This window comes from Macrosteles quadrilineatus, unplaced genomic scaffold (assembly GCF_028750875.1).
Source record: "Macrosteles quadrilineatus isolate MER2022 unplaced genomic scaffold, UCM_ALF_1.0 Scaffold_2__2_contigs__length_208266976, whole genome shotgun sequence".
NCBI lineage: Eukaryota > Metazoa > Arthropoda > Insecta > Hemiptera > Cicadellidae > Macrosteles > Macrosteles quadrilineatus.
In genome coordinates, this window is record NW_026542595.1 from 19,180,007 (window position 1) to 19,324,185 (window position 144,179).

Below are 144,179 nucleotides of genomic sequence, written 5' to 3' on the forward strand. Positions count from 1 at the left end.
CTTTCACGAAAAATAATATGCTATTCCACGATTTCTCTTAAATGTTGTAAGGTATGAAATATTTACTTATAAGTTTAATGGTCAAATAGTGGCGCAGCTTTTATAATCCTGGTTTTAGCGAATTTCCCATATAGGGAATAAGCTATTTATTAGCGAATTTCCCTATAGGGAAGTAGCTATTAACGTAGGTCTCATGGTAAGACTTAGGCCCGGGACCGATTTACTTTTTCATTTTGATGTCCCCAGAGGCCAAAAACACCACTCGTTCAAATTTTTATATATGTATATATATATATATATATATATATATATATATATATATATATATATGTCCGTGAACACGATAACTTGAGTAATTTTTATCCGATTTTGATGAAATTTGGTTTGAAGGTGTAAGGCGGGATAAACTTGAATGAGTTCGCGATCCAGCATGATCGGACCATGGGAACAGGGTTTTATGGGGGGTTTTATGGGGTAAAAATTGGTTTTTCTCACTTTTGACCCTCAAAACACAAAATTTCCCAATTTTTCTCTAAACCTTCTTAAAGAGCTTAAAAAAACAAACAATTCAGTATATCAAAGTGTTTTTGTACGGTTATTGGTTACGGAGAAAACTAAAAAAATGGTAAATTTAAAATTCCCATGTTATTCTTATGGAGAATATTGTAAAATGTTGTAGTTTGCTTCTTTATGGATATCTTTTGATCAAACTTGGCAAATATATTCATTTTATACTAAGCAATAATTATTTTACTTAAAACACACACTTCATTAGTTTCCTTGTAGCAGCAAACCTAGGTACTCGTTAAACCTAATGTTATTTAAATAGATCAATTGAAAATCAATTCAGCCAAATGGAAATTCGCTTAGGCGTCAGGTTTGCTGCGGCGGGGGTATGTTTTATCTATGGTAGTACCATAGATAAAACATACTCCCTTAGTAGATTTCCCATCCTTATGGAACAGCTGAAGCCAATTTTATTGTTAGTTCTCTACGGTTTTCTGTAGAGGTCGTGTTTTGTTTACAATTTGTTTCCCGTTATTACAGCCATTTAAAACCTCGTTTAACCAAATAATACGATCTAATCATAAACAATAAATTTTCCCCTAGTTATATAACCAAACAGTAAAGCACAAATCAAGAAATTAACCCTAAAATAATAGAAACAAAGTTTCGTCGACACTAGCGCCTTTGTGTCACGTAAATGAACTAGACACGAAAAACGTGCTTCAAAATTTACAATGGGATGAGAAGTCTACTTGTGTTGGTTAGTCTATGGTAGTACCATAGACTAACCAACACAACTATAAGGGAGTATGTTTTATCTATGGTAGTACCATGGCCGCCAATAACTCCAAGCCGCGGCCATCGAAGTGGCAACGTCGCAAGGAGGGTTGTAACAGCTGTTTTGTTTTCTTTGGCAGCTAATGGTATTTTTGTGTATTTGCGAAACTTTGGTTACTGGTCTATGAAAATATTGGCTACGCTTAAAATGTAAAGATATAGATATTTTATTAATATTGTTTCAGTTTTCAATTCAGTATGTTTTATTATCAATATTTTAATAAACATTTTAATCTTATGAAGTGGTAACCATTATTGAGCTAATAAATTAGCTAACTCATCAATGTTATGGTTATCTTACTTGTTCAAAGGTCAACATCAACTAAAGTTCTTATATGCAATGCAGGGTGTTTTTTTTAACTTGCTTTCTTATTTATATAAAAACTGCCAGGGATAGAAACATGCAGTTTGCTGAAATCATCTATTGACGTAGAGGCCACAATTGTTGAATTCAATGTGAAGTTCACATTCACTCCCCTTCTCCCCTACTTAAACTAAAATTTATTAATTAAACTTAAAAAATTTAAATTGCAAGGTACCCTTTTTGTTAAAAAATGAAAATGAATGGCGCAAACTAGAGGTATATACATCAATCCTATCAAAAGTTATGGCAGCTCAAAACTTTAATATCAAACCGCCACCTTTAACTTCTTATTCTTTTTGGTGGCGGGTTGACGTGGTGCACGGTCACCTTCAACTCCAGGCCGCGGCCTGGGACCTATTGCCCATTTCATAATAAACTAAAAGTTAAAACTTGTAACTTGTAATTTCCATTAGATTTACATTGGGCAATCAGCTTATTACTAATTATATTAGTTTGTACTTTATTATGAAAAAAAGACTCCTGGTGGAATTGGCTACGTCGCATGTAGGGCTTTTTATTGCCAGACGCCACATAAGATAACGTGGCAGACAGGTAGCATCAGCTCATTAATTCGCGATTTATTTATTTAAACTTAAATTTATGAACATAAATTTATTAAAATAGTTATTAAAAATAAAACATACAGAATTGAAAACTAAAACAATATGAATTGAAAATCTATATCTGTACATTTTAAAGTGGAGTTAGTTAGTCCAGTAACCAAGCTTTTGTAAATACACAAATACCATTAGCTGCTTCCCCAAACAAAAACAGCTGTTACAACCACGGCCGCCTTTAAATCCAGGCCGCGGCCTTCGAAGGGGCAACGTCGCAAGTAGGGTTGTAACAGCTGTTTTGTTTGGAAGCATCTAATAGTTTTTATGTACTAACAAGAGCTTGGTTACTGTACTATGAAAATATTGACTCCTCTTTAAACGTACAGGTACTGTATAGATTTTCAATTCATAGTGCTTTAATTTTTAATTTGTTATGTTTTATTTTCAATATTATTTGTTTATAAATTTAAATTTAAATCAATAAAGTGTGAATTAAAGAGCTGATGTCACCTGTATGCCATTATATCTCATGGGACGTCTGACACTAAACAACCCTACTTGCGACGTTGGCAATTCTACCAGACCGCGGCCTGGAGTTAAGAGTCCTTGGAGGCTAGCGGCCATCTTGGATGATTCCAAACAGCTGCTGAAGAGTTATTTATAGTCAAAAATATTTTTTCAAACACCAAAGTAATTATAATTTAAATATCTAGTATACTGTGAGAATAGAAATGTTATTTATAGTTTTGAATTTTTCTCCAATGGATTCCATGGAAGCTAACGGCCATCTTGGATTTGCCTGCCCTAACAGCAATGTTAATTTCGTTACTTTCAAACAGGCGCTGAAGAGTTATTTACCGTCCAAAAATATGTTTTCAAACACCAGAGTGATTGTAATTTAAATACTGTGAGATTAGAAATAGTCTTTGTAGTTATTTAATTGTTAGCGAATTTCCCATATAGGGAATAAGCTATTACCGTAGTACTCATGGTAAGACCTGGACCCGGGACCGATTTACTTTTTCGTTTTGAGGTCCCTAGAGGCCAAAAACACCATCCGTTCAAATTCATATATATATATTTATATATATATTTATATATATATATTTATATATGTGTCCGTTAGCGCGATAACTCGAGCAAAACTCATCCGATTTTGATGAATTTTGGTACAAACATGTAAACCCACGTTTATTTGAACGAGTTCGCGAATCAGCATGATCGGACTATGGGAACAGGTGTTTATGGGGTAAAAATGGGTTTTTCCCATTTTTAACCCTAAAAACTTAAAATTTAACATTTTCTTTCCAAACCATTTCGTAGAGCTTAAAAAAAACAAATAATTTAGTATATTGAAGCGTTATTATGCGCCTAATGGTTACGGAGAAAATTCCAAAAAAACTGTAAATTTAAAATTCCCATGTTATTCTTATGGAGTAATGGAGAATAAGTAAACTGTTGTAGTTTGCTTGTTTATTAACATATTTTGATCAAATTTGGAAAATACATTCATTTCATTCTAAACTATTAACATTTTACATAAAAAACACATTTTACCCTCCCTGTTGCAGCAAACCTAAGTACTCGTTAAATTAATGTTATTTAAATAGGGAATAAATGTGATATTTTTAAGGAGACATTTTTGTGTAAATCCAATCAAGCAAATGGAAATTCGCTTAGTCTGCAGGTTTGCTGTGGCGGGGGTATTTTATGAGTTAGAACGTCTAGGCTTCAAGGACTCTTAAAGGCGGCCGTGGTTACGACCCTACTTGCGACGTTGCCACTTCGTGGCCTGCAGTTAGAGGCGGCCGTGCACCACCACGTCAACCAGCCACCACGCACGGCCGCCTTTAACTCCAGGCTGCGGCCTTCAAAGTGGCAACGTCACAAGTAGGGTTGTAACAGCTGTTTTGTTTGGAAGCAGCTAATGGTATTTGTGTATTTATGAAAGCTTGGTTACTGGACTATGAAAATGTTGACACCGCTTTAAATGTACAGATATAGATTTTCAATTCTTTTTTTTGGGTTTTAATTCTGTATGTTTTATTTTCAATATTTTAATAAACTCATCTTCATAAATTAAAATTTTAATCATTAAAGTGCGAATTAATGAGCTGATGTCACCTATCTGCCATGTTATATCAAGGGACGTCTGACACTAAACAACCCTACTTGCGACGTTGCAAATTCTACAAGGCCGTGGCCTGGGGCCCATTTCATAATGAAGTACAAACTAATATGCTAATATTATTAGTAAATCAGCTGATCGCCCAATGCAAATCTAATGGAAATTACAATAAGTTACAAGCTGTAACTTGTAATTTGTAGTTTATTATGAAATGGGCCCCTGGAGTTAAAGGTGGCCATGGATGGTGCCTTGACGTGTTCCTAAGTCAATACAGGATGTTGAACTTTTTGAACTAAGTTACCTTAAGCCTTTGTTCTAGCAGGATGAAGTTATAATTCTCCAATATATTTCACCACCGTGTGTGGCATCTTCAGGAAGTCTTGAAGTTCTATTCACATATTTATACAGTTTATACCTATCGTTATATATAGTATCACATATCACAAATTGGAACGTTTACGTCACGGCTACTTCGCGGACGCGAGCACGGGAGCGGACGTACCGGAACCACTGATCACACTAGCGCTGTCTTTGTCTTTGTTCACTGACAGTTACAGAAGACAAAAGTCCAGTGAACAAAGACAAAGACAGTGCTAGGGTGATCAGTGGTTTCGGTGCGTCGCGCGCCCGCGCCCGCGTTTGCGTTCGCGAACTCGCCGTGACGTAAACGTTCCAATTTGTGATGTATGTATAAACTGTATATAACGATAGGTATAAACTCTATAAATATGTAAATATAACTTCAAGACTCCCTGAAGATGCCACACACGGTGGTGAAATATATTGGAAAATCATATCTTCATCCTGCAAGAACAGAGACTTAAGGTATCTTAGTTCCGAAAATTAAATATTAGTTCTTGCCACTGGGAATCTCAATGGGGAAAATACATAAAATCATCGTAATAATGGATGATTATGGTATTGATTGAAAATCACCCGTAGATTATAAGTACGCCATACGAAAGGGCTTCCGCATAGGTCTCCCATGTATTCGTATAAATAATTTTATTTATTTGGTGCAACTTCTTAAAATATTCATTTTCAAACAAATGAAATCAAGAAAACTGTCCATTGTAAACTATTGCATTATTATTTCACTGCTCATGCTATGTTATACTAAATGAAATTAGAAGCTATGAACAGGCACGAAAGAAACCCTACTCCTTGCCATAAAAGGCTGGCTCGTCGTCGTCGTCTGTTCACCACTTGCTTGCAGCTTGTGTCAATGTCAATCTTTGAAGTGGTCAGAGGTAGAGTTAGTCTGTGAGTGGGTGTGGATATACATTTTTTGATTAATTCGTCAACAATGTCATATACAAACCGTGAGTATATTTTTAATTGTTTTGATATATTTTCAAAATTTATCATTTAAATATCCACATAAATATACAAATTTATGAAGTCACTTGCACTAAGTAAAATTTCGTCTCCTTATGGTGGTTGATGAACCGGCACTTGCTGGACCCAACTAGCATGACAACATGACTAAGTTTAATCATTAGATTTTTACTTGTCGAAGTTTATCATCATGCTATTGTGAAATTTTGTTAAAATTCTTAAAATACTATCCTAAGCCTCTTGTTCAGCATTGTTATTTACCTAGGCCCAGTCTAGAATATAGTTAACTTTAGGCTATCTACCCTAATAAGGTTATAGTTTGTGGAAAAGTTCAGGGCTAACTTAATATGTATTGCAAATTCGTCTACATCATGGTTCTCGCATTAACTGTCTCACATTGTCTAACCCAATGGAGAAAATGTAAAAACCATCTAATGTAGCCCTATACTGTCAAACGGGGCTAAGTTACTTGATACACAATTTTTTGAATTTTCTTAACACAGTTTTTATTTTATAAAGATGTTTTATTGGGATAAATGCTAATTGTCCGTATTTGTATAGGCTAACAAAATATGTAGGCCTAAGTGACAAAAAATCAGTGTTCATACCTACAGTAATAAAAAAAATTGAGTGTACTGTACAAAGTAAGTTACTTAGCCCAAGGATCAGGGCTACTTTGTAACAGTAAGTTTGTACAATGTTGCCCCGTTTGACAATAATTAAATCATGGACTAACTAGGCTTCCATCGCCTTTCTCCAACCTTATATAAGTTAGGTCTAAACTGACTTATCAGATGATAATAGTCTAAAAGGGAAATAAAAAGATTTTTAATTTGCATTACAACAAGATTAACCATGATCTAGGTACCTAAAAAATGTCAACAAATATTGTGGGCCAAGATGAGCTAAGGTAATTATTCAGTATCTAATAACTTACCTAACTAATGTAGGCTAACTTAAGTTATAGCCTAAACCAGGTGTAAGTTAAAGATTCAAAAAAGATTCAAAAGCTTTATTCACCATTCAATACAAAATGTACAATAGGCTTTATCTCATACATTAAATAACTTAACTGCTAAAATAAATAAATAAAATCATTCCAAATAATAAATTACAAAATGCAAACTCACACAGCAAACCATGCATAAAAAACAAATCAGCAAGCCAAGCAACACAAAAATAGAAACTTACATACCAGTTACAGGCAAAACCTTCCAGGTGAAATGGGCTTAGCCCTTATAGCCTCAAAGAAATCCTCAATTTTGTACAGAGGATTTAATACCAACCATTTTCTTATGACCGTACAAAATTTAGAGGCACACAAGGACCGTACTTCAATCGGTAGGCTGTTAAAAAATGTTATGCCTGAAACAGGAAAACATTTCTGAGTCAAACTTAGCCTATGACTAGTCAAATGTATGCTATTGGAGCTTTTTGTGTCATGTGTGTGTACCTCCTTGTTTAAAACAAAGCTAGACTCCTCAGACTTGATTGCAATTTAACATTGATAAATATACACATTTATGACTGCCATAGTCTGCAACTGTACAAACAATGGCTTACAGTGAGCATGATAGTGTGCCCCACATAGCCTATAACTCGCACTGCCTTTTTTTGCCATATCAGGATTTTCTGAACATGAGGGGAGTGACCCCAAAGCCTTGTCCCATACAAAATGTGGGACTGGAAAAAAGAGAAGAAAGCAAGTCTCACAAAATTAAGGGGAACTTCACACATGAGCCTCCTAAGCAAATAAATGACTCTACTAAGTTTTACGCAAAGGGCATCGTGGCATCGATGTGATCACTCCACCCAAGTTCAGAGTCCAAAGTGAAACCTAACAACTTTACTGTGTTCACCTCATGTACTTTCTTGCTTAGGCTAAACAATATTCCTTGTGTTTTTCCCTCATTAAATGCTAGCTTATTACCAGAAAACCAATCTGAGGCTGCATTAAACAGCACATCAACATTATTACACGCAATATAAGGATCAGGATGGTTCATAAACAAAGTAGTGTCATCCGCATACAACAACATGTCATGAGAAACACAATGATACAGATCATTCATGGCAACAATGAAAAGGAAGGGCCCCAACACTGAGCCCTGCGGGACTCCACATCTGACCTCAATGGCACTCGAGTTGCTACCATTCCAACTTACAATCTGAGATCTATTGTCTAGATAAGACTGCACCACCTTGAGGGCACTACCCCCAATGCTATACTCAGGGTTGGTACGGTCAGGGAAAACCTGGAAAACCTGGAAATGTCAGGGAATTTTGTTGGTCTGGAAAAGTCAGGGAAAAGTCAGGGAATTTTGGAAAAAATCTGGAATTTCTCTTGAAAGACTACATTTTTTACAGATATGCTACATTTTGCATCTACGTCTCAATACTTGGTCAAAAACATCGATGTTTGACGAAAACATCGATGTAACAAAAACATCGGGAACCTACCATCGATATAAAAAACATCGAACATCAACAGACATTCTATCATCACCCTCTGATTACTGGCTTTAATTGAACGCACCGAGCTCCCAGTGTTTCTACACGACCAAAAGAATATAATCCCGGTCACTGGGTTAAGAAATCCCGTTTAATCCCTTAAGATTTTTGATGTTAAATTCTGAATGTTAAATTAGACATATTGTTTTTAAATAGTTGTTTTAACATTGCTATTATATTTTGTTAAGGTAATTTTTTCGATTGAGGCTAGTTTTTCACTAAAATAAACCATAGTAAATAAAAACGGACGTCATAGCCAAAACTCCTGTTTTATCCCACATCCCCCTCAAATCCCGCTCATGCTCTAAAAATCCTGTTTTCGGGATAATAATCCCACGTATGGAAACACTGCTAGTACCGCGATGCGCGGAAGGATAGGCCTACATTCATCGTTTCAATTTCAATACGATACTGAATACAATTCCTCATTGAATTTATACCAATACTGATTCAACCTTTAATAAACTAAAAAAAACTGCACTTGTAGGATTTCATAAAAAAATGTATCCTGTTAGTTGAAACATTTAATAGTTTAGTTTGGTAGGTATTTCTTTTTGTCTCTGGTACAAGCATGGTAGTTATTTTTCCAATATCACATGTTTCTTCCGATATAAGCCTATGATATCGCAAACAAAAAATAGCGATATATATCAGTATCAGAAGCACCGTATCGTCTATCTGCTAGTGTCAAGTCAAGGCCAAGTAGAACATAAAGTGTGAGGTTAAGTTAGTTGGTACTCTTTATTTTCCAGATTCCAGATGTTTAATTCTTTTCTTATTGGTTTTATGAGAAAACTATTTAGGCCTACATTTTTCTAATAATACTTGATTCTGACTATTCAATATCGTCTTACGGTATACCTGGAAAAAGTATAGTATCAGTCTGGAAAACCTGGAAAAGTCAGGGAATTTCATATTCCAAAATCAGTACCAACCCTGATACTTCTTAAATTTCTCAATTAAGTTGTCATGAGGAACAGAGTCAAACGCACAAGATAAATCGCACAAAAGAACGGCAGTTAACGACTTTTAATACTACTTTTACTTTTAAAGGCAGTAGGCCTACAGGTTACCTTGGTTTTTAACGAATTTAGTTAGTTTGGAAACCTCAAAATTTGGCGTAGAATTATGATTATGAATTATTAGATAGTGATTGAATGGTAATCATCCAGAGGTTTATCCAAGAAGGTGTGAAGGGATGGGTAGCAAGACCCCCTATGTAATTTTAAATCTAATATTGTTATCTGAGGTTACAACAATTCTAGGATTCGTCCCAAGCTCCCATTTAGGCTATACGATCCCATCTCTGGACACTCCAAAAACGATGCTAAGCGATTCTAGTACTAGCCTATAATAAGATATTACAACGAGAAAGATTTTATTAAATGTAGCAAAAATTATATTTTTAGCCTAATAAACGAAAGATGATAATGTGACAGATGTACATAGTCTTATTACAATTTAGCCTATTTTGAGAAAACGATTGGGAGTCCTCGTAGATTTCACCATATAAATTCTCTACTTCTCATCATTGCAATCTTAATAATAAGGATTCATTCCTTGCTCTTATTTTTCTTGTCACAAATGGTGTAATTGAGATAATAATCGTGCCCCTTGCAAGTCTTTCAGACAGTAGTGCATTCCCTGCATTTCAAAAGGAGCAAGATAATGTAAACCTTTTTTTACATGTACACAATAGTCGAGATAGGTAGACGGAGTTGTTCTTGTCGAAATGGTGGATTAGCCGTAGTGATGGGAGTTAATTGGCGTTAATTTTCCATACCCATCTCTCTGGATGGGGGCAGATTCTTCTTTAATCTTGCTTAATCTTGCCATCACAGCTCGCAATTAAGGTCACCACTTCCTTTTATTCTGCACAGTTTATGGTCATTATAGGCTTGCCTATTTCCGATTTTCTTGCAAGCTGTGCCTTTTTCACTATGCTTTGTAGCAGTTGATGCTATCATATGGGATAACTCCTGAGCTGATTGACATGAGGGGACTATTTTCAGTAAATAGGTTGTGACACTGGAACCATTTGATGAATTTCTTTTTGATTCCACCGTATCCCTGGAGTTTATATTGTCAACTTGCTGATAATATGTTGAAGAGATGATCCCACACTATCCCTTAATTTGATGGGTAACATCCACTGCAATGGGCCTGCCAGCGAACCATCGGGCTAGATCCCTATCATTGATTCCCCTATCTCGGAAAAGCTCTCCACAATAAGACGTTGCTCTCATGAGCACTTACTTGTTCAATGGTCATATTACACCATAATCCGCAATTATGCTCTTTGTCTTGCTTTAATTGGTAAATATCATTGTTCAATAATACATGGATATTTAACATTAGCCAGTTTGCCATTCTAACTACAGACTGTACATTTTTTCTATAGCATGTGTTAGAAGATGTAAGCAAAAAACTGAAAGATGAACCCAGGGATAGATTGTATATAATGGGAGGTTGGGATGAATCCTAGAATTTTCGGAACCTCATACAACAATATTAGACTTAAAAAGGGGTTCTTACTCTCTTCACATCTTATTAGATAAACCTCTGGATGATCACCATGGAATAAACCACTATCTAATAATTCATAATCCATTTTAAGGACAGGATCTACATTGTTACCAATTTTAGTAAAATTTCCCAACTTTTTAACTTTAATACTTTTCTCAATGAAATGGCGACCATACAAAGTAGGTACCTAACAACCAATTGGCGTTATTGATTAATAAAGAAAAAAACATTACCTATATACGCAGAATTTTGTGTTTTCCAAACTAACTACAGGTGCATTTTTGTATAGCATGCGTCGATTTGGAGTTGTAAGCCGAAAACTGGTCAAATAATCAACTTTTTGGCCATGTTGATGAAAACGACCCAACTTTGAAAAGCTATAGCGGCCAAACGGTTTGGCTGATTTTAACGTATTTAACACCAATCGATGCAGAATTCAATGCACTTAAAGACCCCCTTAAACAACATTTTCCGTAGGATTCGTTATTTAGAGGTTATAAGCGAAAAACTGAAAAAAAATTCAAAATTTTCATAGTTTTTTGACTTCCAAAACTTAAGCAGACGTTAAGAATCCGTCGCAAACTCACAGGACTCTTATTAGGGACCCCCAAAAGGTATTAAAACACTTTCCAGCTTTAGAAGATTTTTTGGGGAACATATGTCTCATTTGCCTGGGCTATACTGTTATATTTTCCTGTAGATATTTTCCTGTAGGTGTGCAAAATCCCTTTAGGCCTATAAACTAAAATAGGCTCAAGAATTAGCACAACAAATTAATTTAAAATTCCCATTTTGTTGGTGGCAATATAACAACAAAATATAAACAAAAAAAAAAAACAAATTGATGAAATTCCAATCACAAGTTTTATTTAGGACTATTACAGCGTGGGGTGATAATAGAGAAGTCTGCACAATTTTACCTGACCCAACAATTTACATGGGGTTAGGTACAATATTTTTCATTATCCATTTCACTCATCTTCTAACAGTAACGTTCTTTTACAAACAAAAGCTAGGTTAGGAAAATACTTTAAAGCATAACAATAACATTCAAGCGCACAGATGATTTCTAGCGTTGAACGTCGTTGGCTCCATAGAGGTATATTTTTTAAGTCAAGCACTCAATGTTATTTAAATGGGTTTCATTACCTCACCGAGTGAGTTTTTTCAACTTTACATCACTCGTGAACTAAAGAAGTTAAATACATCACGCTTGGGATAGGGAAGTTTAACATGGTAATAGGTAATAGTAAGGTAATAGTATATTACGACTAGTCCTGAAAATAAGTGTTTACCGGACGAGTGTGGTCGTTCCCGTGTGAGACGTAGTCGAGTACGAGATTACCATACGAGTCCGGTACACACATTTTGGACGAGTTACGTACGATAGTTTACACCATACTACTAAATCCGTACAAATCCTTTTAAACCACCAAGTTATGTTTTTTTTTATAACCACTCATTGCCACCTAAATACAGTATAATCAGCTGATTGGTGTCCGGTAAAACTCATTGCAGTACAGTAGCATAGACTAAGCAACACAAGTAGACTCCTCATCCCATTGTAAATTTTGAAGCTTGTTTTTTGTGTCTAGTTCATGTACGTCCACACTGATCGCTGGGGAAGACAACATTTTGTTTCTATTATTTTAGGGTTATTTTCATGATTTGTGCTTTACTATTTGGTTATATAACTAGAAGACCAGTTATTGTTTATGATTAAATCGTTTTATTTAGTTAAATTATGTTTTAAATGACTGAAATAACAAGAAAAAAATTGTAAACAAAACATAACCTCTACAGTTGGACGTACATAACAAACAATAAAATTAGCTTCAGCTGTTCCATAAGGATGACAAATCTACTAAGGGAGTATGATTTATCTATGACAGTAGTACGCAATGAAACCCCATTTGAATAAGCTGGCGGCAAACAGCTGTTTTCTGGACTAAATCCTTGCGTGGGAAGTTCGTCAAAATAATGTAGTGTGGCGTAAAATACATTGATATGTTCGGTTGTTGTATGGTGTTATAAGTGGATTTTATATCATCCTAAAAACTAGAGAGTCTTTTTGTAGCTTATTAAAGAAAAGGTACGTTTAGATTTTAAAATCATAGCTTTTCCTCTTGGAAGCAAAGTGAATAACTGAACTTAAGGATTTCCTTTTAACATTTAACAAAATATAAACAATTTAACGACTCATTGAATAGGTAACTTATAGGGGGATATGGAAAATACATAATACCTTGAAAATAGCAGGTTTGTAAGATGTTAGAACCTCAAAATAAGGATGTTGAAGGTATTATGTCTAGTTTTTAACATGTCTTAATTATTTTCTGCTAGGCCTAGCTAAACGTAACTTTTGCCTACTATAAATTAAAGACCTTTTGAATTGCATTTTTTCAGAATACATCTTTGCCACTTTGCCAAGAACTCAGCGAGGACAGCCCATTGTCTTAGGAGGGGATCCTAAAGGGAAGAACTTTTTATACACTAATGGAAATAGTGTTATTATTAGAAACATTGATGTAAGTACATTGTTTTAATAGTACAATAGCCAGTTTCAATTTAAGTGTACTACTGTATTCATAATTTATATTGATGGAGAAATGTTTTTTGTGTATTATTTTTGTCTCTCAGCAAGTTAATGTGAATTGGTAATTTGAGAGATTTGGATCATATTGGATTACAGGGAACTATGGATTATTGCACTACATTCTTTAATTGTAATAGTGTTTCATAACTCAACCCTAGTCTGGAGAGAAAACCCGATGAAACTATAATACTTGGTTAAACACTGTTAAGATACCTTAAATATGCCTTTTCATGGCCATTTTTAAACTCCCTAACTCCCTACCCTGACTCATTGCATTATAGCCATAAACTTCAGTTATTTGGTGATAAATAAATAAAAATGTCTTTATGTGATGAATACTTGAAGCCAATATGTTTCTATCAATTAAAAACGTATCACTTAGGCCTACCTTATCTCGCATGTGGCAGAAGATTCAATCGGAAAAAAAAATTCAAGACACATAGCAAAGCGTATGCTTCAGCTACAAAGCTGCAAACGGCATTATTTTCTTCATAAATGATGCCATTAAGGAGCGAGCCACAACGTTGCGGGTACACAACACCCTCCACTACACCCCCACTATGCTCTTAGTTAAGAAACACCTCTTGTAATAACTCTTAAGATGGAATCACCTAGATTGATGACATATTTATGTGGCACTGTTTTGCAATATATTGCTTACACCATTTAGGTATTAATTAGCCGCTATAGTATCAGAATATGTAGTGTGTCAGCCTAAAACATATGAATCTATTGGGGTTTTCTTTACCTTGCTAAACCTTGGCTTTAAGCCCACATTGGTATGTAGTTAATAACTGCTGTCAAATTCACACAGGATCATTTGCGTACCAAGTTTTTTGTTTGTTCACATGAGACACTGGCTTGTCATGCTTTAGCAAACAATATAACCTAAAATGGTCTGTAGGAAGATTTAAACAGTGTTATTGGTTTTTTGATAAGTTTCAATGGTGTGACCCAATATTTTTCAGAATCCTGCTATCTCTGACGTATACACTGAACATTCTTGTGCTGTGAATGTTGCAAAGTACTCTCCTAGTGGTTTCTACATTGCCTCTGGAGGTAAGTTGTAGATAAGCCATACTATCATTTCACACATTTATCTGCTGGTGAAACTAGTTGTTATTTACACACATCGAAAAACAATAAACTACGAAAGCTATTCAATAATAGAGGAACGTTCCCAATTGTCGTTGATTGCACACTTTCAATTAAGATGTACGTGTTCATCTCGCCAGTGACTGTGTCCAGCCATTACAGCGGAAGTGTTGAAGTTGTACTGTCTGTTGTTGCAATATCTGAGTAGAAAAGGTGTGCTGCAATTGAATATCTCCTTAGTGAGGTCTGTGATACAGTTTTTGTTGGCCAAGAACTTGAACAAAACCTATAGAAATTTATCGTAAAGTGTACGGAAACAACATAATAAAGGAAAGCTCTTTCTTGAAAGGGTGTGCATTCAGCAAAAAAATGACTGAATTGAAGTTGATGTCCAAAGATTGATTCTTGTATGACAATGCCTGACCTCAAAACGTAAATTGAACACAAGATCTCCTTCATTCATTTATATGGCAAATTTCCCTTCAAAAACCCTTCAGTCCAGTCCTTACTCCAAGTGACTTTCACTGTTTCCCAAAATGAAGACTTTGTTACCACTTAGCAGTAGGCCTACCACACCTTGTTGACGATTAGGAGCTCCAATTGCTTGTCACTGAGTGATTAAGATTTCAGTGGGCAGAATTTTACAAAAAAATACAAAGGGGATTCAAAGCAAGTGCACCGCTACAATAAGTGCTTCAATTTGTTTGGCGACTATGTAGAAAAGTAATATTTTACATCTTTCAAAAGTATGTAATACATTTGCTGTCTTAATGTTCCTTACTTTATGAATAGGTAGCCCTCGTGCATAACTGAAGTTGCGATTGTTTCTATTTACTCTTTGTAACTTAGGAACTAGATACACTGGTAGTTAACTGGCTGTGTAGCTGGGTGTTTGTAGTGCTCCCCTAAAAATTAAAAGGTTCGACATTGATCCTGAGAAAAATCTGTAGCTTTTTGATGGTTCAAAACTGGACCCAGGGGTTCCTGATCATTGGACTTTAAATAATAAAACAGCTGATCTTAGTCGGTAACAAAGCTACAAAGATCATCTCACACCATTATTATACTCAACCTTCACTCATATATGGGTTAAATCAAGGCCCCACTAGAAAAACAGGCCATGCTGCAGGATCCATGACGTCACACTATTGGATAGATTCATTGATAAATTCATTGCCATATGTTCCCATATGTTCCCATATGTTTTAGGTAAATAAGCTGGCTGTTTGTCATCTTTTAATGGTAAGATTTTAGTACAACTATCCACCACTGTGACATAGTGTTGCTATGACCGCGCTGCATCATGGCCTGTTTTTCTAGTGGGGACTTGGTTAAATGCAGGGGGAATCCCCATCTCAAAAGGATGATTGATAATTGATAAATGCAACATCTATATTTTAGTTATATATGACAATATCTTTAATATTTTTATCACTTTAACACAAATAATACAGACCTTTTCAAACAGAACGTTACTTATTCATTTCTCAATGTTAAAATAAATTATTGTATTTGAATTACAAACATAAGTTCTGAACTAATATGGGGGTTTTCAGACCAATCAGGAAAAGTGAGGATCTGGGATACTGTCAACAAGGAACATCTTTTGAAAAATGAATTTCAACCGATTGGTGGCCCAATCAAAGACATTTCCTGGTCTATGGACAATCAGAGAATGGTTGTTGTTGGAGAGGGTAGAGAGAGGTATGGCGATAATTTACATTAACTTACTTTATATAGTATATTTTTTAGAAAGTATAAGCCTATCTTTTTTGTTATTTTTTGTAGTGGGCCAGAGGCGGATCCAGGACTTTTGTTGAGGGGGGGGGTAGGCGCACTTAAATGTTTACATATTGTGTGGACGAATTTTTGCTATAGGTATATCAATTTGAGGGTTCAAATTAAAACCGATTTTTGAAGTTGGATTCGATTTACTGGTATTTGTAAAAAACCTGATTTGGTGAAAAACCTTTTGGTTCACAATAATTTTTTCAGGATCATGGAAGACGATAATGTCCCCGCGGTCGCGCGGGACGTGAAGATTATGCCACGGTTGTGAAACACAATGATGATCATTGCCACAATTGAAAAACACAATTATGATCTTTGCAAATTTGTGTGACAGTGTTTTTGGGTCGGTGTCATTTTGTTTGCACTGTCAAATAATTTCAAAGCACAGATAGTTCAATCGCTAGAAGTGGGTGAATCCAGGGTCGGTTTTTTGTGAACTTCGGAATGGTTATGGAGTTTTTGAGATGGGCTCAGTAGTGCAGCCTTAAAATTACTATATCAATCTTGAGATTCCTTTATGCCCTTGCTGCTAAACTCTCACATCATCCCCCCTAAGCAAGGAATGACGTGGAAGCAATCAAGGAACAGCAAAAAGGTTGTCGACAACGAATGGGTCGTAACTTTGCGTTACCTGTTTGTTGTCAAAAATCTATCGCTTGCGTTAACCTTATTTAATTATTAAAGGATTAAACCATGATATTAAATAGTATGATCCAAGGATTTACAGGTATTAAAAGCCAGGGATATCTAGTAACAACGGTTTTAGGCAGATACACTATCTCAAGGATGTGAAGGTTTCCAAGGAATTGAGTGGTAACAGCCGAGGTTATATGGTAATTTTACAGGATTTATGGAAATGGTCTTAGGATGGTTAGATAGGTTTAAACAACAGAATAAAGCAGTTAGAATGATGCTATGTGAATACAGATTAAAATACAAACATCTTAATGCACAAGCAAGGTGGATAAGGTGTGATTGTATGATCAAGATGGACATGGCAAATTTATGAATTAGCGGTGCAAATAATCTGCTACTTATAAATCAAGCAATTCACAAAGCAATCAGAATTTATATGTCAACTATTGATTAAATGCAACAATACTATAAATGTGTGATTCAAGTTTAAACTAAGCAAAATGCTACGGGATTATAATATCCAAATGATTTACAAAAGTTATTACAAAGCAATCAACGTTAAGTTAAATCAAGCAAGTATACTAGGTGACACCTGTCAAAATCGAAGTTAATTCATCTATCTGCGATAAATAGAGTGAAATTATAAAAAAATGGAGCATTTAGCATTGTTTAATGAGTAATAAATAAGTGTTAAAATAATAATGACTATTGCGTTAGTTACAAAATATGGTTGATCATTCAATGAATAACATATTTCTTATACAGTACATAGGCTAATAGGAGTTATTGTTACTATTTTAGCTGGTTTCTCCTCTTTTGGAGGAATATATGAATAATGCTTTTGGAGGAACCTTTAAATAGTATTAAAATCGTATTGGTGGATCTTTTGTAGTAAACACTTCCACAATTTCATCAGTGTTATGCAGATTTTTAAATCTATCCTTTTTTTATGAAAAATATCTGTTTATTGAGAAGGCACGTTCTTAATTCAAATGGAGCCCAACCCTAAAGCTGTGTAAGTTTTATTTTTTCCTTTGTTACGTCATTCACCATATACCGTACTTCTGTGCAAACGAATAACCCTCTAGCATAATTTTGATTAATTGGTCGCTGGGTTACTGTTAAATCTGGAATTGCATGGCATGCGGATATCAGTTGTCTCAGCCCTATCAATTACATTAGTTTTTAATTTTTCTTGAATGTTAGGTGTAGTGGAATATACTTGTAGTGAACCTGGCTTTTATTCTTGAACTGTTGGGGGCCTTGTTCATGTTCCTGCGTCTTCATTGGCAACAAATAATGCAAATGACAAAGCAATGCTGCATTTCCAAAAAGCAAAAAACTTTCTGTTATGTGAATAGCGACGTTTACATGCATTGTTAATCAACAAATCTTATAAAGGATAATGAGATCTAGTTTAAAGGAAACATGACCTTCCTGTGACAGCAGCTGCCTAAATAGTAATTACTCTTAGTGTCCATTTTTTTACAGTCGTAGTGCAGTGTTATTTTAAAAAATCCCACTTAAGGGCAAGTTAAGGGGATCACGGTTTGTAATAGGCCACTGCAAATCATCTGTCAAGATATAGGTATTATTTTGGGTAAGGTTTCTGTGTTTGGATGTTATTAGACACGATAAGAGCAGAATAAACTTCTTCTGCAGGTGAATAATCCGTTGGTTAAGAGATGATAGAAGCCGAATGAATAAATGTCACAATCCAAGCGCATTAAAATGGCTCTGGTCTGAACTTTTTTTTAGTATCGAGTTTGAGAATTTTTTTATGTTACTATTTGGGTAAGTTACATAGTATTATTCAGGCTGCTGCTCGGTGCACTTTGAGACACGTTTTAGACATAAATTAAATGGGTTTTGTTGCTGAGTAGCGCTAGTAAACATGCACAATCTTTTTCGTTTGCTTAATAACATTGATCTGTCTTGAATAATATGACAAAATATAGGCAAAAGTGGTAAGAAAAGGCAGAAACCAACCCGTACAATAGATATAAGTTAACTCGATAAGAAATAGTTTTAAATGTTACTGTGATATTGCGGTTTTCCACTAATTTCGTAATAGAACGTTATATTACAAAACATGACATGATGCAGAAGAAAATCAATGTTAAAATTAGATAAAAAACATTGCTAATACATAATTTTGACAAATTCAGTAACTCCCTATGATTGTGTTGTTTAAAATACAATTTTAATATTAACAGCTGTTTCATTAAAAAGTAGTGACAAATTATCCATATGACAATAATAAAAACAAATCTGGGAAGGGAACTTTAAAGGCCTCTGTTGCAGAGCCCCAAGAAAATTTACTTAGTTTTTCTTTTGATGGCTCATCTACAAACCGAGACCTTTCTTTAGACTACTCTACCATGTTTCTACGCCCAGCAGTTCTCTCAAATTAGTGGAGACAAAATTTCAATTAAATATTTAGATTCCGCCATGTTAATCTTATAGGAGATCACCCAACTTTGATGGAAGATCCTGCCCAAACTAAAAAATATTTCAACAAATGAAAACCACTTTGCAAAATTACAGATCAGGGCCATTTTTTGGACACTTTAATCATCAAAATAGGTTCAAAAATGAGGGAGGAGCTCTGTTTACAAAAATCGGCTTAGCGTATTATATATATATATCAATGAAATTAATGTCAATGCAAGTACTAGAAACAAAATTGGAGACGTTCTCCTACCTTATTTGAAGTTCGACTAGTCGGGTCGGTATCAGGTATGGAAGTGACTGTCCTATGGTCGCCACGGACTCTCTGTGTAGCGAGGCAGTTGTAAGCATGCGCGACTGGCAAGCGCAGGCCCAGGCGCGAGAATCGGGAGCATGCGCGAGTTGCTTGTGCATGTTGAGGAAGCGGGAAATTAAAATCGTATTTGCCTCAATACTTGTCTTGCTTGTCTATATTTTGTCTATTGTTGATATTTAACAAAAAAAATTTTACCATTATTTTAGCCTGTTACATTTGCAATCGTAGTAAGTGCTCAGGGTATTGTCCGGTTTGCAGGAAATGATAACGAGTCATGGCGTTCACAGGGATGTTAATATGTTCTCGAAATCACAGTAGACAATGATAATGTCTTAGCACCCATGGGGTTGTTAAGAATTTTGTCGCATACGCAAAAGACGATGATGATGTCTTGGTGTTCACGGGTTATGCTATCAAATCCGCAACAATACAATTATGTCTTCGAAGTAGCAGGTTTGTTTAAAAATTTCCTGCAATCGTAAGAGAGGATAGCATGTCTATGCGATTGCGGGAGATGTTGAAGACAATTTTAAGGTTAGATCCTACCATTTTACGTAGAGGGCAATTTACTGATTTGTTTCCTTTTTAACTTATTCAAACTATATAAATTGGTATTTACACCAATTTATACATTCAACATAATTTGGAGGCTAATATCAAAAATGCTATTTAAACTCTTGCTTGACCAAATAAAACTATCTATTAGAAACCTAATACACTTAGGCTAGCCTGTAGTATCTTGACTAAAGAATAAAGCACAAATAATATAATTCCCCTTAAAAAGAAATTGAGAAAAATACATTTGGTAAACACTCTCAAACCTCACTAATACGAAACCATTGACTATAAATATTGGGTACATAAATCACTTATGGAACACGCTTAAAACGAGCTTCAAAATTTACAATAGGATAAAAAGAAAATAAATAATACATACATATGATTTAAAGTCAATGTCAGAACCATTGATTATACAACTAAAGTGTAATTTTAAGGCGGGTTGTGGAATAAAGCTTAGAATATCAGATTACGGCCACAACGGATTCAATCTAGTTCATATGGACTGAAGTGGATCTAGTACAACACATTCTGAAGTAGACAAAATGTTCTTTATTCAGTCGAATGTGACTGCTTCCTCAAAATAAAAGTTACTAAAGTGGAATAAACTTGCAGGGTTAAGTAAGTTTGGGAAAATACATAAATTTTTCAATTTGTGTCAGTTGAGTAATTATTTTAGTAATTACTTTATTGCCTTAACTAATTATTTGGCAAGAGTGTAGGCCAAGCCCAACATTATTACATGATAGGCCTCCCCAATAGTTAAACATTTTTTATGTCCGAGGAAGGGGGGCACCCCCCACACCCCCTGGCTGGATCCGCCACTGTATTGGGCAAGTATTATCTAATGTTACATATTCTAGTTTAGTTTGATAATGCAGTGACGATTTTTAATGTCTTGTGTTATAGATTTGGACATGTCTTTATGGCTGAGACTGGAACTTCAGTTGGTGAAATATCTGGGCAGTCAAAGCCCATCAATTCCTGTGACTTTAGACCTGCCAGACCATTCAGGATTGTAACTGGGAGTGAAGACAACACAATTGGTGTCTTTGAAGGACCCCCTTTCAAGTTCAAAATGACTAAACAGGTGAGTAAGTTCCTTCACTTGACCAGTTTTAGTCGTTCTGTCAGTCGGTTTTAGAACCAACTGAGAACGAAATGGCCGGCTTGGTTGGGTTTTGTTGCTACTTGTTCAGTGTCGATTGAATGGGGAATTGAGATTGGAACCGGAACTTTGGATTGACTTAAATTTGGAGGTAGGATATTGCTTAAGTTGATTAAGGTTAAAATTGGACAGCTGACACTTAAAAACTACTTGTGTACTCTGGTTTGCTGTTGACTGGTTCATGTTAGGAACCTGACTATAGTAACTTATAACTTGGTGTTAGGCTTTAGGCATATTAGTGTAGGTCGCATTTGAACCCTATCTTGGCTATCAGTAAATTTAACCTTCACAGTGTGAGTTGTTACTTGTAATAGTAATACAGTGTGGCCACCTACCTGGAAAACTGGGAATTATGGGTGAGTTTCGTATTGTACCGGGAGTTTTCAATTTGCCTCGATTGCACATGAAGATGACGTTTCCGTGACCGGGGGAGACGATGATGATGTCCAAACAGCCGTGGGATTTGTTAGTGATTTTACCCTTATTGCAGGAGACAACGATTACGTTTCCGTTACCGCGGGTGACGACGAGACATGTTCAGGATTTTCAAGTTATCTCGGAAAACGATGATGGTGTCTCTACGACTGTGGTAGATGATCACGATATAACCTCGAGTTTGGCATGACCAAAAATTTCTAAATAGCACATTTATAAAGTTTTATTTTTATGTTTTTGTAATATCTTCATTTACCTTTAATGTGGTATTTATTTAATGTGTTTCGAAGGGTTTAAAACTTGAATTGGCTGTGTGAAATTTTTGAAATTTCCAAATGAATTATTACTGTAGGCCACTGGAAAAACAACCCATAACTTCAAAATTATATACTGTATGAAAGTACATAACGACAGGGGTTGGTGTAGTAATCCTTACAGAAAATTTGGTAAAATTAAAATTATTAGTTATTAGTATTAAGAATCTTTTTTTCAGGTGTCTCTGTCCGGAGATACAATAAATTTTAGTCGAGACTAATATTTATTGAATTGTCGAGATCGACATATCACTATTTTTTATAAGTTATTGATACATTGCAGGTTTAAGGATTAGTTTTTAATTTTCAGATGATTTAATCAGTAATACCCTATATAAAAATTTCATACTTGTAGTAATATTACAGTAATTATAAATTTTGTTTCATTAACTGAGAATGCTTTTTCTGATAACCTAAATAGCAAACGGTGTTGAGCTTAGAAACATACAGACAGCGTAGCGTAGTGCAGCACATGTTTTAAATCAAAACCATGCATTGAAATGAGGTATGACATACTAGTAGTGTATTTCGGGGTAGCGTAGTGCAGTGCAGCGCAGCGTACAGCCGAGGAACAAATTATTTTGTTTTTCTCAGATGGTATTGGAGTGCATTCAACTGCAGACAATAGAAAAGTTAATACTAGTCTCTCTTCTGCACCAATAAGGTCTCCTACAATTAGTTGTCTGCTTCTCCAAATCAATCTTCACCAAACTAAATATGTAATCAAACATTGTAGTCAACATTCTTGTGTAATCCATAAACCGAGACTCGTATTTCCCAAGGAATGGAAATAGTGGTGATATTCACCATGTTTGTCCCTGCCTTTACACACTTCATGCACCCTGACATTTCTCCTTCTGATTAAAAACTGATGGCTAAAGGTATTTTCGACAAGACTAATACGAGCTGACTTTTACAGATACTGTATTTACAAATTAGTTATCGTTAGTGTTGCACCTTATTTATTACAGTAGTATTCAATTTAACAGATGTCTTACTGTATAAGTTTTGCTTTTTCTTTATATTATATTAGGTCTGAAAATATGCAAACCAACTGCTGTTCTTTATACAGTATAATAAGGTTTCAACTGACTACTATAAGATCCCCGTGCGTAGAACGGGCACACAGCTAGTTTATAATAAAATTTAAAATATTATTCTTATGGTGCACTGATATTGTGCATTTTCTATTATATTTTGTATCATTTTGTATAAGTTCAATATCAGGCATCAATGTCTTGTGCTCAAAGACACTTGAATGGTTGTCCTATCGTTTTCCTGGTATCACAGTTATTTGTTTAGACAATGACTAACCCTATCAACATCTTCGGTACTTTGGTATTATACCGACCACACCAATAAATCGACTTCCAAATAAGATTTTAATAAGTTTAAATAACAAAAACTTCTTAACCTTACCTAAAACATAGTCCACCCAAGATCTCTTTATGTAATATGTATTACTGTACCAGCGTTTTATATATCGTAGTGTATTGCACTTAAAATATATATGCAAAAGTCTAATTCATTAACCTCAAGGCACCAAGAAACAAATCTATATTTATGAAAGAGGATGTTTGTATGTTTGAACGTTATGATCTCGGACACCGTTGGACCGATTGCCACGAAACTTGGTACATACGTGTAGAATATCATGGAATAGGTTTATACACCACCAATTTCGTGATCCGTCCAATCGGCTCCGCCCCATTGGCTCTAGAGTTTCCCCATGTTAAGCTTATGAGTACTTGTATTTAAATGGATTCAAAGAATCTTAACAGCTGGTTCAACTAAACAATTTGATTCTGTTATGTTCAATAGCATTAAAAAGTTAATAGGTTTACCAAAAGGGTGCAGCACTATTATTTTCTTTTAATTTATGACAACAGCTAATTTGCAAGCAAAAGGTGAGTGAGCCTAGCGAACGAACTTCAACCTAGAAGTGAGTTAGCTAGCAAACGAGCTAAACCTAAAGGCAAGTGAGCGCAGCGAGCGAGCTCCAACCTAAAGGCGAAAAAGCGTAGCAAACGAACTTTAACCAGGACGTGATTGGGTGATGCGAACGAGCTCATCTTGAAAATGAATGAGCATTTGACATAAAACCACATTTGGACAGGACGACATCTGTCGGGCCAGCTAGTATTTATATAAACAAAACAATAGCTAAACCAAACATAACATTAATTTACATCACCTGTTTTAAATTTTACTTTTATATGTTTTGTTAGTAAAAAAACCTTACTTAAAGTCTTTCAAAATCCCTGACATGGGTATCGTGGCTCAGCTAAGCCCTGAAAGTTGATGAAATTGATGGTGTATAAACCTACCCCATGAAACATGGATGTACCAAGCTTCGTGGCCATCGATCGAGCAATGTCTGAGCTCATCACTGCCAAATATATATTCAAACAAATATCCAAATATAAACTAACAGCCTCTTTTATACTATAGACGCTAAACAATAAAATACTGGATATCATAAAACAAGCAGCAAAGTGTATAAAAATGGGTGGTAATCACAAAGGTTGATTGTTAAAATTTGTTTGTCATTGCCATTAATTAAGCTAATCAATAAAGTTTGTAATAGAAAACTTACTTCATATTCCTATACTTGTTGGATGGGTTTTTATTGGGTTTTGGTTTAATGTTGCAAATTGTTTCAGGAACATTCAAGATTTGTCCAAGCAGTTCGTTACTCCCCCAATGGAAGCCATTTTGCATCTGCAGGTTTTGACGGCAAAGTGTTCATTTATGATGGAACGTCAGCTGATTTGGTTGGTGAAGTAGGCAATCCAGCTCATAAAGGAGGAGTTTATGGTGTAAGTGATTTTTGGTTGTTTGTCATTTATGACAAAAACTAATTTATAAAAATTAAAATTATTAATTAAAAATGTATAAGTGTTATAAATAAAATAAAAAAAAAGATTTTGCAAAGTTTCCCCGATAGTAGTTCTTGGCAGCTTTTTAAGGTAGTAGTAAGTACGTCAAATTCATCAAGTTTATTGTTCTCTGTTGATCTTTACTGTAATTAAAAATTATGTAATTTAAACTGTTAGTCTTGAATGACAAAATGTTACAGTATTTTATTTTTTCTTGATTCTGTCCAGTGATTCAGTAACAACTTCTACGGCCACATGACAATTAATTTGGCAACTTTGTTGTCTTTTTTAGATCTTTGTCAAGAATAAACAACTAGCTTCGCTGATATTCAGGTCTTCAAAATATCAAATACTTGCACACAAACATTTTAAATACTTGCACACAAACATTAAGAGATAAATTAAATACTTGACTCATGACAACTGCTGTGGCCATACGGACACATTGCTCGGATGACATGTCCGGACTCAACTATCGTTGTCAAGTTTTTAATGTTTAGTTTATGTCTCAATGTTAGAGTTTAGGTATTTTATGTTTTAATAACGTCAACATGAGAAAATATTGTTCACAAGTATTTTAAACAATCGTCTTCTATAGTGGAGGTTACTGAATCACTGGGCCGAATCAAGATAATTTTTTTTTAGGGATGGTCAAGTCTCGAAATTTCGGGAAATTTTCGGGAAATTTTAAATCTCGTTACACGAGACGAGATTTTTTTTGGGCCGAGATTTTTATCGAGACAAGAATTAAAAAAAAAAAAAAAAAAAAAAAAAATTAAAAACGCCTGCAGAAAGTCAATGCAATACCCGCAATACAGGAGCGTGTTGTAGTTGCGTTTCCTTTGCGAAGGCGTTCTTATTAATTAACTCTTTAAATGTAAATATTACTTTAATTATTTTAATAATATTACTTTAATAACATTTTAGAAGTTTTGTTAAGTGTAAGCAGTGTGAGGAATGTTTTATTACTATAAAAAGTCAAAACAAGTACCTAACTATTTTATAAAAATTAATATTGCTTTTATTTTATGATTTATTTTATTTTAGGATAAGTTGAACTCTATCCTAAATGATATCACTATGTTTCCTAATCGTAGGCATTTTTAATAAGTTAGGCGTGATTAAACAAAAAATGTTATGCTGATGTTTTTTAATAAAAGATTGTAAATATTCTTGCCTATTATCATTATTTTTGTATTTAAACAGTCATCTAACAATGTTACAAAATCAGGTAAACATTTTGAACGTGCATTTCCCGTTGTGTATGAGAAGGGAAATCCCGTCTCGATCTCGTCTCGAAATTTTATGAGAAATAAAAAATCTCGTCTCGTCTCGTCTCGAACTAAAAATCCAATCTCGTCCATCCCTATTTTTTTTTTCAAAAATAAATAGTGTAGTCAGTTTGGCCAAGACATCTATTACTGTGTTGCAGGTTGCATGGAAACCAGATGGCACTCAGCTGTTGACAGTGTCGGGTGACAAGACTTGCAAGCTGTGGGATGTGGAGACTCGCTCTGTGGTGTCAGAGTTTGTTATGGGATCACAGGTGGAGGATCAGCAAGTGAGTTGAGGCACTGTTGTGTGTCAAATAAATGTTACGAGTTACGACGTACTTAGCCAAATAATTTTCAACCTAAGAAATTATTATGGATAACTTCTTTTAACCCTCCTGGTGTCGGTCATTTTTTGTGTGGTGTCAGACGATTTTTGGGCATTTTGCAGTAATATTTATTAAAAAATGTAACAAATCTACTTTGTAAAATAACTAAATAAAAACTAACTAACTAAACTTTGTAAAATACTATACCTTGTTATATATTTTTGTGCAGCTAAATATATGCACAATATGATTCAGCACAAATAATTAGGTTTTTATAACTATTTTATCATAAAAAAAATACTTAGAAGGATAAAAAATACAAAATTTGAAAAAAATGTTCGTGCCCCTATTTTTATGAGTAATTGTAACTAAATGAAAATCTGAAATAGCCATTTATTTCTAAATATTATAGCAAAAAAGAAAATATGAATTTTAGTATGGTTAACTTAATTTTTAGGACAGCCAAGAGTCATAAATATGATCGAGGAATAGTAGCAAAATCACTCACTAGGCCTATTACAAAGACTTTACTGCCATTACACATAACCTTCAAATATATTACTGCAAACACATCAAACCAACAAGTTAGTCATCACTGATTATTTTGCACATCTAAATATGTAGTCTAAACAGATAAAAATCAGTTTTCAATAAAGAAAATATAGTAACAAACAACTTGTAAACAACAACAACAACACGCAAAACGGCAACCAAAACATTGTCTTTGTCTCAAAACATCTGGTAACAGACAAACAAAAGTAAGGTTGTGAAACAGACACCAGAAGAAAGCCAGTTTTTTGCTGTTTACAGTGATATCAATCCAGTCCAAATCGGACTGAAATTGACTGAGTTAAAAGACAATAGGTAACCGTCTGCTCTACCATTGATGCATCGACGCTTGACACCCCAGAGCGTGTCATTACCATCGATGCATCGATGTTTGACACTGGGAGGGTTAAGATTGATAAATTAAGTTAATTTTTATTTATTTTAATTTTATCTAGTATACCTGACTAGTTTGAAACTGCCTACCCGCCAGGCAATAATTAAAAAAATCTCACTGTACTGTTTTTTTTTTTACCTGTTGCAGGGTTATGAGGTAATTTTGTGGGTCGGGGGGTAGACCCAGACCCAAACCTCTAGTGGCCTGGCAAGAACATAGATATCTAATCCTAGTCTATAATCTATAATCATTGGTTATAGGTTGTAGGTTTCAAACATAACAAATTATAATAGGCCTATTACACTATTTTGATTGTGTTTGGTGGTAAACAAGTTTCAGGGAGAGTTAGCTGTTCAGTAAATGTAAGATATAATCCTTTTCCGAGGTATGGCTAGTTAACTCGTCAGCATTGGGAGTTAGAGCCTAGCCTAGCTTAATGTATTGGTGATGTTTTCTACACTTAACCCACAGATTACTTTTGGCCAATAATCCGTCTCCATGACGTGAGGAAATGTGGTGTGAGTAATCTAAACCAACAACTTTATTGTTAAACTCAGTGTCTTGTAAGAACTGAATCAATATAACCCCCAATTAACAACAGTTTTAGCGGTTTTCGTCTGTTGTCGGATGATAAAATAGCTGACGGGTGGACTAAAGGATTCATGCAACCAAATCTTGATACTTGTAGGATGTTGAATAGTGCAATGTTACATGTCATTTTTAGACCTTTCACTACATTCATTCTTTAGTTATATAATAATTCTTCTTTTATTGTACCAAAATTCACCATTTAGCCTATTTAAATAAATTGTCAGAAAATTAATAGTAAATTTAAATTATATTATCCTTTAATCACCCCTCAGAAACCATCATCACATTTTAAAATATATTGTATATATTCAACAATTATTATTAATAAAAAACTGTAACCTGTAATTAATTCCATAGTTGCAATAACACTTTTATCCAAAATTATTAATATAGTATAAATTATTCCTAAAACCCCAACATTAAATTAATATCCAAAAGCCTGAATATTTAGTGCATGTGCAAGTGATGAAGAAAGAAGACAGCTGGCTTCAACAATGAACTCTGATCATCCTGTGTAAAATTAAAATTTTTCCTCCTTCTCTATTGGGACATGGCAGCATCAACACCTTAAATTAAGTGAGGGTATAATCCCTAATATTTATAAAGTCAGTGATCAAAATTATTTAACTGAACATTAACTTAATAACAGAAGAACAGTTTAGCTTTTATATATACATTTTTTTCATTTCAAAATTGTACGTACTGCCACCTCAAGATTTATATAAATTGGACACTATTACTGAAGATCTGGTGAGAACTCTCCATTTTGTATAGGCTTAGCCTACCTTCAAGAAATTCAACTTAATAGACCTATTTTATTTACTTTCTGATCATCGAACCTAATTATTTGAATTCAAAAACTATTTTATTTCATCAAGAATAATCCCAGAAAAACAATTTGACAAGAGAACTAAATTCAACTTTGATAAATTTTTCACCTAGTCTATTCATTGTTGGACTTATTTAATTTACCTATCCAAGCCTAAGAGCAATATCAAAATTATTCCATTTTTCATAATAATTGACATATTTTATTTCATAAATTAAAATATTTGAAGATCTTTTTAGCCAGCCGAGTTCCCCTCCCTGAGATTTATGTATTTAAACTAAATTGTAAACTCATTGTTCTGTTTTTACTGAGCTAGGCTAAACCAAAGATGGCAACCCTATAACTTAACTTATCTGTTATCTGTTCATTTACCGTTACCCATTCATCATTGTAATATCTTATTTTTAGTTCATTAAATTTGTATTGTTAAGAAATTCTTCAGATTAATCATTTGTCTTGCTATAAGTATTTAATCTAGGCTTAACTTATTATAATAAATAGTAAGCAAATTAAAGGTACAAACCTAAACCAAATTTTACCAACTTAGTCTAAATTATTACAAACACAACACGCATTAGTGTTTTCTTTTAATGGCGTCCAACGTATTGGCTACAAAAGGTCTTCAAATATCTCGTTATTGCAACTAGCCTAATCTAAGTATATTGAATATAAGCATTTTATGTTAGTAATAAGTTATCCCTCCCTGCAATAAGCGTCCCCAATGATAAATGACAGAGCATAGATATAATTTCCGACGGCCTAGAAAATACCCAAACACAATGAACTCTGATAACCTACACGACATTGCATTCAATAGTTCAGAGGACGAAGGCGACATTGACGCATTTGTACACAACACAAACATTCCACCGGTATCAAATATTATGCAAGAAACCCTCCATGACATAGAAGATACGCAAAACACATTTATTCCACCGAGTACGCATAATCTACACACAATGACGACACAACACGAACACGGCGAAGTGACAGTTACAGACGACCCAGACGACGACGGCGGCAGCCATTTTGACATCATCAACGCCGACTCCAAATCCATTCAACAAGAGGTCGTAGTTACTGAAGTAGCCGCTAGTAGCAGCACCACTCGAGAACCTTCCCAAAGTGTAATCAGCCCGCTTCATTCATCTTTTAAAGACTGTCAAATGAGTAATGAAAACGTAGTAACGTTAACAGCTGATGCTGATAATGGCGTAAATGACGATTCCAAAACTGTGCAACAATTTCAAACGGCAAACCCAGACATTACTTGCCTTCTTACGGGTTTATTTCAAGAAATAAGAGGAATTAAATCCGATCTGGGAAATCAAATTGAACAATCCCATAAAGAAATGAACTTAAAATTTGACAAGTTAACCGAACAACTTGAAAACAAGTTCAATCAACGTTTTCAAGTAACCGAAGGAAAAATAGAGGAATTATTTGAAACTCAATCTCAAATGAATATTAAATTAGATCAGTCAATCAAATTACATCAAAACACGGCAGTAAAAATGCAAAATATTGAACATAAATGCCAAACTGAAAATCAGCGCACCCGGCAAGAATTCATTCATGAAATTGAGACAAGGGTGACAAGTCAAGGTCAAACTTTTGAAAATGCCCTTAAAAATCAATCATCCCAAATAAGCAATTATTTTGTAAATAAATTAGATGAACAAGCTAAAAACCTCAAAATACAGATTCAAAATGAGAATCTAATATCAAAAAAAGAAGATGATGAAAAATTTAAAGAATCTATATTAGACCTGGAAAACAAAATTATTCCACAAATCAAACAGAACACTGATTCCCTCAACCAGCAACAAAATGAAATCAGTCGATTAACAGACACAGTAAACCAAATTTCACAACAAAAATTTCAAACAACAATACCACACAATGGAAACATAAATGTTATCTGTCCAAGCAGTGATCCGATTCTTTCCAACCGGACATTACCAAAATTTAATGGGAAAAGTCACAATCCTAATGAATTTTTATTGAAATTGAAACGATACTATGACAGGAGTGCACAGCGCTACCTAAATTCATCTGATGCGGTTGAAAATCTCCGAGAAATTATCGAAGTAAGCCTCGAACATCATGCAGCGAGATGGTTCCAGCTCATCAGGGAAGACATCTACAATTGGGAAAATTTTGCAAATGAATTCCGCCTGAAATATTGGAGCCGTGACGTGCAGCAGTACATCAAGAGAAAAATTGAAACGGAACGCTACAAATCAAACGGCAGTTTGTCAAGAGCAGATTTTTTTATGGAAAGGGCCATAACGCTTCAATCTATGACCCCACCCATACCAGAAAACGAAATTGTTTTGATCTTGTCTGAATGTTTTGACCAACTGATTAATGACGCAAGAGCTGTACAGAACATCACTACCATCAAGGGATTTATTACGCTGCTAGAACGTGAAGACTTGCGTGATCCTAACCGAAGAACCAGGAACACAAATCCTCAACCTCCGAGAGAACAAGACAATAATCAGTACAGAAATCAACATAGCAGAAGAGACAACAACATCAATCACAACGCCTACCGTCCCAATCATCACCAAAACCATCGTCCACCATATCACCAACAACCTAATCACCATAACAGTAACAGATACCAGGAACAGGGCCAGAACAGATATCAAAGTCAAGAGAACAGACCTCCATACCATCAACCCACCAACAACTATCCACGCGGACAACAAAATCAACCAAATAGATCACCACCACGTAATTATCCCACACAAGAACAAAACCAAGTGTGTAGTATGTTCGGCCAACAACAAAGTCGACAGAACTTATCAACACCCAATTCCCCAAATCACCAGGCTGTGGGGACTTCAAACTTCTAAGCGCTGCAATTCACGGCCGGTGCAGCGAGGAGGACACGTCTCACCTTTCTGCAGAATTCGCAGCGAAAACTTATTTAAACCTCGGACGGCCAAACAATAAAGAAGAAACTAACCAAATTTTAAATAAAGAAATAGAAAAAATTGTAATTTTAAATAACATATATTGTGACCAAGAATTTTTAATGAACAATGAAGAAGAAAATAATAAACAAGAAAATGAACAAAATACATATTCAATCAATTGTCCCGAAATTCCAATACAGATATCCAAATGTTCAACACACGCATTAATTGATAGCGGTGCTAATATAAGTTGCATTTCCGAGAATTTTGTTAAAGAGAACCATCACTCTATGGGAAAATTCGAACAGTTACCTCTAACTAACACCACAATACGTACAGCTACAGGCTCTAAAACCAAACGTATCACCCATATCTTATACATTCCCATTAATATCAGTGGACAAACCATCAATCTACAGTTTATGCTCGTACCAAATCTTTATAGACCAGTGATTTTAGGATGTGATAGCTTAGAAAGCATGAAGGCGAAGGTGAACTTTGTTAATGATAATATCAAAATGAATATAAATAACCAAGATATTGTAATGAAGTTTGATCGAGTTTTTACTGAAGGAATCACTTGTTTCATTGTTGATAATTACAGCCACAGGCCAGATCCCGATATTAAGGGCAGTTATAACAATAAAAATATACATAACAAGGATTTTCATTATGAGCACCAACCAAATAATAATAATAATCAATTGATGGACAGTATAACTGAATCCGAAGTTAAAGAATCTTTAAAAGATAATAAATTATTAAGTGATACACAACGAGCCAAGTTAGGTAACCCGATTCTCAAATATAAACATATTTTCTCTGAAACGCCAGGAATTTTCCAATTGAACGAATATGAACTAAACAATTTATGGACTATGCCACATTTTACACAACAAAAAAAATATATAACCGACACATCAAGATCCCACAAACCAAAACATACAGAAGATACAGTTACCGTGTATGCAGAATAGACAATAATCGCGAGTGCGTTCTCAAGAATACCCATATAAACTGTGATACCGGACACTAATCGCGAGTGCATACCCCATCCATCTCATATTAATACTATTCTCCAAATCCCCAAGAAGATACAAATGTTATTTTCTATGCTCGAAAACCTATTATCCTTACTCCCCAATTTACTACAATGTACAGTAATTATCTTTTGTTTGTTTTAATTTTCAAATGTTTTTATGTTTTGTTCCCTTTTCAAAAACTTGTTTTTTCCTATAGATATAAGTCAACTTCCAAGATAATCAATCATTTAATGTTTATCATTCTAACTTTAAGATGTTTTATTTCATACTTCTGTATCATCATGACATTTCACATTTTATCGAAATTTTTCATTGAGTTCTCAGATAAAAATTTCTGAGGGGATAATTGCAATGTTACATGTCATTTTTAGACCTTTCACTACATTCATTCTTTAGTTATATAATAATTCTTCTTTTATTGTACCAAAATTCGCCATTTAGCCTATTTAAATAAATTGTCAGAAAATTAATAGTAAATTTAAATTATATTATCCTTTAATCACCCCTCAGAAACCATCATCACATTTTAAAATATATTGTATATATTCAACAATTATTATTAATAAAAAACTGTAACCTGTAATTAATTCCATAGTTGCAATAACACTTTTATCCAAAATTATTAATATAGTATAAATTATTCCTAAAACCCCAACATTAAATTAATATCCAAAAGCCTGAATATTTAGTGCATGTGCAAGTGATGAAGAAAGAAGACAGCTGGCTTCAACAATGAACTCTGATCATCCTGTGTAAAATTAAAATTTTTCCTCCTTCTCTATTGGGACATGGCAGCATCAACACCTTAAATTAAGTGAGGGTATAATCCCTAATATTTATAAAGTCAGTGATCAAAATTATTTAACTGAACATTAACTTAATAACCGAAGAACAGTTTAGCTTTTATATATACATTTTTTTCATTTCAAAATTGTACTGCCACCTCAAGATTTATATAAATTGGACACTATTACTGAAGATCTGGTGAGAACTCTCCATTTTGTATAGGCTTAGCCTACCTTCAAGAAATTCAACTTAATAGACCTATTTTATTTACTTTCTGATCATCGAACCTAATTATTTGAATTCAAAAACTATTTTATTTCATCAAGAATAATCCCAGAAAAACAATTTGACAAGAGAACTAAATTCAACTTTGATAAATTTTTCACCTAGTCTATTCATTGTTGGACTTATTTAATTTACCTATCCAAGCCTAAGAGCAATATCAAAATTATTCCATTTTTCATAATAATTGACATATTTTATTTCATAAATTAAAATATTTGAAGATCTTTTTAGCCAGCCGAGTTCCCCTCCCTGTGATTTATGTATTTAAACTAAATTGTAAACTCATTGTTCTGTTTTTACTGAGCTAGGCTAAACCAAAGATGGCAACCCTATAACTTAACTTATCTGTTATCTGTTCATTTACCGTTACCCATTCATCATTGTAATATCTTATTTTTAGTTCATTAAATTTGTATTGTTAAGAAATTCTTCAGATTAATCATTTGTCTTGCTATAAGTATTTAATCTAGGCTTAACTTATTATAATAAATAGTAAGCAAATTAAAGGTACAAACCTAAACCAAATTTTACCAACTTAGTCTAAATTATTACAAACACAACACGCATTAGTGTTTTCTTTTAATAGAAATGGGAACACTATTACTGATCCAAGTGGCAGAGGAAATAATGGACATTTAGTTGTAGCATAGACTTTAAACTCAAACTCAAACTCTTTATTTGCCATAAAAAACATTACAAATTTGAACATAGCTCATGTAACAGATGACATGTCAATTATAACTAGAGTGTAAATTAATTATTACAATTAATTAAAGGTACTTCATATTTTAATAATTAATGAATTATTATAATTAATTGTTCAATCCCTTGGCCTACAAGCCCAAGGGATTGAACACAAAGTCGGAAAATGGAGCTCGAACGGAGCTTTTAGGATCGCAAACGTAAAACTCCTCTGCAAAGTTTGCGCAATAGAAAAATTCACACATTTTCAGCAAACCTGGAGGACTATGATGACGTTTCTATGACCGTAGGAGACGGTGATAATATATACAAACTGTGGGAGATGTCCAGAATTTTGTCAAAATCGCGAAATACTATGATGATGTATCCGTGACAGCAGGAGATATTCAGGATTTGGTACGATCGCTGAAGTGTGACCATGATAACGTTTCTGTGACTGCGGGAGAGGTTATGGTTTACAGCTTAACATTCACGTGGAAACCTGTAAAAACTTTTAAATCCAGGAAAAACCTGGAATTTCACTTGAAAAAAAAATAGTACACACCTCCTTGCAGCACTAATAGTAAAAGGATATACTTACAAATATCATTATAATCTCATGTTCACTTTTATTTTGAACTCAGTGGGCCTTTTCTGCATTATTTCTGCTTTGTTCTAGATTAATCATAAAGCAAAAACAAGGGAACAGCCGATAAATTACCTAACAATTTAGTATTGCATTATACTTATGTCTTCGTCGTTAAGTTTGCCAATATATTAGGCAAGCCAAAAGTAAAATTCGAGAAAGAAAGTTTAAAATATAGGGTTTGGCGCTACTTTGCTTGATTATACTTGTTTCAAATCCACTTTTTCATAATCCAGTGTGATGATAGTGTATTGAAATAATCGCCTTGTTTCTGATTCATCGTAATGCGAATCGTTGATATGTAGTATATCCACCGTTTTTAAAGTATTTATTTGTTGATTTGATTATTTTTGACGGTGATAACGCTCTTATGAATGGCTTGTTGTTTGTCATAGACAATTGCTCGTCAACTGCTGTTACGTCGTTGGAAACATAACGTAATTTGACATCTTGGGGAAAACCAATGATAATTATGAAGATTTTGTATCCATTCGAAAACATCAAAATATATAGTGTTCCCGAAAAAATCTGATATTTAACGTTTAGTGGTGATATCCACATATGCAAATCAAACCAAATGAGATCTAAATTCATTCGGATATCTGCAACCTCTTTATTCAATCAAAACGTTGCTAAACAGAGTCACTAGATAGTGTTGTGTTTGCCCACAGGTGTCGTGTTTGTGGCAATGTCAACATCTCCTGACTGTGTCTCTCAGTGGCTTCATCTCCTACCTGGACGTCAACAACCCAGACAAACCAATCAGGGTGGTTAAGGTAAGCATTTCAAGGCACATTTTCATATTTATTACTTGAACAAACTAGTTTTAAATTTCCATTTCCAGAACATAAATATTATCCAGTTACTTTAGTAAGCGAGATCATTGTACAACTAATTAGCAAATTCACACATTTTCAACTGATAAAAATTTTATCAAGTTTAAAAAAGTGAGTTATTGCGTTCACGGACACATATATATATCTATATATAGATATATATACATATATAAACATTTGAACAAATAGTGTTTTGGTCTCTGGGGACATAAAAATGACAAAAGTAAATTGGTCTCAAGCTTAAGTATTACCATGAGACCTACGGTAATAGCTACTTCCCTACAGGGAAAATCGCTAATAGAATTTTAGTGGTGAATAGTATTTTTATGAAATCACTTACTTTCAGGGACACAACAAGCCCATAACAGTGTTGACTCTGAGTCCAGATCGCAGCACAATCTACACTGGCTCTCACGATGGTTTCATAACAACCTGGGATGCTAAGACAGGTAGGTTCGTTCTTTGAATAGGATCCTGTACAAGACGAAAATGTTACTGAAATTCAATTCATAGCAAGTTATGATGAAGGTCATGGAAATTGTTTATAAATCCAAACCAAACTGTTGGATGGAGACCAAATTAAACTAGTTATATAATTCATTTTAAAACATTGTTATTTATCATGTTGATCAATAGGTGAGACGGAGAGAGTAGCAGGATTAGGCCACGGAAATCAAATAAACAGCATGAGAACAGTGAACGGCCTGATGTACACTTGTGGCATTGATGACAGTGTGAAGCAGGTGGACACTGCTATCAAGGCGTACACCAGTGTCAACGTACAGCTGGGATCCCAACCTCGGGGCATGGATGTTAAGGGAGACGTCATAGTAGCTGCCACCATCAAGGAGGTGAACACCTCCTTATTATGTTATCTAATATTATCTATATATTAATAAGCAAGCAGTTTTCTTTTCACAGTCATAACTCGATAACGGCTTGACAGATTTTAACCTTTGAGGTGTCAAATTTAAGGTATTTTTACATATATGTGCAAATACATCAGAATATTAAGAAAGGACATCACAGTTCAGGGATAAAGTTTGGGATTGGCGGCGTTATCTGTTGACATTAGATCAAACTCAATTCCCTTTGTTTACAACTAAACATATGGACGTAGTTTGAAATAGTTTTTAAGGTTAACCACGGACTGTAGGACTTATTTCTTCCGGACCAAAGCCGGAATTTATATTTTTATTTAAACATCTGTTAATTATCATGTTTGTTTGGTCACAGTTCGGTGTGATAAAATGAATGAAAGTGATTATTTACTTTGCAGTTACCCGTTATATTACCATATCATGTAATTTACAATGTATATCAAAATTCTGTTGCAGTGTTTTCTGTTGTTTGGATAACTTTCATATTTGATCTAAATTTAAAATTAAATGCCACTAGTAAGACAAAGAACTGTGAGTGGCTGGAGGAAACGCGAACGTGGCCGCTTCCATCAACCTCCCAATGGAATATAATTTGAAGATTACAGAGTGGCAGTATCGCCACGGTGATACATCCAACCTCAGACAAATGAATGTTAAATTTTTACATTGTGGTGGCTTACATTTTAAGCAAAAAAAGACTGGCCTAGACAGTTCAATTGTTACTCTTTGTTTCCATAAATGAGAGAACCGTATACCCCATCTGCGGAATTCACCATACTTTCAGGAACTTATTGTAAAATCCCAATCTGAAAACAGGGTTGTGAGGCTTAGATCTAGAAATTATTTGGATAAAATTCTTTAATTTAATTCTGCCTTTGCCATGGTCAGCTCTGAAGCTTATTTAGATTAGAAGATCACACAGGGGATCTAAAATTTCAAGATCCATGACATGTTTTACCTCCGAGTAGGTAATATAATTCCTTAAGAAGGTCATCCTGAACACACACAGATGTATAAGTATGACGTTGGCACTGGAACCCAACAGCGTATAAAACACAATTCAATGAAAAAATTCAATGAAAAAATATGCGGGAAATAGGGTCACATTGCCAACCCATTTGCTCAATCTTAAAAAACTGTGGCAGAAATTTGAAGTGACAAGAGCTCCGAGGAGTCAAGTGAGATTCTTATGTAAATAATAATATGTACATAATAAGAAGCAAAAGAAGTGACTTCCCTCGCTACAATGATGCTACCTGTATAGATGTTGCAGCTATTTTTAAAGCTGAAAACAGAGCACCACCTGGCCAAATAAATCTTAGTTTCTTTTCAAAAACTAATAATGTTAAACGAGAATCCGTTCTAGATCCATCGCTTACCCACTTGCTTACTCTCTAATGTTCCCAACCGGAGACTTTGGTTGGGGCCCCTAATTTAAACACATCTAAAACGGAATTTATCCTAGAAATAATTTAACAATGCTATAGTATGAGTTGTACTGGTTGGCGTTAAGAGAGGGCTTGTTACATTAGGTCTGAAAAGCTCACTTTATAGTGTGTGGTTGACATCTGTGTTTGTCATAGAGTGCACCCGCCTACTGTACATATACAGAGATAACCAAAGCAGTATGAGAGCGGATCTATATTTAAATATTGTAGGTTACTTAAAAAAATTTTTAAAACATAGTATTTTGATATTTCTAAACAGTCATAGACTTTAGAATGACTCTTTGATTGGGGTCTTGCTGTTTATGTTTTTGTTGTTTATTTTTTTATTACAAGTTGCAGTTTTGCTCGATTTCGAGCAACAGTTAATCTAGTGTTAATTTAAGATATACTTTGTCTGATCAATTTGTTTTTAAAATTCATGCCATAAACTCTTGTTTTCTTTACAATACAAGTACATTAGACCCCCTCTAGTTCGGCTTCGTTTGGATCGGCCGTCGGTCTCAGGGGGACAAGTCATATCGTCACGGGCGAATGACCTTCGACAGGATTCAACATGAATGTTTAGATTCCGGCCATAGTAGTAAACAATTCATGTCAGTTTATTTGACGGTTGCTTCTATGGGTGAATTATTGCATATTACCTACGTAAACTATGTTACATAACCTCAAAAATACCAAGAACATTTTTATAAATAGTTTTTCTTCAGTTTAATATGTTGTAATGCAGTGTATAATTTAATACTTCGGACCATTTTTTATGTGGTAGGTTCCCACATTATGGTTTTTGAAACACCACGGTTTATTTGACAAAAATAAATTAAAACAAAACAAAGAAATAGCCATCATTAGCTTCAAGGTCAAGCTATCCGCTTGCGCTGACTATCATCTGCTCTTGCTCTTTACACAACTTATGTCTGATGTGCGCTTGCTATCTCACAACAGTTTGTGATTGGGTGATTAGTAACCATGGCAACTAGTTTAATGTGTTGATGAAGAGAAACCAAAGAAAGAATAAAAGAACAAAGAAGAAAGAATAAGTAGTGTTTTACATCATCCGTTTCTATCATTATCCTATTTTACGACTGTCGTTATTATCTTTATGACTAAGTACTATGATTTTATGAGTTATGTAATGTTTTTATCGACATTCTTAATGTTCTGAAACAATATGTAGTAGTGGCCTATGCTGACTACGGTAGTAGTAGCTTGCAGTACTAGACTTTCTATTGTTCTGTTCTTTACGTGATTTATTGCTGTACGTACAGTGTTGTGTAATTTTTGTTTTGCTTAAGTAAGTGTGATTTTAAACCTTGTAGTTTTGATTACTGAACCAAGGTTAATGACTTAACATATCATAATTGCGCAACAATATTTTTTAAATTTTGTTCATGTAAAATGCACTACCTCCGGTTAGTCCGGCCGTTTTGTAGTCCGGCCAGTGGTCCGGTCCCGAGATGGCCGAACTAGAGGGAGTCTACTGTAGTACAAATTAAAATTCTGGTACTTATTAAAATCATTATTTGTTTACTAAAATAAATTAGAACCTTTAAAATCTTTCACTTTATATATTTTCTAAAACAAAATTGCAATATTTATGTGATTTCAGATTTGTGTGTTACAAAATGAGCGCAAAGTGGCCAGTATTCCTGTGACGTACGAACCGTCATGTGTCTCCATTGGTGGGGATGAGCCTTTTGTGGCTGTTGGTGGGACTGTCGACAACAAGGTATATAACAACCAGTGATGTGTAAAATCCTGCTCTCAATGACCCTACTCATTCCAGGAAAAGATTTTGATTTGTGGATAAATTGGTGCTGGATCTAAAAATCAAGTTCATATGTGTCAAATACACTATTACAGCCCTTACATTCACAAAATGCATTGAATGTAATGAAATTTAAGAATGTTTGAGTTCCAACAATATAAAACTATTAAATGTTTCTACTTATTTTTTCAGGCAGGACTTTAATTGTAAAGTGAACATTTTTCTTTTGTTAATAACAGATGTATCATCATGATTGTGAGGTATAAAATCAGGGTGTTTTTGTTACTGCAAAAATGCTCCTAATATTTCTGTGATTCTTTTGTAAATTTTTTGAATCATAGGTTTTAGAATTTATTTAACGCAAAGTTGATCATAGTTAATGTCAGAATATATTCTCTTAGTAGACGCTGATATGGACGCTGTCATAAATCTTACAAAATTGTACTTTGACTCGAGATTTGTGATTCAAGACTCAAAACTTGTAAGATTGAAATCTCTAAATTTAAACATTGTTTTCCATCAAAAATAGGGAGTACAGCCATCTGAAAGTGCTGAAAACATATAGATATTTTTCTAAGGATTCATAGTTTGAATTTACCATGGTTGGTGTATGTTATTGTACCAGGTGCACGTGTACAAGTTGTCTGGCACCTCGCTCAGTGAACACAAGGAGTGTGATCATCTAGGACCTGTCACTGACTGCAGCTTCTCACCAGATGGACAATACTTGGTGGCGTGTGATGCTAACCGCAAAGTCATCCTTTACAAAGTTCCTGAGTTTGAGGTAATCACTTATAATCTCACCATCTGAGGGTTATTACAATAACATTTCTAATCCCACGGTGCCCTAGATATTTAAATTACAACCACTTTGGTGTAAAAAAAACATTTTGCGACGGTAAATAACTTTACAGTGGCTGTTTGAAATTAACAAAATGAACATTGCTCATAGTGGACAAATCCAAGATGTACTTCAGCCTCCATGGACTTCCTTTGAAAACAATTACAAAACTACAAAGACAAATTCTAATCTCACAGAGTTCTAGATATTTAAATTGCAATCAATTAAGCATTTGAAAAAAATATTTTGGGGTGATAAATAACTTTTTAGTAGCCGTTAAAAATTAACCCAAGATGGCTGCTAGCCTCCAAGGACTCTTAATCATACTCTACACTATTGGTTGATGAGATTTAAAAAAAATGCTTCACACTAAACGCTTCATGTTGTCTTTTAAATGTTACCCTCTGAAGAAATTAAGTTAGTTGTAGATTAACATTTATTACATATATATTAGTACATGTATATCCACAAAGTTACACCAGTTACTGTATTTAAATTAAAAACAAAGCTGTGCGTTCTGAAATACTAACTAGGGTAAACACATCCTCTCATAGACACCTGATCCAAAAATCGGGAAAACGAGGAATTGTATGTGAATTTTTATAACCAGGAAGAAGTCTCTGAACTTTGCATAAATTTTGTGTTGAACTTTGAAATTTGGAATGACTGCTAGTAGGCTATAGCAGAGCGTCTATTCATTAACAATGTTCTGTTGGTTCTCTTTCATAGTCGTCGTGTAGTAAGAAGAACACAATAATGAGAGATGATCATAGGTATTGCTGTGATCATGGGATCATGATGTTGCCAAGATTGTGGGAGTCATATCTCCACCATGAAAATGTGTTTTCATGACTGTTTAAAGTCATAATAGTACTTTTATTTTAATGCAATTTTACTACATTTCTGGCTAATTGGAATGGGGTTTTGTCCCAATTGGTGTAGATAAGCGTACATAGATGGTGCATATAGCTTCTGAGAAAACTAGAAGCCCTGGGGGTTAGGGGAAAGGAAGCAGGATGGTTCAGAAGCTACCTTAAACACAGAAAGCGGCAGGTTGGAATAAACTACATTGAAAAAACACAACAGGCAAAGCCCATTCATAAACTACCGATATATATAGGGGTGTCCCACAGGGGTGAGTACTGGGACCAATAAGATTCCTACTCCTGACAAATGACCTGCCAGAAGATGTGCAAGGTTTCTGTCACACCGTTATGTGCACAGTTGACACAGTGTTCGCTCTTGCAAATAAGTCAATGGAAATGATAGAAAGAGCACACTGGCTCATTTCAACAAGGCCAAGTACTACTGCAAAGTAAATGACCTTGATCTTAACAAAATAAAACTGTACAAACTATTTTCAGCAACAGAAGTGCCACTACAGACATCATTCTACCTGGCCTGGAAAATAAAAACGAGACAAAGTACCTTGGCATGATCATTGACTCCAAACTAATATGGAAACCTCACATAGACCAACTATGCAAAAAACTTTTTTCTGCCATTTACGTCATCCGAAGGATAAAACAAATAAGTGGAACAGATGAAGCAAAGGTTGCCATTTCCCTCTGTTTTTATTTCATCTGAGACATGACAGAGGTCTTGGGGGGATCCACTGCGTTCAACCTAGAACACGTTCTCATCCAACAAAAGAGGGCAATCAGGTGTTTTTTTTGGCATTGGACAACAAGACAGCTGCTGTGGACCGTTAAAGTGCAAAGAACAAAAAATACTCACTGTGGTGTCACTCCACATCCGTCTAACCATCCTACATGCAATAGCCACCCAACACCCAAAAAACCAGACATATGGATCTACACCATCACAACACCAGACAACAGACATGCATTAAATTTCACCTTTTCAATCCACAAGCTATCACTTACTGAAAGAAAACCATCCTATAACATTTTTTTTATATGCAAACATTTTGACCAACTATGAAATATGAATTGAGCCCATGGTAGGTGACTCATGGTCAAAACCCAGAGCAGCCGAGTGAGGGCTAATTTAGGGCCTGGGACATCACCCGACCGTCCTAATCCCTCAGTCGCTGCCTTGCGCAAAGTATAGCTTTATAACAGGTCTCTAATGGCAACAAATGGAGAGGGGTTGGAAATTGTATTTCTTGCCTTTTTTTAAGCTTACTAATGTAAGGTTTTGAATAATTTGTTGATTGTTTTGTTTTTAGACATAATGTATACCCTTCTTATATTTTTGTTTCTTATATTGTAGTTTAAACGACAATTTCTTGCCCTTCTTCCAAGTGTGTTTTGCTCTAAGCTGAGACACTGTGTAGTGTTGTGTAACATTTTAAGTACGGGGTTGCTATTAGTGATATAATTAACAGTAATAAGTAATGGTAACCCTTTGATGTTTTGCTTTTGCCGCTTTTGGACCTATAGACTGTAAGTAAAAGTCATGCTTATTTTAAAATTACCTATTATTTATAGATGCCTTAACATAGTTTTATGTATCTTGTATTTTTATTGTTAAATAATAAAATTTGAATTGTAGTTTACTGTGTGTCTTTAGCATTGTGTTTACACAAGTATAACTATAATGATATACAGTAGTATTTGGATTGAATTACTTTAAAAAGTGACTTGAAGTTCCTTGAGAATGACAACAGATCCTTCTTAAATCATTGGCTAAAACATTTAACTTATTAATTTTTAAAAGCAAACATATTTAATAGCCATGGACGAGACGAGATTTTTTAATTCCAGCAGGACGAGATTTAATGAAAAGTTATAAAAAAATTACTATCTAATTTTTAAGTTCAGAAATATTTACAAGTTTTATAAACTTGACATAATATAGATAAACATATTTGAAATCTTTTATTAAAAAACATTAATAAAAACATCAGTATATTAAAAAATTAATAAGGCCTAACTTATAAAAAAAAACTCTTAGGCATAGGAAACATGGAGATACCAGTTAGTATATAGTTCAACTTTGAAAAATATCATAAATATATCATGTAAAAATAATAATTATCGTGCTCACAGTTGCTTTATTCCAGTCAAAAATTACAAAGTGGACTGGAAAACAATGCCACAATTTTTGACTTTAGCAATACTTTGACAGTATTACTTTGACTTTTTACATGTACAGAAAAGATTTTATTTTTGACCGGGTCCGGGCCCCCTTAAGAACCCTGGGCCCCGGGGCACTGTCCTACCCTGCCCCACCCTCTAGCCGGCCCTGGTGGGGCTTCCACAGCGCTAGAATCAACTGTGTGGCTTGGTCTCCCAACTCTCAACAAGTAGCCCGTGGCAGTCTAGACACTACCATCATGATCTGGAGTGTGGCCTTCTCTATCAATCACACTATCATCACAAGTAACATTATTTTGTGTTATAGCTGGCACACAATAAAGAGTGGGGCTTCCACAACGCTAGAGTCAACTGTGTGGCTTGGTCTCCCAACTCTCAACAAGTAGCCAGTGGCAGTTTAGACACTACCATCATAATATGGAGTGTGGCCTCCTCTATCAACCACACTATCATCACAAGTAACATTATTTTGTGTTATAGCTGGCACACAATAAAGAGTGGGGCTTCCACAACGCTAGAGTCAACTGTGTGGCTTGGTCTCCCAACTCTCAACAAGTAGCCAGTGGCAGTCTAGACACTACCATCATCATCCTGTAGAGTGGCCTTCTCTATCAAACACACTATCATCACAAGTAACATTATTTTGTGTTATAGCTGGCACACAATAAAGAGTGGGGCTTCCACAACGCTAGAGTCAACTGTGTGGCTTGGTCTCCCAACTCTCAACAAGTAGCCAGTGGCAGTCTAGACACTACCATCATGATCTGGAGTGTGGCCTTCTCTATCAAACACACTATCATCACAAGTAACATTATTTTGTGTTATAGCTGGCACACAATAAAGAGTGGGGCTTCCACAACGCTAGAGTCAACTGTGTGGCTTGGTCTCCCAACTCTCAACAAGTAGCCAGTGGCAGTCTAGACACTACCATCATCATCTGGAGTGTGGCCTTCCCTAACAAGCACACTATCATCAAAAGTATGTATATAAATATGATTCTATGTGAATTGGTGAGATTTTTACTATGAACAGAACAAATATTGACAACAATCAATGTCTTCAAGATTCATGGTTCGCTTGTCTAATGCTAAAAATTGAAAAGGCTATATTATTCCAAATTTGAGACTTACATAGTTCAAGTTTATCACCAAAGAACAAAAAAAAAGTGCAAAGAACAAAAAATACTCACTGTGGTGTCACTCCACATCCGTCTAACCATCCTACATGCAATAGCCACCCAACACCCAACAAACCAGACATATGGACTGTGTGTCCTATGAATAATTTGAATAGCCAATACAATAAGATGGAGACTTGTATGATTCAATTGGAGACATTGTTTTGTGAACTGAGGTGTAGGTCACGAGGCATTATGCAATATAAATTTCAAAGTATAACTAAATATTATGCTACTGAATTTAGGAACAATTTTATGTTCTTTATAAAGGAAAGTTGCCTCCTACTTTAAGTTTGTGTTTGAATTGTACTCTACATTTGGGATTGGGACAGTAGGCAATTTTTTCATTCACATCCTGATTTTCAGGACGGAAACAGACAGGATTTTCCTGTTCACAAAAGGGTTTGTTTTAAAAATCTTGAACGAACATTCTTGCAGATACCAATGTTGACAAACAAAATCAATATTCAGTCTTTGTGGCACTGTTCAACAATGGTTAAAATCACATAGGTGACAAAAACTGTTAACAGTGTTAACCAAAAAAATGTCATATTTTTGCAGATTAACGGTGAAACTTTAGTCTAATTATAAAACACAGCTGGCTACCACCACCAGCAAAACCGACCACCACTGCATTGTTAAAGGCTGTGTAATGTTTTAAGGCCTGATATGGTTACCAGTAAAAAAGGCTGTACTATCTTTAAGTAATAACATTTTTGCAATGTGAACTTATCACAATGTCATCATGATTATATATAATCCGTCATTGTAGCACCATTGTGAACTTCTTCCGCAATCATGGCACCAACGTGCACATCTCCTGTGGTTAAAGTTCCATTCTTGACATGTTTTGTGTTTGCAGTGCCCTTGTGAACATGTCCGGTGTTGGTGGCGCCATCTTTAACATGTTCGTAGTCACAGCACCATTGTCAACATGTCCCGTGATTGCTTCACAATAATTATGAATAACTCCCCCTGATCACGGGGTAATCGTGAAAAACTCGTGCAATTACAAAGACAGTTTTATTGATACCCACCATACTGTTGACATCGCCTGCAATCATGTCATAATCGGCACTCGTGATGTGGCGAAATTGCTGACGGTTAAAACAAATTCTGTCCCAACAAAATTCTGAATCAAATGTAATCCCGGCTCGAGGATTGGATTTTTTTCTCGACAAACTTCAGGCTTTGTCCATGCCTAGTCAGTACTTATTAAGTCTTCTTTTTTCCTATCTGTTTACAAAAAATGTCCCTATTTGGGTAAGTCTAATTGACAATTATTATTAAATTAAGGAAACTACTAAACAATTCTGAATGCTTTCTGCTTTCATATTATAGAACAGGCATGTAATTTGTTTCCAGGAGTAAGAGCATTGCCATTATTAATTTCCTGCTAAAGTCAACTGTATAAAGTGATGTCATGAATGAAAAATAGCCAAAGTCATACAGTAACACTTCAATTATCCGAATCAGTTAAGACTGCATCATTGCACCACATTCGGATAAAATTTGGATAGCTGGATTTTCACCAAAACTAGGGATGTTATGTAAATACCAACGATCACATAAGACCAATAGATGGAGCATGTTGGCCGCGACGTGAAGCCAGTATTTTTCACTAATCTACAACAAGATGGCGGCTGCCGGCTGTGATGAGCCCTAGTAGCACGCGCAGCTAATTAAATGTTAGTTGATAGCAATGGTATCCATGACAATACGCCTTTGTATTACAAATATTTGTGTTACTAAAGCTACGTTTCCATTCCTACAAATTTGTGCCAGGCACATGTGTCCGCTGTGTGCCCGGCACAAATCTCCGGATTTGTAGGAATGGAAACAGCCTGGAACAAGTCGCGGCACAAGTGCCCGGCACAAATTTGTGCCCGCCGACTGCACGACAAAACATGTGCCCAGTTGAAATGGAAACGGCCAGGCACATGTGCCTGCAACTCGTGCATGCGCAGGTCCTCCAAACTACCGCATACTCATAGATGACAGGTAATTATAACTTCGAATTTCGTCGGAGGAAATTTTCGAAACCACTTTGTATGCGCAAATCTCTCATCAATAACTTAAATGCACCTTCCAATGGTCTTTTAGCCAAAAACTTTCGTTTCCTCCATCTAGGTCAGTTTCGTCTTTTTCTTCTTAGTTCATTGTATCATTGTATACACCAGCCATAAATAAAAAAAATAGAGGCTGTTATGTCATCCATGGAGATTTGTAGAACACAATATAATCAAAATCAGCCACTGAACCTGGAGCCACATTCACAATAAGAGAGCAACTACCTTGTCTGCCAGTTGTAGTCGCGGGACTTGTGCCTGGAATGGAAACGGCATGACAAACTACGTGCGACATGTGCCGCCACATGGCCTCGACATGTGCCGCGACTTGTGCCTGTGACTTGTAGTAATGGAAACGTAGCTTAACACAATGACCTTCAAAATACGCTTTTGATTTTTTTTCTAGCGTTTACCGTTTCTTAGAAAAAGTTAGTTTACATAATTAACAATAAAAACTTTTTGGGCGAAAGGAAAATTCTGAAAAGCTACAAATCTGTTTATAATATATGTTTCTACATCGTATTTAAGTTTGATAAAGTTCTGATGTTTGGTTTACAATCTACAAATTTTCAAAGTGACAAGATAATTTCTGAAACTCTTTATACAACTCTCCTTTATATTCTGACTGTCATATTAATTTTTATGAAAGAGCTAAAAAATATTAATTTTTAGATGAATACAAAGAATAAAACGAAGAAAAGTTATATGTAATCCGTTTTTTTCTAATTAGTTCAGTAACTTTTCTGTATAGCTCCAAATTTGAGTATCTAAACTGTATTACAAGTGACGTTGTAGGCAGAATCTGCCCGCATGACGCCACGCGGCGCGGCGGGTAGCCCCTATATTACAATACAATTTAAATTACAACCAAACTACGCCAGCTAAAAATTTAAAAAAATATGATCCAAAAGGTTCAACTCTTTAGCTACAAAATCCACCGTTTTTTAACTTACCTGACCAAAAAATAAAAAAAGTAGCAGCCGACGAACTTTTTCATGTCATGTTTTAAAACTCATTTAAAAGTACCGACTTTATTTGAAGATTTAAAATAGAAAATACTAACTTTTAAGCTTTTAATTAAAACCAATAGTGTCATAGACTTATTGACTTCTATCATACGAAGTTCCAACCATATAACTTAAGTCTAAGTAGGCTAAATGTCGAGTTATTTTGAAGCGGAACATTGAGTTTTGGTGCCGTTTTCATCGACATCTAGCGCTTCTATCCTACAATAAGATGGCGGACCTGGCTTCACCTGCTTTAATGTTAGTTAGATAGGCGTGCTCCATCTATTGGTCTTATGTGATCGTTGGTAAATACCTTGCTACGAAGATTTCAAAAGTAAAATTTCACGCTTTTGTTGTGATTGCGAAGGACGATGATGATTTTTTCATAACCAGACAATGATTTTCTGTGACTGTGGGAGACGATGATAATGTCTACAAGACCATCAAAGATCTTCAAGTTTCGGCTGCAGTTACAAAAAATGATGATGATGACGTCTACAAAACCGCAGAGAGCATTGATTACATGTTCGTGACCGTGCGAGATGATGATTTGCCTTGACTACTGGAGATAATAATGTATGGTTGACTGAAAACGATTTTCAATACTTTGCCACAATCATGGAAGATGATGACAATGTCTACAAGATCGCAGGATATATTAAAATGATGGATTAGCCTCTGGATCAAGATAATGCAAAAAATATAAAAGGTTTAATTTACCTGTTGCCTCAATTGATCCTTAAGTTATTAAATAACTGCGGCCGTTTCGTGCTGCTAAGCGAGCACGTCCTCAGGTCGTATGAACGTTAAAATACGATCTTCTCATCAAAATAGCCCAAGTAAAAAGTCAAACGGGGGGCCACCAGTTGACCGACAAGATACTTGGTCGTCTTGCCACTAGACCGTCTTTTTTAATTAAATAGATAATTACTGAAAACCAGTACGTCGACAAGTTATTTCATCGTCAGTCCAGTTGACCGGCCTGTAAATCTAAATTATTATACACGAGAAACCAACTTGTCGTCAATCCTCCCGACCGACTTACCACTTGCTCGTCTTTTAGGTGGGGATGTGTTGAGCGGCAGTGCCAGCGGCGCGCGCAGCTGTGGTGGGCCCTGCAGGCGTACCAACTTCTGTATCTTGTAGCGGCGGTTTTCATTCCGACGATTTTCAGCTATCACAATGCAGCGGACTAGTGAGGTTTTTATTACGTGTAATTGTTTGTTTCTCAATCGATATTTTGTTATACACAGTACAGTGAATATAAATAGGCCTATATTAGTTTACTTCAATGAAATAAATGTTTTATTTAACTAAATAAATAAAAATACGCCGATTGAACAAATAAAATTGTTACAGACAACAGGAAGTCCTTAATATGATCAAAAAAGTGTTTATCTTTATTAAAAAATTACTGAAATTTGTAAACTTACTGCTGGCGACAAGGGTGGTGCCATGCATAGGTTTATCAATAAATAAGATAAACATGGACAACCTTATGCAGCTATAAGTCAGGAAACATTTGTAGAAACATTAAAATGCAATACCAATTTATGAAATATGATAAAATATTTACAGGAAAAATGTTGATTACTGTATATACATTGTGAGTATCTCCAGCAGTTACTGGTGATCTTTGAGTTGACTCTTTTAAACTCATTGAATATTACTTTTTTTCGTTTTGAAATAAATTCTGTAATACTTTGAAATTGCTCGAATTTGAGCAACATGTACACGAGTTTGTATATTAAATTAACTAACATATTTATGTAATAGGAGGGTCAAATATTGTGAACAGTGGTGAGGTAACTACCGTTACATTTATTCAATTGAGAGATAAATACAAATTGATAATACCGGTTATTTAAAGCTTTGTTGTCTATTTTTCCCTCTCTTAAACAAATAAAATAAAGAATGAATTTAGACTTTTGGTGACATTAGTTTGTACTATTTCTCCTTAAATGACACTGCTGTCTTGGTAAGCAATAGTTATCTCGGTAAACTATTTATTTGCTGAAGTGCACAGTGTGCTACTTAGCCTGAGAAACATCTTTAGTTTTATGATTTTGTTGTAGGCCTATTGAAAACCTTGTCTAGAAGGAATTCCCATTGCCTGTGTTACCGGGGAGAAGTTTTTCTTAGTAATGTCTGTAGACGTCTTCGGTTTTACACAGAAACATGTAATTATAATTGAAGAAGTACATGTTTTATCCTCTCACGTTGTTGCATGGACAATACTATGGTGATTCAATTCTGTGTACTTCAATTGTCTAACTGGCCCTAACTGACGCATCCTTGTTCTTTTTTTTACTAAATAATGTAGTCTTTACTTCCGTAGATCTTTGCGTTTTATTGTGTAACTGTCCTCAAGTAAGTCTGTGTTCTGAGTAAGTACTTCAAATGCACGGCACTACTGTATATTCAGATTTTCTAATGAACTAATATAAGGATAAAAGGAGTATAGACATGTATGTATGACAGAGTATGTCTACTCCTTTTATCTATGGTACTATTTCCAAGTTCATCTGGACGACCCTGCAAATCGTTTCTAGTAAAAAAAAATATTTGGTTTATGTTTATGAACTTGTATGAGTGTTGTTAACTAAAGCTAAATTCACATCAAATTAATTAATTTAATTTATTTTAATAGTTTTCTAATTAATTTCAGTTTTAAAAACATATAGTAAATAAATCCTTGTTGAAACGGCTGTACTATCCATGCACTTATTGTCAAACTATATGTTCAAAGATTCCTGGACGGCAATGTTATAATACTAGTTGGAGCAGAGGTACTGGATCTAGGGTTAATACAGTTTTGTGACGTAAGGTATATCATTGCAGAATTAGTTAGCTCAAGAATTATGACGCGGATGACAAAGATTGGTAGTTTTTGCTATAATAATAAAAAAAAAAATCAAACCCCAAGTATATAAAATCATTCACAGTTTTTTTTCACAGTCTATTGAATAGCCTGCAGTTAAGTTCACTCTAATGAAGAATATAGACGTGGCCAGAGTTCCAAACTATTTAAGTAACAACTGTTTACATGAACTATCCTAGTGTGCAATGTACTTATTGAATTTTCATTAGTAATATATCATGGCTATATCGTTTATGTAAAAGTATCAAAAGATAGTAAAACGAAAACGAAACAATCAACCAAGACCAGTGACCGAAACAAGTGTCGAGCTGGCGGCGCCGCGCCCACCTCGGGATTCCCCGAGGGCATTAATTCATCTTTGAAGTAACACCGGTAACACTGACTCACTGGCCGACACGGATACCCGCCTACCACCCCCTTTGTGTCGTCACCCTATGACCACCGGTCGGTCAGCCACCCATCCAAGGAAACTCTAGACATCGGCGGCTCTTTGTCGTTCGTTGACCAGCGTATTTTCTAGAGTTGAATGTATACCCTCACTCACACCAGGGAATAAGTAAACTGTAGTAGTTTTCTTGTTTATGAAAATATTTGCATCAAATTAGAAAAAAATCATTTATTTATTTATTTATAAAATGTTATTATTTTACACAAAAAAACACACTTTTACCCTCCCTGTTGCAGCAAACCTAAGTACTTGTTAAACTTATTCTATTTAAATATGGAATAACTGTGATATTTTCAAGAAGTCATTTTAGTGTAAATCCAATCAGGCAAATAGAAATTTGCTTAGTCTGCAGGTTTGTTGCGGTGGGGGTATATTTCGTCATAAACTCTTTTTCCACTTAAGAGTCTTCAATAGTAAAGTGGCAACTAAAACGCGACTCCAGCGACCCAATTCTGGCGGCGCTCTAGAACTACCCGAAGGCCTTTTCCGGTATTACGCGTGCCGCATCACACAAGTAGTTTTCCCGCGCCCCTATTCAAACGCTTGTAGGCGAAGAAAAAGAAAGCGAGTTGACGACCGAGGCTAGGTCGACCCGATCGACTTCTAGACAGCTGTTTTACTGTCTCTCTCCCTCTCTCTCTCTCTCTCCCTCTCTCTCTCTCTCTCTCTCTCTCTCTCTGTCTTTGGATGTGTAGGGTTGGCGAGGGTTGTAAAATTGCTGAAAGTGAAAGGGACGTGGCTGGCGCTACGTTCCTAGTTTTTGGCCTCTTGATGCTAACACTGGGTCGGCTACTCGAGATCAAACAACAGCGTGTGTTTAGTACAAAATTGGGTCCACAGTCACATCTATCTATATCTATACTTATTTAATACGCAAGCAGGATTTTTGTGACAATTACACATCCGAAACTACTGAACCGATTGACATGTTTTTGGTGTCATTGGAAAGAGCGTAACGTGAAGTTGTGCAGGAAACTTTCTTTTTAGGTAAATAATTAGAGAGTGAGGCCCTGGGACCCTTTAAAGTTTCGTATTTCTCCATAAGATTAACATGGGAAACAAACATTGTTTTGAAACTCCAGCTGTTGTCAGGAATTAAATATTAACTAGGTGAACCCGTGCGAATTCGCACGAATATTAAATTGGGATATTATAGCAATGTCGTTAGTAGTTGCGTCATTGTATCGACGTTGGTCTTAGGCTCGATCGTTGGCTATATGCATTCTAAGTTCTTTTTGCTGCCAGTAGGAGTATTTTGCAGGATGGAGCTCATAATGCTGAAAACTTGTGCGTGTATGGATTAATATCAACCAAATGATGAGTCAAAATGTGCATGAGTTCAGTGCTGCAAGAGTCATTAGCTTTGTTTAGCATTCTTTCTTGAACAGCGGTTTCAACGTCGTAGATATAAATTTGGGCATATGTGGGATGCTCCCCTTTTGATGGTTGAAAGGTGCCAATTGAGTGATAAATTGTGTCGTGCACCTTATACATGAAAGGCCCTCCACCGTTATGTTCTTCAATTTTACCTCGAGTGCTGACCATTGCGAGCGCAGAGTTGTACGATCTAATGTTCTCTGTGTAGTTTCTGCTCAAATGATTTGCTCCATTTAAGTAGGCTCTGGATATAATAGATTTCTCGGTATGGTGGTAGATTCATTTTTCCTTTATGGCAGCAGGATGACAATCCTTCGCCTCGTCCTCTTTGTTCTTCTTTAAAATGTACCGCAGCACATTTCTGACATTTTAATGCCATCTCGCCAAGTGAATGCTGGTGAATTCTTGTATTTGTCAGTGTAATTTTGTAACTGTTGTTCCAGCTCCTTGTCTGGGCTCCTTACGTTTTACATTGCTTGCCGTATGTTGACTAATTATGTCCGACCAGCAATATTTCTATGTCGTTGGGTCCTTGGCATGTTTAAACGAAAATATAATGTAAAACCTTCCTCTATATAGGTAACATTTCTTTGCCGGGAAAATATCTGATCATTTTTCAAAAGGTGGTCTTGTTTTTTAGTGTTTTCTACAAATAGCCTTACTCATAGCCACATTAGGTTGTCCATAATAACGATTATAAATAAAAAAATAAAAAAACATTAATTCTATTTCTTCTCTTTGGTGGTGTTGTATGACTTTCCTATGTTTCCATAGTTTGCAAATCGGCTCTTTCAATGATTACTAAGAATTAAATGCAGCACAGTGTTAATTCAGTTTTCTTTTCAATATTTTTGTAATATTTACGCCAACCCAAATTCAAATAGTAACTATTTCCTTTCAAAGAAGTCAGTAAATGTTTGTAGCAAACTTTTAAATTAGCAAACTTATTGACTGTTTACAATTTACATATGTTTTTCTTCTCACTTTTAATTACTGACAACAGCTGGAGTTTCATAACAATTTTTGTTTTCCATGTTAATCTTATGGAGAAATACAAAACTTTAAAGGGCCCCAGGGCCTCATTCTAAAATTATTTTGATAAAAAGAAAGTTTCCTTCAAGGTATTTCAAACCTACATCCTTATTCCTTATAAAGTAAAATTCAGAGACATGCCGGGAGACAGCTATAGTGTAAGAGTTCCTTATCTATTATCAGGCTCATGTAACCTATATCCTTGTCCTTCTACTGTCTGTGCTGTAGTTTGACCAAGTTCATACAGCACTGGTCAGTTTCATACAGCACGGACAGGATATAGGAATATTCTCAAGTCATTAAACAAGCCAAGTACAGTTAAAAAAAAAAATAAAATCGAAGATGCAGACGGAGACTCCAGAAAATTGCGGCACATCGTAAATAAGGTTGCAGGACGTCCAAGTAGGAAGGAAAAATTCCCAATAGAAGCATTCTGCGCGCACGATGGCACTGCCACCTCTGTCCAGATAATAATTGTATGCAATAATTTAGATTCAATTTAATTATTAATTTAATTAATTTAATTATTAATCATTCCCTAAGACTTTTGAAGCATGGCTTTGCATAATTCCATATTCACTTGACATTTCCCACCCTCCAACTTGCCTCCACTTCCTCTACGTCGTGGACCTGTTTCCATCATTCCCTAAGACTTTTTAAGCATGGCTTTGTATTATTCTATAGTTACTTGACATTTCCCACACTCCAGACCTTTTGCCCTTGCAACTTGCCTCCATTTCCTCTACGTCGCGGACCTGTTTCCATCATTCCCTAAGCCTTTTTAAGCATGGTTTTGTATTATTCCATCGTCACTTGACATGTCCCACACTCCAGACCTTTTGTCCGTGCAACTTCCCTCCACTTCCTCTACGTCGTGGGCCTGTTTCCATCACTCCCTAAGCCTTTTTAAGCATGGTTTTGTATTATTCCATTGTCACTTGATATTTCCCACACTCCAGACCTTTTGCCCTTGCAACTTGCCTCCATTTCCTCTACTTCGCGGACCTGTTTCCATCATTCCCTAAGCCTTTTTAATAGGGATGGACGGGATTGAATTTTTAGTTCGGGACGGGACGGGACGGGATTTTTATTTCCTTCCCGATTTTCGGGACGGGACGGGACGGGATTTTTTTCTGTGCATAAAAAGAAAATCTTGAGTATTGCAGTTACCAAAAAAGACATACAAAATCAACAAAAATAAAAAAAACAAAAAACAATGGGTAATAATTTACAGGTATAGAAACTTACCTATAGAAACTTTTATTTATTTACTTATAGAAACTTGTGACTCGCAGTCGAAATGACTGATCATCGGTATGACTCGCAGTCATGGCATGATCGTCGGTATGACTCACGGTCACGGGATGATCGTCGGTATGACTCCGCGATCGTCGGTATGACTCGCAGTCACGGCATTATCGTCGGTATGACTCGCGATCACGGCACGATCGTCGGTATGACTTCGCGGTCACAGGGTGATCGTCGATATGACACGCGGTCACGGCATGATCTTCGGTATAACTCGCGATCCCGGCACCATCGTCGGCATGACTCCGCAGTCACGGCGCGATCGTTGCTAGGACTCGCGGTCACGGCATGATCGTCGGTATGACTCGCGATCACGGCACGATCGTCGGCATGACTGCGCGGTCACGGCGCGATCGTCGGTATGACTCCGCGGTCACGGGGTGATCGTCGGTATGACTCCGCGGTCTCGGGGTGATCGTCGGCATGACTGGCGGTCACGGCATGATCGTCGGTATGACTCGCGATCACGGCACGATCGTCGGCATGACTCCGCGGTCACGGCGCGATCGTTGCTAGGACTCCGCGGTCACGGCTCGATCATCGGTATGACTCCGCGATCACGGCACGATCGTCGGTATGACTTCGCGGTCACAGGGTGATCGTCGATATGACTCGCGGTCACGGCATGATCTTCGGTACAACTCGCGATCCCGGCACGATCGTCGGCATGACTCCGCGGTCACGGCGCGATCGTCGGCATGACTCGCGGTCACGGCATGATCGTCGGTATGACTCGCGATCACGGCACGATCGTCGGCATGACTCCGCGGTCACGGCGCGATCGTTGCTAGGACTCCGCGGTCACGGCTCGATTATCGGTATGACTCTGCGGTCACGGTGTGATCGTCGGAATGACTCGCGGTCACGGCATGATCGTCGGTATGACTCGCGATCACGGCACGATCGTCGGCATGACTCCGCGGTCACGGCGCGATCATCGGTATCACTCCGCGGTCACGGGGTGATCGTCGTAATGACTCGCGGTCACGGCATGATCGTCGGTATGACTCGCGATCACGGCGCGGTCGTCGGCATGACTCCGCGGTCACGGCGCGATCGTTGCTAGGACTCCGCGGTTACGGCGCGATCGTTGCTAGGACTCCGCGGTCACGGCTCGATCATCGGTATGAATCCGCGGTCACGGCTCGATCATCGGTATGAATCCGCGGTCATGGTGCGATCGTCGGTCCATGAATCGCTGTCACGAGGCGATCGTCGTTATGACTGCGCGGTCACGGCGTGACTGTCGGTATGACTCCGCGGTCATAGCGCGATCGTCATTGTGACTCGCGGTCACGGTGCAATCGTCGGTCCAATAATCACGGTCACGGCGCGATCGTCGTTATGATTCCGCGGTCACGGCACGATCGCCAAAATGTCTTCGTCTCCGGTGTTCGGGGACCTATCGCTCGCAATAGCGGCGTTATCGGCACTCGCGACGCGGCAAAATCGCCGACGATCGGACCAAATCCCGTCCCGAAAAATTCCCGAATCAAATGTAATCCCGTCCCGATAATCGGGAATATTTTTTTCCCGAAAAATTCCCGAAATTTCGGGACCCGTCCATCCCTACTTTTTAAGCATGGCGTTGTATAATTCCATCGTCACTTGACATGTCCCACACTCCAGACCTTTTGTCCTTGCAACTTCCCTCCACTTCCTCTACGTCGTGGACCTGTTTCCATCATTCCTCAAGCCTTTTTAAGCATGGTTTTGTATTATTCCATTGTCACTTGATATTTCCCACACTCCAGACCTTTTGCCCTTGCAACTTGCCTCCATTTCCTCTACGTCGCAGACCTGTTTCCATCATTCCCTAAGCCTTTTTAAGCATGGCGTTGTATAATTCCATCGTCACTTGACATGTCCCACACTCCAGACCTTTTGTCCTTGCAACTTACCTCCACTTCCTCTACGTCGTGAACCTGTTTCCATCATTCCTCAAGCCTTTTTAAGCATGGTGTTGTATATTTCCATAGTCACTTTATATTTCCCACACTCCAGACCTTTTGTCCTTGCAACTTCCCTCCACTTCCTCTACGTCGTGGGCCTGTTTCCATCACTCCCTAAGCATTTTTAAGCATGGTTTTGTATTATTCTATAGTCGCTTGGCATTTCCCACACTCCAGACCTTTTGCCTTTGCAACTTCCCTCCACTTCCTCTACGTCGTGGACCAGTTTCCACCACTCTGATACGTCTCAGGAAGCAAGTGATACACAATATGCCACAGAACATGAACAAGACGCAAGTGATACAACTTACTACGAGAGAGCTCAATGACGAAACTGACGAAAAATCCAACGCAAAACCTGGTACATATATATATATGTATATATATGTATATACTAGCTGTTGTACCCGTGCTTTGCAACGGGAAGAAGACACAAAATACAAACATTTTGATCTTTACATTTGTTGTATAAAATAGTTACACATATAGGCTACCACTTTTAGAAACAAAATTTGGCTGCACTTTAGTATCTGTCCTACACTCATAACAATGAAAAATATCGATATAGGCTATGGATTATTCTATATATTCATTTAAATTAATAGTACTGTACCCTGTCAGTAAACTTTATAACTTGTTAATGCGAATTTAATATCACAGAACCAACTTGTGTATTTGAAACAGCTGACGAAATTCTTTTATTCGTTTTAAATATTACTCATAAGGTTAACATGGGAAATTCCAGAGCCACTGGGGCGGAGCCCGAACGGACTTTTGAGATAAGAATGCGTCTATATGTTAATCGGGAATGTGAGCTATCATCACACCAAATTTCAGCCCAATCCGGCCAGTATTTTCTGCGTTTACTTGTCACAAACATACATCCATACATCCAAACTTTCTCATTTATAATATTAGTAGGATTAGTAGGATATATATATATATATATACCATAATACCATATAACCACACTACAAATTTAATTCTACAATATACGGTACGTAGTTTTATCCAAACAAACGATCAAAAACCCCGAATGAAATTTTTAATTGACTTAATAGTCAATGCATATAAGCGAGTCTTATCTTTCGATGCAGATTAAATAATACAAAGGCAGAGGAATGCGCGAGACCAAGGACAATGTCACGGCACGGTTGCTATAGAAACGACGCAACGAGAATTGCGCGCCAACGTCAACTTAACGCCAGACTGTGTAAACACGCCGCGTGTGTAGTGTTCGACGGAGCTATAGTACTTTCAGTTGGCAATACTGGCTTCTAGCCTCGAGTGAGGTGGTTCAACCATGAGAAGCGCCTCAAACTCCTGGGTAATCCCCGGTTAGCTCCTCCCACTCTGCCCCCTATCCCCACCTAAAAGACGAGCAAGTGGTAAGTCGGTCGGGAGGATTGACGACAAGTTGGTTTCTCGAATATAATAATTTAGTTTTACAGGCCGGTCAACTGGACTGACGATGAAATAACTTGTCGACGTACTGGTTTTCAGCATTTATCTATTTAATTAAAAAAGACGGTCTAGTGGCCAGACGACCAAGTATCTTGTCGGTCTACTGGTAGGCTCCCAAGTCAAACAGTAACACTCAAATTATGCGAATCAGTTAAGACTGCACCATTGCACCACATTCGGATGATCAAAAATTTGGATAGATGGATTTTTTAGCTGGGCCAAGTTTTTTATTGTAAATTTTTTAAATGTTTCGTATGTGTTTCGTGTTGTACCGTATTTTAACATTCATGCAACCTGAGGATGTGCTTGCTTAGCAGCACGAAACGGCCGTAGTTATTTCATAACTTGATCAATTGACGCAACAGGTAAATTAAACCTTTTATATATATTAAACGGTTTTGCTGTGATAGTTGGAATACGATAATGATGTTTCTGTGACTGCGGGAGACTATGATAATGTCTACTCGACCGTGGTAGATGTTCAGGATTTATCCACAATCACGGATTCTGTCTTCTTTAATAATGATTCTTATTACTTTAGTTTGACTTTGGAGGTTTGGACTTTAGAGTAATACCAAAGACTTAGACTGGCTTTAAATACAGTTGGCTGGTAAAGAGTACCTACTGAAGAGGCAGTTGTACCACTATATGATATAATAATAGATTTGGATTGTGTTAATTTTAAAACAAGGGCCTCAATGTAAACCAACTCGTTTGTTTGTTGTAGATGCTCACCCACAGAGCCAGATCACCCGACTAGCATGGGTGGATGACCAAACACTTGTGTCTGTTGGCCAAGATTGCAATACCAAAATATGGAACATCACTCCCATCCAATAATCATCATGATCATTTGTAAGTACATAAATTCAGTTTACAACTTGTAGTAGAGGTGTGTGAGACTGAGACTTTATATTGAGCCGAGCCCGAGCTGGAAAAAGCCTTAGAAAAAAGCTTCAGCCTCAAGCTTTTTTCGAGCCGACATTTTGATATAATGAATTTTATGTAATGCCATATACTTAGTTAATCTGTAAAAAAATTTTTTTAAATGCACACATGTTCTAACACATGTTAAACAGTTCAGATTTATAAAAATACGAGCTGGTGGCCCGTCCTACGTTCGGGAATCGAGTTGTCAACTAAAACGGAATAATTCAGAACATCTAGTTTACACGCATAGACACAAATTCTGGCAGTTTTAATGGGAAAGATCACCTTATAAACAAATGTAACGTGACCACCTATTTATTCCATTCGAATATAGACCTAAAATATGGCGATATGCATTTTAAATCCGATAATTTTACCATAAAACAGCATTTGTGTCGATTTGAAAAATGTTGAAGTGAGATTGGCGACCGATTCACACTGGTTTTGAGTAGAGTAGCTACATGCCACCTCTAATTGCATACTGTACTACTTATGTACTTACCGTACCTTATCTTACCTCCGTGACCACTGAAAATGTTATGAGGATTCTCTTCTATCACCTGCCTCTTCAAAATTTAGATCCTAGTCTGAGGATGCATTTCATAACTTGATATTTCCCGTCTATCGTGTGGTACTCCTTGGAATATACTTTTTAAAAGTTTATGCAGAGCCTGTCCATCCAGGCTTTACCTACTTCTGGAAACCATCCCTATATTTGGGTGTTAACACATTTCTCTTAGCTCTCTGTTCTTTTTTATTTCGACCTCCGGGCCGTTATCTTGAACTGGTCTGTATATTTTCTCTGCACTTTATTATCTAACCCAGCATTAAGGTTTTTCGGATCTTTGGTCAGTGCCCAAGTTTCTGAATCATCAGTACTACAGGGATAGTTGGTATGGTATGAGTCCGCTTTGGTTTCTGCTGCAGTTTATTTGACAGTTTTATAGAGACCTACTACACCGATTGACGCTTTCATTACTAACCAAAATTTTAGTATGCCGACATACTCACATTCAAACATACAGAAAAAGAAGTATCAACACGTAAACCACTTATATCTTAAACAATTAAGCGATAAACTGCTGAAAAAATATTTCCCAAATATGAGTTGAAATTTGCAATGCATAAACTAAATACTTGCACAGATTGCATTTACGAGAAAACTTGATTAAACGCAAGTGTTTGAGATGTTTAGTTCAAAATAACACATTTTCTGATAACGCAGATCCTTCACGGTAGGGGAAAACTACCTACATTTTAAAGTGAAATAGTATGTAGGCAAACACCAACGAACAACATTTTTGTAAACAAACAACTCGTAACATAAACATTTCAATGACAGTTATAAACCAGCTGTTAGTTAAACCAGCATTGAAAATACTTTAAATTGCTAGCGTCGGCTGCAAGACTTTTTAAAAATTAAATAGTTATTTGTGTAACTAGTGGTGAAAGTGGCACTTTGCTGCACACGAGAGCGGCTCGTGCGGAATGATCTCGAGTGCAGCAAAGGCCTTTTTCACTCGTGTTACACATTATATTTTTCCTACAGTCACTATAAAGCATTTAAATAATTAGTCTTTCAAACACTATACAACACGTTTTTAGGTTCAGCTGGCAACACAAATGGTGCCCTAGAGAAAGTAGTACCCGCGGTCCGTATCACTCCGCTATTTTTCCTCGGCAAGAAATGTGCTCTGCGTTTTGAGAATATAGTTCCGTATGTTTTTTTTTTAATTTGAAGTGGTTTCCGCGCCTAAAAAAATGCTTTAAAGGTATTTTATTGTTTATTAAGATCGTAGGAATGTTTTAAAAACGTTTAAAAGAAAAGTCCAGAAATTTCAGAAATACCGAAACTATAAACACGAAATGACAGGTTAAATCGTAGTTATAATAGACAATCAGCTGCTCATAGTATTATTATCTTTAAGTGTTGCCAACCTATTTCTAAGCGTACACGGATTACGTGCATAATAGAACCACGCTGTTTTGTGTTGTTTCGTTGGAATCCTGATGTGCGGCAAAGTATAAACCGTACGACAAAGTATAAACTGTACGGCAAAGTATAAATATGCAGCAATTAGCAGCTTTCTGTACTATAAACAGTACAAGGAAGCCAACTTTGTCGGGTGACTGTAGGAAAACTTAATTTCTAAAAAACTGAAACCCTAAACTAAAATTATGGCTTCGACATTCCCTAGTTCTCAAAATTATCTTTCTTTCAACACAAAAATCATGAAAATCCGTCAAGTGGTTGATTCAGAATCGTGAAATAAAAAAACCCTGTTTCGTTTTAATATTATAGATATCCTACAAATGAATACAAAACATCTAAGCTATAATTGTAATTTACACACTGTTTCCATGAAAATATATCAGTAACATTATTTTCATTACTTACTTAGGGGGAGCGAGCTGGTCTAGTGGTTAGAGCGTTTGACTTCAGTCCAAGAGGTCCCGGGTTTAAATCCCGCCAAATCACCAATGGATTATATCTAAGTGATAATGCCGCAACCCCTAGGTCTAGCTTGAAGTAATGTGAAAAACGATCCCAGGCCTCTGCCTAGCATCCTAGGAAAAAAAAAATAGACTTTTTTAATATCAAAAGCAGAGCCCGAGTTGATACAGCAATGCTTATAGCATTTTTTTTATTTCTATAATCATAGTTTAAAAAAATAAACCTGCACATAGTAGTGTAAAATATTATATTTAATTTCTTTGGATCAGCTGTCTGAAATTGTGAAATATGCAATTTGGCAGATCAAGCTTGTTGTTTACATTGAAATGTCAAACGAAAAGTAAACATTGTGAGTATTCACTTACCAGCCATGGAGACCAATCAATTGTTACTTTTAAAATCCTCACCTCAGAACTTTTAAAGCCAAAGGGGCAAAGGCCAAAGTCAGTATCAAAGTGTGAATAGTCCTATTACCATTCTTGGTATAGTAGCTATTTAAGCCCGGTCAGTTAAGTAGTTTTTGCGCCTATTAGTAATACACTTACAGACGGAAACCATTAGATTTGTATATAATAGTATATATAGGTCTAATTTTAACCAAACTCTTTCAACATATGTAAAGATCAAAAAAGGTTTCTATTTCATGTCCTCTTCCCGTTGCAAAGCACGGTACAACAGCTAGTGTTGTATAAAGGGAACTCAAGTTTAGAATAGAATAAATACCAACTCATTTCTTTTCCTTAAAAGGCAATGTTTTATGAAAATTAGTGTAGTCATGGACTAAGAATAAAGATCAAATAGAAATATTCAAATAATTAGTATAAAAAAAAACTGTTAATTTGTGTGGCTAAACTAAAAGTGGGTGGCAGTTTCATTTTTGAAACCTAAATAACCGACACAACCAAACCAAAACAGTTAACTAATAAATATCACTATCGACAACTAACTGACAACTACTTATTTGTGATAACTCTAGCATTTCAGTGCTCAACTTAAGTAAAGCATTAACAATTAAACTGTATAAAAAAATACATAGTTAACTTTTTTTATTTACAAAGACAAAAGCTAAAATAAATATGCTAACAATATTTTTATTAGTTCCAGGAAAATTGTTCAGGTGAAAACTGTACTGCCTATCACAGAAATGTTCTTGAAGCAGATGTCCTCAGCTGTATTACCAAACAATACCCAGGAAAGTCAAGATATAGAATTATCACTTCTTTGATAAAGGACACTACCGAAGTAGTTTTAAAACTTAATTTTGGAGTGTCTACATTTAAAATGTTATTTGATTTAGTAGAACTTCACTGATTTTAATCTTAAATGCTTAATGTCAATACCTATATTGCAACAATTAATTGTTATCTATTACACTTTCAAGTACAAGTTTTAAACTTGCATACAACTTATTATATTGGCATGTTTTCATGTATAATTGTACTTTTGGTAAACCATATTATTTTCTAGTGTATAAAATTGAATTTTATTTTTGTTTTTATTTAACTTATAGTATTTTTATGTATAAATGAACGTAGTATATAAAATATACTGCATAAAACTGTGTTGAAATGCAATATTCCAAGTACGCTTATTGACTATTAATATTAAATCATCGAAGTTCTACTGTAGTTTCTTATGAATATAAAGTAGGCTACTGTCTTCTCTATACACTTGCAAAAAACGTCATTGTTGTAAATTTTGTAACTTTGAACCCGAACAAATAAATCAATCTGTGATAACATTTCTCCAAAAACTGTAGTAGTGGTTCACTTATTCTTCTACTAAAATAATTGAATTTATTGTTGTTGTGTTTACTATAAATTAAGGGGTGATTATATTGCTCTCAAAACTAGTTTCTATTAGTTTTTAAGTCATTTACCTAATGGAAGATATTTGTTAATCATCAACCAAAGGGTACAGTAAGTATTTTATTTATTTTTTAAGATAAGAAACAATAAGTTTCATAATCAGCTAACTTATAGGAAGTTTGGTTTTGTTTGATAAATCTCTTTAATGAATGGTTTGTGTGAAAGATAGGACATATTTTCTTTGGCTATATTTTAAAAAATTACTTAATTGGTATTTATGGTTTACCAAAGGCATTTTTAAGCTGATATCTTTGACTATTAAATAGTCAATGCTTATAATTTATCAACTGCTTGCTGACCATTATATCATATCACATAATTAATAAACTATTGATGTTTGATTACTCAAAATACCAGTAAATTAGAAGCTATATCTACAAAATAGTAAAAGTATTATTTATTTTTATTTATATACCTGGCGTTTATACTGACTGATAGATATGTAATTTCATGTGGCAGGTTGCCCATCCTACGTTCACATTCTCTGTTGTATAAAAATCTGTAATATGCATAAAATGTATTAATTTATTGCATTAATGAAGTGTATTAACTTAATTAAAGTTATGCTGAGATATATATATTTCTTTCATATTTTAGTTTAGCTACAATTTAAACCTTATTGTTTAGGGGAAAAGTAGGTAGTATGGGCCACTTCCTAATCTGAAACCTACATTTTCTGTATCAGCGCAGAATAAGCACAAATAAATTAAACCGTCTCAGAAGTAACCGTTATGAATTCCATAAACTATACCTCAAGATATGTAAGCAGTGAAGTCCATTCATTGGAGAAACTAAAAAAAAATGGTGAAACATACTACCTTTCTCCATTATTTCTTTTGATAATTTTATATTTTACTTAGCTGTTTTCTGTTTTACTAAGTATCGTAATTCTATTTTGTCATAAATTCTCATCTTTCTGCAGTGTTTTGAAGTTTATTGAAATAAAAGATGAAACATAGTAATCAATCTATTTTCAATGTGTAAATAAGAATATTTTCTACAAACGTGTTTGTAATAGTTTTTATATACATAGGCTCAAGTATATTTGAGTATGTATGGGACTTGTTTTCCTCTATTGAGATGTTGTGAGAATGTTTATGTATGTTTTTATTTGAGTTGCATTTATTATAATGGCTTTTATTTATTTATATACATTTAATTGTAATTGAGTTATCATATTCATTTTAATCAAACTTTTTTAGTAATATGCCACATTTTTCAAGTTGGAGCTCATGTGTAGAAAAACACTCATTATTTGTTTGATTGCTTTGTTGTTTTACAATGTGTGTAAAATAATAAATGGTTTTGGTATGTCTCTAGTATTTCAATAATCCAGAATAATTTTCCTTATAACTTTACTCCAAGCTTTTAGCCGATTTCCCATGTACGGAAGAAGATATTACCATAGGTAGTACGGTAAAACCTAGACCCGAGACCAAATTACTTTTTCATGATGATGTTCCCGAAGGCGAAAAACACAAGGTACAACAAAAGGTAGTCCTATTTGTTAAAATTGTCATATATATATTGCGCTATAAGGCAAGTGAATAGTGGGAAACTATCAGTTTGCACAAGGTTGTTAACGAGTGATGTTTACATTTGTGTTTTGTACATTATTTTTATTACTGAGCTAAAATGACAAATCCAAACGATCCTAAATTGTATAAAGATGTACCAGTAATCGAAATTTTAAATAAAAGTATGACTGAGATATCAGTCCACCTTAAGTTTTTTTATTGGGCCTTGCAGTTTTTACTTTCTCCCCCTATACCATAGTAGCATATAAGGAGAATGTATTGTTTTTATCAAAATTTTTGAGTTTAGAGTGGATTGTATATCCGTTTTCGGCCTTCGGTCCAGCTGAACGAAAAAAGTGGCTTTTAAAGTGATGTGTGTGTGTAGAGCTACAACCGACCACACCTGTTGTCCGATTGTGATGAAATTTTGTATGTATGTACTAATCCATGGTGTCTCCAGGTGTTTTTAAATTTTGATTTTATTGAGGACTGTACCATAATATAATAAATAAATCTAATTTTCTCAAAAATGGTCCGAACGATTTTAGGCATAATAAATAATTAAAATATAATAAATATAATTTTAGTATGTTGGCCCTTTAAATTTTGAACAAAATGATATACTATTTCCATTACTGCAAAAATTATGGTTCGAAAGTTATAGTAACTTTTGCGATTTCCCCATAAATAACCCCTTACAATTACAGAAAATTTTTGAAAATTATTACAAATTAAAAATTATTTCCAATTATTAAATAAGTTGTGAATTGTTTCAACATCTTTATTTCAAGTAAAATAAATACAAAATAGAACCACTTAAGTTAGTCATTTAATATTCATTATAGTAATTTAAAATAGCCCTAGAAGGGTTGAGTGTTTTTTTTTTCAATTAGGCTTATTAAATTTTCAGGTTACAAGGGAAAATTTCAAAAACTACATTTAATTTAAAACAATAGTACAGTTAATTACTGGTGTTCTAGGATGTTTGATAGGAGTTTTTCAATTTATAAAAAGTTATCCTTACATTCAAAACCTATAGCTTATTTTGTTTTCTAGGTTTCCAAACGGTATGGTGTATTTTTTACATTGGGCAACATTATTATGACATAGTTGAAATCAATTGGTGATTGGGGGGTTTTCAACTCAAGCCTTTAGTCAGAAGTCCCCTGCTTTGGCTACACTACATCAAAGTTGTACCACCTTCATTTTGTAATCAATCGTTACTTTTAACAGCACTTTCCACAAATTAATACATAATATCATGTCTTAAGATTTTACCCTCCTAGATAATTTTTTATTCATAAGTACTGCTTTATGACTTAATGGTTAAAAACCTCAGAGTTTAAACTGCTAAGGGATATAATTAATTACACTGATAAACTTGTATAGTCATCAGTCATTTGTCATCATCAGGAGGGTTCTAGCTGAACAAGAGTTTTCTATTTGGTGTTTGTCTGTAAATGGGACTGCTACTACAGGAATCATTAATCCTAGAAAGTGAATCAACTACAGCAATCTGAACTATCCATAATCATGTAAACCTAGATTTTCTGCTTTCGAAAATAAGCTATGGACCCAACTATACACTCGAAAATGAGTTAACCTGTCATATAGCAGAGTATATAAGGACTGTTACGATTGAGCTATAAATTAGAAAATCCATTTATTGGAATTAAAATTATCTGTCATTCTGTCATATTGATTCAACAAATTAGTTCTAAGGTCATTAAGTTAGACATTTCTTTATCTACTTAACCAGCCCATGTGTATTGATGGAATCCAGTTAGAAGTTGTCTCACGTTCTTTTGGGGTAATTACTTGGGAGTGGAGACGTTCTTGGCATATTGTCGTCTTTAGGATAGAATGAGTCGCTAAGGAAATTTTAAAGCCAGGATATTTTGTAGGCCTATAGTATTCGTTTTCCTTATGAGTAAGTTTTAATTAGCTGAAAATTAAATATGAATTGGAATTTACACATAAATCTTTCATTAAATTATCTTCAACCTAAAACGTTTAATCTATACTGACCTTTAAATCAAAAAAGATCAAACTGTAATTTTTAATGATACATTGGTTTGCTATGTTTTTGCAAAGAATATATGTAGCCTATACCTTATATGGACAATCTATAAAAATAACTTATCCTTATCTATACATATTACAATAATTAAAAAAAATTAAACATCTTCAATACACTTAATCACAGTACCTTATGGATTAGTTTAGTCCTTACATAAAAAATAGTACTGTATTGCCAAAAGTGCTGAACTATAGGGTATCTTTTGTTGTAAATATATTTCCCCCTCAAAAGGAAGCCCCTCGAGCATTTGTTTTGTACTTTATATGGATGTTTCGTAACCAAGTTTATACATTTGTTACCATGGAATCATGAAAATATATTTTTATATATATAATCAATTAATTAATTTTGTTGGTTATCAATGTTATAAGAACCTTAATTATTTTTTTACAATTATTTATCGTTAACTAATTTCTTCATGAAAAGATCCACTGCATTATAATAGCTATAAGGTGTGATTTGTGAACTCAGTACTGTACTTAAAAATGAGTATTCCTTTAGATAAATAATTTCAATGAAAATGAAATAAGAAGTGTTTTATTTGGGGTCCCATATGTCAATGCCATTAACCTATCTGCATTCTTCTAAAACAACTAACAATTAATATCCGTCCACTTCTTTGATTGTGATGTACATTTATTTTGCCTATCTGTTTAACAGACCAATGAGAGATGGTGTGATACACGATTGCAAAAAAACTAAACTAAAATTTAAATCCTTCTTTTCTATGTGTTTTGCTGCTAACTTTATTATCTTTTTGCATGAATGGTCATGCAGTTCTCATTCATAGCGAGTTGGCATTTACAATGCTGTTTCTAAAATAAATAATCCACTTAATCATGCAACCACTTAAGCTGGTAGTAAACATAATTACTTCGGAGACTCTAACTTTGTAAATGTAAAGCTCATAGGTGTTACAGCCTAAAATTTACAAGTTTAAGCTGTTATATATTTCAAACCCGATTATGTAAATTGACATTTCATTTTAGGGACTGCTCTGGTCATTATATTCTGACGGATCAGCGGAACTTAGGGTTTATAGATCATAAGTTTTATTGAGCCTGTACATAAAACCCTACATGAAACTAAGCCAGGTCGATGAATAATTTGCATACACAGCCTTAATAAAATTCCGAAGTATCATAAAACTTTATACTACTTGATACAAGTAAATTTATTTCTCAAAACGTGGGGCATCTTTGGTATATTATTTGTGATATTTCAATTGAAAATTCATTTATTTCAAGAAAAGTACATATTCTGCCTAACCAGCATCATAAAGGAAAAGAACATAATGTCATGGTAACAATCCCTATTCAGGCTACAGTAAACATGAACACATTACCTTGTTTACTTGGTAGATGTTAAACATTTGACCATCCAATTACTATAGCATCACCTAACTCGATAACAACAATAACTTAGATTACCAGGGTAACTAGGCAAGCTGTTTGTATGTGCAAAAGTCGCTATTGTTCTTTCCCATAAAAGGCACCTCCAACGAGTGTTTTAACAAAAATTAACTTTCTGGTTTTTGCAGATAAAAGAGTCAAATAAATGTTAATCAATTAAAACAAATAATAAGTGTAATTAAACTAAATACCCCCGCCGCAGCAACCTGCAGACTAAGCGAATTTCCATTTACATGGCTGGATTTCTACTAAAATATACCCTGAAAATAGTCAGATTTATTTGCTATTTAAATAACAATAATTTTAATGAGTACCTAGGGTTGCTGCTATAGGGCGATAGCTTAGTATGAAATAAACAAAATTGCCAAATTTGATTAAAATGTATCTATAAGAAAGCAAACAACAACAGTTTATTTATTCTCCAAAAGCATAGCATGGGAATTTTAAATTTAATGTTTTTTTAACTATTTCTGTAACCGTTAGGCATAGAACAACGCTTCAACATACAAAATTATTTATTTTTTAAGCTCTACAGAATGGCCTGGAAAGAAATTGTGAAATTTTATGTGTTTTCAGTCAAAAATGGGAAAACCCAATTTTTACCCCATAAAACCCCCCATGAACCATTCCCATAGTCCGATTCGCAGGTTTACATGTTTCTACCAAATTTAATCAAAATCGGATAATTTTTGCTCAAGTTATCCCGCTAACGGACACGTATATATAAAACTTAAACTTAAATTTATATATATATATGAATTTGAACGGAAGGGTGTTTTTGGCCTCTGGTGACCTCAAAATGAAAAAAATAAATCTGTTCCGGGTCCAGGTCTTACCATGAGTACTACGTATAGCTTATTCCCTGTATGGGAAATTCGCTAAAATTATCCTTATTATGCGGCGATGGCTTTTATTAACAACACTTGTAAAATTTTACAATCCAAATAAAATTATAAAGATGTGACCACCGTATGTGCCTACAGAATATATAAATATGAAACGAAAACGCTAAATTGTTATCAAAAGAGACAACTAACTAAGGGTTAATATCTTCCCCGAAGCTCAGTACGGAATTTTATTATGTTTTCAATAGGATTCAAACCTTTATTATATGCGCAACTTATTATCGAATCATATAGACACACTGTCATATCATATTTGTCCTTCGACTTTTATTTCCTTATTTGATTCAAATACGTCTGACAGTGTAAGCTCCCTTGGACTTCAAATGATAAAAGGTCAACAGAAATCAAATTCAGTCGCGACACCTCACACTTTGAAACTGCTATCGATTAAATTATCTGTCAAGTTTATTTGATTTATTTGATACGATTTTAGTTCAAATATTTTTCTCCATCCCATCACAATGTGTAGGTTTAAATATGGGTTTATGCATGTTTATTTTCAATAACTGTAAATTTTTCCTTCGCAACAATGATTAAATAAATTTAAAATTTTGAGAAATGTTCAGCTATATTTAACATTTTACACAGTTCGTGAGTAAAACAATAATTTCCTGGCAGCTGAGTGGTTATAGTGCTCACCCTCAAATCTGAAGGTCGCTGGTTCAATTCCAAGTGAGATCGATAGTGAAACCAAATGACATTTGTTGTCAGATTATCCAACTGATGATGCATCAAAAATTAAGTCGACATTAAATAGTAACATTGACTAAACACAGAATTTCTGTGTATAGTCAATGATGGTAACAAGACAAGGGTCCGCAAAATGAACACCAAAAAAATAAGAAATAAGAAGGAAGATTCTTTAACTTTTGAACTGTTTGGATACTTAAACCAGCTAAACTATTATTTTAATTATTCAGAAAAACTCGATAGTTTATACTGCGACAGTGATAGTTTGTGTAGAGGTTTGTGAAATACAATACAAAATGTATGAGTACAATAAAAGTCAAGCGGAGGTTACCAGCAGGGTGTCCCACAACTCTCTCAGCAGGGTGGCAACTGTAATGTTACATTATTGATATTAATGAGGCCACCTTCAACTTGCTGTTTAAACAATACTACACTGTAAATATCACCTTTAAAAACAGCTGGTCGTATAGATGAGTTGTACACTTACATTGCTCATAGCCCAGTGAACGCAAAGGTAAAGCCAACGTACTTTGCACAGTATTGCAGAAATTGGGAAACAATACTGGGTTAGAGAATTATATAGTATATACAAAAGTGATCAAAGTGGATGTTTAATTTTGTGGGTATAATGCAATATTTATTGAATATTATACCACCTATATGGGATGTTTACTTTATTTACCTAATAATTGTTAATTTCTGGTTTTATGATATTGTTGATGTATTTTCCGAAATCACTTCAATATAAAGGTCGATAAGTAGAAAGTTGACTTATTGCAGTTAAAAACCAAATTTAGAAATCGCTAAAATGTCTAGTTTTTTTTTTTTTTATAGGACAAGGGTTTCATGCAGACCACTATGCTGGAATAATCTTTCCTAATATTCAGAAACAACGCATTTCAGGAACAAAAAAATTAATAGACTAGTTTTATTGATAAGTGTATCATTTTTAAAATTCAGGTACAGCAAGTGATGAAAATTTACCTAATGCGATTACTTTTTACTTTTACTTTACTTTTTCAATTAAATGGTGACCATACAAAGCAGGTATTTTAAGCCACCAAGTATGAATGGAGATGAGTGTAGGATGATGAGTATTAGAGAAGCAGCGATACACGTATAAAAAATGTATGATTAAATTTTGAAAAGTGTATTTAACTGAAAAACTAGATTGAAAATCAGGAGATAAAAACAATCTTGCAACAGGGCAATTGCTAATTACATTTTAGCTTTACGTCGATTCATAGGAGTTAATACTTAGTCGAGAATTCATCTTAGCAAAATTGTCTTACATATTTTTCTCGATATATTTTTTGTGCTAATAATAAGCTTATAAAGTATAGGATTACACAATTCTTGAGTTTAGAAAAATGTCTAGGTAGCTGATTGGTTATAGTGCTCACTCTCAAATCCAAGGGAGATCGATAGTGAAACCAGATACATTAATTAAATAAATATACATTTACATATTAATTCTTTCGATTCTTTCAAATAAAACTTGTGCTTCGTATTCAGTGTATTATGTTACAGACCAAATAATTACTAAGCTAAAGGTAATCTAGTTCTCAAAGGGACTTTGGTCATTCGATATCGTACCGTCCAGCGTACTCGTTGATTAATTGATCTGACATGCAAAAATGTTCTTAGTGTATGAAAAGGTATAAAACTTCTATGAAAATATTATATCTATGAAATACTATTATAAAATATAATTAGCGTAGTCTATCCATATAAAGGGGTATAAGGGCCACACTAGGCGACAAGTTCAACCTTTCAGTTTACTTTTTTACCATACCAGTAAAATAGAGTTTCGAGATATTACATTGTATTTTCAAAATCGTGTCATTGATTATGGAAATAAATAAGGATATATGACACTTTTGGATGTTTTTGGACCGCCTTAGAATACATCGATGTTTTTACTATTATTTGCAGTATCATACAGATTAAATCATATAGTTACAGTATTTGCATACGTGCACTGAGGCCTCTTTATATGTATTTTGTACTAGGTCACGTAGTAGTTTTGACCATTTACCTGCAACAAAAGAAATACAATTTTTACTAAATAAATGTGTTAAATTATGTTTCTAAAACCAATGTGAACGTCTAAATCGTCAAATCACAGTTTCTTGCTGTTGCTATTTATTGTATATCTAAATACCCCCTCCGCAACAAACCTGCAGACTAAGCGAATTTACATTTGTTTGACTGGATTTCCACAAAAATATTTACTTAAACTTGTCGGATTTATTTCCTATTTAAATAAGATGAATTTAAATGAATGCTTAGGTTTGCTGGTACAGATAAGGTAACCTCTTGAGGTGTGTTTGTTACTTTAAATTTTGATAGATTAATATGAAATTAACAATTTTGCAAAATTGTATTAATATATAACCATAAACAAGCAACTACAACAGTTTATCTATATATATAAAATCCAATGTATGTTTGTTTGTATGTATGTTTGTTTGTTCTTTATGGACTCCGAAACCGCTCGACAGATTGTAATGAAACTTTCAGACATTATTAAGCATTATTTAAGGATGGTTTGTGTGAGGTTTGGTGAAGATCCGTCAAAAGGGCTCAGCCCCAGTGGCTCTGGAGTTTCCCATGTTAACCTTATGAGTACTCATATTTAAATTTAATTAAAGAATCTTAACAGCTGGTTTAAACTAAACAATTTGATTCTGCGATGTTCAATAGCGTTAAAAAGTTAATAGGTTTACCTACAGGGTGCAGCACTATTATTCTTTTAAAATTTATGACAACAGCTAATTTGCAACCAAAAGGTGAGTGAGCGTAGCGAACGAACTTCAACCTGGATGCGAGTTAGCGTAGCGAACGAGCTCACCTGAAGGCAAGTGAGCGCAGTGAACGAGCTCCAACCTAAAGGTGAGTGAGTTTAGCGAACGAACTTTAACCAGGACGTGATTGAGCCATGCGAACGAGCTCATCTTGAAAAAATGAACGAGCATTTGACATAAAACCACATTAGGACAGGACGACGTCTGTCGGGCCAGCTAGTTCTCCATAAAAATAAGCATTTTAAATTTACTGTATAAAATTGTTTTGGAGTTTTGATAACCAGAAAGAAGACATTGAATCAAGATTGAATCAGTGTTGTATACGGCTGGGAAACTTAAATTTACTAATGACCGTCGCCAATAGCTTAGAAACAATGTTCCACTCATTGACGGCTCTTCAATGGCGGTTGTGTAAAGTGTAAAGCAAAAAATTACAACTGCAGTGGGTGATTGTAACAGAGGTTTACGGATGATGCTGAACTCGATTTTCCAATGTGTCACTTTCTGTTCCTACCATTGACTATTGGTCGGCTGTACTACAGTTCTTAACTGTAAACGTTGGTTTTTGGTACGGTACTGGTTCTTTTCCTTTTAACCTTTAGTAGCAGCAAGAATCATTTTTACTTACCAACACATCACAGTAATTTACAAATTAGTTATCGTTGGTGTTGCACCTTATTTATTACAGGCGTAGGCCTATTCAATTTAATTGATGTCTTAACTATATAATTTTTGCTTTTTCTGTCTGGATTCCAAAATGTTATGCTAAGAAAACTATAACGCATTTTAGTAAAACATTTATTCAGCAAACCATCATAAATTGTTCAAACACTTTGAACGTTGTTTATGTATCAATAGTTCGTGGCCTATTTTGGTAATTTTTATTACAAATTACCAATCTAAATCGTCTATAGTAGGCCTACTGTACTTCATTTCATATAGCAAACCGATTCAGATAGCATTTCGACAGAATTTCGAGTCATCTCCGGTCCAAGCAAATATAAATTGTTATGATCGAATTTTATGGCATTAACAAAGATTTCAAGTACTAATTTTATATGTACATTTTTATGCTTAAAGCGTAGCAGATTCCCTAATTAAGTTCGGTATTTTTGCGTGTATGTATGATGGTGACGCATTAATGTCCTTGTTTCTCAATGTTTCACGGAAAGGACAAGAGCGCCTTGATAATGAAAATGTCAACCCGAATAAAGTGTTAAATTAAGTGGTTGAGGTAGTACCTTAAATACTTTTAACCATTATGTTATAGTCCTTTAAATTCTGAACAAAATTGTACAAATCCCATTTCCGTATATTTACTCTCACCGCTTACACATGATAAAGGTTGTTGACAAACTTATGGGAGAAAGTATGTGTCAGAATGCTGATACCGTTTATTTAGTTTAATCATTGGATATAACATATGGACCAACAAGATCCGGGTGACATTTAATTGCGAAGCATTAGTTTTGGCTTGAAACTGTCAGATACTGTATTTGCGAAGGAATAGTTTTGTCAGCATATCTGAAAGTATGCAAACCAACTGCTGTGCTTTATATAAGAAGGTTTTAACTGACTATGATAAGATCCCCGTGCGTAGAACGGGCACACAGCTAGTCATTAATATTAATGAGTACCGGTACTTAGGTTTGCTGCTACAGGGAAGAAAATAGGGGGTTTTTATTGAAATATTAATAGCTTAGTATGAAGTAAACAAAATTTCAAAATTTCATTAAGATATGTCCATAGACAAGCAAGCTACAACACTGTATTTATTCTCCATAAGAATAACATGGTAATTTTAAATTTACACTGTTTTACGATTTTTCCGTAACCGTTAGGCATGCAACAATGCTTCAATATACTAAATTATTTGTTTTTTGGAGCTCTACAAAATGGTTTAGAAAGAAATTGCAAAATTTTATGTTTTCAGGGTGAAAAATTAGAAAAACCCATTTTTACCCCATAAAACCCCCCATAAACCCCTGTTCCCATAGTCCGATCATGCTGGTTCGCGAACTCGTTCGAATAAATGTAGGTTTACATGTTTATACCAAATTTCATCAAAATCGGATCATTTTTGCTCGAGTTATCGCGCTAACGGACACATATATAAATATATATATATATACCCAAATCAAGAAAAAGAAATGAATATATGAGAGAAGAATATATATATAAAATATATATTTATATATATATATATATATAATATATGAATTTGAACGGATGGTGTTTTTGGCCTCTGGGGACCTCAAAACGAAAAACTAAATCGGTCCCGGGTCCAGGTCTTACCATGAGACCTACGGTAATAGCTTATTCCCTATATGGGAAATTCGCTAATACAAAATATAAACAATATTTAGTGCAGGTTCCAATAGCAATTGTTCAAAGGACACCTAGTTTATTTATTTCTTTCTTTCTATTTATGAAATATAAATTTTGTTTTTTTTTTCGTATTAAAATTTCTAGGCTATCAATTATTTTCATGACAATTCGCCTCTCTTAGTTATTATGTATTACCTTTTAATCTGGTGTGTCTAAAATATTGTATGCTAATTTCCCCTTCAACTTAACCAGATCCCCCCACGGAAATGAAAAATACTGTATATGGTGATTTAGAGTCCGAACATAGAGGGAAATTGGATAGCATAACGATAAGACTATTGCCCGAGATCACGGCAAGGGGAGGCCAGGCCGTACGTCCGCGTGAAGCAACATCGTAATCACGAGATGATTTAGTTTTACGTCTACATATCACTTCCGACGGCGGGGGTCGGCTGACAGACATGTAACTGCTATTATATCGGGACCGAGCCTGTTTTTGGATGTAGTTTAATAGAAGTTGTCGATAAGCTTGCTGTTTCGTATTCACATGAATTCCTTATCCACTTTACCCATAAAGAAAACCACCTAAGGTCATATAGTTGTAGTCTGTTCTGGTTTTCAGTGGAATGGAAAATTTTGAAATCTAGCTATAGCTTAATGCTTAAGTTAGGAAAAAGTACATAATTACTTGGCCCTTTACAGCAAAATCGTCCATTAAAATTGGGTTACAATTTTCTCAGAGCACAAAATATACGTCAAATAACAATTAATAATATTTACACTTATACCATAGATGAAGTTCATCTATGCTTAATACTGTTTACTCACAAGACGGTAAATGCATGTAAAATATGGTAAGTGCTTTTATATGTATTTACCGTCTTGTGAGTAAACAGTATAAGTGTAAATGTATTATTATAAGTGTTATTTGACGTATTTTTGTGCTTTCAGGTATAGCACGTACGATGCTGATCAAGAAGTTAAAACTTTGATTCAAAAGCTATAATCCCTATAATTTTGTAATGCAGTTAAACACAAATTAGGGCACCCACATTTTAACTGGGGAGAAGCTCCGGGACCCTACGCATGGGTTATACAGGGTGAGTTTTAAATGACTTCCCTCCCTACTTTTTTCTACATTTCTTAAGATATCAACTTCGGACCACGTCAGATCATTGTAGAGTAGTAAGTACTTAATTTTGACTGGGTATACATTTTTGGCCGCCATCTTGGATCCGCCATATTGGATACAATTTTTTTTTCAAATGTAAAGGTAGGGTTGTGACCCATTATTCCAAACTAGAGTTTTACGCTGATTACAATGCCGCAAATAGTTTTTAAAAATATTGATCCGTTCTAAAGTTATAAGGACTTTTTATAACTAAATTTTTAGCCCATTTTAACATTGTGCATTTACAAACTAAGACCATAATTTCAAAATAGTGCTAGATAAAGATAAGTATACACCACCATTCATTGTCGACCTATTTTCACTTGGTTATGAAGGGTGTAATTTTTTCGGCCGCCATCTTGGATCCGCCATTTTAAAATGTGATCAATAAGTTTAAAAATGAAGGTGGTGTTGTGTCCCATTATTTTCAACTACTTTTTTATGCTGAGCTCAACGCCGCAATCCGTTTTTGGTTATCAAGCTTTCTTGATGAAATATTAATATTATCTTATTTAAAGTTTTAATAATTCCAAAACCAAATATGCAAATGAAAAACTGTTTGCGGCATTGAGTTCAGCATACAAAAGTAGTTCGAAATGATGGGTCAAAACACCACCTTCATATTTAAATTAATTTGTCACATTTCAAAATGGCGGATCCAAGATGGCAGCCAAAAATTTGTACCCAGTCAAAATGAAGTACTTACTACTCTAAAATGATCTGACGTGGTCCGAAGTTGATATCTTAAGAAATGTAGAAAAAAATAGGGGGGAACTCATTTAAAACTCACCCTGTATAAATGGTTAAACAAAGAATTTAGGGTGATTCTGAGACGTGGGTTTTGGGGGTATGGGCACCCCTGTGCTCAGCAGCACTATATTTTCTTCTATAGTAAATAAGTGCCAACCAGGATTAATTTGACCCAAAACAGTTGCCTCCATATCTTACAAATAACTTATACGTTGTTGTCTTCAATCTTTTAAACGGTCGTTTATAAAACGAGCAAAGCCATCAATAACAGCGATAGTTTTACTACATTTAGTTCAGCCAGTTTCGGACACATGAAAGTGATGTCAGTTTTAGCAACTTCGGCAATATACGAAGTTTGGGAAACTGTGGCAAATTGTATTGAGTCACGCGAATATAACTTCACGGGCTTTTTGGAATTGGCTTCGGTGGTTTGGGTTTGTACCCATATAAGTTTTGGAACTTATTTATTACATCTTGGTTATTTGCCATGTTTCAACAGCCACCTTCTTGTTTGAGTTCTACTGTCAATAAATGTTTTGTTCCTTTTACTTTTAATAACACATTCCTGTAGTACTGAAGAAATTTTAAGAAAAGGTAAGAAATTGTTAAGATATAACATTGAAATCATTTTAACCTATCCATTAGTCTGATGGTAGAGCACGGGGTTTCGGAGATAAATTCAAACCAATGCATAACTTTGTTTGCAATAGTATAATACTGTTTCAAATGACACTTCAATCATGTTTCTACTGTTCATAGTTACAAAGCCTTGGCGATTCTCGTGAAAGACTGCAGATTTCGTAAAAAGTGGGTGGGTGGTTAACAAGTGGTCAAAACATGGTTACAGTGTTTTAAGTAGAGTTGATATAGATAAAAAATTTAAATTTCTTAAAATATAGCTAAACATTTTGAATTCCAGTGGGACCTCCCCCTAGTTAATTTGCTTATAGAAAACATCATCTATCATCGGTTCATTGTTATACAAATAATGAGTTTTTATCATGACATTTATGTGCTTGTATTTTATGGTGTTATATCAAAACCAATAAAAACAATAATAGTATACATAGTAGTACAGAACATAGTAACATGGTACCATAATAGTAATTATACATAAATACTATTATTATTCGTAACCCTGGACTAGCTTGGTTAAAAATGGCATTATTAAGTCATGACCAATTTAAATCAAAACTATATTATGTTCTATACGCTTTCCCGAGCCTTGCAACGGGGTCAGGGTGTAGAAGAGACAATGATGGTTCCTTGAAAATGCCATGAACATGGTTTTTTTCATCCTCCATTTAATTTCAACTAAACTATAGTTCGGCCGCTTAGAAAGCGACCTCCTCTAGCATTGGTATAGCATTTTTTTTTTTTTTTTTTTTTTTAAGGGAGAGGAGGTAAAAATGCTTTTACGCACACAGGTAGCCAGCCTGTAGTGTGAGACTCCTGAGCTTGTCAGACTACTCACTAAAAAACCCCCTCTACTCTGTTGGACACAGACCTGGGATTGTTTGTCACATTACTTCGCGTCAGGTCAACGTGTGACCTAAGCCCTCAGGGCTCGCGCCGTTTCTGGCATTCAATTTCCTTTATGACCTAGACTGCATCTCGGTCAAGCTCTAGCTTCTTTGTGCGGAGAATATCCTGGACGAAATGTGACATACAGGTCCAATTGTCCTCACCCTCCGTCATCATCGGAATGACCGTGTCCACCAACAACTGCCCTACATGTTGTTCAGCCTCCAGGCGGGAACCTTCCCAACGCTGGCAGCGGAAGAAGGTGTGCTCCGCGTCGTCGGGAGTGCCTGGGCAGTAGATGCAATCGGGTGACACGGCTTTGCCCATCCTGAACAGGTACGACCGAAAAAACCCGTGACCTGTCAGGAACTGGGTAAGGTAATAGTCCACTTCACCATACCGTCGGTCAACCCATGGTTGGACTTGCTGAATCAGTCTCCTGGTCCAGCGTCCCCGTGACTCCTGTTCCCAGCTCTCCTGCCAGAGCTGGTAGGTGCGGTTGCGCTCCTCCATTTTTGCATGGTCCTCTCCACGCCGCTGATAAATCGCTTTCCTCTCCGCCGCCAAAAGTTTGACGGGGATTACTCCAGCAACCACCAAGATGGCAGGTTCAGACACTGTTCGGTAGGTGGATGCTACCATGAGTGCTGCCTGACGCTGCACTCTGGCAAGCCGCATCCTATACACCTCCTTATTGAGCGCGTCTGCCCACACCTCTGCACCATACAGGAGCACAGACTGAACTGTAGACATCAACAGCCTTCTGCGACTGGAACGAGGACCTCCGACATTGGCCATTAACCGGCTAAGAGAAGAGAAGAGATCACCTTAGCGGCCTTGTCCGCCGTTCGGAATATCTGGTCCCGCCAGCTAAGCTTAGAGTCCACCATGACACCAAGATACTTGGCGGCACGAACGGACTGGACTTCGACGTCCCCCACCCTCAACGGCACAATGGTGTCAATCCGCTTTTTGGTCAGAATCACGATCTCAGTTTTGTTCAGCGCGAGTGAGAGACCGTGATCTGCCATCCATGCGTTTATAGATCGCATGACTCGGTTTAATTTTAGCTGGGCCAGCTCAACACTACGAGCAGCTATTAAAGCTGCAATGTCATCTGCGTACCCAACTAAAACGGTTTCTTCAGGCATTTCAGACCTAAGGAGGCTGTCGTAGGCAACGTTCCAGAGGTCCGGGCCGATTATGGAACCTTGGGCAGCACCAGAAGTGACACTCATCGTCCGCGGGCCTTCTGTAGTATCATACATGAGGAGGCGGAACCGGAGGCATAGCATTAGCGCGCAGGTACATATCAGTAACTAATGCAGTAGTCGATTTTTGCCAACTGAGGCTTAGAACACTTATTCAGGCTACCTAGAATGAAATAAAAATGGCGAAAAATTGTTTGTACTTTTGTTTGTAGATCTATATGATTTTATATATATATATAAAAAAAAAACCGCTTACCAATAAGTTAGTATATTTACTTTGAAAAAATATTGGAAGTTAAACCACAGGTAAAACGAATCGTACAACTAAGGATACCGTACACTGTGACGTATTAAAAATCATTTATTGTTATAAATGTCACATAATAAACATACAAATAACGATTATGGTTATGCCTCTTTACATGCAGCAAGTGTCACTACACCTGTTCCAAAATTCAAAAACCTTAGATTTACACTCTTACCATTGATTATAGAAAAATAACAGTAACACTCTTTCAAATTATTTTAGATACAATGGTCAACTGCAAACGCTTGGTTTTAAAATATAACTTTTGGTTTATCTTAAGCATCTGTATACATAAACACTACTAAATTAATCGCAATGATAAAGGTTGGGGCAGGCAATTATTCCTAATTTTGAAGGTAAATTAAAAGAAAACCATAAATGTTAGAACTAAACTTCATATTGGGATCAAACGATTACATTTGGGAGTTTATTTTAGTATAATTTTACATGAGTGTAAACTGCACTACAGTATATTAGTTTAAGTTCACTGTTGATGATAGTATGTTTATTTTTAAGGAATATTGTAGACGATTTCCAAACCATCAATAAAAAAAAATCTAATAATTTTTTCTTACTAATCGCAATTCACAATTACACCAATAATCCCTTAATAAAAATATAAATTCATTGTGATTGTGACATTTGAAAGTTCCATTCTCCGTTAACCCCTCAGTTATAGAATGCAACGAGCTACGTGTTTCTGAAACATAAAGCTTGTTCTAGATAATTTATTACGCAATAAAATTGAAGGGGAGGCAACGCGAGTATTCATCTGCGGGGGAGTGAGGAACCGTGCGAGAATGCAATCACCCTTGTATCACACTTGACCAAGGGTGGGTCCCCTGTAGGGGCGTCTCTACGGCCGTATCATGTACAGAAACTACCCTTAATAGTAGCAACCAATCACTCATGTATATTTATTATTATTACTGTTACTGTTATCAAGGGGGGTTCAGTACAAGTTCTACACTATCATTACTCTACCTTAAAAAGTGGAAACTCTTATCTACTCACGTGATTGCTTATTTGCTTGTTGTGATCTGCTCACAAGCACCAGGCCCATACAGATAGGCCACCGACATAAAAAATAGTAAACTCTTTATTGTACACAACATTTTTACAAGATTGATAAATCTCATAAACATGAATTAAAGTACGTCCAATGCGTGGGTTCAGGTTCATAAAAACATTTGTCTGGTAACCACATAAAAAGACTTATTTTAACATTTTGCTCAGTCATAGAAAAAGTGTGCTTAAATGAGCAATATGTTAAATAGAGGGAAGATTGTTTGAAATGATAAATGCCATAAAAGATGTGAAATAAGTTAAAATATAATTTCATTAAAATACACAACCATTAAATTCAATTTTATTGTGGAAGGTTTGAATACTTTTGTTGCTAAAGAAAACTTTTAAATATATAACTCTAAATAATTTTCAAACGATATGAGCTATTGAATAATAATACCTAGCGATATGTGAGCTCGAAATAAGACTTTTGTCCACGCTAAAGTAAATCGGCAAATACCCTTTCATGTTCAGTTAAACAGTCTATTTAGAAATGCATTTTGAATTCAGATTAAATAAAAAAAAAATACTCTCCGGGATTACGTTCCTCTTTTGTCCTTTGTAGAACAATGATTAAGTTTTTGCAACAATTTCTACATTACGTTTCTGACGGTCCAAAAAAGACATTTATTAATAATTATTTTTTATAAGAAAATATTGTTTGAGCTTATAACTTGAAGTTCAAAGCTATAAATTTAATCAACACATATTTAAATATTCAAGTAGTATAATGAATCTCCTTACAAATTTACAGTGTTACAATATAATTACTTTACTGATGTATACGGTTATAAAACTACCCTCAGTGTAAAAAACACAAATAAACCAATATATTTTCAGTTACGTGCAGGACGTGTAACCTGTGTACAATACCTTGACTATTGAAAAGCAAACAGACGGCATAATTCAACGATTTGCCCTTTTAGGCTGAGACGTGACAACTTTACAAAATTAACTTTATTGCGTGTACTTTCATGCATTGGTTCAGAAAGCAGTGATTTTAAAAATCTTTATTTTCTTTTCTGTACGAACAGCCTTTTACTACTATATGCCAAAGCTTAATAGTCAGTTACAATAGACTTAATTAAGTTACTCAATTAATACAAATTAATTTAGTTTAAATAACTTTTAACTCCATACCGCGACCGGTTAAACGTAGGCCTACTTGTGATGATTATTTTTGTGCATGTATAATGTGTATCTATTTGAATGTAATTAACGTATCTAATATTTATGAAACATTCTCGTAAAGAACACTTGACAATGCCTGAATAGTCGAAACATATAGTGAATAAGGTGAATATGACCACTACTTATTGAACTGTTGACGTAAGGTATGTGCCAAAAATAATCTATTTAAACAGTTCAAATGACACAAAGACGTGGGCTACATAAATATTTTGTTTATTACTAGTTCTAAGAACCTTACATTACTTGGATAACAGTAAAGTACGGAAACAACTGAGTTGATTATATGAATTATAACTTATCAACAAAATTAAATAATTAAAAAGATGTTTAAATAATTGAGGCGAGAGTTTGGAACAATATTTAACAATGATTTTGCACGATAAAATAGATTTTTCTTCTTTTAGTACATACTTCCTATCTATTATAAATCAACTACTGGTATAGTTTTTATAACACCGATACATTTTTATTATGGTCTATTAGTATTAGTCATAACCTGCAGGTAAACAACGGAATATCTTGTAACTACAAAAAAATTTCAACCCTACTCTGTTTTATTGTAATACATACTATTCTTTGAGTATGAAAATCTTTCAGTGAAAACAATTCAATAACTGGTATCAACAATATTTGCCAACAAAATTGTGTGAGCCAAAAACTCTCTTATCACTTTATCAACAATCCTTATTATGGTAGTAAAGACGAATCAAACTTAAATATCAATAAGAAGTTCCTCTAAAACAGCCCTACATAATGCATGACAGACACCATCATTAGTTTGGAGGGTTGGTCACTAGACACACAGTGCAGTGCACTGCGTTATCAATCACACAGGAGACTGATACAATACAGCAACTGTAGAGGCCAGTGTGGTACATACATATCAATACGTAGTTCCTCGGAGAGAACAGCCCTACATAATGCATGACAGACACTATCATTAGTTTGGAGGGTCGGTCACTAGACACACAGTGCAGTGCACTGCGTTATCAATCACACAGGAGACTGATACAATACAGCAACTGTAGAGGCCAGTGTGGTACATACATATCAATACGTAGTTCCTCGGAGAGAACAGCCCTACATAATGCATGACAGACACCATCATTGGTTTGGAGGGTCGGTCACTAGACACACAGTGCAGTGCACTGAGTTATCAATCACACAGGAGACTGATACAATACAGCAACTGTAGTGGCCAGTGTGGTACATACATATCAATACGTAGTTCCTCGGAGAGAACAGCCCTACATAATGCATGACAGACACTATCATTAGTTTGGAGGGTCGGTCACTAGACACACAGTGCAGTGCACTGAGTTATCAATCACACAGGAGACTGATACAATACAGCAACTGTAGAGGCCAGTGTGGTACATACATATCAATATGTAGTTCCTCGGAGAGAACAGCCCTGCATAATGCATGACAGACACTCATTAGTTTGGAGGGTCGGTCACTAGACACACAGTGCAGTGCACTGAGTTATCAATCACACAGGAGACTGATACAATACAGCAACTGTAGAGGCCAGTGTGGTACATACATATCAATATGTAGTTCCTCGGAGAGAACAGCCCTGCATAATGCATGACAGACACTCATTAGTTTGGAGGGACGGTCACTAGACACACAGTGCAGTGCACTGCGTTATCAATCACACAGGAGACTGATACAATACAGCAACTGTAGAGGCCAGTGTGGTACATACATATCAGTATGTAGTTCCTCGGAGAGAACAGCCCTGCATAATGCATGACAGACACTATCATTAGTTTGGAGGGTCGGTCACTAGACAGACAGTGTAGTGCACTGCGTTATCAATCACACAGGAGACTGATACAATACAGCAACTGTAGTGGCCAGTGTGGTACATTCATATCAATGTGTAGTTCCTCGGAGAGAACAGCCCTACATAATGCATGACAGACACTATCATTAGTTTGGAGGGTCGGTCACTAGACACACAGTGCAGTGCACTGCGTTATCAATCACACAGGAGACTGATACAATACAGCAACTGTAGTGGCCAGTGTGGTACATACATATCAATACGTAGTTCCTCGGAGAGAACAGCCCTACATAATGCATGACAGACACTATCATTAGTTTGGAGGGTCGGTCACTAGACAGACAGTGTAGTGCACTGCGTTATCAATCACACAGGAGACTGATACAATACAGCAACTGTAGTGGCCAGTGTGGTACATACATATCAATACGTAGTTCCTCTGAGAAAACAGCCCTACATAATGCATGACAGACACTATCATTAGTTTGGAGGGTCGGTCACTAGACACACAGTGCAGTGCACTGCGTTATCAATCACACAGGAGACTGATACAATACAGCAACTGTAGTGGCCAGTGTGGTACATACATATCAATACGTAGTTCCTCGGAGAGAACAGCCCTACATAATGCATGACAGACACTATCATTAGTTTGGAGGGTCGGTCACTAGACACACAGTGCAGTGCACTGCGTTATCAATCACACAGGAGACTGATACAATACAGCAACTGTAGTGGCCAGTGTGGTACATACATATCAATACGTAGTTCCTCGGAGAGAACAGCCCTACATAATGCATGACAGACACTATCATTAGTTTGGAGGGTCGGTCACTAGACAGACAGTGTAGTGCACTGCGTTATCAATCACACAGGAGACTGATACAATACAGCAACTGTAGAGGCCAGTGTGGTACATACATATCAATACGTAGTTCCTCTGAGAAAACAGCCCTACATAATGCATGACAGACACTATCATTAGTTTGGAGGGTCGGTCACTAGACACACAGTGCAGTGCACTGCGTTATCAATCACACAGGAGACTGATACAATACAGCAACTGTAGTGGCCAGTGTGGTACATACATATCAATACGTAGTTCCTCGGAGAGAACAGCCCTACATAATGCATGACAGACACTATCATTAGTTTGGAGGGTCGGTCACTAGACAGACAGTGTAGTGCACTGCGTTATCAATCACACAGGAGACTGATACAATACAGCAACTGTAGTGGCCAGTGTGGTACATACATATCAATACGTAGTTCCTCGGAGAGAACAGCCCTACATAATGCATGACAGACACTATCATTAGTTTGGAGGGTCGGTCACTAGACAGACAGTGTAGTGCACTGCGTTATCAATCACACAGGAGACTGATACAATACAGCAACTGTAGTGGCCAGTATGGTACATACATATCAATACGTAGTTCCTCGGAGAGAACAGCCCTACATAATGCATGACAGACACTATCATTAGTTTGGAGGGTCGGTCACTAGACACACAGTGCAGTGCACTGCGTTATCAATCACACAGGAGACTGATACAATACAGCAACTGTAGTGGCCAGTGTGGTACATACATATCAATACGTAGTTCCTCGGAGAGAACAGCCCTACATAATGCATGACAGACACTATCATTAGTTTGGAGGGTCGGTCACTAGACAGACAGTGTAGTGCACTGCGTTAACAATCACACAGGAGACTGATACAATACAGCAACTGTAGTGGCCAATGTGGTACATACATATCAATACGTAGTTCCTCTGAGAAAACAGCCCTACATAATGCATGACAGACACTATCATTAGTTTGGAGGGTCGGTCACTAGACACACAGTGCAGTGCACTGCGTTATCAATCACACAGGAGACTGATACAATACAGCAACTGTAGTGGCCAATGTGGTACATACATATCAATACGTAGTTCCTCTGAGAAAACAGCCCTACATAATGCATGACAGACACTATCATTAGTTTGGAGGGTTCGCATGGCTGGGTTGAAGTTCGTTCGCTACGCTCACTCACCTTCAGGTTGGAACTCGTTTGCTGCGCTCACTTGCCTTCAGGTTAGCTCGTTTGCTACGCTAACTCGCCTCCAGGTTGAAGTTCATTCGCTACGATCACTCACCTTTTGGTTGCAAATTAGCTGTTGCCATAAATAAAAAAAAAATAATAGTGCTGCACCCTGTTGGTAATCCTTGTAACTTTAATGCTATTTAACATCATAGAACAGAACCAACTTGTTTAATTGAAACAGCTGTTAAGATTCATTAATTCCATTTAATATGAGTACTCATAAGGTTAACATGGGAAACTCCAGAGCCACTGGGGTGGAGCCCGAGAGTCCGATCAGAATAAAAACAACTTAGTTTTCCTATTTAATGCCTAAAGAAGCAGTGTACCAAATTTCAGCCTCCTAGGTAAATGGGAAGTGGGAGAATTAGTGATGAGTGAGTGAGTCAGTGAGGGCTTTGCCTTTTATATATATAGAAATTAATATTTTACTAAAAACACAATTTTATTAGTTTTTTTTGTGGCAGAAACCCTGGTACTCGTTAAACCTAATGTTATTTAAATACACTTAATTGAAAAACAATTCAGACGTATGGAAATTCGCTTAGTCGGCAGGTTTGCTGCGGCGAGGGTACTTTGCCAAATTTGTTATTCAAGTCGAATTCACAAGGTTTTATCTGGACCTTACTGTAAGCAAATGAATGTTTTCCGATATATTATTTTTTGAAAATAAAAAAAAATAAAAATATCTTTGAGTTGAGAAAAATTAGATTTTATCAGGCACTGTCAAGCAATTTAGAAAAACCTCAAACGGCTGTTGCCGGAAGAAAAAGTGCGAAATAACCATCAAAATTACGTATTTTATTCACAACTTGCGTGAATAATAATGCCTTAAAATCTTTGACACTGACTACCAATTCCCCTGTGAACTTTGCCGGTGAAGTAAAAAAATAATCGGAATAACGTTGTAAATGCAAGTTTGGGGGTTTTAATTGGCTATGCTAATATTTACAATTACACTACGTTATTATGGAAAGTAAATAAAAAAACTTCTTTTAAGATAGGAAGATGTGTGTGCGCTTAAAACATATATTTACGCTTATACTGAACTACGTTATTAAGTAAAGAAAAATAAAATTAGTACGATAACTATGTTGAGCTTTTTAATTTGAATCATAGACCCCTTTGTTTAAATACGGCTCATTAAAATAGTTGTTTGGTTTATTCTTGAGATATTTTATTAATCTCAAGAAATAAGGCTTAGTCAAATTTGCAGAACTGCCCAGTAATGAAGAACTACTGGAGAATTTACACCAGGTGGAGAACCATTATCCTGAACCATTGAAGAGGTAGAGCTGGCAGACGTGAAGTGCAATCAGCTGGGGATAACGATAACAGGGAAATGAGCGGAAACCTACCTCGGGTGCATTGAGTGGGGGGGGGGGAGGAAGGAACAGCTCAGTCAAAAGTATTAATTTAATGACGACACCGAATAAGTATGAGAATAATAATATATACTACTCAATTGAACTGTTTTAATCGTGGGAAAACATTTAGCTGAAGATTAGTCGGAAATAATTTTAGCAACGTCTCAATCAATCAAACTTGGTAAGTAGTTTTTATTTTAGTTGGAAAATACAATTTTGTAATCTCATACTATTATATCTGTATATTAAAAGACAAAGAGTATTTTTGGTCCAAAGATTCTGAATCAACCACTTCGCTTATTATCATGATTCTTCTGTTGGAAGAAAATATTTATAAAGGGAAGGGATTGTCAAAACCTATTCTTATTTTGGTTTTTCAGTTGTTGTTTTTTTATAGAAATTGAGTTTTCATTTTTTTGTCGAGCAGCTGACGCTATCAATTTAAGTATTTTCAGAGCAATATATAATTTGGTTATACCTTTGACTAAAAATTCAATGGTTAAACTAACGGAAATTTTTTTACAAAGCCTCTTCACATTTTATGGTCGTAATAAATGCAGCTAGTTTTTTTTCTTGTCGTAAATGGTTTAAGTATTAAAATAATATGTAATTTTGAGTTATACATCCCAAAAGCGTAAGTTTAATTAAGTGTTGTCAAAAATACAATCAATGTGAATATAAGTTTTCGATGTTAAACATTGAATTTATGTTAGGGAGATATTTTTTCTGGTTACTATTGCTAAACTGTATATTTTAAATTGTGTAAGTGGTTTACATGTTGCTAGTCCGTTTCCTTTATTTTTAAATATATGTCAGTCGTCATACCATAATGTTAGCTAATAGGGATATTTAAATCGCAGTAGTATGCAATTTCGGTCTCTAGAAAAACTGGTGCTCCCAAACGGCAGTAAAAAAAGAAAAAAAATCTATTTATACCGTACCATAACCAGCCAGTACTACGGTATGGATCTTAAATCTGTGCACCGACCAGAGAATCAGAAAAAAGCTATAATATGTTCGGGAACAGAGTACAGAGAAGTATACATGGACCAGTACAATATATCGAAGATTGGAGGATAAGAAATAACAGAGAGCTAAGAGAAATGTATGTACACCTCCAATAAGGTCTCTAATCACGATCAGACAGTGAGAGAACCCATCTCACTAAATCATACACTCTGGCTCCCCCCCCCCTCCCACTACACCTCTGACATACCTAACAGTACAGACATAATAATCTCATACATCCAACAAATATTATCAGAAACCATAGGTAACACACAATCCATAATTGTTTACACTCTCAATAATGCAGGTTTAATTAGCTTTCTTTGTTCTAACATGTATTCGACTACTCCACTGTTATGTGGATTGTACATATCATATGGTGTTGCATTGTGGTATATATCTGATAGTTCTTCTGATCTTATCTTCCAATTGGGGTTGATACACTTACTATCATAAGTCACTGGTCAAAAGTAAAAGGAAAAGACGGTTAAACCTTGTGTGGAGATAGAAGATAATTCAATTGTTAAAATAGTATTCCAAGAAGTTACACAAGGTAGGCTACAACTTTGATGAACAATAATGAGGTGGAATGACCAAGTAATAAAAGATAATTAATCTCCAGATTGGGGATAGAAGATGTGTATGCGGATTGTTGGCGAGGACAAAATCCTCTTAGGTCTCAGTGACCACAGAGGTATAGTGAAATGACTTTATTTTATGTAAGTTATGTCATAGATGAAATTATAATAATATTAGTTCATCTGTGGTAATAGCATGCAATGTAATGTGGTATGTAACTACTCAAGGCCAGGGTGGATACCATGTTAGCGAAAGATTTCAGTTTTGTTATAAAATCATTGAATTTAAAATGTACATAATCGGTGGCCACGTAGGAATGTTTACAATTTGTTCATTTCACTTTTGAACTGTCAAAATCTTTCTTCATTCAAGTGAATGTAAGATAGGCCTAATGTTTTTCCTTACTTAACATGTGAAGTGCAAACTTAGCAAATAAATAGAGACCATTTAAGAGGGTTTGAATAGTTATTTGTGTAACTAGTGGTGAAAGTGGCACTTTGCTGCACACGAGAGCAATGTTTACGCACGAGCCGCAGGCGAGTGCGGAATGATCTCGAGTGCAGCAAAGGCCTTTTTCACTCGTGTTACACATTATATTTTTCCTACAGTCACTATAAAGCATATAAATAATTAGTCTTTCTAACACTATACAACACGTTTTTAGGTTCAGCTGGCAACACAAATGGTGCCCTAGAGAAAGTAGTACCCGCGGTCCGTATCACTCCGCTATTTTTCCTCGGCAAGAAATGTGCTCCGCGTTTTGAGAATATAGTTCCGTATGCTTTTGTAATTTGAAGTAGTTTCCGCGCCTAAAAAAATGCTTTAAAGGTATTTTCTTGTTTATTTAGATCGTAGGAATGTTTTAAAAACGTTTAAAAGAAAAGTCCAGAAAGTTCAGAAATACCGTAACTATAAACACGAAATGACAGGTTTAATCGTAGTTATAATAGTCAATCAGCTGCTCATACTATTATTATCTTTAAGTGTTGCCAACCTATTTCCAAGCGTACACAGATTACGTGCTTAATAGAATCACGCTGTTTTGTGTTGTTTCGTTGGAATCCTGATGTGCGGCAAAGTATAAACCGTACGACAAAGTATAAACCGTACGGCAAAGTATAAATATGCAGCAATTAGCAGCTTTCTGTACTATAAACAGTACAAGGAAGCCAACTTTGTAGGTAGACTGTAGGAAAAAATATTAGATGATTAGCTGCATCATTTCCGGCGAACATAGATATCTCACACGGTATTTTACATCAGTGTGAGGGTGGCATGTTGTGGTTGTGTTTGTGTTTGGACTGAGGTGGTGGTGAGGACCAAATTACCAGCGAGCAGCGGTCACTCATCCACCAGCTGTTGACAGATTGTTGGTCACACTTGATTAATGTGAGTCAAAGCTGAGCTAACCTCCTTGCTACACAACAATCTGCCCTGCGCTGTATTCGGACGTAGTGGGTTTGACAGATGAGAGAGGACTCTAAATGTTTCCTTACATTTTGAATAGGGTCTATAGAGTGACCGAAAATGTATTTTTCCTTATTACAACTGTTAAGATTCGATGGAATAGCAACACTATGAAAATGAAATACATCTTTGCAAGGGAAATGCGTGTACGCAGTACGCACACAGGTAATAATATTAATTTGTACTAACATAAATAAATATAAATACAATATAAATCGCCGTTGGACAGACGAAATAGCCGACATTCAAGAAACACGACTGTAAATTGGCAAATAGCTACCAAATAATTGTGTTAATCTGTTGTTACTCAGTCCAATGGCAGTCAACGCACGGGTTGCGGGTTATACACACACGGACGTCAGGTGATGTGATGTGATCACATATCAATCTGACGCCAATGACCCCGTGGCGCTGTGATAATCGTGTTAAACGAGGCTTCTTTAACTTAAACACACGAGGGTAAGGAAATTGAGACTGGTCAATAGCTAGTCTCGATTTTGAATGGGTATAAAAATAAGCGTATAATAAATTTAGTAATGATGAAGACATATTCGTTGTTTCATCCCAAATGTGAATTCAACAAAATACAATATATACAAGGGCTTACATTGCTATTAAATAATCATAGTTAGGAAACTAAATAGTAGGAAATTTACCAGTGCAGATTGCACCCTCTCATTTAACTGTTTACAGATAGTTTCCAAGTGGCGTAAATCAAAATCTCCCTACAACGTATTAAGCACCCATATTTGTTTACATTCCCAGCAGCGGCCGAAGTTTGCAATTCCTACAGCAATAAAGGGGTGACATCCCTGCAAATTACAAACCTCCGAGTAAGTTACAACTGACGCAGCAAACCTAATTACATACAAGGGAGAAAGTATTGGAATGACATTGGACGTACCATATAGGTCCCTGAAAGATATGATCTGCCATTGTTATAATAGTGCTAACCTTCAAATATGGATATCACGTGTTCGATTTCAAGCGAGAACGCTTGTAGACCAAGATGGTATTTTAATCTGAATATCAATTAAGTAATGATTCTGTCAAAAAAGGTTGACGTTACATAGTAAAAGACCCAGGGTTTAAACTGTTCATTCACAAAAAAAAAAAAACCCAATGTCGTTGAAACACATAAAGGAAAGAAAACTTTAAGAAAATTGAATTAACCCCATCGATATATAGATGGATGAGTTTATACGTACTTAATAATTACCAAGTATGAATGGAGATGAGTGTAGTATGAGTGGTGCGATCTTGTAGTCTTGTTAGTGACTAAAGCCGACATATTCCTAGACACAGCTGTTAATTAATAGCACATACTGGGCTAAGATATTTGAGTGAAAATTTAACCAGGTAAAAGGAAATTTTCTTAATGACCAGGTTTGCATTGGCGGGTGCATATCTCATTTATATTGTGAAAGCTTTAATATAAGTGAAAGAAACTAAGTTTAGAGATTTTTAATAACCGATGCACACAGTACCCTATTTCTTTTATTTGTAAAGTATCAATTGCAATGTTTGGCAGAGAGAACTACTTTAAAGTGTTCCAAATACTCACTGAAGACAGTTGGACAGCTGTGAAATATTGTCTGTAGTAACTAGGTGACAGATCTGACAAATAAGCGAACATTGGCTGCAGACTGGTGTCTGTTCATTTCTGACGGACATCACGTTTGTGTGCGTACATACCAAGTAGTATAATATGTTGCCTGCTATATTTATAAACTTTGGATGAGGTTATAAGTTCACTTTTATTTGTAATTTCCTATATTTAAGAATCAAAGGAATAATTAATTGCTTGCGCATACTTATAATAATTAAAAATGTAAAAGAGATTTACAAGCGTGCCAATCCATGAGAGTGCATTCTAAAGGGACAGTTTACACAACTGACACCATCACTGCTTAATAAGCCGGCAAATCACAACCTATCAGTTGCATTTAGATTTTGTCTACATTTTACATACATGAACTCAGTACGGTGTTTAACTACTTAGAAGTGCCTAAATCTAGCTTAGTTTATGTTTTTTTTTATTAAATATCTGCTCCACTGCTCGTGACCCAAACAGTTGTTTTATTACCAATATATAAATGAAACTATTATTGACATTGATGTAGATAATAGACTACAAAAATACATATTTATAACTGTACATGTTTATAACTGTATGTATAATCATAGATTAAACATACTCCCTGGTAACTGTGTTCTGTAATTTGTAATCCAGTTATAAAAAAGATTCACAGATTTAATGGATTCAATTATTCATTATTTAGATATGCACTATAACAAAACAGTATCTCCAATTTGTCAAGTAATATTAAGTAAAATTAAAACCTAAGTGGTAATAAATAATTCAAACTCATTAAACTAAAGACCAAGAAGTCATAAAAGTTCAACTAAATGTACATTTTAAGCGCATAAAATATATGCCATTTTCTTTTATGATGATGTTACTGGCTCGAATTAATCAGTAGTATAACGTGAATAACTAATCAGTTCATATAGACTTCATGACTAATAATGTTTAACTGTTTAAAGTGTTAAGAATTTAATTAATGCTTTTAAGATTTCTAAAAATATAATACTAAAATTATACATATATTGTACCGATATCTATATTTTATTATTAATAGTGTTCTTTTGTGATTTTATTTTAAAATTAGATGAAGTATTGAGAAATAAACTTCTATTACCTTGATATTTAGTTTATTTATACAACAGAGTTATGCCATTCGTGTTTGAACATTATTTCGAGCACGTGGGGACAGGGGTGCTTGTGCTCGTAGCTTTCTACAGTATTGCACTTTTGCAATATGAAATTATAATTTTCAAAAACATTCTCCAATGGCTTGGGGTATTATAATAATAGTTTTTTTTCATTTATTTAACTTTTTAAATCATACCACTAAAACCCCCTTTACCTGTTACCTACCTTATCACATTTTATTCTATTTAAACATATTTTGTTCTACTGACAAAATCATTAGTTTAAAAACCTCTGGTTGCTTTGACCAGTTATTTTCTATTTTTATCCATTAAAATGTTGTAGAGGATAGTACAGAACATCCTTATCATTAACTCATGATATAGATTGACAGCTCTGGTAGTCGGGTGTCCTCTCTGTACATCGCACGTTGAAGCAAATATGATCTTGCAAGGGGGTTAGAAATTAGCTTACACACAGACCATTGAATGGTGGGGATATTGTGCCTGGGTGTTGGGGCGTCTCCCTTGTTTTCCATTGTTATCATTGACCTCCCCATACAAAATATGCAAAGTACTAATTTTTCAAAGGGATTTAAAATTGGGTTTTAAATTCAATATGAGCTACTGAATTGAATCACTAGTGTCTTCCATAATTTGACAGATTGGTAAATTCAAATGGGAGTTTATGTTAAATGGCATATGCACTCCTTTTGTACTGCTTCGCAAGTAGAATTCTGCTAGTGGTTGAGACATATTGTAAATTATTTTTGTCACTTTTTTTAGGCAGATCTTCAAGTGTATTTAAAATGTGTACCAAAAATGACTCGTGAATTAAAAGTAAATCTAACATAATTTCTCCCTGTTACCAGAATTATCGACACAGCATAAATATATCAAATGATTTTAAATATGTAAGATTTTTATACAATATCTTAACAATCACTGCATTCTCAAATTGTGTGTTTTCCCATCTGTACGGAGTTCTGGATAGAGATTTTCATTGTAAATCACATTTGGCCTCTAATCTCTTGTAACTAGAGATCAAGGTGAGTAATTACTGACGAGAATTGAGTTACTGAGACCAAGAAGCTCTGAGTGATTAGAAGACTCCAAGTGTCTGAGACAGTAGGATTTAAAAATAAATAGGCTGTGTATTAAGATTCAGAAAACAGAGTGTATCCAAAGGTAATTGCTATTGTTGCAAAAAGTAACGTTTGAAAAATTTTAAGTCGACCCGAGCTTATATCCAACAATACTCACGGAGGCTTCCTGTGCGATAAGCAGTGCTAAAGTAGCTGAAGAAATTAGACTTGAAACAATATTCTTCTCCGGGACTTCTTAATTTGTTGTAGTTCGGAGTGATTTCCGAAAGGAGTCTTATAGTGTTACCTACGATGTTTCAAACATGTATTTGAAAGTTGAGAAAAACATGCCCAAATCACTGAAGATGATAAGCCAACTAGAAACTAATTTACACTGTTTTTACTTTGTTGCAAATGCACATGCTATTCAAAGGTGTCCAGGGAAATCACAACCATACTTCCAAAACACATACAAATAGTGATTATTGTTAATACCACCACCCATATAAAAATGTATTGTATACTATTAAATTATTTGGCAGGAATTAAATATGGCACTACTGATCAATTATTGTGCCTTTTTATACCAATATTTTGTTATGACTATATAATATTAGAACGTTTTATAATGTTGCTACTCTTAAAAATATTCAAGTTTATCTCAATCATAGCAAATGTTGGTTCAAAAATTGACCTAAAAGCATTCATCCAAATGTTGTCATCAAACTTAAATGAAATTATTGTGGAGTCATATTTATGAAAAAACCTGCATAACTACAATATTCAGGAAACATTGTTCTGTTGAAGTTATATTTTAGATACGACACACAGATATTTTTTTATTATATATACTACAAAAACTACATAAATAAACAATACAAGTATTGTGATTCCTAAAACAAATTGAATTGTTTATTTATATAAGGATATCCAACTACCGTTACGTTGTTTCGATGTGAAAAAGCATTTAGGCCTACACAGTATTCCGATTAAAACTGTTCAGTTCACCCAGTCTTCCTTACAATTAATTATGACATTTTTTTAGAAGAAGACCCTAGCGCAAATTGCGTATTTTAATAAGGTTTGTAGCTTGTTTTATAAAGGAAAATGAATAATGCAATAATCTTTTACTTTTTAAAGATTGCATTTGTTTGACATAATTATTAAACAAATAAAATTATTAATTTACGATGAATTGAATTTGGTTTTATCAGATCTACGCATAGACCAAACTAGGCCTATTTACAATCCATTTTCAATTTTTTTTCCTACAGTCACCCGACAAAGTACTCCTTGCACTGATTTTAGTACAGAAAGCTGATAATCGCTGCATTTACTTACTTTGCTGCACACTTTTTACTTTGCTGCACAGTATTTACTTTGTCACACACAAGTATTCCAACCAAACAACACCAAACAGCGTGTTTTTATTATACACGTAATCCGTGTACGCTTGGCAATAGGTTAGCGCACTGTGGGTTAGCAGCAAGATACTACGACTACGATCAGCTGGTACAGTGTTTCCCATTTCGTTTAACGTTTGGATTTAACCCAACCTAAAAACGTGTTGTACAGCGTTCGAAAGACTAATTATTTATATGATTTATAGTAACTGTATGAAAAATATAATGTGTAACACAAGTGCAAACTTCCTTTGCTACACTAGAGAAACTTTTTAACATTTTATTGATTAAACTCAGTTTGACAATTTAGTATATCTCTTTAAACAAATCTTAAGCACTTTGGTTTGTGATAATATCATGGTAGGCAGAAAATTCAAATCAAAGGATTAACAAATAACATAAGCAAATGTAAGAGTAAAAATAAACAGTACTGAAACTGAATCAACTGTTACCATTTCAGATCTGTTTATTTTGGCTAATACTATAATAATAGTTAAGGTAAATGTAAGTAGGCCACCACTATGAAAGTTTTTTTTTTTGTCAGAACACTGGAGTGATTAATAGGGGTAGGTGTTCAAGAAAGTCATATACTCAAAGTGTCGTTCGATTATTTTTCTTTAGGACTCTTATGACTACACCTCAGTCGAGTTAACCAAAAAGTAACTCAGAACGGTGAACAATTATTGATGACGGCATACAAACTTGCAAAAAAACTTTACTATACCGTATCGTAAACGTAGGCGTTGTAGCTGGTACAACATAAACCACACATTTAGTCAGCCTGATGGACGAGTGAGTGATGAATGTTTACAGAGTACTTCAGCATAGATAGGCCTCGGTGACACGTTGATCAGCTGACTATGATACAAAGACTGTGACAACAAATAAATCCTCATATTTGTCGTTGTTATGTACAAACGCGCGAGTTTAAACGGTTTATGCCCAGAATCATTATTGCTTTTCTTAATACAATAGTTGTTAATACGATAATAGCAAATATTTTACAATAGTGCTGTTCAATGTGTCCGTTAGCGCGATAACTTGAGCAAAAATGATCTGATTTTGATGAAATTTGGTAGAAACGTGTAAACCTACGTTTATTCGAACGATTTAGCGAACCAGCATGATCGGACCATGGGAACGGGGGTTTATGGGGGGTTTTATGGGGTAAAAATTGGTTTTTCACATTTTTGACTCTAAAAAGATAAAATTTCACAATTTCTTTTCATACCATTTTTAGAGTTTAAAAAAATAAATAATTTTGTATGCTGAAGTGTTGTTGTATGCCTAACGGTTACGGAGATAGTTAAACAAATTTTAAATCTAAAATTCTCATGTTATTCTTAAGGAGTACAAATAAACTGTTGTAGTTTGCTTGTTTTTGGACATATTTTGATCAAATTTTGCAATTTTGTTTATTTCATACTAAGTTATCGAAATTTCAATAAAAAAAAACACACCGCAATACCATCCCTGTAGCAGCAAACCTAGGTACTCATTAAAATTAATGTTATTTAAATAGGAAATAAATCTGACAATTTTCAGTATATATTTTCATAGAAATCCAGCTATGCAAATGGAAATTCTATTAGTTTGCAGGTTTTCTGCGGCGGGGCTATTATTATATCATACCTGTCTCATTTACCAACTTATTATAATGGATAGCCACATTAATGTAATATATTGCACATAGCCTACAACTTAAACAGCCGATAACGACGGCGACAGTGAAAATGGGCGGAAAGTGAGAGTATTTCCACTCGATCTGAGCACTGCCGGTTGTTGAGCATTATTTGGTAAATATCCACAAATAATTTGTAATTAACATCGGACCGTTATCGAGTACCGAAGTGCGAGGTATACTTGGAACTCGAAGTGGCTTCAATAAATCAGCGCAACTCGAGTTTACCATTAGGTACGATATTAGTTGTCTATATATTTGGTATTCAAACAAATTCTTTATATTATACCCCATTGGTACTGAATGCAGGGTCCATTTAAATTAAACTGTAAATAAACCACAATTAAAAGAATACTAAAGAAAATTAAGGATTGTTTTGCCACAAGTTATTAAATAATTAATTACAATATTCTGTATTTATTCCAATTTGTGCATATCTAACGAAACCCATTTGTTAAGCCTTTGTAGTTTTTATTCATTATGAGGCCCTCTTAAGGAAATAAGAGTGAAGTATAAGAGTAATAGAGCAATAGCACCCTGTTATCGTTTTCAGTGTTACTGTATAACGAAGACTTGTTCTCCTGTTTGAGCAAACTTTACTGCTAATCAAAACGGTAACTCATTCTGTAGTTAACACATTCTTACACAAATCGTAAATAGTCATGATAAAAGTAGTAGCATATGAGATTTGAGTGGAGGCAATTTCTCATCCCTTCTTATGATCGATCATTGGCTCACGGGGCAGAGACCCGCAGGGAGTCGCATTTCCGGACAACAAACCTAATAACAACAAATGGAAAACTCCTGTCTTAACTGGCAACCCTCCTGAACCCGGCCTTGGGCGGGCACAGCTGGGCTCAGGGGGAGGAGTTGGAGTGTACTGTTACTGTCTGGGATTGTATAACTTATCTTATGATTTTATTATGGCTGGACAGTATTGGCTGTTTTATACAAAATTAGACAGACAGGATATACGTGCGTAACATCAATATACAGAGCAAACAGCTGTGATTATGTCAAAGTATGCCACGCAGAGGTGAGGAGGGGGATATTCTACGTTCAGCAAACGGGGCCAGTGTCTAGTAGTAGCACTTACTTATTTTGGGAAAATAACACCGCATATATGTATTTTTTATTATGTGTCGTACATCAAAATGTCCAGAAAGAATTGTAGAACACTTTTGGGTAAATAGCTGGAACTTGGTACATTTATTTTTTAATTTCAAGTTTTTTTTTGGGTGGAGTGCCCCCTTAAGTTGATGTGATTTAGATTCCGAAAGTTACTCAAGATTGTATACATTTAATAAATGTGTCTAAGAAACATATTCTGATATTGATAATGTTTATGTTTCGATAAACATAGTAGTATCTATATTATTAGAAGATTTTTTCCGTGATCAAATATATCACGGATTTTGAAGTCACGAAGGGACGCAGGTTGCTAGTTTGTATGTATTCATACGCCAGAGGGAGACTTAAAGCTTCAAAATATCTCATATATAAATATAACTTGATCGAGTAAAGTGTATTGATGAAATCAGGAAGAGGTCCCCAACATCTGTCCAGCTTATGAGTGTTTAATTGAGGCACCAGATCGACAATCTGTGTATGTGGAGCTGCTGATTCAATTTTCTGTCATTTTATTAAACTTTACTCTTTCTACATTTAGATTTTGATGACCTTTAGGTAAAACACAATGATCGTAATTGAGAGAAATACAATAAAACAAAAAACATATATTTTTTATATTGCAACAATTTAGCAACATGATAGACTACATTATATTACATTACATTATATAAATTATATCGGGCGGGTGTTATGTGCTAACCAATAGTAACCAATAATTGTCTAGACATAACCCCCACCCGATCACGTCGTGTCACGTTACCGTTATAGTATTACCCTTCGTTTTTAATCCTAAATGTTCGTTTTTATGTTCGTGTACGTGTGCGTGTTAAATGTATTTATTTTTGATGACTCCCTTGTGAGTCAAAACCGGTTGCAATTTAGAAACACGTTGATCACATAAATGCAGGTATTTACACCAACTACTTAGTACACAAGTATACTTTTAAAATTGTAATATTTGTATTTCTTAATTAGGCTACGCTTGACAGATGGAAACCCCTAAACCTAAAGCTTTATCTCTCTAAATAATAAGTAGATATTTGTACCAATGATAAATTGTGAAGCTATAAGATTGATGACATGATTTCTAATGCAATGAGAGGATTCTTTAAAGTGATTTGTGTTGTAGTGTGAAGTGCAGCAGCCCTCCCTCCCTCAGAGATGAAGCGTATTCAATCACACAGTCGAGTGATGAAATGTCGACACATTTCCACAATAAACCTAATAAAAGAAAATGGATAACGCAAGTAGTGATTAGGCCACCCTCTTTGTAGCCTGCAGCAAAGCCCGGAACGATCGTGGGGAATTGTTGTAAGTAGCCCCTAGGAAACAACACACAGCAAGACGGTTGTAAACTTACTCGAGCAAACGGATTTACAGGCGTGGGTAATTTTACGGATTAAAACTCTTAGCTATAAACTCTCTTTCCTATAATATTTGGCCAAAGCTCTTTGAATGATGTGTTCAAAATCAAACCAACGAAATACATTTTGTTCAATCAATCTTTTGATTTTAAATAAATCTACTTTTGTAAAAAATTATAACTAATTAAATTATTTCCTGGGACCTTGTGTAATGAATAAAGTGACCATTCAGGACCGTCTGGTTTCTAAACATAACGAAGAAACACCCAATAACCAGAGCACTGACTGTATCACAACAGATGCCAGTTTCAAAATCTTACTTAGTTAGAAAATAATTTGTTGAAAAGAGTTTCCTGAAAATGGCAGGCAATTATTATGGTTCATGATAATATTTATCAATGCAGCTCCGGTTTTAATACATTAATAGAAGTTGGCTATAAATATCTTTATAATTAACTAGCACGTCCTTCGTAATGGGTTGGCAGATAATTATAATATGTTTAGTGCAGTTATACTCAAGCTCTGCGTTTGCAACGAGGGAGGACACAGACTGATAAAATTTGTTTTTTTTAATTTACGGTATGCTATTGTAACACATCTGCCATAGCCACAAACATTCGTACAATATCACAAATTATTCATTAAATTAAAAACATAAACACAACTTGTTAATGCTATTGCATATCAAAGAACCAACTTGTTAAGTTGAAATAGCTGACTAAATTCTTTGATTCCTTTTCAATATGAATACTCATAAGTTTAACATGAACTACAGAGCCACTAGGGTGGAGACCGATATGATTTTTGAGATAAGAATGGCCTATATGTTTATCGAGAATTTGAGCTATCATCATGCCAAATTTCAGCCCAATCCATCCAGTAGTTATTGCATGATTGAACTTCAAACAAACACGCCAACTTTCACATTTATAACATCAGTAAGAAGTAAGATAAGATTTTAAGTAAATAAAAATGTCAAATAACTTAGATTACGAATATTTAAAGCTTCAACGTGAGTTGATAAGGAAATGTATACTATATAGAACTATTTAAGTTGAAATGTTTCTTGTATGTGCTTGTAGTGAACATGGACTGGTTGCTTGGTCATCCTACAGCAAAGATAAACATGTGTTTTAACTGATAAGATCTGCTAACATCTCCTCGCTTAGATAACACATCTGTTGACGAGATGCTAAAATATTGATGACTGGGGTGATAAGAATCTTTTATGTTGAAACGTGTCTGAGCAAAAGTTATGTCAGAAGAGTATGCTAAAACTAAATGGAAATATAGCTATTGTACATCGTTTATTGTATCTTTGATAGTATTAAAAGCAATGCAAGATTTTTCTTGCAAAAGTACTTTTTTCTATTTTGTACATTTGAATTAAAATCTACTCAGTTTAACAATTGTAAAAAAATAAAATGAAAGTTGTAAATGGTAAGTTTTATGCAATTAACAAGCCAATTAAACAGGTTTGAAAATATGTACATGTTTTGTTTTAATTATTGATATTTCATTTGTATGTTTTTTATCATACAGTAGGTTCTACGAAAAACAATATCTGAAACTTGCAAACTAGACCAAAATAGACGGTTAACCTTCACTTTTAAATAGAGTTTAAAAATATTATTCAAGCTGTGAAGGGGAATGATTTAACTTCTGGTATTTAACTATTTGAGGTTAGTTAATCCTAAAAGGATTAGGTTAGAAAGAAATCCTAAAATATAACAATGGTTGCTGATCAAACATTTGTTCACTTACTTATAATTATAGTTATATATATATATATTATAATTATACATAGTAATTACTTAGTTCACTAACATACTGCACAAACTCAGGAAACTCTATTTATCTTTCTTAATATCTATCTACCACTTTTGATATACTACTTTGTTTGGTATAACCATTACAAATTAATTATATTATACCTTGATGAGTTGAAAGTCAAGAGCTTGGTGTGTGATAGCTTTGCATGTAGATGAGCTCCTCCCATGTTACCGAGTTGAAGCCGTTAGTCGCACACGAAATATCGCACTTAATATGTATTACTTGAGGTTAGTTAAATATAAACATAGTCATCTTCAATGCTATTGAAAAACATGATATATTATACATTGAAGCAGTTTCTGAGGAACGATTATACATTTTCGAAAAACATACAGAATATTTTCCATTTCTGTATAAAACGAGAATGTAATCTGTGATTAGTTTGAGACTGATAGGCTATATGACCATGGAATTTCCAAAGCAGACGACTAAAAAAACTTGTAAATGACTGTCTGGAGCTGCCGTGGAGGCTGCGAATAAGGTGCATGTCACGTATATACTCAATGGTGTAATGAAGCATAATTAATTTCTGCGTATAATAATGTTGTAGTGGATTTTTAATGTCTTTAAGTTTTTTACCTACGATCGGTTTTTAAAGTAGCCGATTCAGTTCAAGTCTTGGAATCGAAAATTTTCACATAACAGCATAGTTTTACTGACACGGGTAACGGGCCTATGAGGTTCAAGGATTGAGAGAGGAACGAAGTAAAATTGTAATAATTCGAACTTCAAGTAATCAGCTGTTCAGGTCAATTTAATTGTTGAATGATTTAGTCAATGTTTCTTTGCATCCCTGTCAGTGGCAATGAAAGGTTATAAACGATAAAATAACCCCTCTTAGAAGTTATGAATAGTGATTTTAAGTAATTAAAACACCGTCGGTTGAAAATCCGTTACATGCCAACAACTCAATGTTTACAAATATACTTATATGCCGTCGGAAATGGCTGTTCGAGATCTTTGGTTGGTTAGGTTAGGTTAGGTTAGAACCATCTCATCTACTCTAACCAACCAAACTCCTCGAACTTCTCGATTATAAGTGTAATAATTGTAAAAAATAGAGTTGTGGGCACGTAACGGATTTTGACTTACTGTCGTAGTGTACGCTACTCCCGTAAATAGTGTTAACGACACTCGTACAAATTTTAAACGCACTCGCCAAAGCTCGTATCTTAAATTTCTACTCCTTTCATTAACACTATCTTTACGCAATCGTTGCGTAAACTACTATTTATTATTTTTATTGTGATCTATTCAGGTCCAAGTAAATTGTGTTTTCTAACACATCTAAGCTAAACCAAGACATGACATTTAAAAACATTTTTTAATATTTGCTATTTGTAAGGTAAAACTTAGTAGTGGTTTTTATAAAAAATCCTAATCCTTAGATATATAATGAGAGCTATAACTGACAATGTGGTTTAGGTGACATACAACCTTTGACTTTATATCTACACATGTACACATGTAGATATAAAGTGAATGATACAACCAAATGCTACCAAAAGATTATTTTGACATCTAGTTTCCAATCTTATCTGAGTTGAGCTAACTATCAGGTTAACCGATGCTATTTGGGGACAAATTGAATGTATTGAAATATAACCATCCGATTGGTCATGACACTGTTAACGGAAATAAGCTTCCAGGTCTATATTAATTTTATCGTTGATATTGCAGTTCCCAGTGTAGATATGTTGGGCAGCTTCATATCCACTTATTAAACATATCTACCCAGATAAATATTAGGTACACTTCAAATGTAACGCACATTTAGGCTCACTGGGAAAATTTAGATTTAGGAGATTGAGCTGGTTTGTGTAAAAAAGAAACTGACTCACCACAATGGTTTCTTTGTTTTTTAGTTGTAAAAAAAAATTGTTGCTGTTTTTTTTTTGTAAATAAGCTGTATTATACTATTCAGTCTAAATTTTCATATGGTTTTCATTTGTAAACCTGTGCTTGAGTAATTTGTTAATAATAATATTATAAATTATCGTCTTTACTTATACAAGATTTCCTGAGCATTAACTATGTCTATTCATCGGCTGTATAATTATCGAAAGTTATTCATCGGCTCGGCCTCAATGAAGGCAGGTAATGATCTCAGGCTGCCGTGTTTATCGAAAACCTCTACAAACTCTCAGACTTTGTAATGAACTCGTTAGTCGCCGTTTTAGCAGTTCCTATAACCTGAAATAGAGAGAACTAAAACAAAACTGGCTTACGTTCAGCAGTTAATAGTTTTGGACGATAGACCTTGTGTAAACTACTTCGTTCCAACATGATTTTTCAGTAGAATCATAATATTTTATAAACATATGTATTGTAGATTTAATAGTGAGACGCGATAAGGTTCCCCTCATCACACCTACCACCTAACCCCTGCCACGGCAAACCTGCACGCTAAAGAGTTTTGCAGTCGCCTAAAGGCTTTTAACTAAAATATTTCCTTCAACTTGTCATATTTATTTCCTATTCAAAAATTCCCTCGCCGCAGCAAATCTGTAGATTGACAAAATTTCCAATTACAACTCAAATATGTCCCTAAAGTTACCAGATTTAACCCCTATCATTAAGTGTAAAGGCTGGATACTTAGGTTTGCTGCTACAGCGAAGGTAATAAAGTGTGTTTTTAGTTAAATATTAATGTATTAGTTTGACATAGAGAAATTTCATCAAAATATATTCATAAATAAGCAAACGACAACAGTTTAATGTATTCTCTAAAACATTGTTGTATACTACAACAGTTTTGGTCTTTGTTTATAAATTTTTCTTCCAAAAGGAACACCCTCAAGCATTTGGTTTGAGTTGTTCTGCAATTTGTATGTATTGCTTCGAAACAGAGTTAAAATAAATTTCTTAGATATGTATGTAACATGTCAAAAATATTTACTTTGAGTAAAAAGATATTCCCTGTGGGAACGCGTTCTTAAATATTGATTGTTAGTATGAATTACTATCAAATGACCTTGTTAATATTTATGTTAATCATAATGCCGGAGTCGCTTTCAAAATTGACAGTCAATTTTCCGTTAGATTCTCTTCATATACAGGGTACAGCAAAAGAGTATATCACTAGTGTTAGAAAACGGGAGTGTCAATGGAGACCTGTGGGGGTGCGTCCGTTTGAAGGGACTTGACCTGGTCTCCATCTGCACTCCCGTTTTGCTAACACTGTAATCCGCCATCAATAGACGGATGGAGGAGACACAAGACGATGTTAGAAGTTGTCTCACGTTCTTTAGAGGTAATTACCTCAGAGCAGACACGTCAATAGCATAATGTGGCCTTCGAGAAAAAAAAGAACACGAAGTAGTAGACTATTGGACTTGCATTGATGTACTGATAAATTGTCTACTTATTTTTCAGCCTCATCCTACATTTCAACAACGACTGTTTAACGTTATCACCAAAACCGCCAATATTCATAAATTAATAATAGACCTGATGCTTAACATTATTTGGAAGTAAACTTTATTGTATTTAGATTAATAATCTTCATCGTTGTGCGTACTATATTCGTTTTGCATGATATCAGTTAAGTAAGGAACAAAAAACCAATTCTATCTAGTCACGATGCTCTCTAACATTAAAAATACATTACAGATGTAATGTCACACATAACAGTGAGGTTTTACATCGGACCATGAATGTGATGTTGTAATTGTGGCACTAAGGCCAAACTACATGCCGTTACAACTGTCAGTTCAATCATGGCGATCATGGAATTTAAAAATTGCTTAGGTGCAGCTTTAGAGTTTTATGAATAGTTTGTTTTATAACCAAAATAATGAGAATAAACTTTATTTAGTCTTATGATGAATGATATTATTTTGGTTTTGGAAATGTTAACAACTTAACAGTGGTACATGAAAATATATGCAAGTACTTCAAATATGTGTGTTGTCCACTACTGTGTTGTGTCATCTATACTATTATATAAAAATCTAATGGTGTCTGTCTGTATGTGTATTACTAATAGGTGCAAAAGCTACTGTACAAACTGGACTAAAATTTTACAAAAATATAGTTACCATACCGAGGACCATTATAGGACTATTCACATTTCGATACTGACCGTAGGCTTTGCCCCTTTTTCTTTAAAAGTTGTGAGGTGAAGATTTTAAAAGTAAATATTGATTGGTCTCCATGGCTGCGATGGGAACACTTAACAATGTTTGTTTACATTTGCTTTGTCATTTAAATGTAAACAAGAAGAACTGCTAAACTGCATATTTCACAATTTCAGACAGCTGATACAAAAAAATTACATATAATATTTTCCATAACTATGAGGTAGGTTTATTTTAATCTAACCTTTTATCATGGATTATTTATTCTAAAACTATGTCAATGATTATATAAAAAAAGATTCTATAACCGTTGCTGTATCAACTCCGGCTCTGCTTTGGATTTTTTTTTAAGCGTCTAAGTTATGAAAATAATGTTATTAATGTGATTTGATGGAAACAGTATGAAAATTACAATGTATAGATATTTTATATGAATTTGGAGGCTACTTTAAATAAATTCTAACTCCTTAACATGTGTTAGATTAACTTAACATAACTTGCACATCACATTGTTTTTTATATGTATATTTAGGTAAATTAAGTTATTGTGTTTTGCTAAACCTATGCATAAATAAAACTAAAGAATATCATCAATAACTAAATTGTACTGTATTGATTTTTTTTTTTTTTAATCTGTTGTATATGCGTAACTATAATTAATTATCAAATGGTAATACAAAATACTCTTATTTTATCTTAACATAGCTCTCAGTTTACATTTACTTTATTTGATACATTTATTATTTGTGTTTTGCCACACCACTGATTAAATTAAATCAAGGAAAATATCATAAAACTAAGCAGTACAAAGTGTTCTTTTGTTTCTAAAATCAATGAAATATCTGTTACTATGTTTACTTTATGGTAAGTGTGAAAATGTAAAGCCAATGGACGATGGAACTGATTAAAAGAACTGGTTTGTATATTAAGTTGTTTGTTGATATTTTTGTAGAGTAGAATCAGAGATGCAATGAAACATATTCTGTATTTGCTGTTAAATTGTTTAGGCATTGATGCTTTGATAATCATATTAGTTTTGTCTGCTGTCTTTAATGCTAAATTAGTTGTTTAACATTTTTTATAGTACCTATAGATATAGTTTCTTTAATATTTAAAAGACTGTATTGAAAAGGCATAGCAATATTTCTAAAGTTTATAACAGCTGACTTAGTTTGTGCTAATGATTTATTGTGAGTGAAGAAACTGAAGATGGAAGGATTTGTGATTTAATATAAAGAAGAGTGACATTTAAAAAAAATGTTCATAACAATTTAATAATCTATACTTATTTAATACGCAAGCAGTTTTTTTGTGACAATTACTCCTCCGAAACTACTGAACCAATTGACATGTTTTTGGTGTCATTGAAAGAGTGTAACGTGAAGTTGTGCAGGAAACATTCTTTTTAGGGAAATAATTAGAGAGTGAGGCCCTAGGATGACCCTTTAAAGTTTTGTATTTCTCCATAAGATTAACATGGGGAACAAACATTGTTATGAAACTACAGCTGTTGTCAGAAATTAAAAGTGAGAAGAATAACATATGTAAATTGTAAACAGTCAATAAGTTAACAATAATAATTTAACAGTTTGCTACAAACATTTACTGACTTAATTGGAATGAAATATTCAAACATTTACTGACTTGGTTGAAATGAAATATTCACTACTTGAATTTATGTTGGCGTAAATACAATGGAAAAAGCGAGAGAGCCTGTATAATTTGATATTTTAAAAATAAAGCTGAATTAACAATGTGCTGAATTTCTTAGTAATCATTGAAAGAGCCGATTTGCAAACTATGGAACATAGGAAAGTCATCGAACACCACCAAAGGAGAAAAAATAGAAATAATGTTTTTTTTTAGAATTTATAATCGTTATTATGGACAACCTAATGCGGCTATGAGTAAGGCTATTTGTAGGAAAAAAAACAAATCTGCTTTAAAATTATAAGGTATTTACAAGAAATGTTGATTTATACCGATCTGTTATTTACATGTTGAGTATTTTCATAATCTCTGAGTCGAATCTTTTAAAGTAATCAAAAATTATGACTGTTATTCGTTTTAAAATAACGCATGTAATAAGTATTACATGCGTTATTTTAAAGGTAGCAATTGCTACTTAGCAATTGCTAAGTAGCAATTGCTCAAATTCGAGCAACAGGTAGCAACTAGTAAGAATAATAAAATCAACAGTTTTGCTAAATATCAAAGTTTCAATGATTATGTAAATTCAAAGAGTGCTCAAACAATGGTAGTCATGAAGAATGATGATAGGTATATAGGTTTAGTCTAAAGTGTCAAAACAAGAAAATGTCCAGGATTTTACGTATCATTGATAGCCTGAAGAACTTTTAAATTTTAGTTTTGGTCAAGTTGTGGTTATGTTTTTAATAATAATTTTATTTAACCTCTAATATTGGTAATAACATATGACAATAGCAAATTCATTTTTTTAATACGATGTTGTTGATAAAGATCAGTAAGTTCAAACGTTTTAAAACTGTATGTACAACAATTAAAATTAAGAGCATGTAACAGTCGATGTGGTGTAAATTTAATTAATCAAAAGCCAAATCCTTGCTGTAAATTCCTAAAATGTAATTAGCAATGACAATGAGTGAAAGTGTAACAGTAGTACACAATGTGGATTACCAAGTGAAGTCAGTCTGTGATGAGGGTGACGACGTCGTAAATAAACCAGCGACGTAATTGTAGCAACGGATTTAACAATTAACTCTGTACCCAGTGTCTCCCCACTGTTAACGCACGAAACTGGTCAAATATTGTATATCTTAGGATTCTTTATTAATCCTAGTTATGCATATTCTTTACTTTAAGTGTACAATCCGAATGCACGTTTCGTCAATCTGCTTCGCAAGAGATTGAGAGGAACCCATAACATTTATACAACTCAACAAAGTAATGGGGAAAATTTGTAATTCCAATTTACATGAGTTAACAATACACCGTTGGTGGGTGGTAATGCAATTACAATTATATCCTATGAATGCTATTTGATTTTTATATATGAAAATAAACATCTAGAAAATAAACATAAAACTTCAAAAAATCTTTTTAGAAAAATTCTCATCGTCAGGTTGTTAACCTGTCTGCACTCTCATGAAGTAACCAGCAATGAATATGTCCTTTGATATCGGGAAACATTTATTTATTTTATATTTACGTCAGGTTTCATGCGACGTTAAGAGAAATCAATACAACCATATGTAATAAGTACAAGTCTTCAGTCTATGATCCGTTTGGCTCTTATAATGTACAAACAATATTAAAATAAAATTTTTAGTGTCAGAATTATTACTTGATACAATTAATAGGTGGCGTTGACAGAGGCTTTCGCAAAATCGAGCGGTGAGGAGCATTATATTGTCATTGACTCTCACAAAACTATTTTTATTTAAAATTTAAATATTTGTGTGGATTTGAACTATTGGGGTGATTAAAATAGTAAAATATTGTTTGCTATTGAATGGAAGTTACAGTGATTTCATCGTACGTCTTTTTCTAAGACCTGAATTCATATTTAAGTTTAAAACCTGTAGGGTGGTATATACACTTTTTGGCAGTTTAAGAATTAACAAGGAAAGGGTAAACAAAAGAATCTTTACATATGGCCATAACAAACCACATACAGCAAGTGACATACTAGCGTCTCGGACAATTAACAAAGTCGATGTCATTTAAAGGCAAATTTTCAACCTTTAAAATACGATATGAAAATAACCAATAAAATATTAAATCTTGTATTATAGGAAGCTTTGAAAAGGAATTGTTCAATTTGTTGAAGAAATTAAAGAGTTTTCATTTGACTCTTAAAAACTAATTTTAACACATTTTGAAGATTCTACAAAAACAATTTATTTTGTCAAATGGTATGTGAAAATAGGGTTTTATTTTATGCTTGAAATGGTGTTAAGAGAAATTTAAAACTACGATTACGTTCGAGTACCTTCAAGGTTCATTAAACGTCTTTGTTGCCAAAATGTAATATTTTAAAATAGATTTTACACGATAACCTCATTTGAAATCTGTTGTAAATTTAATCCCGACTAGTTGACCGCCCGTGCTCCGCCACGGGAATATTATCAGCAATAAAATTTATAATAATTAGCAAATACTGTTTATCTTTGTATTTTATTTAGGGGCTGCTTAATTTTTTACATGAAATAGAACTGATAGTTGGCCTGTATAAACTATTTTATGTTAATCAAACCGATATATTAGTCTAGCCAAATTAATGTTTTACATTAATTCGAGTTTCATTTGAAAAATAAATAGTATACGAACTGCACAATGCTGATAGTCTAATAAGCAGCTACTTACACCTGAATAGCTGATAAATTATAGTTCTTACATTCAGAGTGCTTATTGTTGCGTTTTAAATTCTGTTTACATTGAATTAACTTTCATTTCAATTACGTATGGTGAATGTGGCAAATTTGAGGTAACTAATGATTAGTATCATGCGAAAACTCATTGTTTTTATTTGTTTCAATTTGTTATTCACTAAAACAAAACAGAATTGTTTATACAGTATATATCTGAAATAAAATCAAAGTTCAGTATAGTCAGTATCAAAAGAGTTATTAAATATCCCATTAAAGTCTATCAACGCTAGTGTAAAGTTGGCTAATTTCGACCTGTGACAAGTGTAAAATATTAACGGGCGCCTCGCGTCGTTTTCACATGTTCACTTTAATGGATGTGGATGGAGTGTCCAGAGTTGACGTTCCTGTTAAATTTATGGATCACAAAGAGCTCAAGATAACAATCCGGAAGCCTGGATATCATTGAAACAATTATTATCCGAATGGTAATGTGATCTCAATATGTATTTGAAAAATAAATAAAACTATGATTGATTTGAGAGTAGTGAAAGTCAGCTGAGTGGACCGATCATGTTTAATGACTTTTTGTAAGAAGTGGGAAATTTTAACTATGACGATAAAAGATATCCATACTATTATAAAGAAGAAGTGTGGTCTGTCTGTCTGTGTGTTTGTATGAGCTAAACTAAAAAACTACGGAGCCGACTGGGCTGAAATGGACAAAAATAAAGCTACAGCTTCGAGGATACATATTACATATATAACTATTCCCGCTTCGTTATAGGTTAGACTTTACCATCAATTCTTTATTTAAATCATATGTTTCTAATTATTAAAATGTTAGTATTTACTTTCAAAAATGTAAATACAATATGAGTTGAGTGAGTAAATCAATGTGAAAACCAAGTCCACTTTTTCTGAGTTAATATCTATATTTTCTTTAGTTATTGGCCTAGGAATCTGCCATGTAGGCTTTCAAAGTTGAGATGAGAGTTTTAAAAGTAAATATTGATTGGTCTCCATGGTAACAAAGAACATACCCACAAAGTTTAAGCAGAACTGTCGAATGAATTTGGATTTCACATTTCCACACAGCTGGTTCAAAAATATTAAATACTGCACGAATATTAGAACAGAAAGCGTATGGATAATAAATATAACAAATGAGGTCACTCGCCCGAATGTAAACATTATTTAACATTACTCAAATATGGAACTGCCAAACGTCATTAGTATATGATTCTTTCAGTTACGTCATTGTGTTTACGTTTATGATCTATACTGAGTATGTTCTAATATTTATGATACACTGTACTGTAATACTATTTTACAGGGAATAAGTCATTGTAATGGAAATTATTCATGGACGTAGGAAATAATTAAGATTATATCATTGATTATTCATTTTGTGTCCTAAATGAGTTTTCACAGTCGCAGTTAACAAAACCGTACTATTATCAAGTTAAGTTTTACAGTTCAATTTCGTTTTTAAACTAAATTGTAGTAGTGAAACCATTTTTAAGGCGTTTTCAATGAACCAACATTGTCTCTTTTGCATACTGACCCCGTTGCAAGGCACGGATATAGCTGCTAGTAAAACTATATGAGTTTGGTGAGGATTACAAGTATACTTGGAATGTTTTAAGTCAATGGTACAACCACGTGTTTCTAATAGACTGTTTAGATAATGTTTTGAGAATTTGATGATTGGTTAAAATCAGCTAATTTAAATTATTTTAACATTCATTTACATAAGATCAACACAGTATAATTGTTTGCTAACAAAACTATTTGGTCGATCAAAATAATATGCTACTTGATAGGGGTTGCTATTTACAAATTTTAAGCTACCCCCAGCAACTCCTATTTGGCAGTGGGGGTTTTTGGGGGTGGGCTGAATTTCAAAATACCGCCAAAAACTACTTTACATTACCTTAGTTACGTGTCTTTCAAGACTGGTAGAAATATATCAAGTCACTCACTATTTTATCACATAATTGCAGATCGCGGTATAACAACGACGCCGGGGGATTACGGCTTCTAATATGACATGTGATGTCGGGTGGCATAGCATACATTATTGCTTGACAACAACTAACATGTCTGCCGCCGGCTGTGTATTGTTATTACTGAACTTAGTGAATATTGTATTCATCAAGATTAGTTATAACGAATGTATTAGAACATCTTTACAACACTGGTATTTTTAATAGAAATAGTGTTTTCCAGGATAATTTGTCCTCAACTTATTTATAAGACAGTTAATCAATATCGTTATGTAATAAGACAATGATCATAAGAAATGTCCTTATTTAAGGAAACTTTGCAATACAGAATAGGCTAATTACAATTTTATCTAGCCAAGTACTGCCTTTGTCTTTTTAGTGTCTGGTAATTTTCATTAGAAAGGTGTTTTATAATTTATGTATTAAAGACTAGTCTATAACCACATTCATATAATAGTAAAGCGGACGAATAACTCGCATACAATGCTCAGTAGATTGAAAGGCAACCAAACGACAGAACTCACCGACTTTCCCTTCAAATCGGGACGTGACAGTTTTACAAAGCTTAAAATCCCTTCTATGATTGATAATACATTTCTTGTAAATTTCCGGAAATAACGCAATTCTTATATATCAATAAATAGCCATACATTAGATGATTTCAATAGATAATTACACTACTTTTCATATTTAAGGAAATAAAAATTATATATTTTATTGATACTATAAATGACTTAACCTGTTGCGTAGTGTTTCCCTACGAAACATTCGAAATTAATGTAATACTGAATTTCGAGTGGAGGAAATGCTCTGTAATTGACACTACTGGTAACTATGTAATTCCGTTCTGTAATTGACGCTACTAGTGTTTAAAAAATCAATGGTATTCAGCGTATCTAAATGTTTTGATGCCTATTTGACTATTTTATCATTAAGACCTATGGATTTTTCCTTTTTTATCTGTTTATGCCAAATATAAATGTAATCATATAACATTTCCCAAAGTTCATCATTAACGTTACTTAAAATTAAGCAGTTTTAACCGTTGCTCATTCCAACAATAGTTATTTGTGCAACTAGTGAGAAAAGTGAGCAATTGACTCACTCGAGAGAAATCCTTACTCACGAGCCGTAGGCGAGTGAGGAATGGTTTCTCGAGTGAGGCAATTGCACTTTGAACTCGAGTTGCACATTATTCTTTTCCTACAGTTACCATCAAACAAATAAATTGGTGAAGAAACATAACCTATTTTTACACAGAAGTGAACTTTTAATATAACATTTAATGTGAAGTGACAAATACAACAGTACAACAGCTGACCAGCTGATTTACAGCCAGTGCTGCCAACGTATTTCGCGCGCATACGACGTTGCCTGCATGTTACGCGCTCACTATTTCGTGCCTTCACGTTGCAAATCTGGAGTGAGACAATGTTAACATTGTCTCACTAGTGAGCGAATTGGCCACTTTGCTTTCTCAAATCAGTGAGACAACATGTACATTGTTAGGTAACTGTAGGAAAAGATTTTTATATGCTATGAACATGTAAAAGTACAGATCAAGGAGCCACGACATCACTGACAGCCGCAGCCGCGAGTGACGTCTAGTTCAGGATCTGTCTTGGTAATTACACGCCATTCAATCATTAATTGAGGTTTATCCACGATTACTAGAAAAAACCCGGTATGGATCATAAACATAAACAAAATGACGTTGTTGGCCCGAATCCAATACTAATAGCATTGAACATATGTTTTAGCAGTTCCATTTAACCAATGTTAAATCATGTTTATTTTCGTGCCAAAAACGTCATTTGTTGATGTTTATGATCCATACCGGTGGGTTTATCCTCTTCTCTTTAAATTGAAAGACACAATTTGTAATACAGCTGAGGGACGGAAAAAATTTGTTTTTAAATTTACTGCTTCAATACTTAAATTAAAATTTGTTTCTATATAGCTATGACTCATGATTTGATATTTTCGAACCTTTTTTGGTAGAAACATATTCTGTTCCTTTGAATATTGTTGACTTATTTAGAAATTTTTTTTCCAGGCCTTTATTTCGCATGACAAATCACTGTATTTCCTAATATTGACCAAAATACAAGTATTGATCAGAAATAATAATAAACGAATATTCAATGATGACCCTATTACAATCAATTTGGCAAGTTGAATTCATACTCACCAATTATTTATTCATAAGAAGGTGGGTCAACAAAAGTACAAAAATTAAAATACAGTGGTATGTTATTTGAAGAAATCAAGTCTTTTTCATTACAGTACGTAGAAAACGTATTGCTTTGTAATAGTTAGTTAGTATTTTTTCTCTTATTGAAGCCATTAAAATTCCATTTGTATCAAGACCCCAAACTGATTCTACGCAATGTTCATTTATAGAATGAGCAGATAGGTAACAGAAACCAATTAAAAAAATGTATTTGCATTATTTTACATATATTTTTTTACTGAGTCAAGTGAATCGACGTTTTAATGAGATAATGTTCATAAAAATTATTTAATCATTGACGTAGTATGTTATTTTAAGGAATTAAAATAGCCTTTTATGTTATGTAGTGATCAGATAAATTATTGCTTTGCAATTTTTAGTTAGTAATTTTTGATTCTGTTAAGCAATTGAGATTGCTTGTGTATCACCGTCCCAAACTGATGTTACAGTAGGTCCAAGATAATTAATGCAGGACTTAGCAAATGAATTACTCTCTGCCGAGAGGATTATAATAGTAGATGTCACAGCACACATCATGGACAGATGCTGTGTGGTCTAGTACCTAGTAGGAAGGTCAGTGTGTTTAGACATGCAATTTCTCATACAGTAATTTTTAATGTAGTCAATATTTAATTCAGTAAGGGTTAACACAAGCATTTAAATAAGATAGATCATGCTGAAATTTTTCAGAGACTCTACCATCGAAAACTGCAATGTAGACTTGGAAAAGGTGTTTTACTGGAATAAGTGATTCATAAATTGATATGTTTAGGAAGACTAGAAGAATGTGACATTGACTACTGCAGCTTAGGCCTGGAAATGTGTTTATGCAACTTATTGGCTCAGAGGATAATGTATAATGGTGTCAGAGCATGAGTACAAAGTGTGTACTGAAACGATAACTAGAGATTTGTACGTTTGACGTCTTGGATAACTAAGTGTATATTGTACAATCAATAACAATTTGTTGATGTCCGCAAAAATTCGGTTTTAAAATATTTATGTGTTTTAAAATAAATTTTTGTAACTCAAACAAAATACATGACACCGAATTTATCTCAGTCCCCCGGTAGTAATAAGTTATTAAGCCTATAAGTGTCACTACAATAATTTGTAACGAAATAACTATTTCCTAATTATTTTATTATAGGTTAAACCTATTTAAAATAATTGTATTCTGTTGACTTCTATGGTACCTTAACCAAAAGATGAAAACAAAATATTGAACGGGCAAAATTGTTTGGGGGAGATACCGTACAACATGTATTTCGTAATTTACAAACACTTTTTAAACCTTTTGGTTTGTGCTATAGCAGCATAACTCACTACTACATAGGAACCTAATCTGTAAATCACCTTATGTTTGCCAGGTTCTTAAGGAATGTTTATTATTGAAGTTCGATGCACGTTTTGTCCCAACGTGTGGCATCTTCAGGAGCACAGTTTATTTTAAACAAATTTCTTTATATTACACTAAACTAGTCACTATTTACACTCGGTCGGTGGACAGTGTACGTTCTTGAAACTGGGAATACTACACAAATCTGTAAATCACATTGGGCCCTAATAAGGAGAGATCAAGTTAATGGAGGTGAGTAATTACTGACGAGAATTGAGTTACTGAGACCAAGAAGCCAGAATCTTGAGTGATTGGAAGACCTTGAGTTGTCTCAACCTGAGACAAGACAACAGAGTTAAATTAACTAGTATTTGTTTATATTTTTGCTTGTTATTTAGGCCTACGTTTTTGCATAAATAAATCAGAAATCATTGACCAAAGAGCCACATAAAAGTAAAGTCTAAGTTTAAAAACCAACCAAAATTGTGTGAACAAAAATAGTTTTGAGGTTAATGAAGCTTTTTGTTGTTGTAAATTATATTGATAAAATTCAAATGAAAACCTCTTTGTATGAAACAGTACACACATTATTACACAATCAACTATATTCGCGCAAACGGTTCAAAGAATATTCCGCGATGCTGTTTTTTTAACGGTATTTTCAAACCGGATTTGTAAATTTGTTTTCCACTAAATTACCTAGCATAACAGTAATCTAAAAGTTTCAAGACTAGATTTCTTAAATGTTCTTTAACAAGCCAATAAAAAAAATATAGATCAAGTTTTTTCTTGTCACGGAAGCAAGACCTTGTAATACAGTTTATTTGTGCAATGTTATTTAGATAACAAAATAGTTGGACACCATGAATAGGTTTTAAAATCTTTTAATACGAGATTTTAAGTATTTTTAATATGCCTAATTATTCATTTAGGGTTTTACAATTTAGGGACTAAAACTGCTTAAGTACATTACTTCACAGAAAAGTTTTAGAAACTTAACTGAGGTATCCTGGAGTTTTTCAGTGAATGAAATATTTTAATTTAATGTTAATATTTTATGTTTTATATTTTATGTTAGTACGTCGACGAACGTCTTGAGAGATTGATAATTATTATAATCAGGGTCACAGTGACGTTTTTGAAAAATATTTATTTACATGGTATTTTCACTGAAAACCAAAATTAAAAGATAACGAGAAAAAGGAACCTCTTAAAGCACCGCTATTGAAGAAGATTGTACGGAACTGGTAGATCAACTATGATTGACATTCACAGAGCTTTGAGGTGTGTTATATGTCAGTACAGTACAGGCTACTGTATTGTGTAATCTGTAGCCTTTACTGGGGTATCTGTAGGTGCATTACTACAAGACGAGGTGTTAGCCCGTCCTACGTACGGGAGTAGTCAGTTAAAACGGTGTAGGCCAATAATTCAAAACAGCTAGTTTACACGTATAAAGACAAATTTTATTGCAGCCTGCATTAGAAAGAGTAATTATCAATTGAGAAGTGTATAGGCCTAGTCAATGATATCACCTTCCATCGCATACCTACCTCTTCCATAAGTGGTCTTGACGATGTATCGATTGTAATTCAACTCTTGGATGGTGTCAAAACCTCCAAAATACGAATAAATATGAAAGTGGTGTTGATAACATTTCCATAATTAAATTATAAGTTATAATTCATTTTTTTCAATAAATACTTTATTTGTTGTTGGATTGTTAAACTTAGATATGTTGTGCTATGCTCTTTTCTTTAACTGAACACATTATGTTAGTTCATTTCTTTCTCCATAGTTAGTCGTTTATTTCGAAACAATCCCATTATGTATGAAGATTAACCGTGCATACGTGTACATAAGGGTTTGTAATAGTCAGAGAATTGGCCTAACGAACCTATGGGCTCCGAACTATTTTCCTAGAGAAATATCCCGGAAATATCGTGTGAATGCACAAGTTTTCTATATTATTAATATTAGTTTTCTATCAAGTATTAAATTCGTTATACATACCAGTGAATCCTGCTTGGTGATAGATTTACGACGTCTTAATTAGTAATACAAATAGAAATACGAAATGATAATGTAAAATATATATGCATATATTGAATGCAAGCCTTTAGCGAAGGGTTATACAACAGCTCGTTCCATTGTTCCATTAAATATAAGTTGAGTTGTTAAAACGGTAATGTTGAAATAGGCCAATTAATAGTTTTAAAATATTTTTTTATATTAAATATCTCTTCCTCGTTGTGCCACATACAATGCAGTTAAAGAAAAATGTATTAACTTAGGCCTAAGTAAAAAAATAATTGTAACCAATGGATAATTTTAAAAACTTATCATGCATATTACAAGGTCCTCGGAGTAATCCCATAGCCTAGCACTCGTTGGGTCTCAACCACCGATAATGACGTCGACAGTGAAAACGAGCGGAAAATGACTGCACTTTCACCCACCTCAATACGGACAAACTCCGCGGATCGGAGAACATTTTGTAGGGGAGAGAAGTAAAAATATAGTTGTTAGCAAATATATTTTCACACTTTAATAACATTTTCTTAATAACACTCTTATTTTACACATTAATTTTACGATCGAGATCTTGTTGCTTTAATTTTACACATCGATAGGATTTCCTTTTAAATTAAAAAGTATTCTGTTGGGTTTGTACTTTATACCCATCACAAACCGCCAACTCCTAAAACATGTCGTCTCAAAATTGTCCAATTGCACGAATTGCAAATCAGTAAATAAAAAGAAAAATCCCCTTTACCATACGCTGACAGCTAGGTGATCCTCAGTGGAAGCTGTAGATATCAGGATTACATGAGACTGCAGAACAATAACGATATATTGATAGCCAATGTGTCAGAGCTAGGGACGCGATGACGATACAATGGCAGGCTTAGAGCCAGCAGGAGGCCTACTGTGATACCAAACAGAACTGTTACTGGACAAATTCTGATAAGACATACTAAATAAATAGAATATGACCTAGAATAATGTGTAAAGACCAGTCTATAAACTGTTCAAATGTGAATTGTAATCTAAAAGCTGTTACTTCGGTTGAATTTTCGACCACAGTTAGATTGTAAACGAGGGATGAAACATGTCGTGAAAATGTGTTTGAAATAGGCTGTTTTTTCACAACTGAGACTTAGGTAAATCACTTTCATAAGTAGTGTAGATCTACTATAAACAAATTCTTTGTAAATGTTGATAAAATGTATTAGTCTAATAACTCATAAAGGATAGTTAGTCGTATTAAATCCACGCAATAGGGAATCGTTTCTAGGACGGTGTTAATTTAAAGGGAACGCAACGGAGGTTATTTATTTCATCAACGTCAAAACTAAGCTCTAAAAACAGTAGTAATAGCAATAAATTTAAAAACAAATAAAAGCTGTTTATAAAAAGATACCCCGCAGCCTTTTTGAAGATAAATCTATGTTTGTAATATTCAGGAGGTTACAGACCAAACCAGTTTAAAATCAGTGTTTTTAGAACTGGAAGAACCTAATAATGATGAAAATAATTTAATAGGCCAAAGTTATATTAACCCAGATAATTATAGCAGTAGGCCAATTGAAAATTTTTTGAAAAATGTATGTAGTTTGTATTACTAGCTCTACATAAATTGAGAAAAGAGCAAATGTATTGTATACTTCTTGCTGCCATAACGGCAAGATTGCGTTGCCAGTTCCACAAACAATCGAAATAAAATTTTATTGACTGGAATTCCCCAATAGTCAAGACATTTCAAGTCAAAAACAAGTAGTACAAGTAATGTACGCAGTTCAATAAGAGAATATAAAAACTGTTGTGCAATTTCATTGCAAGAGTTATCTAACCTGTTTAACAAATACATCCATACTTTCAAGCTTTCAAAATATTGAGACAGGTATTAGAAACCTTCACCTGAACAACGTGATAATATGCGGATGCTGGGCATTTACTCTGACAGTCAACAAGATAAAAGACGTTATAATTGACCAACTTCCGATGATGTTGCTGCTATTTTTAAAGCGGATGATGGCTTCCCAGTTGGTAACCCAGAGTTTGTGACATAGGCCTACCAAACAAATGGAGCTTCTTAAATGGTTGATAGCACCTCACTGTTCACGATTGTATCCGGTGGCCCATCATTTAATTATTTTCCCTTGCGGAGAAAATAGTTTGTTTAGGAGGATGCCTCAAATCGAAGAAAGAGGCCATAGCTCAAAGAATTCAAGTGACCAAATCTCAATTTGCTTCACACAGATTATCAGTAGAGCAACAACATTTTTTTAGCTCTTCATGCTGTAAAAGCTCTGTTGCAATATACAGACGTCTTCATTTGAAGGAGGACGTTGAAATTCAATCAGTCAACTCTGAGAACAGAAATTTTAAATGTACTAAAACCTTCACGACGCAATTAGAGATATTTAAACTCACATTTATCTTGTTTTCAGACAAATCTAATAACCCTACTACAATATCATGAATTCAAGCAACAAGTTTTCCTCAACGTTGTGTTCTTACTATGCGGCTCATTGAGCTTGCAGGTTACCAAGTTATGAATAATGTTTGAAACAAATCAATACATCTTGATGATTGCTATGCCCTAAACAAAATTAAATGCCTACACACAAAATTGTGCACAAAACGGGTGGGCAAATACAAAGTCTCAAATAGAGCTTTGATCTGTAAATCACATTTGGCCTCCAATCTCTTGTAAGGAGAGATCAAGTTAATGGAGGTGAGTAATTACTGACGAGAATTGAGTTACTGAGACCAAGAAGCTCCGATAGAAGACTCAGAGACAATCAGGTTGGATAACACTAAATTTGTCTTATAATGTTGTAGGCCCCTACAAGAAAAGGTGTGAGTCCAGAGTTGGTTAAAAGTGAATAAACTTGATATAGACTATTTATACTAGGGTTGCTTTCAGAGAGGTGAAAGCCAGTTGAGCGGAACAAACGTGATTTGATAGTTGTATAAGTAACTAAATGTAAAAAAGTCAATAGATGTACTAATGCTGGTTTTATTGATTAAAATTATAATAATTCAGATTTGTTTTTACTACATCTTGTTAATCAGATACCTCTTCCAAAAGTGCATTATGGTAGTTTTGACCAGGAAAATATTACAGTAGTTGGAATCTGGTATTAACATCCAAAAAGGGCATTAAAGTATAAAAGAGAGAAAGGAAATTTAACATTCAAATTCAATTGTTTGTAGCCTTCAACAAAAACATTGGACTTCATTTTCACCCTTACGATCGGTTAAAGTAGGCTATATTAAAGTAAAAAAAAAAACAGTAACTATTAAAAAACGAGTATTAAAAGTATTACAACAGGAGGGGAAATTTGACATTTAAATTCAACTGTGCAACATAAACATTGGTCTTCATTTCAACCCCTGCAATCGGTTAAACTCAGCTTTCTTTGCTTAAAATAATTTATGATTGTTAATACCAAGTATTCTTGATGGAGGATATGATTGTAATGTAACTGTAATGTAGGTATTCTACCATTATTAGGACGATTTAGAGACGGCATTTTAATACTGTCCTTAATAATACCATTGGCCATTGGATACAGAAGATTTTGATGAAAAAGCTGGTTACAAATTTAACATGGGGATGGAATGTCTAGTTGTATTGATAGTCAAAGATAAAACATAGGCCTACGAAAAATGTAGGGCTATTTTAATGTAAGACTCAAATGTAAAACACCTTTAAAAGACTAAAATGAACTGAATCATCAATCATATATTTCAACGTGTAAAAACTGAAAAAAGACTTACTTATTGAACAATAAAATAAGATGGCTGAAATGTAGGCCTAAACATAAGTAATAAGTAAACATCGCATTCAGCCACAGCCACCTCTAATACTGTATTAGAGGTGGCTGTGATTCAGCTCATTTAAGTGAAAACAAAATAATAATAAGAAGGGAAGTCATGCCTTAAAAATATAATGTAGATAATATAATTAGAAATTAGTAGTCTACTTCTGGACAGGCCTAGACGATTATCCATACCTTGGTTATAAGTGTACTTCTATAAGTCCAGGTAATTAATTATTTACTTATTAGGGTTGTAACTTGACGTATGTATAGTCCGTGGCTTGGCAATCAAATAACAGTTTTTTTATAGGATAGGCTACTGTTGTCAACATTTGAAATTACTGAATTGTTACCAAATTACTGTTTCACAAAACGCAGATTCCATTTTCAGCCGAGCCATTAAAATGAGGATTTGCCGAACAATTATTAATATTACAGAATAGTATTTAATGATATACAACTTTTCACATTTCATAAATTATATGTTAGTTTTGCTATGGTCAAAGGTCCAAATCCAAATGTTCTTTTCATTTGGTTTTTATGTAGTAATTTGCTAGAATCATTGACTTTATATAAAGTCAATGCTAGAATACAGTAGATGGTTTGTTAAGACCATACGCAAACATTTTTGAAATCGTTTCCCCGTTTAACCAACTATTCCAAAAGATAAAAATTATATGGTGCAACACAAATAAACAACTCGATCACCTACCTATAACCTACACTTTACCTCCCTAATCTAACCTCACTTCAAAACACTTAATGTAGTCACGAATACTCATAAACCCCTACCTACCTTACCTTCCCCACATGCCTAAATTAGATCAGTGTTCAATCTGCGTTTTATTAATAAGTGTAATAACTTACTGCACCGTCGATGTAATTCAACATAATATAACCTGTGATGTATTATCGGATTAAATATAGATTTCGATGCGGTTCGATATATCGCTTATTAAATCCTGATTTCTAACATTGGCTGTTTTTAATCAGCTGGCAACACAAATACAGGGTGACTGCCGGGAACCGGACGAATTTTCAACAGCTGTTACATTGTTGCTACACGTGGTAGGGAGATAGAGGTTATGCCATTGTTTTGAGTGAGCTTTACCATTTTAGTCACGATGGATCAGTGGTCAGTTCAGCATCGTGTTTTTGCACATGACACATTTATTAAAAATGGCGAATCCGTTCTCAAAACACAGCGTATCTTCCGACGCCACTTTAATATTGCGCGAAATGACACGGTTCCAAGCCGGAATACATTGCTAAGATGGGTGCACAAGTTCAAAACAACAGGAACAGTATCAAAGAAAAAGCCACCCGGTCCAGCAAGAACAGTGAGAACACCAGACAACATCGCCACAGTGAGAACTGCTTTGATGAGAAGCCCGGGTCGCTCTGCACGAAGACACGCACAAGAGTTGTATATATGAGAAATAAACCCAAACTAGGAAAAAAGGTTCCATAAAACATATGTTTTTTTGAAATGGTATGTTTTCACCAATATATATTCAACAATTAAATAATTTTACTATATAAAATAAGGTTGTACTATTCATTTAAAAAACGTCCGGTTCCCGGCAGTCACCCTGTAGGTTCCCAAGAAAGTAGTCACTGGTCCGTATCCCTCCGCTCCTTGTTTATGCTCCGCGCATTGAGAAAGTAGTTCCGTAAATTTTCTCGATTTTCAGTGAATTCCGCGCCTTAAAAAATGTTTTAACGGCATTTTCTTGTTTATTAAAATCATAGGAATGGTTTAAAAAAGGTTTAAAAGAAAAGTCTAGAAAGTTCAGAAATACCTTACGATTCTCTTGTTTACATTTTTCTTGTAAACAAAAACTGTCATATGGCTACTTTAGTCCCATAAGCCTAATGTTAATATTTGGAAATTTTAAGTTTGTTTTAAATTGCATTAGCATTATCTAATTGAAAATTGTTTGTTTATTACCCGTCTCACTATTAATCTAAGTAATCTTGTTAAGTTTAGCTGAAATGTGTTCTGCCGTTATTGAGTGATGTTGCTTTATTTGTTGCATTGAAGTTGATCCCAAAGAGCTACGCTCAATCAAATTGCTCCTAATCTTGCTTATTTGTTCGTTTACTCTTCATACCACCACCATGTTAGTCTTTTAGGTTCAATATTTTGTTTAGCAATATGAATAACATACTAAAAATAGCAAATGATTGTATCATGTGCACAAAGTGTTCATGTAGAAGAGTTTTGATACTAATAACATCATTAAAAACATGAGTTCGACAATGTTTGGGTTGATAACATGTAGATTTGAATGATATCTTTGAGAGACTTGTTAAAAATGTATAACAAACTAGGTTAAAAAGTTTGAAATGTTAATGCCCTCTTATTTTTATGCCACCTTGTCATAAAAATTCTGAATTTTTAATATATACCAAAAAATATTAATAATTTTGCATGTGAGAATTTTATATACTACAGTACTGCAAATAAATTTTAATTTTGAAACTAAACCCTTGTATATTATGAATATATTTCTAAATGAGTTAAACCAAAAGGATGAACAAAATAATGTTAGAATTACTGTCATTCCTTCTGAAACATTTAATGGTTTTAATTAAAGGATTATCGTTTTAATAACTCACTATCCTGAACTAACGTAAAAAGTTTGAAAAACATTTTATAATTTGTTTTTTTTATCGTTTAATCTGCTACGTATATCTAAAATCGGATTTTGTTCTTGCATTCAATATTTATTCATTTCACCCCGTGTTAAGAGGGTTTTTTTACTTATTTTTATATGATTATTTCTGAACTGAGTATCTGTTTTGTTGGTATGGTATGGTTATATTAATTTTTTTTTACCTAAATTAAATAACAAATAACGAAAAAAAAACAATAATACAAAATAACTTAAAAAAATATATAACAGTAATTATATAAGGTTGATTGCTGGATCGCTAGAGTAAATACCCCCGCTGCAGCAAACCTACAGACTAAGCGAATTTACATTTGCCAGATTTGATTTTCAATTGATTATATTTAAGGGGGGAGTTCAGTTAAAATATTTTTCAAAATTTTTAATTCACCAACATTTTAGTAGTACGAAAAAACTATTTAATTCAATACTGTTGTCTTGAACGGTCTTGACAGACTAGATTGATACAACTCACGGTCTTCTAATCACTCGGAGCTCCTTGGTCTCAGTAACTCAATTCTCATCAGTAATTACTCACCTCAATTAACTTGATCTCTCCTTGCATCAGATCAAAGGCTAAATGTGATTTACAGATAAGGTTACTGTGTATTTATAGAACGGTAGTGAGTTAAGCTGTTGTGACACCAATCACCAGTTTTAAAAAAAACGGTTAGTAAGCTACTAGATATATAATTGTGCGTATAACGGTACAAACCACAAACATACAGCTATGTTGACATTACCATCTTAGACATAGAGTACTAAGATCTTACCCGTCCACTAGCCCACACAGCAAATGGCCATTCAGTATATTCGTTGTGACAAATACTGATCCTCTTAGGCAGAGGTAATTCATTATCTTGATTCTGCATTATTAAATTGGACCTTTTTATAACGTCAATGTGTGTATGATTTGATGGACTCAATAAAGTATTGACTAGTAAATTATTATTATAATTTGTGATGGCAACACAATGTGGATTGATAATGTGGATTGATAGGCACATTTAACATACAGGTTAAACAAACATAAATTTGTAAATTATCCTTGGAAAAATTATTTCAATTATTTTATATCAAACGTGGACCTTGATTTATTTTGTGCAGTTTATTTTGTATTCAAACTGCATAAGGAATAGTTCGAAGAAAAAAATATAATGGTTAAGTGTATTACTTTGTCTTGTATTTAGTTCATCAACTTATTACAATATGAACAAAATAGATACTTTAAAACTATCACTCAGATAAAATAAGGCAACAATAGTGCACACCATAACTATTGCAAAGTTTTTATAAACCACATCATCGATCCTCAGGTACAAACTTTACGACTGTTATCACGGACTGTCAAGGGTCAATAACTGTTTGCATGTAGACGAGTTGAAAACACGATTTATTCCACTTTTATTGTTGTTATCTGTTGCTAACTTATCCGCCACCTGTACAATATACATTTATGATACGCCGATAATGTGGATAAGATTTACATTGAAATAGATACAGTAACTATTCTCTGGTTGCCTAAATAAATACATAAATATACACTATAAAATATATGTTGTCTAAATATGTGTCATATAGGCCTACAGGTGAAGAACAACATATAAACAAGGAACTATAAGGAACTCAATTGAAGATTGATTTATAATTTTGGTTTCCGAACATGTTTAGGATAAGCAATCTAAGGACAAGAGGAAAACCTCAATTAATGATTGAACGGCGTGTAATTACACAGACAAGTCCTCAACTAGATGTCACTCGCGGTTGTTGTGGAATCTACCTCGAGCCTCACATTTCCACTAATAGATCTGATTGGAAATCAACAATAAGGTTTACCATTTTCCAATTCCTCCGCTAATACAACTTTAAACTAATAAATAATATAACCTATCCTATTAGTTATACTGATGGACTAATTTCTGTGTGACTTAACGAAGCTGAATTGTACAGCGTGCTTTCAAAATTATCACTTTTATGTTGCGGATCGGGATGTCACTGTAGGTATATATAGTGAACGGTCTTAGTCACTAACAAGTCTAAAAGATCGCGCCACTCATCCTCCACTCATCTCCATTCATACTTGGCTTAAAACACCTACATTCATATGGTTGCCATTTCAAAATAAGGTATTAAATTAATTTAAAAATATTATTTGCAAGGCGAGTCATATCATACAGCATTGTTAATCAATAAGAATTGGACTAAAATGTCACCTAGATTACAACAACAGTTCTAAAATCCAAAATAGTATTCTATACAACAACAGGTGTAAGTATAGAACGTTTCACCCCCCCCCCCTCCTTATAGACAGACAAAATAATTTACATGTAGCAGGATTGTCACCCCAAAGTTTCAACATTTAAAACATCTTTATCATCAAGTATCTTAAAGTTATATTTGTCTTGGCTTCTTGACTTCTTGACACCTCTTGGTCTTGGCCTTTCACCCAAATATCGAATTCCGCCCTATGTTTTTTTTTTTTTTTTTTAATGGGAAATAAGCTCAAAAGTGGCTCACTTTGGTATGCTGATCTGTTGCTAGAGATTTTAAATTTTCCAAGGATGTATTAAGTAATCCAATAAGCCACCACCCCACAATGGGGGGCCTGGGGGCTAAACTCTAATATACTACTGACGACTAACAGCTAGGGGGCCTGGAGGCGGTGGAGCCCCCAGCGAGCCAAAGGCGAGTAGTATTCTATACAACAACAGGTGTAAGAAGTAAGGACAATTTCAACGTTCGACAAGTGTGCTATATACTGTAGCCTTGAGTCGTTTTCTCATGCTCGCTTGAAGGAATGTGGATGGAGTGTCCAGAGTTGAAGTCTACGTAAAATGTATGGATCCTTTATGGATCACAAATAACTCACGTCAACAAGGAAACATGTATGACAGTAACGTAACTCTCTTAATATTACCTATATCGTGTGATATTTAAAATTTTTTTGACAGAGTATCTATAATTACATATTTAAGCCCCTTGATTAAAGATTATTCCAATAAAGAACCAATCAATGGACATATATTAATTACCGTCAGCCAATTGAGTTTAATCATAGCCACCTCTAATGGTTTAATCCATAACTAGATTTGCCGAGAATATGTTGACTTTTAAAAGGCATTATTTATTAAAATGTCTTTTTGCAGCCATATGTTCCCTATCAATCATACAAATTTGAAAGAATCTATTTCTAGGTTAGTTTTAAGAGTGTATTATTTTCTTACTATAAGGGAAAATCGTATGAACAATTCGTCAAAAGCTTTAAAATGTTATGTCTATTCAGGGAAATATTCTTAGCTTTATTATGTGTGTGTGTTATTTACATACATTTGTTTATCTCATAAAGCAACGTGAAATATTAAGCAGAACCGAAGTCATTAGGCATTGTAAACAAAACAACCACTAATCTACACGACAGTAATCATGATAATGATGTATACAGACCGTAAATGGTATTACTGTTTACTCTTCAGGTAACAACATTTATGAAATGTCAAACATTATTTAAAATCCCATTAGATAATGTTGTGTTTCAAAAGAATACTTATTACGATTAAGAACACTTAAAAAGTTCATAAGTTTCTAGAGCTTTATGCGTTTGTCAGAAAAAACAAATGATAGAAACTACATTGGTCAGAATGAAACATTTTATGAAAATGTTGTATGCATATACGTGTATAAATCAAAGACCATCTAAGATATCTAGAACGTTTGGACCCGTTCTCTCTCAACAAAATCATGACAAAGTTATTTTGTTATCGAGTGACTTAAGCTCTAGAGAGGCAAACATAACAAAACAATTAATTTCACTATGATTAAACCATAACGTGTTGTCGTCACAATCAATTCCTGATACTTGGATACAACAAGTAAGACAAACTAAATATAAAGTTTTTAATTATGGAAGGAAACATATAAGTTAATTTCAAATTGACTGGAGTCGTTAGTGGAAAACATTTCTTTTTGTTATTACAAAAATACACATTTGGTATTCAGAACTGCCAGTCAGTATGAGGCAGGTCTGTGTACCAATTTGTATTTTTATTTGCCAGTGGACAAGTAATCACGAGGGAGACCAATTAACATCAATCAAATGTCGATTCCCCAACTGAGCAAAGCTGTAATTTGACATCTGACAAGCCAATTCTGTACAAAAAAAGACAAACCGTGCAAACAGCAAACAGCCGGTGACTCAAAACACCAAGATAACCTTTAGTACTAAAGATTATTTCCCCATTTCGATTGCATAAATATACTGTACTTTACTAGCTCATTGCACTTCCATTCTAAACATAGATTTTATAGTTCTCAAAATTTAAATACTTCAATCAAAAATATGAAATATCAGGCCAAAGGCGCCTTCAATCGCGAATGTTATTGGTTATGTAATAATATTGGATTTATAGTTTTAATAAATTATAACATATGATTTTTTTTGAGGAGGGAAAATGCATTCACGCACACAGGTGGCCAGCCTGTAGTGTGAGACTCCTGAGAGGATCAGACTACTTACTGAAAACCCCCTCTACTCTGTTGGACACAGACCTGTGTATTGTTTGTCACATGTCATCAATTCAGGCCAACAAGTCACCTAAGCCCTAGGGCTCCCACTGTTTCCGGCATTATGTTATTTTATTACCTACTCCACATCTCGATCAATCATTGTAGTAACAAATAGAAATATGTATTACATTTTTTGAAAGTTTGCAGTTTTGAGCAGTTGTTATAGCATGAGCTACTTAAAAAAAGTTTGATTTGTATCTAACCTTTTTTTCCTTTCTTTAGAAAATTTTAATTTTTTAGTTTTAATCCATTTAAATAATGTTTCTGATACTTCAGGTTCATCTAAACTTATCTATTCTTATTCAAAATTTAATGTAGAATGCAATGGTAGTATTGAGGTCAAAAAATAAATTTTCAAACCCCCAAATTTAGTTTTTTGAGTTTTTAGCTAAATAAACGGTTTTTTTTTTAATATTCAAAACAAATTTTCTTTGAGTGGGTGTGTGATTTAGAATTTTTTATAATTGTGTATTCGAGTCACATTTAGGTTAGTCAAACAACTTAAAAAATCTTTAACATTAGGTCAAGACCACCCTTCATATGCTAGTCATTTTTATTCTATGAGGTACTTTAATTCAATGATTTTGTTGTCTCGAACATGTTAAATTCAACTAAGTTTTGTAAATACTGACAAATTCATTAAAAAAATGTCATGATGAAAAACTGAACCAACATGACGCATTTACCTAACCTTGAAAACTATTTTTCTGCAAAACTTTACCTTATTATTAAATTATTTTTCTATAAACCTCTAAAAAAATCTACGTGTAAAGAAATAATCTAATGCTTGTCTAACAAAGTAAACTAAAACCAGTAATAAATGTATACTTAAAATACCATCTCTTGAATATAGTTAGATATTTTTAAATGCAGTATACTTCTATTCCTATGTAACAACATGAATTAATTATAGAAAAATATATTTGTATTATATTCTCTTGAGTGGTTCTAGGATTACAAACAGCTGTTTTGGTCTCTCTTATCACAATAGTGTTTAATCTGACATAAATGTGAACAAAATAAATGTTTCCCGTTATCAAAGGAGTGGACGGATATTAATTGCTCGTTGCTTCATGAAAATACAAAATAGGTCATCAACCTGGCAATGTAAAGTAGATTTGTTCAAACAAGTATTTCGTGGTCTATTTCTCCAAGACACTGTTTAGGTTCATAACAAGTATATTACATCAAAATACTTTGATTGGTTGTTATTTATATTTTACAGTAACTCATCCAAGTTGGTGTTGCAAATCTTTTAGACTGTACGCTTTTTGTAAAAAGATTTGTATAAATATTTATGAATTGCTACGGCATACATCTTAGTAAGGTGAACGGGATCTATCTGTAATTAAAGTTTATATCCGGTACAGTGCAATAAGGGAATTTTTTGTTTCTTTATTGCATTCTTTTTTGAAAGCAGTTGAATGCAATTTTGTGCTGGGATTGCTTAGAGATCTCTAATTTTTACTGTGTTTCTTCTTTGGGGGATAATAATACCGAGATATCACTCAATTAAGGTTACAAGGTGATCATCCAAAAATAGCTTACATTATATTAGGAAACAGAGCTAATTATCTTTTTTTCGCAACATCTCATTTTTACCACATAATAAGACTGTCCCAAGATCTCATCATTATCTATTGAGTAAATTGCTTTAGTGATATAATGAATGACTCATAGTCCTGTAATTTGTTAATTAATAATATATTTATTAAAAAAAAATCTAAAATATTGTTATCACTACTAATGAAATAAAAGAATGAATTATTTCATTGCTTATTAGTACGTAATAAATATGACACTAAAAAAATACTTTACCGTGAGGGACTAAATTGCATATAGTAATTTTAAGTACTGTTAAAGTTTATGAAGCAGAAAACAAAATATTTCATTAAAGGAACCAAATAAACAACCCACGAAACTTTTTACTAACCTGGCTAACCAGGCAATTCGTGTTCCTACCAAATCATAAAAAATGTTAAGGACACTCTTAGCCTACCTATAGTCCAGTCAATGAATGCTCAAAAGGGGGGTGTAGAGGACATGGAGAGGGGGAAATTTTTTTTTGTGGGAATGTGTTCGGGGTAGTTAGAAGATAAAAATACCAAAAGTCCCCGCCCCTGGCCCTGCTGCTTCAGCGGGGGGAGGGGGGGAAAGACCCCATTTTTTAGTTTTTTACTTCTACACTGAAAACCGTGCATCGCACGGAAAAATGTAAATTATAAAAAGAAAGATGATGAAATTCTCTACAAGAATGGTCATATTCATTTCTTCCGTATATGCATTAGTTTAAAAGATATTCTCAAAATACAAAAAAAACCCTTTAATAAATTGATTTTTCACGCGTTTTTTGTCAAATAACTTTATATAATCCATTAGCCTGTTGTTGTTTCACATTAATCAGGATAGAAAACAGGTTTTTGAACACTAACCTATATAATATAATATATCAATCGTATATATTGTGTTAAAAATAGTTTATATAAATTTAAATAAGTTATATATATTTGTCATGGAAACAAGTAATTTTGGCATAATTATTACATTAAAAATTAAAAAGATTATGTTTGTAGCTATATTCGTCCAGGTTCATTTATAACAATTACCGAAACCAAGAATTAATATTATTGTTCATATGGTCTGGCTCACTTGGGACCAGAGGGTCCGACTTCTGTCCCAAAAACTGGTGCCATCTGGAACTGAAAACCACCATCTAGGACATCTCCATCATTCAATTCTTGTTGATTAAACTCAATATTGGCCATCAAAGTGAGAATTCGGTGTAGGCCTGTATATTCTTCATCTTCCTCATTCATCAGAATGGTAATTTAATGTAAAAAGATCCCTTAGCAGTTCTGGCGTAACGGAGAACACTTATTGGACATTTTCCTGCATGCACAAATTGCACATCTGGCACTGATATAATCTTGAGTACATTTGCAAAAAACTTGGTTAAGGGATTAACCCTATACTATATAGGGGTTACTATAATTTTGGTGTCTCTGTTCAAATGAATATCTACTGACTAGTGGCGGTCCCTTTGGGGGGGGGGGGGGAGTTCTGATTAGAAACTATCTTTGTATATGATATTGTATAGTTTAAATTTATTAGTCCAGTGCAATTAGGTTATGACCCGGACAAAGTTGATAACAGGCTGATAATTGGTGGTAATGTTCAAAACAATGTCCTGAGTGGCCCACACAAAGTCCCAAGAAATCCCAGTTGGGGAACGTCCGCCATTTTGAAAAAAACTGCCGCCATCTTGGAAATTTAGATTTTTTTGCTGTATCTTTTGAAGTAATAATCCGAAAGACCTTATTTATGTCTCAAATTAAACTTTTTGGGCTCATGTAGTGAGGGTAATATATAATTAAAGAGTTTATTATGTTCTAAGCATAAATATTATTTATATTAACCTCAAAATATCTATAATAATGATATAGATACGGTTATGTCACCCCTTTTATACGAATTGTGGATATTTATATCCATGCAAGGTGGATGCGATACTCTCTGGTGTGGATTAACGTCCGCACGGGTGAGTACTACGACTATCCGCAGTACTATCCTGATAATTAGACCAATTCGTAATTACCAAGGCAAAAAAGTGGTTCGGATTCCACTATAAACTGTAGGTCCCTTAGTTGCCATTAGCTGTATGGGCTATTAATTAACAGCTGTGTCAAAGGAATCGGTCTTAATCACTAACAGGACTACAAGATCACGCCACTCATCCTACACTCATCTCCATTCACACTTGGCTTAAAATACCTACTTTGTATGGTTGCCATTTCATAGAACAGTATTAACAGCCCAGTAACATTTTGGCCAAACTCAAATTTCTTAGAAAAACAGTATCACTTCGTCCCACTCGCTTTTACAGATGATTAAATAAGCTAATGGAGTAACATTTCGGCCCGACGAAAAATTTACAAGGGTTGAGGAACGCAGTTCAGGTAGTAAGAGGTACATGACCTGTATACTTTGCAACCACCCTATGGTGGAATGTCGCCCAATCGTCATGGAGTTACTAACCTAACCTAACCTAAATCCTCCCAAATAGTTGGTGAAGACCTGTCAAATATTTTGTTGGGACGAAGTGTTACTAGTGAGCAGGTAGAGAGTTGGACCGCAGGCCACATCTGAGGATTTCGGGCCGAAATGTTACTGGGCCGAAGTGTTACTTGGGCCGAAGTGTTACGACACGTATGGAGAGACCATGAACAATAGTATTAAGTCTTGGTTTCGGTAATTGATATAAATAAACCTGGACAAATATAGCTACAAACATAATCTTTTTAATTTTTTGTGTAATAATTATGCCAAAATTACTTGTTTCCATGACAAACATACATAATTTATTTAAATGTATATAAATTATTTTTAACACAATATATACGATTGATATATTATATTATATAGGTTAGTGTTCAAAAACCTGTTTTCTATCCTGATTAATGTGAAACAACAACAGGCTAATGGATTATATAAAGTTATTTGACAAAAAACGCGTGAAAAATCAATTTATTTAAGATTTTTATATTATTTTGAGAATATCTTTTAAACTAATGCATATACGGAAGAAATAAATATGACCATTCTTGTAGAGAATTTCATCATCTTTCTTTTTATAATTTACATTTTTTCCGTACGATGCACGGTTTTCAGTGTAGAAGTAAAAAACTAAAAAATGGGGTCTTTCCCCCCCTCCCCCCGCTGAAGCAGCAGGGCCAGGGGCGGGGACTTTTGGTATTTTTATCTTCTAACTACCCCGAACACATTCCCGCAGAAAAAAAATTTCCCCCTCTCCATGTCCTCTACAATCCCTTTATTGACTGGACTACTACCTTATTTCACCGGCTCAGTGTGGGTTATGGTAGAGAGCATTGATGCAATTATGGGATATTTATAAATTGTTATGTTTATTGCATTTAGTCTGAACTAGACTATATGCATCGGTGGTAGGAATACACTCAGTCAGATATACGTCAATTCCCGTGTAGCTACGATAGAACTGACAGTTTTAATAGCATGTAGTTTGTCCTCAGAAACACAATTACAACATCACATTCAAATGTCCGATATAAAAACTCACTGTTTTGTTTGGCATTACTTCTGTAATGTGTTTTTAATGCTATAGAAGATCGTGACGAGATATAATTGGTAGTTATTTTTATTACCTAACTGGTAACATGGAACAACTACATACTTGCTAAAAAAGGCTTAAAATAATAAAGGGCATTTGCAATAATATTACCGTCAGATTTACTGTACTTTCCCTTTACTATTTATTACACCCCCCCCCCTTTAAAGAGCATAAAACATAGTAATGGTTTGTAGTTACTCGATGCGTCTTAGTCATTACAATAACTATACATTAGCCTACTGTAGTTTTATAATAATTTGAATTTTAAATGTATTTTTTTCAATTATAGTTTATTATTTTATTTTTTAACCGTATGACTTAACCTTACGTTCAATCAATTCTCTTTATGAACGATTTAATTGTGGACTGAATATAATTAGAGAAATGTAAATTATAGAGGTCCAATAGTCTACCTTATCGTGTTCTTTTATTCTCTAAGACGACATTATGCCATCAACGTGTCTACTCTGAGGTAATTACCTCTAAAGAACGTGAGACAACTTCTAACCTGGGCTTGTGTCTCCTCCGTCTGTCTAACTCTTGATAGTAGATTAGTGAAATAGTCTTGTGGCTGTATACTGTATATCAAGTGCGTGATATAAAAACTAATATGGCACATTCTTGGGGAATTTGAACGTGGAAAATCCCAAACACAAGTTATGTCAACTATTTTACAAATCAATTTACCTATTCCAGATTTCCAATACAGGTCACTAGATACAAAAATATTTCATGTTTCGTCTGTCTTTGGAGGATCTAGGTCTACTAGTACTATTTTAAATAACATCAAAATTTGAATACATAAGTAAATATTAAATACTTTTTGAATATAGGCATACTTTTCTAAGCATATAGAAATTAATATCAGTATTATTTATTTTTTTCAAAGATTTGTTTGAATGAATCATTATAATAGTGGTAGGCAACCTAAAGTTTTGATTGCAATAAATAATGTTTTCATACAAGTAAAACAAAAGATATAAGTGATGGCCGTCAAAATCAATTCATGCAGTCAAACAATAATAGTTTTCTGTAGGGAATACGATCCCATGTTCAAGGAAACACACTTTGGCATGTTGTACATATAAGAAAGTTAGCTTAACTCTGTTACGAAACAATACATACAAATTGCAGAACAACTCAAACCAAATGCCTGAGGGTGTTCCTTTTGAAAGAGAAACACTTTACCTATATAGGCCCACAAAGGAAAAACTATTGCGTTTATATATTCACTCTATTCTGATAACTACTTTTTCTTAATAACTAAACTGATTCCCTATTTAAACTATTTAATTATAAATTAAATTATGGTTTACATCAAATGCCACTATCAGAAATATTTGTATCAGAAGTATACAGTGAGTGTTCCGTAAGTAAGTAAACAGAATTTAGAAACAGGTTTTAGAGGTAAAAATTAAATGAAAGTCAAGAATGACATTGTTTACTAATGCCGCAATAGTGAGGAATCCACCATTTTGTTTTTTGAGTTTAAACTTATATATAGGGTGTCCCACGAAGGGGTTTAAACGTTTGATTTTATATTACGTGCCCATTCATGCACCGAACTTTTTTTAAACTTTACACAGTTTACAAAGTAGGTTTTAAAAATATTCTGGAAACATATCAACTCCCTAATCTTAGTAGAAACAAAATGGTGGCATATTTACAAATTTACCAATGTGCTTTCTATAAAAACTACTTTCATGATTTATTATTAGTTATTTATTAATTATTATTATTTATTTGTTATTTGATTTATTTTTAGTTTTCCATTAGGCTATGTTCTAGTTTTTTTTTTTTTATTTAAAAGTCATATTGCCCTGGAAAGTAACAATAAAAATATTTTATAAATCCAAAAATACCTTATTTAACGTTTTTAAAGTAACGTTTTTCAATATGCCACCATTTTGTTTCTACTAAGGTTAGGGAGTTGAAATTTTTCCAGAATATTTTTAGAACCTACTTTGTAAACTGTGTAAAGTTTCTAAAAGTTCGGTGCATGAATGGGCGCGTAATATAAAATCAAACGTTTAAACCCCTTCGTGGGTTAAAAAACGGTTAAAGATACCATTATGACATTTTGTATAAAATTTCATTCAACATTTTGGTTAACAATTCTCAATCTATTTAAAAAAAAAAATCATTAATTCTTTTTTTGTTTCTAAATGGCAGCAGTTCTAATTTGTATAGCTAAATTATAAAACCTATTAAAAAAAATATATATGACAAGGACACTTTTATTTAGCGTTAAAGATTCTCTATCAAACAACACCAAGCTCAAAAAGATCAAATAGCTAATAGTTGAAGGATTATAATTTATGCGTGTTTAGAATAATTTTGTTTGGCCTTTGCAAAAAAACATCTTCATTATTGTGTACCTTAAGCAATCCATGTATTTTAAATTAAAGTTGTTTGATAGGGAATTTAAAATTGTAAAGTGTTCTTGGCATTGTTTCATGAAATCAACCATTTTCAGTAACTACATCTCTTTACTTTTCAGTAACTGCTCTGTCAAAGTTTTCAGTTTAACTGATTGAATAAATGATAATTGTTCCAATCAGGGAGCGTTTTAAAATGAAAAGTACATGTACATAAACTCTTGAGTGACCCTTAAAAAAGAAAAAAGAAATATAAATGATAATTAGCCGAATTCCTTTCCAAATTTAGCGAATTCGAATTACAGTATGTTTGTTTTCTTCAAAATCATATAAATAACCCAAAATTAAGAACAAGTTTTGGAAAAGTAAAATAAACCATCCTTGGCTGTAACCATACCCTTAGCTTGAATGTAACCTTGATTGAATTACATGAATAACATGTTTCTTGTTACTTATGAAATACTTCATATTCTGTATTTAAAGTTGGTTATAATAACCTGTCTATTAATTTTGCATTAAAGTAAAAAGATTCAAATAAATTAATTCAGAGCTTACCCGTAATACTGTAAATCTAATGTCTTAAATCCATAACATTAACTCTACTTACATTAACTCTATTTTTAAAAGCCAGTGAAGCAAAGGTAATATTAGTGTTATATCAGAATTCGTCAACAAATCTCAACACTGTAACACAACAGTGACTAAAAGAAACTGTAAAACTACTTTTATCTAGATCGGTAAGCTATGGCCTTACAAATTGAAATTACTTCCTGTACCCTATGCCAATATTAAGTTAAGGCAATTTAGTTATAGCTATTTAGTTAAGGCGAGTGATACACCAACAATATCCTACGGCTATCCAAGCTTTACACAGCACTACACTAGTGTTTAGCGTTTGTATTTACTGGATGAAAACCTTTGTTTGGCTTGGACCGATGTTTGAATCAGTTGTACAAGTTAGACAAATCCTTGCATAACTAACAGCCTTCAAACTAACATAAGTTAGGATTCAAATCAAATAAAATCAAATCAAATCAAATAATCTTTATTTTGCACAGAAAAAAACTGTATAATAGCGACACAAGAATATATAATAAAACTAAATTATAAATGCTGTTAGAACTAAAACGTAACTGAACAGTATCTTAATTCGATCGGCAACTTAAAAAATCTTTCACAGTGTAGGGAGCTTGTTCTAAGAGTATGCGTTTGACCGCTCTCCCAAATTTGTCTTTGTCTTGCTCCACTTTCAGGGGTTCAGGCAACACATTGAAAACCCTGATACTATTATAAAATAGGTGTCTCTCAAAGAAACTTGTCCTGTTCTTAGGTAGCTTACTGTAATGTTGTTTTTTTGTCTGAGAGTGTACTGCATTGAATGGAACTGCGGTTGATACAGATGATAATTTCTTTTTAAAAACGATAGACAACTGAGTATGTATATGGATGGAAATGTGAGAATATTGTATTCCTTGAAGAGAGGCTTGCAAGAAGTACGACGGGATATTCTGAAGGCTGCTCTTAGGGCTTTTTTCTGAAGACGGAAGACAAACTTTGTTCGTACGCTCTCACAGCCCCAAACTGCCACCAAATACGACAATAATGGGTAAATCAGTCCATAATAGGCACTCAAGGTTACACGAGAATCGGTAAACCTCGAAAGACCTCTGATCACAAAAATTCCTATGTTAATTCTTCTGGATATGAGCTCTATATGGTCATGAAAGTTGAGCTGTCTGTCTAAAACCAAACCAAGAAACTTAGCATTGCTGCAAGAAGAGATCTCTTCGTCACCTATCAAAACAGTCAGTGGGACTTGCTTTTTTGAGCTGTTAATATGGTATTGGAGCATTTTTGTTTTCCTGCAGTTTAGAAGAAGTTTGTTGTTTTGGGACCATTGCAAAGCTCTATTGGAACTCTCAAATGCTGTTGTCTCTAGATGAGCCACGTCTTTAGCTGAGACACAAAGTGAGATGTCGTCGGCATATAAACAAACATCTACATTTGAACTTGGATTATTTAAAACAAAAAAAGGCAGGTCATTAATGAAGAGCAATACAGAATACTGGGGGGAAGGGGGGAATGCGAATGTTACGTTGAATTCAAAACAATTGGGCCCCTTACGTCAATAGATGATTCCCGCAAACTGCATATTTCAATCTATTGCGGTTTTTACATAAATAAAGATGCAAGTTTTAAAAAAACATTTTGTATACAAAGCTCTAAATGCTAATTGGATTTTGGTTTCGGTTAAAAGTTTTAACCTTTACGATAAAATTTTGTTATATAAATGTTTTTTTTAATTATTTTTAAAACAACAATAGGTGTTTTTTAATAGGTATGAGTTTATTCCTAACAATAACCAACAATAATTTTATAAAATAGTAATTTATCATTTATTTCCTGGGACCTTGTGTAATGAATAAAGTGACCATTCAGGACCGTCTGGTTTTTAAACATAACGAACAAACACCCAATAACCAGAGCACTGACTGTCTCACAACAGATTCCAGTGTCAAAATCTTACTTAGTTATCAAATATTTTGTTGAAAAGAGTTTCCTGAAAATGGCAGGCAATTATTATGGTTCATGATAGTATTTATTAATGCAGCTCCGGTTTTAATAAATTAATAGAAGCTGGCTATAAATATCTTTATAATTAACTACCCGTCCTTCGTAATGGGTTGGCAGATAAGTATAAAATGTTTATTGCAGTTATACTCAAGCTCTGCGTTTGCAATGAGGAAGGACACAGATTGATAAAATTAGGTTTTTTAAATTTACGGTATGCTATTGTAACACATCTGCCATAGCCACAAACATTCGTACAATATCACAAATTATTCATTAAATTAAAAACATAAACACGACTTGTTAATGCTATTGCATATCATAGAACCAACTTGTTAAGTTGAAATAGCTGACTAAATTCTTTGATTCCTTTTCAATATGAATACTCATAAGGTTAACATGAACTACAGAGCCACTGGGGTGGAGACCGATATGATTTTTGAGATAAGAATGGCCTTTATGTTAATCGAGAATTTGAGCTATCATCAAGCCAAATTTCAGCCCAATCCATCCAGTAGTTATTGCGTAATTGAACTTAAAACAAATAAACAAACACAAACTTTCAGATTTATAACATTAGTAAGAAGTAAGATACGTTTTGAAGTAAATAATAATGTCAAACAACTAAACTTAGATTACGAATATTTAAAGCTTCAACGTGAGTTGATAAGGAAATGTATACTATTAGAACCAATTAAGTTGAAATGTTTCTTGTATGTGCTTGTAGTGAACATGGACTGGTTGCTTGGTCATCCTACAGCAAAGATAAACATGTGTTTTAACTGATAAGATCTGCTAACATCTCCTCGCTTAGATATCACATCTGTTGACGAGATGCTAAAATATTGATGGGTGGGGTGATAAGAATCTTTTATGTTGAAACGTGTCTGAGCAAAAGTTATGTCAGAAGAGTATGCTAAAACTAAAAGGAAATATAGCTATTGTATATCGTTTATTGCATCTTTGATAGTATTAAAAGCAATACAAGATTTTTCTTGCAAAAGTACTTTTTTTCTATTTTATACCTTTGAATTAAAATCTACTCAGTTTAACAATTGTAAAAAAATTTAACGTTGTAAATATGGTTATTTACATTTGTTCGTAAATAAAATTACATAAGCCATCAAAACTATCTAAGGGATGTATGATCCTTTCCAAGTTTTATGCAATTAACAAGCCAATTAAACAGGTTTGAAAATATATTTTGTTTCAATTATTGATATTTTATTTGTATGTTTTTTATCATACAGGAGGTTCTACGAAAACCAATATCTGAAACTTGCAAACTAGACCCAAATAGACGGTTAACCTTCACTTTTAAATAGAGTTTAAAAAATATTATACAAGCTGTGAAGGGGAATGATTAAACTTCTGGTATTTAACTATTTGAGGTTAGTTAATAGAAAGAAATCCTAAAACATAACAATGGTTGCTGATCAAACGTTTGTTCACTTACTTAGTTCACTAACATACTGCACAAACTCAGGAAACCCTATTTATCTTTCATCTATCTATCACCTTTGATATACTACTTTGTTTAGTATAACCATTAAAAATTAATTACATTATACCTTGATGAGTTGAAAGTCAAGAGCCTGGTGTGTGATGGCTTTGCATGTAGATGAGCTCCTCCCATGTTACCGAGTAGAAGCCGTTAGTCGTACGCGAAACATCGTACTTAATATGTATTACTTGAGGTTAGTTAAATATAAACATAGACATCTTCAATGCTATTGAAAAACATGATATATTATACATTGAAGCAGTTTGTGAGGAACGATTATACATTTTCGAAAAACATATTTTCCATTTCTGTATAAAACGAGAATGTAATCTGTGATTAGTTTGAGACTGATAGGCTATATGACCATGGAATTTCCAAAGCAGACGACTAAAAAAACTTGTAAATGACTGTCTGGAGCTGCCGAGGTTGCTACGAATAAGGTGCATGTCACGTGTATACTCAATGGTGTCATGAAGCATAATTAATTTCTGTTTATAATAATGTTGTAGTGGATTTTTAATTTCGTTAATTTTTTTACCTACGACCATTTTTAAAGTAGCCGATTCAGTTCAAGTCTTAGAATTGAAAATTTTCACATTACAGCATAGTTTTACTGACATGGGTAACGGGCCAATGAGGTTCAAGGATTGAGAGAGGAAAGAAGTAAAATTGTAATCATTCGAACTTCAAGTAATCAGCTGTTCAGGTCAATTTAATTGTTGAATGGTGCAATTAGTATTTGGTCAATGTTTCGTTGCATCCCTGTCAGTGGCAATGAAAGGTTATAAACGAAAACATAACCTCTCTTAGAAGTTATGAATAGTGATTTTAAGTAATAAAAACACTGTCGGGTGAAAATCCGTTACATGCCCACAACTCAATTTTTACAAATATACTTATATGCCGTCGGAAATGGCTGTTCGAGATCTTTGGTTGGTTAGGTTAGGTTAAGTTAGAACAATGTCATCTACTCTAACCAACCAAACTCCTCGAACTTCTCGATTATAAGTGTAATAATTGTAAAAAATAGAGTTGTGGGCACGTAACGGATTTTGACTTACTGTCGTAGTGTACGCTACTCGCGTAAATAGTGTTAACGACACTCGTACAAATTTTAAAGGCACTCGCCGAAGCTAGTATCTTTAATTTTCTACTCCTGTCATTAACACTATCTTTACGCAATCGTTGCGTAAACTACTATTTATTATTTTTATTGTGATTTATTTAGGTCTAAGTAAATTGTGTTTTCTAACACATCTAAGCTAAACCAAGTTATGACATTAAAAAACATTATTTAATATTTGCTATTTGTAAGGTAAAACATAGTAGTGGTTTTTATAAAAAATCCTAATCCTTAGAGATATAATGAGAGCTATAACTGACAATTTGGTTTAGGTGACATACAACCATTGACTTTATATCTACACATGTACACATGTAGATATAAAGTCAATGATACAACCAAATGCTACCAAAAGATTATTTTGACATATAGTTTCCAATCTTATCTGAGTTGAGTTAACTATCAGGTTAACCGATGCTATTTGGGGACAAATTGAATGTATTGAAGTATAACCGTCCGATAGGTCATGACACTGTTAACGGAAATAAGCTTCCAGGTCTAGATTAATTTTTTTGTTAATATTGCAGGTCCCAGTGTAGATATGTTGGGCGGCTTCATATCTACTTATGAAACATATCTACCCAGCTAAATATTACACTTCAAATGTAACGCACATTTAGGCTCAATGGGAAAATTTAGATTTAGGAGATTTAGCTGGTTTATGTAAAAAAGAAACTGACTCACCACAATGGTTTCTTTGTTTTTTAGTTGTAAATATAAAAAAATTGTTGCTGTTTTTTTTTTTTCGTAAATAAGCTGTATTATACGATTCAGTCTAAATTTTCATATGCTTTTCATTTGTAAACCTGTGCTTGAGTAATTTGTTAATAATAATATAATAAATCATCGTCTTTACTTATACAAGATTTCCTAAGCATTAACCATGACTATATCATCGGCTGTATAATTATCTAAAGTTATTCATCGGCTCGGCCTCAATGAAGGCAGGTAATGAATGATCTCGGGCTGCCGTGTTTATCGAAAACCTCTACAAACTCTCAGACTTTGTAATGAACTCGTTAGTCGCCGTTTTAGCCGTTCCTATAACCTGAAATAGAGAGAACTAAAACAAAACTGGCTTACGTTCAGAAATTAATAGTTTTGGACCAAAGACCTTGTGTAAAGTACTTCGTTCGAACATAATTTTCAGTAGAATCATAATATTTTATAAACATATGTATTGTAGATTTAATGGTGAGACGCAATAAGGTTCCCCTCATCACACCTGCCACCTAACCCCTGCCACGGCAAACCTGAACGCTAAAGGGTTTTGCAGTCGCCTAAATGGCTTTTAACTAAAATATTTCCTTCAACTTGTCATATTTATTTCCTATTCAAAAATTCCCTCGCCGCAGCAAATCTGTAGATTGACAGAATTTCCAATTACAACTCAAATATGTCCCTAAAGTTACCATATTTAACCCCTATTTAAATATCATTAAGTGTAAAGGCCGGATACTGAGGTTTGCTGCTACAGCGAAGGTAATAAAGTGTGTTTTTAGTTAAATATTAGTGTATTAGTTTGACATGGAGAAATTTCATCAAAATATATTCATAAATAAGCAAACTACAACAGTTTAATGTATTCTCTAAAACATTGTTGTATACTACAACAGTTTTGGTCTTTGTTTATAAATATTTCTTCCAAAAGGAATACCCTCAAGCATTTTGTTTGAGTTGTTCTGCAATTCGTATGTATTGCTTCGTAACAGAGTTAACATAAATTTCTTAGATACGGTATGTAACATGTCAAAAATATTTACTTTGAGTA

At 34.3% G+C, this 144,179-nt stretch overlaps 1 protein-coding gene across 2 annotated transcripts; it reads left to right on the plus strand.

Moving 5' to 3' along the window:
- Positions 1–5,609: 5,609 nt before the first annotated feature.
- Positions 5,610–65,453, plus strand: LOC128985905 (actin-interacting protein 1-like). 2 transcript variants are annotated; one of them, XM_054405882.1, is made up of 16 exons: positions 5,610–5,715; positions 13,175–13,296; positions 14,333–14,423; positions 16,016–16,163; positions 21,121–21,301; positions 24,792–24,947; positions 26,440–26,568; positions 36,010–36,114; positions 36,521–36,623; positions 36,811–37,025; positions 40,110–40,229; positions 40,894–41,052; positions 41,796–41,798; positions 44,999–45,149; positions 59,614–59,741; positions 63,370–65,453. In XM_054405882.1, exons 1-15 carry the CDS (start codon positions 5,700–5,702, stop codon positions 59,724–59,726), a joined length of 1,812 nt encoding a protein of 603 aa, XP_054261857.1. In that variant the 5' UTR covers positions 5,610–5,699; the 3' UTR covers positions 59,727–59,741; positions 63,370–65,453. The 2 variants fall into 2 exon arrangements, with proteins under 2 accessions (XP_054261857.1, XP_054261856.1); XM_054405881.1 differs by lacking the exons at positions 41,796–41,798; positions 44,999–45,149; positions 59,614–59,741; positions 63,370–65,453 and adding an exon at positions 44,479–44,902.
- The last annotated feature ends 78,726 nt before the right edge of the window (positions 65,454–144,179 follow it).

What these genes read in the sequence shown, in the direction of transcription:
- LOC128985905 (XM_054405882.1), top strand. An exon ending in AGTTCAAAATGACTAAACAG is followed by an intron (nt 21,302 to 24,791) that starts GTGAGTAAGTTC and finishes AAATTGTTTCAG; the next exon opens with GAACATTCAAGATTTGTCCA. An exon ending in CAAGCACACTATCATCAAAA is followed by an intron (nt 45,150 to 59,613) that starts GTATGTATATAA and finishes TGTTTGTTGTAG; the next exon opens with ATGCTCACCCACAGAGCCAG.